At 42.1% G+C, this 144179-nt stretch overlaps 8 protein-coding genes and 1 pseudogene across 11 annotated transcripts in view; 3 read left to right on the top strand and 6 right to left on the bottom strand.

The window, feature by feature from the left end:
• Window positions 1–14933: 14933 nt before the first annotated feature.
• On the bottom strand, window positions 14934–26527 carry LOC311130983 (dynein regulatory complex protein 11; the record flags this gene model as incomplete). Its single annotated transcript, XM_084163821.1, has 19 exons — window positions 14934–15053; window positions 15173–15411; window positions 15572–15749; window positions 15861–15947; window positions 17640–17839; window positions 19683–19790; window positions 20213–20295; window positions 20479–20540; window positions 20650–20736; window positions 21213–21319; window positions 21465–21540; window positions 21630–21740; window positions 21828–21912; window positions 22096–22301; window positions 22590–22661; window positions 22947–23138; window positions 23444–23563; window positions 25824–26151; window positions 26517–26527. 19 exons carry the CDS (start codon window positions 26525–26527, stop codon window positions 14934–14936), a joined length of 2472 nt encoding a protein of 823 aa, XP_084019947.1.
• A 2732-nt stretch (window positions 26528–29259) lies between these two features.
• Window positions 29260–38110, top strand: alkal1 (ALK and LTK ligand 1; the record flags this gene model as incomplete). Its single annotated transcript, XM_084162930.1, has 4 exons — window positions 29260–29533; window positions 34088–34141; window positions 35351–35434; window positions 38049–38110. The coding sequence occupies 4 exons, from the start codon at window positions 29260–29262 to the stop codon at window positions 38108–38110; spliced, it is 474 nt and encodes a 157-aa protein (XP_084019056.1).
• Window positions 38111–47319: 9209 nt separating this feature from the next.
• LOC311130982 lies at window positions 47320–68157 on the bottom strand (annotated as a pseudogene). The gene is made up of 12 exons: window positions 68131–68157; window positions 67496–67666; window positions 67159–67384; window positions 66769–67019; window positions 66262–66497; window positions 61734–61835; window positions 61363–61426; window positions 60562–60632; window positions 58773–58844; window positions 58255–58323; window positions 56348–56679; window positions 47320–47402 (listed from the first exon to the last, which is right to left on the bottom strand). The product of its transcript is annotated as an uncharacterized misc_RNA (transcript).
• Window positions 68158–75655: 7498 nt separating this feature from the next.
• Window positions 75656–86494, bottom strand: nexn (nexilin (F actin binding protein); the record flags this gene model as incomplete). The annotated part of the gene is made up of 13 exons (XM_084162892.1): window positions 75656–76039; window positions 76202–76393; window positions 76497–76718; window positions 77802–77999; window positions 78526–78573; window positions 79357–79544; window positions 79785–79977; window positions 80543–80719; window positions 81212–81409; window positions 84381–84529; window positions 84830–84914; window positions 85521–85712; window positions 86024–86494. The coding sequence occupies 13 exons, from the start codon at window positions 86492–86494 to the stop codon at window positions 75656–75658; spliced, it is 2697 nt and encodes an 898-aa protein (XP_084019018.1).
• A 7721-nt stretch (window positions 86495–94215) lies between these two features.
• Window positions 94216–97916, bottom strand: LOC311130810 (uncharacterized protein). Of its 2 annotated transcripts, none has more exons than XM_084163607.1 (6): window positions 97592–97916; window positions 97242–97299; window positions 96687–97057; window positions 96272–96463; window positions 95873–95939; window positions 94216–95063 (listed from the first exon to the last, which is right to left on the bottom strand). In XM_084163607.1, the coding sequence occupies exons 1-6, from the start codon at window positions 97726–97728 to the stop codon at window positions 94947–94949; spliced, it is 942 nt and encodes a 313-aa protein (XP_084019733.1). In that variant the 5' UTR covers window positions 97729–97916; the 3' UTR covers window positions 94216–94946. The 2 variants fall into 2 exon arrangements, with proteins under 2 accessions (XP_084019733.1, XP_084019734.1); XM_084163608.1 differs by lacking the exon at window positions 94216–95063 and adding an exon at window positions 95292–95519 and having other exon boundaries at window positions 97592–97914.
• A 947-nt stretch (window positions 97917–98863) lies between these two features.
• Window positions 98864–113392, top strand: tab3 (TGF-beta activated kinase 1 (MAP3K7) binding protein 3). Its single transcript, XM_084163342.1, has 7 exons — window positions 98864–99067; window positions 100266–100440; window positions 101437–102709; window positions 102840–103000; window positions 103418–103511; window positions 103677–103760; window positions 112458–113392. The coding sequence occupies exons 2-7, from the start codon at window positions 100339–100341 to the stop codon at window positions 112604–112606; spliced, it is 1863 nt and encodes a 620-aa protein (XP_084019468.1). The 5' UTR covers window positions 98864–99067; window positions 100266–100338; the 3' UTR covers window positions 112607–113392.
• A 3746-nt stretch (window positions 113393–117138) lies between these two features.
• LOC311130574 (transmembrane protein 47) lies at window positions 117139–128368 on the bottom strand (the record flags this gene model as incomplete). Its single annotated transcript, XM_084163341.1, has 3 exons — window positions 117139–117794; window positions 117889–118029; window positions 128143–128368. 3 exons carry the CDS (start codon window positions 128366–128368, stop codon window positions 117616–117618), a joined length of 546 nt encoding a protein of 181 aa, XP_084019467.1. The 3' UTR covers window positions 117139–117615.
• Window positions 128369–131984: 3616 nt separating this feature from the next.
• Window positions 131985–134623, top strand: prrg1 (proline rich Gla (G-carboxyglutamic acid) 1). 2 transcript variants are annotated; one of them, XM_084164372.1, is made up of 4 exons: window positions 131985–132042; window positions 132775–132820; window positions 133354–133517; window positions 134174–134623. In XM_084164372.1, exons 2-4 carry the CDS (start codon window positions 132811–132813, stop codon window positions 134603–134605), a joined length of 606 nt encoding a protein of 201 aa, XP_084020498.1. In that variant the 5' UTR covers window positions 131985–132042; window positions 132775–132810; the 3' UTR covers window positions 134606–134623. The 2 variants fall into 2 exon arrangements, with proteins under 2 accessions (XP_084020498.1, XP_084020497.1); XM_084164371.1 differs by having other exon boundaries at window positions 134156–134623.
• Window positions 134624–136797: 2174 nt separating this feature from the next.
• Window positions 136798–144179, bottom strand: part of LOC311131406 (oxygen-dependent coproporphyrinogen-III oxidase, mitochondrial-like) — a 10355-nt gene continuing 2973 nt past the window's right edge. Inside the window, exons 3-7 of the mRNA XM_084164370.1 lie at window positions 144161–144179; window positions 143924–144065; window positions 143024–143242; window positions 139037–139141; window positions 136798–138300 (exon numbers count right to left, since the gene is read on the bottom strand). The exon at window positions 144161–144179 is cut by the window's right edge and continues 92 nt beyond it. Of these exons, the coding sequence (XP_084020496.1) occupies window positions 138216–138300; window positions 139037–139141; window positions 143024–143242; window positions 143924–144065; window positions 144161–144179 (570 nt within the window). The 3' untranslated portion in view covers window positions 136798–138215. The remainder of the gene's footprint in view (window positions 138301–139036; window positions 139142–143023; window positions 143243–143923; window positions 144066–144160) is intronic.

The raw sequence follows: 144179 nt of genomic DNA, 5'->3' as shown, positions 1-144179 counted from the left end.
GCATGGTCAATGGGTGATTGACCGTCATCTTGAACTTCTTCCATTTTCTAATAATTGCACCAACAGTTGTTGCCTTCTCACCAAGCTGCTTGCCTATTGTCCTGTAGCCCATCCCAGCTTTGTGCAGGTCTACAATTTTATCCCTGAAGTCCTTCCACAGCTCTCTGGTCTTGGCCATTGTGGAGAGTTTGGAGTCTGTTTGATTGAGTGTGTGGACAGGTGTCTTTTATACAGGTAACGAGTTCAAACAGGTGCAGTTAATACAGGTAATGAGTGGAGAACAGGAGGGCTTCTTAAAGAAAAACTAACAGGTCTGTGAGAGCCGGAATTCTTACTGGTTGGTAGGTGATCAAATACTTATGTCATGCCATAAAATACAAATTAATTACTTAAAAATCATACAATGTGATTTTCTGGATTTTTGTTTTAGATTCCGTCTCTCACAGTTGAAGTGTACCTATGATAAAAATTACAGACCTCTACATGCTTTGTAAGTAGGAAAACCTGCAAAATCGGCAGTGTATCAAATACTTGTTCTCCCCACTGTATCTGTAAGCTCCCTCAGTTGAGCAGTGAATTTCAAACACAGATTCAACAACAACGACCAGGGAGGTTTTCCAATGCCCCCGCAAAGAAGTGCACCTATTGGTAGATGGAAAAAAAAGACAGTGATTTTCCCTTTGAGTATGGTGAAGTTATTAATTACACTTTGGATGGTGTATCAATACACCCAGTCACTACAAATATATAGGCGTACTTCCTAACTCAGTTGCCGGAGAGGAAGGAAACCGCGCAGGGATATATATTTATACTCCGGACTCCGACATTGCTCATCCTAATATTTATATATTTCTTAATTTCATTCTTTTACTTTTTTGATTTGTGTGCATTGTTGTGTATTGTTAGATATTATTGCTATGTTGTAGCTAGGAACACAAGCATTTTGCTTCACCCACAATAACATCTGCTAAATACGTGTATTCGATTTTTGATTTGACTTTAAAACAGTTACAGAGTTTAATGGCTGTGATAGGAGAAAACTGAGGATGGATCAACAACATTGTAGTTACTCCACAATACTAACCTAATTGACAGAGTGAAAAGAAGGAAGCCTGTACAGAATACAAATATTCCAAAACATGCGTCCTGTTTGAAACAAGGCACTAAAGTAATACTGCAAAAAAATTTGGCAAAGCAATTCACTTTTTGTCCTGAATACAAAGTGTTATGTTTGGGGCAAATAAAATACAACACATTACTGAGTACCACTCTCCATATTTTCAAGCACAGTGGTGGCTGCATCATGTTATCAGTATGCTTGTAATCGTTAAGGGAGTTTTTCGGGATAAAAAAGATAAGGAATTGAGCTAAGCACAGGCAAAATCCTAGATGAAAACCTGGTTCAGTCTGCTTTCCACCAGAGAGTGGGAGATAAATTCACTTTTCAGCAGGACAATAACCTAAAACACAAAGCCACATCTACACTGAAGTTGCTTACCAAGAAGACAGTGAATGTTCCTGAGTGGCCGAGTTACAGTTTTGACTTAAATCTGCTTTAAAATCTATGGCAAGACTTGTAAATGGTTTTTCTAACAATGATCAACAACCAATTTGACAGAGCTTGAAGAATTTTGAAAAGAATAATGGGCAAATATTGTACAATCCAAGTCTGCAAAGCTCTTAGAGACTTACCCAGAAAGACTCACAGCTGCAATCGCTGCAAAAGGTGATTCTAACATGTATTGACTCAGGGGTGTGAATACTTATGTAAAATAGATATTTCTGTATTTATTTTTCAATACATTTGCAGAGATTTCTAAAAACATAATTTCACTTTGTCATTATGGGGTACTGTGTGTAGATGGGTGAGATAAAAATATATATTTAATCAATTTTGAATTCAGGATGTAACAACAAAATGTGGAATAAGTCAAGGGCATGAACACCTTCTGAAGGCACTGTACTTAGATGCCAAAGAGCTTAATGAGTCCCGCCTCTCACTCCTCCATCACACGCCTAGCTCCTCCGGCCTGGCAAACATGTCCAAATAACATTGGAAATTTGACAATCCATGTGGTGTTTATCTATGGGGTTCCCTAGCCTAAACAGGTCCAGATGTCTACACAAAGCAGGCCCTATCTCTTCAGTATCGTTTTCCCCCTCACTTTGATGGACAGTGCCATGTGTCCGAGAGCCCCACTAAGTCCAGTGAAACTCAATCGACAGGATAATCTCCATGCCATCCTGTTGCTGTAGGAAATCAGCCCCATTTCCCAGCTTGACTGTCTGCATCAGAAAGTAGAGGCAGGCAGTGCCTTCTGATGCATCACTCTCACTGCTCAGATCTTTCCTTTTTCTGATATTTAAAAAAAAATCTGGGAGATATTGCTCTCTTTCAATCTGTAGTGATAGAGGAAAAGGCTACCATGTTCCTATAAAGAGTGATATATTGAAGGGATGGGGATCTACTGTATATCCTGGCTAACAGTTTGCTAAAGAGCTGATTGGCATGCTCTTGATGACACTAGAGCAACTGTTTGTAAAGAAGTGTATTAATAATCACTTGACTCCTCCAGGACACATTCAAACTAAGCTGTGTGATACACAATACAACAGGTTGATATATTTCTACTAAGATGATCTCACCCTCTGTTCCTATCATATGTCCAACCAAAGTGTCACACCCAGCGCAGCATATGCAGGTCAAAAAGAAATATAAAATTCTTTGCTGTCTCTAGAACAGATCATTTTGAAGGTGCTGCTCCTGAAGTAACTTCACTTGCGGAGGATATTATAGATGGTGCAAATAAGTTAAATATAGCTGGATGCTAAGGGGAACCAAGGCAATGTGAGGATGTGCTGAGTGAATTTAGAACTCGACAAAACAGCTGAACACTTCACCTAAGCCTCTGAGTCCACGTTTGGAACCCGCTCTCTGTGTGTCACACATTTCCTTTGGTTCACTCTCCTCACTCCCATGACAGCAGTCTTAGCAGGGAATCTAGGACCCATAAATCTACTCACAGTTCAGTTCAAACATGTCACTGCCCAGTTTTAGGGTTGTAAGCTCAGTGAATATAACACAGGTAGTTTGATGTTTAGTAGTTCCAGAGTGGTTTATGGCCAAGTCAAAAGAAAACTATATGTCCCAACCAGTGGCGGCTCCTGAAAAAATTCTCAGGAGGGGCAATTTTTCTGATGATTTAGGTGACCTACACACATTTAAAAAAAGATATGTCCAGCAACAACATGAAGACAGGGGCAGCATATAAGTCAATACCAGAAGCATTTATTGACTGATCTCAAAAGTGTTGGCTTACCAGGGTTGGTGGAGCCCTCAGTTTCATCTTTGCCTCGCAAAGCTAACTCAAACACGCAAAACTTCACACACTGGATTAGCCGGCTGAGGATGTGGCGGTTCTTGCTAATGTCGTAGTAAATATATTTGTTATAGTGAATATGGAATATGATATGTTGAGTAAAATGTTGTGCTAAGATCTATTTAGGTCAGGAGCTGGTTATAAGTTCTGTTCCTATCCAATAACAATGGACAAAAGGGTCCTATCTTGTCAGCCTTGTCAGCAGGTGGCCAAGGACAACACCCACGCCATAGGCCTCTCAGTTCTTCCAACTCACGAGTTCTTGCTCTGAGGACACACACACACACACATCATCACTGTTAAACACACACACACACACATCATCACTGTTAAACACACACACACACACACAAAAATCCCCTCTCTTAGGCTGAACATTTGAAGACAGAGAACCCGACTCAGAGCCAATGCAACAGTGACAGTAGCCTGCAGGGGACCTAGCCCAACTCATCAGGACCAATCAGAAGATCAGAACTACTAGATTGAACCTACTTCATTTATTGCATAAAATGTCTGCACACAATGTTTCGGGGCTCTCTTCAGATAATAATAATAATAATAATAATAATAATAATAATATGCCATTTAGCAGACGCTTTTATCCAAAGCGACTTACAGTCATGCGTGCATACATTTTTGTGTATGGGTGGTCCCGGGGATCGAACCCACTACCTTGGCGTTACAAGCACCATGCTCTACCAGCTGAGCTACAGAAAGTGGATACTCATGGATGCGCATTGCAATTGTAAAATGTCAACACAATTGGAGACACCACGTCATTTTTGGAGACATGTTATTGACAGTAAACTATTGTAGATGCGACTGCTAACTAACTAAAACATTTTAGCTGGCTAGCTAATCATCTTAGCTAAATGTGGGGCAAACAATTCAGTTATTTACCGTTAATTTGAGGGATTGGGGTGAAAGAAATCGAGTTACATAGTGATACTTTACGATATACTGTATTGACAATATCGCAATATTTTAGCGCTAGTTGGCTGTACCTGCACCAAAACACCATTATTGTTCCTTCATAGCTTGTTCTCACATTGGGAGCCAATTTGTTTTCAGCACTTTTATTTCCATGACTGATCAAAACTCGTTCTCATGGCTTTCTGATCCCTCTGCAACAGACATATGGTGCGCAATAAAATCACAGTATCGAATCGCAATACGTATAGAATCATGAGACTCGCAATGCTGATGCATATATCTTATCGTGAGGTTCCTGGCAATTCCCAGCCCAAGTTCATTTTTAAGAGTTTGACGAACGGGTCCGTGAACGCGATTCCAGATATATTTACCTCTGAATAAACTGCCTTTATTACACCATATCCACATCCAGTAAACTTGTGATTATCAACACTAACCTCATCGTTGTGGCGGCGGACAGCTAGCCTGTATCCCTCGTCATCCAGTTGAGTGAGTGGCAATGTCTTTTTTCGTTCGTACCAATTTTTGGAAAATCCTCGGGTGTAGGACTTTCCGCCTTTAGTAGAAACCTGTTGAATTATTAAATTTGGTCTGGGAGGTCCTAATTGTTTCGTTGCCAATTTATCTTCATTTGTTCGCCGACAAAAAGGAACTTCTTTCAAACAATCCACTCTTTTCTCAGTTACGTTCATGGTTACGTAACGTATGACGAAAGCGCGTAAGTGCAAGCCCACAGACACCCATTGAGATTGTATTGAAGGCTCTGAAATTTGAAAAAAATAGATTTTACATGGGAGTCTATGACAGAAGTTCTGGGCGATTTTCAATCTGACTGAAATCGCCCCAAAAGGGGGTGGAGCCATTTGAAGCACGACTTTAGCCTGATTCGACATTTAGTGGCAGTGTGGCACTGTGGCAGATCAGACGTATAGATTACAACACTGATAACTACTGTTGCCGTGATATAATTGATTAGAAAAAAAATCCCTTCCTTTTCCCGTTTGGCAGTGCGTCGCCCATATCGCCCTATTGAACAGGCCGTCCCTGGTCCCAACTCTCAAGGCTAGGTGCTGTTTAGCTCTGGTCCAGGGCATTATTGCGAGTTAGTGGAGGAACGTGCACTAACGCCCTGGACCAGAGCTAGATGCTGTCCACTTGTTGGTCACTAAGGAGTCTGGAGGACGTCTGAGCTTCATCCTAGTCCAGCCTCAGCCCTACTAGAATAACTGGGAGCTGCACTTGCTGCCTCTGAAATCCCCTCCTTGCATTAGATGCCCTTGACTGGAGTGAGTGGAACACACAGCCTTCACACCTCTATGTATGGCCTTGTGGCTGACAACTGCACACTGAGGGGGGATGCCTGTCTCCGCGGGCTCGGCCAATGAAGCCTCTTTTGGTTAACATTCAGAACACATAGATGCGTCTAAATTATAATTATGTTATTAGTGTATATAATCAGCAGATGGCGCTGTTGGACAGTTTCTGACATGGCTACAGATCTAGAAATGGGCTACCAGTACTCCACTTTCTCCTCTCCCTTTGCTGTATAGCTAGCTAGCTAACGTGAGTTCCGCACAGGGTAACATTAGCTAGTTTGCAAAGTGGTTCGCCTCGGATCCTTACGTTCAATGTTGGCTGACTTACTAACTAATTTGTTACAAGTACACATCTATCACCACCTGTTACAAACAAGGTCTTTCCTTTTCGAAAATGAAGGCTAGGAAGCTACAACAAGCAAGCGTCAGCTGATGCAGTCAACAATTACTTCGGCTATTCAATTAATGTGTTATTCTAGCCTGGGCATCAAAAGAGCACACAACAGTTCTGTCAAGCAACAGGAGAATAACTGGCATAACAACGAAATTGGACCATGTCCAAAACACTCCATAACTAGCCTACATCCGCTCCACAAAAAGCAGCCACGATAGGGCCTCAAAACAAGAACAATAGCTAGGTTGCTAGTAAGGTTAGCTAGCTTGGATAGTTAAGTAACCAACTTCAGCAGATCGGTCATTTAAGATATTTTATCGGAATCCTGCCGTTTGGCATCTCCTGTATGATGTAGTTAGATAGCCTATTTTCCTTTCACCTTTGCCATCATAATTTTGTACCGAAGAGTCAAATCAAGGAATGTAGCCTAGTTGGCCTAGTCTCGTTTCCCGCCACTTATGTTTACAAAAATGTGCTGCATTTGGGTGAAGCAAAATTAGTGATACAATGTATCACCTGCACTCATTTAACATGATACAAATGTAACAGCCATGGACACTAAAATTATATTGCATTCCTGGTTAAGGAGTCAGTTAGGATGTCGGTAGGCTAGCTCAATATCTTATTGTGGAGAAATGTCAGGGAAAAGGTTCAACTAGAAATATGAAGGTCAGGTCCCCTCTTCGGGTGTCCAGACTTATTTGTCCCTTATTTTTAGACTTTTTATGAGAATTGATAGGCTATTAATTGCATACCAACCTGCCTTTTTTACAGTCGGGATTGCGCAATCAGATTGCGCTTGATGTGTGGCTTAGTTGGTAGAGCATGGCGCTTGCGACGCCAGGGTTGTGGGTTTGATTCCCACATTTTTTATACGAAGACATATGCACTCACTACTGTAAATCTCTCTGGATTAAGAGCGACTGCTAAATGACTGAAATGTAAAATTGTAGATATCATGTGATTCAGCGATGCTAAACACCCAGTCATTGTGTCATTTCAAATCAAATCAAAAAACAGTTGTCACATGCGCCGAATACAACAGAACCATGAAATGTTTACTTGCAAGCCCTTAACCAACAATGCAGTTCAAGAAATAGGGTTAAGAAAGTATTTACTAAATAAACGAAAGTAAAAAATAAAATAAAAAGTAACACAATAAAATAACAATAACGAGGCTATTTACAGGGGGTACTGGTACCGAGTCAATGTGCTGGGGTACAGGTTAGTCAAGGTAATGTGTACATGTAGGTAGGGGTAAAGTGACTATGCATAGATAATAAACAGCGAGTAGCAGCAGTGTAAACACAAAGGGGAGGGGGGGTCAATTTTAAATAGTCCGGGTGGCCATTTGATTAATTGTTCAGCAGTCTTATGGCTTGGGGGTAGAAGCTGTTAAGGAGCCTTTTGGACCTAGATTTGGCGCTCCAGTACCGCTTGCCATGCCATAGCAGAGAGAACAGTCTATAACTTGGGGGACTGGATTCTTTGACAATTTTTTGGGTCTTCCTCTGACACCTCCTAGTATATAGGTCCCGGATGGCAGGAAGCTTGGCCCCAGTGATGTACTGGGCCGTACACACTACCCTCTGTAGCACCTTACGGTTGGATGCCGAGCAGTTGCCATACCAGGCGGTGATGCAACTGGTCAGGTTGCTCTCGATGGTGCAGCTGAATAACTTTTTGAGCATCTAGGGACCCATGCAAAATCTTTTCAGTCTCCTGATGGGGGAAAAGGTGTTTGTCGTGCCCTCTTCACGACTGTCTTGGTGTGTTTGGACCATGATAGTTTGTTGGTAATGTGGACATCTCGACCCGCTCCACTACAGCCCCGTCGATGTGAATGGGGGCGAGTTCGGCCTTCCTTTTCCTGTAGTCCACGACCAGCTCCTTTGTCTTGCTCACGTTGAGGGAGAGGTTGTTGTCCTGGCACCACACTGCCAGATCTCTGACCTCCTCCCTATAGGCTGTCTCATCGTTGTCGGTGATCAGGCCTACCACTGTTGTGTTGTCAGCAAACTTAATGACGGTGTTGGAGTCATGCTTGGCCACGCAGTCGTGGGTGAACAGGGAGTACAGGAGGGGACTAAGCACGCACCCCTGAGGGGCCCCCGTGTTGAGGATCAGCGTGGCAGATGTGTTGTTGCCTACCCTTCTACAGATTGTGAATTGAAAATAAACATTTTTGCTAAAAGTATTATTATATTGACTATGACTTTTCAGATCAGCCAGTAATGCTATCTGCAAGGTTAGCTCCAGGAAAATATTGCAATCCTTTAGCCATTCCTGGACCTGTGTCCAAAAACAAGCTATAAATGGACAGTACCAAAATAAATGATCTAATGATTCTGTCTCTTCGCAGCAAAATCTGCAGAGCTGGGAAGATTGTATCCCCCATATAAATAACATTCTATTGGTAGCAAGAATTTTATATAATAATTTAAATTGAAAGATTCTAAGTTTTGAATACGGTGTCGTTTTGCGTATCAGTTCATAAACACTATGCCATGGGATCGGTATGTCAAAAATCACTTCCCAACTATTTTGCAATATATATGGGACGGCTGTCAATCTTTTGGTCCTTAAATGAAACTGGTATACTTTTTTATTTATCACAGTTTTCCTTAACCAATTATGTTCTTTAATGCAAGGCCGACAGACAAGTTCCTTACTTTCTCCCCCTTCCACTTTCCTCTTCCATTTTTGCGGTAAGGCTGCAATTATTTGGTTGTAATTTTGGGTAGAGCAGACATTTCCATATGTTTTTGTTAGCTGCATGTGCGACATAACTCCACCAGTCCTACCGATGATATCATTTACGAAGATTCTAACTTTTTAAAAGATTTTGTCAAAAAAAAAGTGTTTTTGTCAATTTGTATATTTGAGTTTAACCACAATATTTGTTGCATTATTTGTTCTGTCGTTTCTGGAGGATTAAATTGAAATTGCAACCAACTTTCTATGGCTTGTTTTAGAAATAGTGATATTTGGGAGATTATTTCCTTTTCAAATAACTGAAAGTGAGAGGTTGTAATCTGAATAAAGGGAAAAAAGGCCATTCTTGAACATTGGGTGAGACAATCTTCCTAATTTGCTAGAGAACCAGTTCGGATTTAAGTATAACTTTTGTATGACTGAAGCTTTTAGTGATAGGTCTAATGCTTTAATATTTAATAATTTCTGTCCTCCGAATTCATATTCATTATATAAATAGGCCCGTTTAATTTTGTCTGGCTTGCCGTTCCAAATAAAATTGAATATTTTTTCTCATATAATAAAAAAAAACTGTTCGCTAGGCGTAGGCAAGACCATAAGCAAATAGGTAAACTGGGATAATACTAAAGAGTTAATCAGGGTGATTTTTCCACAAATTGACAGGTATTTACCTTTCCATGGAAGCAAGATCTTTTCTATTTTTACTAACTTTCTATTAAAATGTATTGAAGTGAGATCATTTATTTCCTTTGGGATATGTATTCCGAGTATATCCACATCACCATCAGACCATTTTATTGGTAAACTACATGGTAATGTAAATTTTTTATTTTTTTGTGATCCAATACGTAATATAGTACATTTGTCATAATTTGGTTGTAATCCAGAGAGGTTAGAAAATGTATCTAGATCATCTATGAGGCTCTGGAGGGATTCTAGTTGTGGATTTAAAAGAAAACATGAATCATCAGCGTACAATGACACCTTTGTTTTTAAGCCCTGGATTTCTAATCCCCTGATATTATTGTTGGATCTGATTTTAATAGCTAACATCTCGACGGCCACAATAAATAGATATGCCGATAGTGGACAACCTTGTTTCACTCCTCTTGACAGTTTAAAACGTTCAGAGAAATAGCCATTATTTACTATTTTACACCTAGGGTTACTATACATGATTTTGAAATTGAAATGCTCCAGGCATTTATATATAAACCCCAGTCGTACTTTAATCAATGCCTTTTCGAAGTCTGCTATGAATAGCAGGCCTGGTTTCCCAGATTTTCCATAGTGTTCTATTGTTTCCAATACTTGCCTTATATTATCTCCAATGTATCTTCCATGTAAAAAACCTGTCTGATTAGACTGAATAATATCCGACAATACCTTTTTAATTCTATGCGCTATACATTTTGCTAGAATTTTTGCATCACAACACTGAAGTGTAAGGGGCCTCCAATTTTTTTAATGGACTGGATCTTTATATTTGTCGCATACAACTTTCTACTGAGAACAAGGATAATTCCCTGCTTCCAACCTTCCCACTGTTTCTAGCATTTGCCTATCTCATTTCATTACTGTTTGAATGAAGTGTGAAACCACCCCCCAAAAAATATTAGCATACTTTACATTTCATCCCCGCAAAATCTCAAAGTAACAAAGTCGTCAAATTTTGAGTGTTAATTTAATGTTCAATGCGTCCTGAATACACCTGAGCTGTGGTTTTTATGTTTTTTTATTTTCCACTCTGATCATAGGCCTAAGCCATGTCAAAATATGTACAATTGCAGGAAATGAGCTTTAAAACAGTAACATTTTCCTAGTCCCCCTTCTAGGTATTGTGCCGGGGGGCAATGAAATTCACATAGCAAATCTCAATCCAAGCTTTCTTCAAAAGTTGGCAGCCATGCGGCTATAAGCTTATCATATGTTACAACAGATTTCCAAAAGATGCAGTGAAAAGGCAAAAAATGGACTGTGTCAATAAGGAAGGAAGGATCAAGATAGTCTCCACTCACAATCTGGTTCGTTTTAGATTTAATTGCATTGATAAAAGATGCAACTATGCATAATAGCAATCGCCCGTGTTAATAAAAAGTAGACTAATCTTTAAAAAATCTTTGACTAATCTTAAAAAATGTATTGCCAATTATCAGAATATTTGATGAAAATATTTGATGTTGTTTCCCCAAGTTAAAATACATTGTGAAATCTATATTACATATTATTCTGTTTTGGGGCTTCTTGCTGGATTTGTTTTGGTAATTGTGAGGGAAGGCTGATGAGAGCCTGGTACACCCCTACCCGGTCTTTATGGTATAGACAGTTTTGCTTGCTCCTAGGCATTTATTTTTCATTGAAGTTTATTGACAACTTTGTACGTCTATTTGTTTATATCTAAATATGCTCAATAGCATTTGTGGACCACGCCGTCACCTGTAAATAAAAGCAAAACTTCTGCACCTGAATGTGAGATTAATGTTGTTATTATAGGAAAATGTATGAAGAAATATAAATTAGTATATACAGTGAGGGAAAGAAGTATTTGATCCCCTGCTGATTTTATACATTTGCCCATTGACAAAGACATGATCAGTCTATAATTTTAATGGTAGGTTTATTTGCACAGTGAGAGACAGAATAACAACAAAAAAATCGAGAAAAACGCATGTAAAAAATGTTATAAATTGATTTTGCATTTTATTGAGGGAAATAAGTATTTGACCCCTCTGCAAAACATGACTTAGTACTTGGTGGCAAAACCCTTGTTGGCAATTACAGAGGTCAGACGTTTCTTGTAGTTGGCCACCAGGTTTGCACACATCTCTGGAGGGATTTTGTCCCACTCCTCTTTGCAGATCTTCTCCAAGTCATTAAGGTTTCGAGCCTGACATTTGGCAACTCGAACCTTCAGCTCCCTCCACAGATTTTCTATGGGATTAAGGTCTGGAGACTGGCTAGGCCACTCCAGCACCTTAATGTGCTTCTTCTTGAGCCACTCCTTTGTTGCCTTGGCCGTGTGTTTTGGGTCATTGTCATGCTGGAATACCCATCCACAACCCATTTTCAATGCCCTGGCTGAGGGAAGGAGGTTCTCACCCACGATTTGACGGTACATGGCCCCGTCCATCCTCCCTTTGATGCAGTGAAGTTGTCCTGTCCCCTTAGCAGAAAAACACCCCCAAAGCATAATGTTTCCACCTCCATGTTTGACGGTGGGGATGGTGTTCTTGGGGTCATAGGCAGCATTCCTCCTCGTCCAAACACGGCGAGTTGAGTTGATGCCAAAGAGCTCGATTTTGGTCTCATCTGACCACAACACTTTCACCCAGTTCGCCTCTGAATCATTCAGATGTTCATTGGCAAACTTCAGACGGGCCTGTATATGTGCTTTCTTGAGCAGGGGGACCTTGCGGGCGCTGCAGGATTTCAGTCCTTCACGGCGTAGTGTGTTACCAATTGTTTTCTTGGTGACTATGGTCCCAGCTGCCTTGAGATCATTGACAAGATCCTCCCGTGTAATTCTGGGCTGATTCCTCACCGTTCTCATGATCATTGCAACTCCACGAGGTGAGATCTTGCATGGAGCCTCAGGCCGAGGGAGATTGACAGTTATTTTGTGTTTCTTCCTTTTGCGAATAATCGCACCAACTGTTGTCACCTTCTCACCAAGCTGCTTGGCGATGGTCTTGTAGCCCATTCCAGCCTTGTGTAGGTCTACAATCTTGTCCCTGACATCCTTCGAGAGCTCTTTGGTCTTGGCCATGGTAGAGAGTTTGGAATCTGATTGATTGATTGCTTCTGTGGACAGGTGTCTTTTATACAGGTAACAAACTGAGATTAGGAGCACTCCCTTTAAGAGTGTGCTCCTAATCTCAGATCGTTACCTGTATAAAAGACACCTGGGAGCCAGAAATCTTTCTGATTGCGAGGGGGTCAAATACTTATTTCCCTCATTAAAATGCAAATCAATTTATAACATTTTTGACATGCTTTTTCTGGATTTTGTTGTTGTTATTGTGTCTCTCACGGTTCAAATAAACCTACCATAAAAATTATAGACTGATCCTTTCTTTGTCAGTGGGCAAACGTAGAAAATCAGCAGGGGATCAAATACTTTTTTCCCTCACTGTACAGTGCCTTCAGAAGGTTTTCATACCCCTTGACTTATTCCACATTTTCTTGTGTTACAGCCTGGATTAAAAATTGATTAAATAGATTATTTTTCTCACCCATCTACACACAATATTATGTAGGGCAGCCCGCGAAGTGACACTTCTTATCAACTGTATGCAAGAATTTCCTCTGTGTTGTCTTAGGAATTCAGATTCTCTGTATTATCTCTCCAACCCCAATTGTCTCACCTCTGAGAAGCAGAGGTTACATCATGTAGGTTAGATATTTGACTGGAGGTTGACTTTACAGTAATACTATTGGTCAACAACTCAGATTTTGAAACCGAACAACTCAGATGCTTATAAAAGGGTCTTAGACTCATTGATCTTTATCTTTTTTGTTCCTGAACTGCTGTGGTAAGATACTCTCTCTCTTTCTTTCTTTCTTTCTTTCTTTCTTTCTCTCGCCACCCAATGGACCTCTGTGAAATGGTCTTTCAGGCTATGATTTCTCTTTCTCTCTCTGATCATGCTTAGAATAATGCTTTGTTAATGTCAGTATTGCCTTGTAACTTAAGCTTTATGCCTTGTATGGGAATCCAATACTTTGTAGAGCCACCTTTGCAGCAATTACAGCTGCAAATCTCTTGGGGTCGGTCTCTATAAGCTTGGCACATCTAGCCACTGGGATTTTGCCCATTCTTCAAGGCAAAACTGCTCCAGCTCCTTCAAGTTGGATGGGTTCCACTGGTGTACAGCAATCTTTAAGTCATACAACAGATTCTCAATTGGATTGAGGTCTGTGCTTTGACTAGGGCATTCCAAGACATTTAAATGTTTCCCCTTAAACCACTTGAGTGTTGCTTTAGTAGTGTGCTTAGGGTCATTGTCCTGCTGGAAGGTGAACCTCCGTCCCAGTTTCAAATCTCTGGAAGACTGAAACAGGTTTCCCTCAAGAATTTCCCTGTATATAGCGCCATCCATCATTCCTTCAATTCTGACCATGCTGCCACCACCATGCTTCACTGTGGAATTGGTGTTCTCGGGGTGATGAGAGGTGTTGGCTTTGCGCCAGACATAGCGTTTTCCTTGATGGCCAAAAAGCTCAATTTTAGTCTCATCTGACCAGAGTACCTTCTTCCATATGTTTGGGGAGTCTCCCACATGCCTTTGCTTATTTTTTTCTTTAAGCAATGGCTTTTTTCTGGCCACTCTTCCGTAAAGCCCAGCCCTGTGGAGTGTACGGCTTAAAGTGGTCCTATGGACAGATACTCCAATCTCCGCTGTGGAGCTTTGCAGCTCCTTCAGGGTTATCTTTGGTCTCTTTGTTGCCTCTCTGATTAATGCCCTCCTTGCCTGGTCCATGAGTTTTGGTGGGCGGCCCTCTCTTGGCAGGTTTGTTGTGGTGCCATTTCTTTCAATTTTTTAATAATGGATTTAATGGTGCTCCGTGGGATGTTCAAAGTTTCTGATATTTTTTTATAACCCAACACTGATCTGCACTTCTCCACAACTTTGTCCCTGACCTGTTTGGAGAGCTCCTTGATTTTCATGGTGCCACTTGCTTGGTGGTGCCCCTTGCTGAGTGGTGTTGCAGACTCTGGGGCCTTTCAGAACAGGTGTATATATACTGAGATCATGTGACACTTAGATTGCACACAGGTGGACTTTATTTAACTAATTATGTGACTTCTGAAGGCAATTGGTTGCACCAGATCTTATTTAGGGTCTTCATAGCAAAGGGGGTGAATACATATGCACGCACCACTTTTCCGTTATTTTTTTCATTTCACTATTTTGTGTATGTCCATTACATGAAATCCAAATAAAAATCCATTCAAATTACAGGTTGTAATGCAACAAAATAGGAAAAACGGCAAGGGGGATGAATACTTTTGCAAGGCACTGTATTCATGAACAGGAAATGACAGTGCATGAAGAGGAAATGAAATAAATTATGCAGATTTATTTGTTTGTTAAAATACAATAACTTCAAGGAAACAGGTCCGCTAAGGTTATTGGTGTCCGCCTAAGTTTTTTTTTCAGTGTTGAGTTCAGTTAAAGTAAGACGCCGATTGTTTTACTTCTTCCCTTTCTTCTTGGCATCTTTGCCTCCCTTTGTCGGTGCCTCCTCCTCTCCCTCCTTTCCTGAGGCAGCCTTGGCTCGCTTCTTGCCCAGAGGAGTTTTAGCATACCAATTCTGCAAACAAATGTTCATCATCAAAGTCTTGATGTCAAACACCTTTCTTGTAAAGAAAATGCATTCAGCATCAACAAACTAAGATAGAAAAGCTAAGTATTAAACATCTCAGAATTTACCTTCAGGGCCTCCTCCTCATCCTGAAACACTGGGTCGATCTTGGCCAGCGGGGCCACAAACTCGGCGGCGCTCAGGGGTCTCTTGGCCAGCTGCTGGACGCGGCGCTCCGTCAGTATGCTGCACACCACCTGCACCATATGACCCTGCGTGTAGCCATCAGAGATCTTGGCCAAGGAGCTCAGGTCCAGGGCAGCCGTCACCTGTCCTCCGTTCTTCTTGATCAGCTGCCTCCACATGACTAAGGGGAAAGCATAGATATTACCATTAGGACTTGAAGGGTACGTACATAAAGACTTCATAACACATTCATAAGCATGCATGCATAACACATTCACAGGCAGTACATACATAAGCAGTTCATAAATGCTTATGTCAACAACTGGGAGATACATTCTTACCATATCGTGAGGCGTAGTCGGGACGTGGAATGAGGATAATTTTGCTGTACACCTTGCATAGTGATTTGAGGTCGGCATTGAATGGATCTTGAGTCGTTCCCACGACTAGAACACGATCTTCCCCTTTGATCGATTTGAGGATCTTGGGCAAGTCTTTCTTCAAGCGTTTTGGATCTAACTGTGTACATGAGAACATCGTTTGGACTTAAGAATTTAGATATCTTCTCATACACTAGCATTATAAAAAATGTATAACATAAGCTACTAACTCATGGGTATGAATGGTTACCTCTTTTTCCTCCTTCGGTACTTTCTTGTAAAACATTTTCTCTGTATCTCCAATCCACACCACTGATGGCTGCATCAGTCTGGCAACCTACAAACAGAATGAATGAATGATCGAATGAACAAACAAAGGACTGGACATCTACAGTGAGGGAAAAAAGTATTTGATCCCCTGCTGATTTTGTACGTTTGCCCACTGACAAAGAAATGATCAGTCTATAATTTTAATGGTAGGTTTATTTGAACAGTATAATTTTAATGGTAGGTTTATTTGAACAGTGAGAGACAGAATAACAACAACAAAAATCCAGAAAAACGCATGTCAAAAATTTTATAAATTGATTTGCATTTTAATGAGGGAAATAAGTATTTGACCCCCTCTCAATCAGAAAGATTTCTGGCTCCCAGGTGTCTTTTATACAGGTAACGAGCTGAGATTAGGAGCACACTCTTAAAGGGAGTGCTCCTAATCTCAGTTTGTTACCTGTATAAAAGACACCTGTCCACAGAAGCAATCAATAAATCAGATTGCAAACTCTTCACCATGGCCAAGACCGAAGAGCTCTCCAAGGATGTCAGGGACAAGATTGTAGACAAGGCTGGAATGGGCTACAAGACCATCGCCAAGCAGCTTGGTGAGAAGGTGACAACAGTTGGTGCGATTATTCGCAAATGGAAGAAACACAAAAGACCTGTTAATCTCCCTCGGCCTGGGGCTCCATGCAAGATCTCACCTCGTGGAGTTGCAATGATCATGAGAACGGTGAGGAATCAGCCCAGAACTACACTGGAGGATCTTGTCAATGATCTCAAGGCAGTTGGGACCATAGTCACCAAGAAAACAATTGGTAACACACTACGCCGTGAAGGACTGAAATCCTGCAGCGCCCGCAAGGTCCCCCTGCTCAAGAAAGCACATATACAGGCCCGTTTGAAGTTTGCCAATGAACATCTGAATGATTCAGAGGAGAACTGGGTGAAAGTGTTGTGGTCAGATGAGACCAAAATCGAGCTCTTTGGCATCAACTCAACTCGCCGTGTTTAGAGGAGGAGGAACGCTGCCTATGACCCCAAGAACACCATCCCCACCGTCAAACATGGAGGTGGAAACATTATGCTTTGGGGGTGTTTTTCTGCTAAGGGGACAGGACAACTTCACCGCATCAAAGGGACGACCGTCAAATCTTGGGTGAGAACCTCCTTCCTTCAGCCAGGGCATTGAAAATGGGTCGTGGATGGGTATTCCAGCATGACAATGACCCAAAACACACGGCCAAGGCAACAAAGGAGTGGCTCAAGAAGAAGCACATTAAGGTCCTGGAGTGGCCTAGCCAGTCTCCAGACCTTAATCCCATTGAAAATCTGTGGAGGGAGCTGAAGGTTCTGCAAAGAGGAGTGGGACAAAATCCCTCCTGAGATGTGTGCAAACCTGGTGGCCAACTACAAGAAACGTCTGACCTCTGTGATTGCCAACAAGGGTTTTGCCACCAAGTACTAAGTCATGTTTTGCAGAGGGGTCAAATACTTATTTCCCTAATTAAAATGCAAATCAATTTGACATGCGTTTTTCTGGATTTTTTTGTTGTTATTCTGTCTCTCACTGTTCAAATAAACCTACCATTAAAATTATAGACTGATCATGATCAGCAGGGGATCAAATACTTTTTTCCCTCACTGTACCTCAGAACCATCAGTCATTGTAAAATTTCAACATAAACAACACATCAAAACTCTCAAAATGGAGTGCGCTGTGTCGAGTCCTTTTCATTAAATCGTGTGTTACCTTGAACACCATGTGGAGCATCATGGTCAGGCCACTCTTGCCGGGGTATTTCCCTGCCAGGTTCTGAGGTGACAGATCAAATAGGTTGGCGCCCGTCTCCTGGCAGATGGCATGGACCAGCATCTTCTTGCCTACACCCGCGGGCCCTGCCAGCAGGATGGCCTTCACCAGAGGAGCCTTCTCATGGACCACCTGAGAACCTACAAGCAACATTTAGAACTTACAGTCATGGCCAAAAATATTGGCACCATTGCACTTTTTTCAAGTAACTCACAATTTTCCCTAAAAATAGGTTGAAATTGAACAAAGTATTTGGTCTCCACAATTCTTTATTTCACTGTTAATATTACAGAACCTTTGTTTTTGATTCAGAACTTAATATATCCATTTAAATTGGATATTGACACCCTAGACTTAATATTTGGAAGCACAGCCTTTGGTCAAAATAACTGCAATCAAGCACTTCCTATTGCCATTGATGAGCTTCCTGCACCTTTGTACTGGCAGTGTGGCCCACTCCTCTTGTGCAAACTGCTCCAGTTCTCCCAGATTAGAAGGGTGCCTTCTCCCAACTGCTGTTTTCAGATCTCTCCACAAGTTTTCAATAGGATTTTGATCTGGACTCATTGCTGGCCACTTCAGAATAGTCCAGCGTTTTGTCTTGAACCATTCCTGGGTGCTTTTTGAAGTGTGTTTGGGGTCATTGTCCTTCTGGAAGACCCATGACCTTCGACGGAGACCCAGCTTTCTGACACTGGGTCCGACATTGCGCTCCAAAATGACTTGGTATTCTCCTGATTTCATGATGCCATGCACACGTTCAAGGCACCCAGTGCCATAGTCAGCAAAGCAACCCCAAAACATCACTGAACCTCCTCCATGTTTGACTGTAGGGAAGATGTTATTTTCTTTGAATGCTTCATTTTGTTTTCTGTAAACATTGAGATGGTGTGCTTTACCAAAAAGCTCTAATTTGGTCTCATCTGTCCATAGGACATTCTCCCAGAAGGATTTTGGCATGTTCAGGTGTGTTTTGGCAAATTGCAGTCGGGCTTTCTTTTGACTTTCTCTCAGCAGTGGGGTCCACCTTGGTCTCCTACTATATAACCCCTTTTCATTGAGTTGGCGATGGATGGTGCGAGTTGAAACTGTCGTACCTTGTGTCTGAAGGTCAGCTTGAATCTGTGTGGCAGTTGACCGAGGTTCTTTCTCCACCATTCGAACAATCCTTAGCTGAAATTTTCCATCAAGTTTTCTCTTGCGGACATGGAGGTTGGCAAAAGTGGCATGGGCCTTAAACTTCTTGATAACATTACGTACAGTGAAAACAGGAACATCAAGGTCTCTGGAGATGGACTTGCAGCCTTGAGATTGTCCATGCTTGGCTACAATCTTGTGTCTGACCTCCTCAGATAATTCTGTGGTTTTCTTTCTTTTCTCCATGCTCATTGCGCTACACACAGCGACACAAAACAGGAGAATGAGTCCTTTTCTCTATTCAAACTGGTTGAATTAGTGATTTCTATATTGCAGGCACCTGCAACTCACCACAGGTGAGTTAAATTCCAAAGTAAAGGAGAATCACTTGCTTGAAATCTAATTATTTCTAACTACTTCTAGAAGGTGCCAATAATATTGTCAGGGCAATTTTAGGATTTCTTTGTGGAATAAGCTAAGATTTAGCAAATATTTCCGATTTTTCTGTTTTGTTCAACTGCACACCGAAGACATACATATGTGGATACCAAAATATGTTGTAACTTCAACACTTTTCTGGAAGAAATTGTGCATTATTTGAAAAAAGTGCAAGGGTGCCAATATTTTTGGCTACAACTGTAGCTAGAACCTTTAGAACCTTGGAGAATAAATGTCTAGCTGAAAATGGCAGGTGTATTCTAAACAAAGACATTACCACATAGTTTCAATCTAGCAAGCTAAAATCAATCACGAGACTAATTAAATTGTATCTGTATTAAGGATTAAGGTCTCAAATTCTGTGAGACTCTTATCATCTGAGGACAACTCCAGATGTTCCAAACGTACCTAAAGGTAAGACGGCGTACAGAGCTATGACCTGTCTCACGTCGGACAGCGAAGGCATGGGCTCAATGTCAGTTTGTCTTAACGTCGTCCCCAGATAGCTATAGTCACCTGGGACACAGGAGAGAGAAGCTGTCAGGCTGATCAAATCTGGGGAAAGCATTTAGAAAAGCTGAAGAAAAGATTAATGTAAACTAGTAACATTTACCATCTTGATTCATGAATATGAGATTTCCCTAAAATATGCTTTAGTTTGTCCTCAATATTATTTTGCCAAGCACTAGCCAGGTGAGTGCAGTATTTGCACACTTATCAAGCTCAGTCCCTTTGGTCTACAATACATAACAGCACTTATGTTATGATTAATGGCAGTCTATACAAAATTATGTGTGCACAAAATGATTTAGCAAATGTTAAAGTGGAATCAGAGGAGAAAGGAGAGGTTAGAAAATATACCTTAATTTGAAGGTAATTGGTAAAGTTAGTGTGTATCTACAGACAGCACACTGGAGGGACCAAACAGTGTTGCTTACCTAAATAATCCTGCAGTTTAACATTATCTGCCTGTTTCAACAAGCCCTGTTCCACCAGCTCCTGATACAGAGACTCAATATTCCTATAGGATGTAAATATTTACATATTTCAGAATGGCTTTTTTCAGATCTAAAGCATTATAGTTGTATGTTGTGTCCTTCAAATTCTAAAGCCCCTATCATGTACATTCCATGGGTAAAAGTAAATGGTAAAAAGCTCAAATGGCCTATCCCTCTGGGAGAAATGTAGATGAGTCTGGTCTCACCTATCAGCTGTCAGATCTTTGTCTTTCTTTTTCTTCTTTCCACTTTTCGACCCTTTCTTTTTCTAAGCAGCAAAATAAATGACATCAGTACACTTCTCAAGTAAACAGATATCAAACATAAAAGTATTATTGAAATATCGTCATAGATAAATGTTCCCTCCTGTTTGTTACCTTTGCGCCTCCCTTGGCTTTGCCACCCTTATCTTTATCCACGGCCAGTTTCCAGTTAGCCAGCTCCTGCCTCATCAGCTCATCCACCTGTGTCAAGCACAACAGCTCACTCAGTACCCTATATGTTTACCTTATAAACAACATTAAAGGGATACTTCAGGATTTTGGCAATGAAGCCCTGTATGTACTTCCCCTGAGTCAGATAAACTCATGGATACCATTTGTATGTCTCTACATCCAGTATGAAGGAAGTTAGAGGTAGTTTCGCGTTTCAATGCTAACTAGCGTTAGCACAATGAATGGAAGTCTATGGTATCTACTAGCATGCTATCAATTACCATATACTTCTAGTCATTGCGCTAACGCTCGTTAGCAACTTCCTTCAAACTGCACGTAGAGACATACAAATGGTATCAACAAGTTCATCTGACTCTGGGGAAGTAGGCTAAAATCCTGAAGTATCCCTTTAATATGTACCTTATTTTTATCCACTCAGTGCAGTGGTAAGAGCAAGGCTACCTGGCCTGTCTCACTTCTCAGAGTGACAGAATAATTTGTCTCACCTGCAACCTGATCTCCACCTCAATCTCCTTCCTCTTCTCCTCCTTGATCAGCTCAGCTTCGTGCCTCTGGCTGAAGTTCTTGGACTCAGTACGATTCTGCCACACCTCTGTCAGTCATACAAACATCTACTTTCAATGTACTGTAGAATATTGATACATAAGAAAACACACTGTATCTATAAGGTCTTTGTCTGCCAGAGAAGAAGAATAAACTACAAGGACGCTTTGGATGCCGTTATCCGTTTCTCTTACCACCAAAGGTCTTGTGTCCTACTTCCAGTTCTCCTAGGAAAGCAGATGGCAGCATCTTTAGCCCAGGTTCCTCCTCCTGTGGTTCAACAAAGCTACAATCATTGATCGGACAGAGTAAAAGCATCTCGTTGACCATGGCTATGTATTCTAAAGTATTTAATGTACCTCATCTCCTCCCTTTCCCTTGTCTTTCTTCCCTTTGTCCTTATTTTCCTCCTTCCCTTTTAGCTTTTTGTTGGTGTCCTCCTCATCTTTTGCTGCTAGTTCCTCCATTAACTTAAAGACAGCAGATCCACTTACTGTAAGTCAATCTGCATGTATTACTACCATCACACATCAGAAGTTTCATTCATTAATGAATACCTGTTGAGGTGTTTTCTCTGCAAAGATGAGAGTCGAGCCTCCGTCCTCCTCCTCTGGGTAGTCAGGGAAAGTTCCTGTTGCATCACTAACAACCAAACATATTACCATCAACTGCATACTGTCATATACAGTATGCATATCACTGCCATGATAATGTCACCCCATTATTTCCATCTAATATGGAATAATATAATGACAATGTGTGAAAACAATTATCCTAACGTAACCACTGTCGTGATTCACAACCATCTCCCTGTAATAAACTCACTGGCATTCGATGAACCACTGTCTGATCTGGTCCTTCATGGTCTCCCTCATGTCGGGCCCCTCCACCTCTCTGAGTTTGTCTGTGATGGCCACAATGGACTTCTGGTAGTCCTCTTCGTGCTCCTCCTGCTTGCCCCTCCGATGGGCCTCGTTGGCCTGGGCAGCTGTTGTGGCAGGACAGGGCTGGATGTGTCTGGGCTCCATGGCCTGAGGGGGCAGGAGGAAAAGGTGCAACACTGCTGTGGTGGATGAGGCTGTCACCAAGCGGAGTAGGGTGAAGTTGCCCCTAGACACTGATCTTGGGTCAGTTTTGCATTTTCCCAACTAATGGTTAAGGTTAGGATTGGTGCAGCGGTAGCTGATCCTAGATCTGTACATAGGGAAAACTTCTCCCAGGAGCATCACAAAGCAGTCCTACGGTGCCATCTGCTGGTAGCTTAAAAGAGGCACTACACTATAGAAATGTTACAGATAGAGCTTATCTATCCGACTCACCATGCCCAAAAATATCATCTCCTCCTCTCGCTCCCTCTTTGTTTTTTTCCTCTGCACATAACCCTTCCATACCTGGAAGGGACAAAAGTAGCACCTTCGTTCAACTATTGTATGGTATCTTTAATGACTGACACTCACAGAGCATTCATACAAATGGCAAGCAATAACAATAACTACAGCAGGCTAGTTAAAGACCTCTGATTTCAGAGTATGCTCCCAATATGCTCCACATCATCACTTGGCTATACCAGTGACGTATAGTTTGGACTAAGCAGTCTCATTTACCTAGCGAGTGTGAGACCTATGGTCTAGGACTGATTGAAGGTACAGTATCTGACTTTGCCAGGCTGACCATACCTTCTGGATGCGAACCACAGCCGTGCCGATGGCCGCTGCCCCCAGGTCCCTGTCCTTGGCCCTCCTCTGCCTCTCCTCATCGCGCTGGATCTCCCTCATGAATTTGGCCCTCAGGCGCCCCTGGCGGGCCCTCTCTGACACCTGGATGATCTTTATGGCTTCCTCCAGGTTCAGTGCCCGCACTCCTACAGGCTGGGGCCCCAACAAACATGGGGTATTAAAGGTGGTCCTGTGTGGCTCAGTATCTAGCAATGCCAGAGTCATGGGTTCGATTCCCGCTGGGGTCACATACTTTAATATATGCACTCACTGTACTGTGATTCGCTTTGGACCAAAGTATCTGCTAACTGGCATTTAACTATTATATTGAAAGGAAGTTTCTGTGATAAACTGAAGATGATATCTTAGCTAGTTACTGTGTAGTTATGTGTAGTTACATGTAATTACACCAAGTCTAATGTTACGTGATACAGAAAAGCTAGCTAGGCCTAACTCACTTTGGGTCTCTCTACTACCGCCATGAGGTTGAGAATGTTGGAGAGCATATTCCCTCTCTCCTGCAGCACCTTGCTGCGTTCACTGAGGAAATATCGAGGGATGGGGATCTCAATGTCCTCCTGTAATGAGACATGAGATGCATTATGTCCAAAAAAGATACAGTGACATTTTATTACAGCAAATGAAACATGGGCTACATACCAAAACCGCACCCTGGTCCCTACATAAGCCACAACTTTTGACCAGAGGCCAAAAGCAGTGCACCATATAGGGAATAGCTATTCCCTAGGGTGCCATTTGGGACACGGCCATTTAGTGTAGGAGAGTGGCTCTCAAACTTTTTGACCCGCGACCCCCAAAAGCAGTGGTTCAAAGCTCGAGACCCCCGCGCACATGCATGCACAATCGCGGTGCAAATGTAGCCTGTCATTACAGCCATAAACAGTGATGCATTTTCAAAACGCACAGAAATAAACTGTGTTTTACACCTGTATTTTTTGCTGAAAGTCATTAATGTTAGCAGCCAATATCAACTAGGGTTTATCATGTCACTTCTCTGGAGTCCAGAGCAAGCAGAATCATACGGCCTGCCTGTATGCAGCAGAGGTTGCAGGATAGGGTGGAAAGCATGGTCTGTCTGCACCACACACTATCACTTTGGAGGGCTGCCTGCCCGCAGAATGCTACAGCTATCTTTAGACATATAGCCAGTAGCCACCCAAACTAGGCCTACACTGTAAAGGGTTTACCGTGAATTTGAAAGTAGCTTACAGGTAGCTCGGTGGCAAGTAAAATTCTGTATTTCATATTAAAGTAAACCCACTGTAATATAAATACAATATCAAAGAAAGTACTGTGTAATGACAGACAGACAGTACAATACTGTACAATTATTGTATTATACTGTAAAAAAATAAAATAAAATGCTACCATAATCAGAATGAATGAATGGATGAATGAAATTCATTGAGGGGAGGGGTTTGTATTTCACAGTATTTTACTGTAATTACAAGGGATTGGTGCAAGCAGGTTTGCTGCTAGGTAAAGTGTTTACACATTACAGCATTTTAAATAATATTTGGTGTTTTATATCACTTGCACTTCTAGAGGCCTTAACAAAGGCTTCCAAACTGGCAGTGACTACAGGGAAAAACAGACTAAAAGGACATGGCTAAATGCTCATCCATTTAAGGTTTAATACTCCAATCTGTCCCCTATACATTTAAATTGATGAGGCATTATAACCACATAAGAGTTAAATAGGTACAGCGTTCTCACTCACGGGTGCAACAAATATAGGCTCTTACAAGGCACACCTCAAAATATGTTAATGATTCAGAAAAAACAATGCCATGCGCCCACTAGAGCATTGTAAAGAAAATCCTCTTGTTTTTATGGTAACTTACTGGCAGCCAGTTACCTGTAATTTACTGTAAAAAAATGTACAGTATGTTACCATACATTTTTAAGAAACTTTGGTTTAACAGTACATTACTGTTAACTTTACAGTAATGTACTGTTAAACCAAAGTTTCTTTGGAATTTTCAGTAACATACTGTACCTATTTTTACATTAACTTACAGGTAACTAGCTGCCAGTCAGTTACCGTAAAAACAACTTCATTTTGTTACAGTGTGGTCAAAAGTTTTTGGGCACTCCAAAGACACGGTACGGTACTGTATTCTGTGGGGTGGAATTACCGTACCATTCGAAATACAGCAATTTTCCCACAATGCACCATCATTTACAGTATGCTACAGTTAAACATTTTAGAGTTATTTTTTCTGTTGATAATACCTAAAATTACCATAGAAATTACCACTTTCAGTTACAGTGTATCTGAAATATAAAGATTATCAATAAAATCGCCAGGTAGCCTATTATTGTTCTGGCAAAGATGCCTCCGTAGTAGATTTTTAAACTGTATTTTATATGGGTAGGTCTACTCTGTTTTTGTCAGGCAAAACCGGAGAAAATGAAGCAAGAAAATATGGATATGCGCACCCGTCTTTGTGCGCCAAAGCTGATGACTTGTTATTGGTCAACAATCAAGACACGCAACTTTTTAGTTCTGAAACACAGATTAAATGTTTTTGAGACATTAATTTTGTGCAATACCGTTGGCCTATATTAGAAACCTGATCAAATAGGCAAATGTCTCTCAAATAAAGATGGTAGGCTATATGTAGCCTATTAAAATATGTATGAAAAATATGTATTTGTCCCATTCAGTTTCACACTTGCAACCCCTAAAAACCTTCTTGCGACCCCCACTTTGAGGACCCCTGCTGTAGGAGACGTATCATGTTCTGTCTTTTCAACTTTCATGAACAAAAAGCTAAACATTTCAAATCAATGGATTTGGGGGGGTGAACTTACAGGCGTGAGCTTCAAGTCCTGGATGACATCGTCCATGTAATGGTACTCAGAGAACTCTTTCTCCACCATCTCATTCTTGAGTTCAAGCACCCGTCCCATCACGCCATCAAGGACCTCCCGGATCACTCTCCTCTTCTGGGGATGAACCACCTGGTCATAGGCCTCCTCCAGCTGCCTGAAGATCTGCACGTAGCGCACGTAGAGGGTGGCCAGGCGTTGGAAGAACACCACTCGGTCCTTCTCTGGGCGAGGAGGCTGAACAGGGAACTCTTGAGCCAGAAGGGAGTTCAACTCGACCTGGGCATTAGCCCACAGTTTGTTGTATGTACTGGAAGAGAGACAGTCATTGGAAGGACATTTAGCATGAAAATTAAATCAGCTGAAGTAGCTTGGACTTGGGAAATAAGTAAAAGCTAAGAATTGAGCTTCCCAACTGAAAACTGAGTGTTTTCCATTAATAGCATGATCATGTCCATAACAATGAAAAAAGGCTTACATTAGGTCTATCACATTGATATGTGTCTATTAAGAACATTATGGTATGCAAAATCTGCTACTAGTTAGTTTGATAGACAGGTGGTTTGCTAATTGGCAGAAATCCAGGCTACATAAAGTAAACATAGCTAGCTAAATTAGTAGCTAAAGTTAGCTAGCTTGCTAGCCAGCTAACTGAAGCCAATTAACGTTACTAACCTGTGAGACATGATGCAACTATCTCTATATAGCCAATAAAGCCTTTTGATTTCAATGTTTGCTAACTAATACACAAAAAGTGGCTTGTCTCTCTAAATAAATGGTAGCAGCTTGTACAAACATCGTTAGCTAGATAGCTAGCTTGATAAACTCAAACCAGGCAGTCTACAATTTTTTTATTTGTGTCGCGTCTGTGGTCATAGCAACGGACTAGTTCTGGAAACAGCCCACGTGGGATCATTGACGCGCATGCCCCTGTTGCCAAATTACAAACTGTTTCAAATTAATTATGTGTGAATACCATTGTAACAATAGCAGGATGAGTAAAAGCAAAGTGAAAGTATTGATGGGTGAAAGTAAATGTTTTGGCGATCATTAATGATATAAAATTATATGTAATTTATTTTGTAGCCTAAACCAAAATTATCCAAAAGTAATTTAAAATATATCGTCTATTTTGGGTGCTTTTCACCATTTTCATGCCCCATTTGAGAGTGTAGCCTAGCCCTAGCTTGTTACTGACTGAGCCAGGCAGAGCCTCGAGGGCTGCCAGGTAATTATCAGGCCACCAGATGACATCCTTTCTTTGAAAGCTATGTGAGATTTTCAAGACTACTTTGACTAATGATATTGAACATGCTTTTAACTTAAAATATTTCATTTTTTATGTTTTATTAGGCTTTAGGGCTATGCATTATAAAAACGTGGAATGAAATATGCTTTGAAGTAGGTGTTTCATTACTGTATTGCGTTATAAAATGACAATGCAGTATGTCTCTATTGTTATGAGGGCTACACATTTTGAGGGGAGAATATTGAGCTGAGCTCATCATCAGCATCATGATCCGCATAATGGCCCTAGTGGTGCATTTTGAGAGGATCAGATTTGAATGGATATGATGTGAAATATATTTTGCATTTTGATGTCTGTATGCCATATTTCAACTGATGCCCTGTGCTGATGCATGATTCATAGATATAGCCTATATCTTCCTATGTTTATGGTTTGCTTTCCATTGCCATGTAATTTACACCCAGTCACAACTGTGACTCATAAGCCTATTAATTTGATCAATGCAAAGCCATACATGAGAGATGAAGGTTATAGGTAAATCAAATATGGCACTATCATAACACCGAGGGAGAACTTATAATATTAGGCTATCACATAGTCTACATTTTCCTGACAGCATGTCATGACAAGCATGTGTACAAAATCACTCAATAAATGTTCGGGCCGTCATCATTACTCCATTTGGGCCTATGCTGTAACAAATTCCTAAAAATAACACATATAGGCTGCCTGTATCAACACTGTCTCTTGTTTATTTTAACCACAATTGTCCTAGACCACCAAATCACCTGATTTTCTTACTTAAAAAACAGTCTATACCAGAAAAAATATGAGATTTTGAACTCACTCAAGCGCGCGAAACAGTCGGAGGGCTGTTCTTGAGAGCGCATTCTCTGCTGCGTTTAGGCGGTCACAAGACTTGGACATCCATGAACAAAAACAAAGACGGCAATTAGCCGACACAGGTCAGTTTCAAGCTCATATGCCACTGAAACACTTCTGCCTTCAACAGGTCTTGCAACTTTGGAAACTTATTTCACTCGCCGTTGCGCGCTTTGGATGACATTTTCCCCAATGGAAATCTCAGCATTAATCCCTCCTATCCAAACTTGACATTGCAACATTGTTTTTCCTAAGCAGGAATAAGAAGTGAAGTGGTGTTCTTAGCCCACTTTCAGTGATGGTTTTGGACGTAAAGGAGGGGCGCATGCCAAAGGTAGCGACCACCATTGAATAAATTAAACCAAAGATATCAACAGTTGCCTACCACCCACTCGAAATCGATTGTATTAGAAGCTCGCTGAACGTATAAAACGGGACGTATGATTTCAAGACCGGCTGCAGACAACGGAATCTTCGCTCAATAAGCTACACAACCGACAACGCCTAAAGAGATTCGATACAGACAACTCGTGTCCACTTTTCAGGACATAAGCATCCTTTAATAACTTAAAGTAAGTTTGATTTTGTTTTCCAAGTAAGTTTGAGGTGATTTCTATGTCCATGTTATTGATTTGCTTTGTAGAAGTAGCCTACTGTCATCATCACTTGACAGTTACTATTCATGATAATGGAATTACGCTGAGAGTCAGATTTTTCACTTTAAAATGTATGCCATGAGAGTTGTATGGTGTGTTAAACTTTGAAATCAATGTTTTTTGTTTGGTATACATTTTAAAGTGAAAAATCTTGAATCTCAGAGTAACTGGTATTGCCCCCAAAGCAAATGTTCTCACACCTGATTGAATTGAAGACACCACACCTGGTTTTATTGTTTTATTATATTAGATCAATATATCAGCATTACTGTGGCTTTGTATAGTAGTATGACAAACACCATGTTGAGGAATTGACAATTGTTTTGTTGGCAACATTTTTATTCCCTCTAAATGTGATTATTTTAAGTAAAAAAATATCTTACTCATAGTTGCATTTATTAACCTGTTTAATGTAATTCAGAGAATATGTTCACTTGTATGCTTCATTTAATAGGCTACTTCTCACTGTTTCCACCACCATTAATGTTATACCTATCTTTTGGGGGGTGATAGAAATGTATGCAAAGTCACTTTGCAATTACTCACACCTTGTGGTTAGACACCATTTGTTTCTTTCCCGCACTGTATCTAACTTGATTTGTCTTGGCTTGTTTGCCCAGTCAGAAAAGCCATGCAGACAGAGAGAAAATGGCACATACTGTTGAGTATATTCCTTCTGCTGATCACCTCGAGCCAGTGCATGGACAGGAAGGAAGTGAAGCAGAAAGAGAGAAGGACCCTGCTGGACCTTATCTTACAGGTTATCGGAGACAGCCAATGGGGGGACAAGCCTGCAGTCTCCAGGCGCTATAACAGTGGCCTCTTCCCTGCAGCCCAAGAGATGAAGTTCTCCTCTCGAGAAAAGCCTTTATATGTTCCTAGGCTGGATAACAGTAGACCCATAGGTAAGCTGATAAGATTTATTTTTAGGCCATGATGAAACTGTAATCCCTATTTCACTGGGGCGTGACAGCTGCCTCTGGTCTGTATCAATATGTCTGCTACTGTAGCCTTTTGTGCATGATTACTTGTCCTTTTCTATGTAGGAAATGTCACACTATGATTTGAAGAGGTGAGAGCTGTCAATAAATTATGACTATTTTATAAACAATCTGTTTTTATAAATGTAATCGATGCAAGTATGCTTCACTATTTGGGGATGAGACAATATCAGCAATTGATTCAACAGGCTCTACATTACAATTAATTAGGGGAGCTATCTGTATTTCTGTCTCTGATGTGATAGTGTGTGAAGTGTGGATCTATGTTCCAGTTCCCTTTTGGCACCTTGAAAGAGCCACAATCCACCCTCTCACTTGGCTAGTGAGGTATCACCGCATCATGCAAAAGATTATCAATGGCTGACGCAGGCCAGGGCATCACCAACCAAGTTGCCCAGGGAGGAGCATCATTAGCATACTAAACTTGTGAATGATTCATTCAGTTCAGGATACATTGCGGAATCTCAAACCATGAATGATCAGCCTCCTCTAGCTTCTTGGCCAGCCAATGGTGAGCGTCACAGGAACTCATCACAGGTGACGTGAGACCAGGACACTCACGTGGCACACAGTTTAGTCAGCTGTGAACACACAGCCATTTTTACCACATTCACTGACTTAATTTCACCTGTAAGATCGAAAGACTATATTAATATAAAAGCCTTTTTGATCTAGTGGAACAATGGAATCCATGTGATTTGTGTTGGCTTTTGGAACTTGGTCAGATGTACTGAACGGGAAGTATTTGATACGTTTAGAGTCAATTTATTCATTTAGTCAAATTCTGTGACTGGTAAAAGCATTACTCATTGCCTTAGAATTTGTTTTGCATGGCTTTGATATATCTTTGAAGTCATTGTCAAGTGAGAGTATGGGTGGTGTTACTGTGCCTTTAAGACATTACAAAATAGCATATGCTAACTGGGACTGAGCCATACTAGTAAATCCTTAATACTCATCTGTGCAATTGTGTGAGCAATGCTACACATTCCCTCAGACTGTCCATATTACCATCCAAAAGATTGGTTTAAGAAATGCTTTATTGGGACATCCCCCTAATGTTGTCGAAGCAGTGTCTTAGACCCACTGTGTAACAGGCAAGAGAACCACACAGGCCGCTGGCCATACGGAATGTACATTTTGAGGAAGTCAAAATGTTGCACATTAGCAAGTGCTGTGTGCGCCATTCCTTAAGACCCACAGTCACACTAGTTTGTCTATGTTTTGCACGCAAGGAAGGAAGGAGAAATACCTCCTGCACACAGTTTCCATTCTCTTTGCCAATGTGTACTAGGTATCTCTCTTTTCTTACCATCAGGTAATCCAGACATCTCCAGCAGCAAGACAATATTATTGGATTTATAGGCAATGCTTTTGATGTCCTACCGGCAGTGGTGGAAAAAGTACTAAATTGTCATACTTGAGTAAAAGTAAAGATACCTTAATAGAAAATGACTCAAGTAAAAGGGAAAGTCACCCAGTAAAACACAACTTGAGTAAAAGTCTAAAAGTATTTGGTTTTAAATATACTTAAGTATCAAAAGTAAATGTAATTGCTAAAATATACTTAAGTATCAAAAGTAAAAGTAAAAGTATAAATCATTTGAAATTCCTTATATTAAGCAAAGCAGACGGCTCAATTTTCTAGTTTTTTTAAATTTATTTACGGATAGCCAGGGGCACACTCCAACACTCAGACATAATTTACAAACAAAGCATTTGTGATTAGTGAGTCTGCCAGATCAGAGGCAGTAGGGATGACCAGGGATGTTCTCTTGATAAGTGTGTGAATTGGACAATTTTCCTGTCCAAATGTAACAAGTACTTTTGGATGTCAGGGAAAAAATGTATGAAGTAAAAAGTACATTATTTTCTTTAGGAATGTAGTGAAGTAAAAGTAAAATTTGGCAAAATAGAAATAGTAAAGAAAAGTACAGATACCAAAAAAAACGACTTAAGTACTACTTTAAAGTATTTTTACTTAAGTACTTTACACAACTGCCTACCGGTTAGTGTTCGCATTTACCTGCCGTTTTCACACTTACACAACTCACATCTGATCTGGATTGGAGCCAGGTTAAGGTTTCAGGACCCTTATCCCCCTTACGTCAGACCCATAGCCTATTCATCTTTTTATATTGGAGTGATGACTTGTTGTTTTCCGTAGTGCCCAGTTGTATGTCTGGACATCAAACGCATTGCCTAAGCTTACTGTAGTGGTTTGTATTTGAACCGATCATCTTCTGCGATTTCTGCATCAGAGAGTACTGTTCATTCCTCAGTCCAGTCTGGTAAAATTAGCACAGCAGCTAGCTGCACTGAATTCTTTTTATGACATTGATACGCATTATAACTGCCGGGCTATAATCTCCTTGAACTGTTAGCCTGAATGCATCTGACACCTGTATGCTTTGCATGTTTGGAGAGTGGATGGGCTTGGCTGAGCTACAGAATGTGTGCAATGAGTCTCCAAGCCTGTTGGCTTGTCCTCAGTTGTGGGGAAATCTGGGAATCTGTGTATGGGCATTTCCATGGTAACAAAATTACACTGAGGCTCCAATTTTCACTTTAAAATGTACGCCAAACAAAAACCATTGATTGCAAAGTTAAACAAACCATCTATGCACAAGGACTACTTTTAACCATTTCCACTGAACATTTTACAAAAGCAGATGTAAAGCATAGCACAGTAGAGTTCAGTACAGCACAGTAGAGTATAGTTCAGTTCAGTACAGTAAAGTACAGTACAGAAGGGGAGAGCAGATATCAGTACAGTATAGTACAATACAGCAAATTATACTGTACTCTACTATAGTGTCCTCTACTGTACTGTACTAAACTCTACTGTACAGTACAGTACTGTATTGTACTGACCTATACTTTACTCTACTTTTCTTTACTGTACTGTACTGTGATGTGCTCTACTGTACTGTACTGTGCTGTCCAAACTTGTGAAACAGATGTCTATCATTGGTTCAGATTTGGACTGACCAAATTTCAACTACTTTTCAACGTCCATGGACGTCCAATGTCAGTCGGTGCTCAGTGGGTGAGGAGGCTGGTTACAGTAAATGGAAAGAGAGGGGGCTCATGGGTAGGTGTCAGCAAGAACCGGGAGAAGTGATATTAACTGGAGAGAGCGAGAAGAGAGATAGGGAGAAAGAGAGGGAGAGGTTGTCCAGACTGTTTTCACACTCTTGCTTTGACCACCACGCGACAGAAAGAGGAAGAAGACCGTTAATAAGAGCTGAACATAACAGTATGCCAGTGGACGGGAGGACAGTAGCAGGTGGCCCAACTGTGTTTTGTAACTACTATGATTTCCCATTGTAGCCAATTCAATTGCAGTCATTCTGTTACTTACCTTTTGGTAATTCTGTTACTGATTTGGTAACAGAATGACGCGTTTTAATCACTTAATAATTCATAAACCCAATTGTTATCAGTAAAAACACTATAACTAATTGGTAGGTCTACCTTTACTTGTTACTTCTGTAAACTTTCATTAGGAGGGAGAGAAATCTGAAAATATCTTAAAGATATGTGGGTTTTTGGAATCAGAATGACAAGACACTAGGCAAATAATTTCTGCAAAACTAAATTCAAATGTTGATATTAGTTGGCAGGGGTCTTTACTTCAACATTATTGTGTTTTGATTTATTTATAATACCAAAGATTTTTAAAGATATTTTTTCTAGATGTTTTCTAAGACCCCTTTTCAATCTGTTTGAAATCAAAGCCTCCCTAATTTTAAGGATGGAAAATGGTTAAAAAATGTATATATGCCTTAATTTATCCAAAATATAGACTTAGATTACATTTGACACCAGATTTTATGTGCTCCTATGAACTTCACATGTTAGTGCTTGAATCAGTGTAGATGAAGGGGATGGCAACTCAATACTAGGAAGGTGTTCCTAATGTTTGGTATACTCAGTGTATATAAAAATGAAATAAAAAAACATAGTTGTTTTATCCCCATCAGCTCTCTTCCAAGCTAGAAAATGTATAGGCCTCTATTCTCTGATGGCACTTTCTTTACTTTATAATATAAGCACAGGTGTGATGGTTGTTTGTTCGTATTTACATTGCCTTACTTTAAATGTTGTAATATTTAAACATTTACCTATTACTAAAGGGTTATCTTAAAGCTGAAATCCGTAAAGGGGTAAACAGCGCCACTGTTCTTTGTTATTGTTTTTGTTTTGTTGATGAAATGGAAGACAGGAGCGTCCGGCAGCGTGGTAAAAAAAAAAAAATCATCATGTGGCCGGTGACACTTTGCTTCTAGAAAGTCCAATATCTTGAAAACTTTACTGCTGACATGCAAAACATTTTGGGACTGTATCAACAGTGGACTAATGAAAATAAATACTAAAAGATCGTTTTTCAGTGGATTTTCCCTTTAATGCTAAGAGGTTTCACAGATTGGTTACTTTTCTTTTTCTTTTTTGTAGATATTGTCCCAAGAGATGTAAACCTGAAAGACAAGTTCATAAAGCATTTCACAGGTAAGAAAACTGATATTAAAAAATGTTCAATCAACATTCTATTTTTTCCATTTGTTTCTGGATCAATCTCACCTTACATCTGGGGCCATATGCATCAAGCCTCTTAGAGTAGGAGTCTAGGATCAGGTCCCCTCTGTCCATGTACTGTTATTCATTGTGATCTAAGAGGCAAAACGTATCCAAAATCAGCACTTCTACTCTGATACCCTTGATGCATACAACCCTGCACACATTATAGCAGCTACAAATATTTTAAATCCATGTAGAACTATTTAGTTTGGCAGGGGAAGACTCTCGGCTCTGTGAGCTGAATCCACATGACCCTTAATTTCTGAGTCCCGCCTCTTGAATGCCTAATCAAGTAGCTTTCCAAAGTTCAATCATGATGTCAGAGACCCTAATTCAACATTATTCCTACATGAGAATGAAATCCCTAAAACTATGTTATTGCCTCGGATGGGTCTCACAGATGTGCTGGAGAAAGTTGTCATTAAATGAATTTCTGATGGCCATAGGGGAGAGAAGTGAGCATATTACTCCGACAGAAACAGCCAGGGTAAAGTTGAAGGCAACGTAATGTTAAGCTACTTATTTGTAGCAGGACCTCTGAACAGACTTCAGTAATTGTTGTGAAAATCTGTTATACGGAGGCTCGCTAAAGGCCCAGAAGTACTTAGGAGTGATCATTAAGTCTATTGTCTGAGTCCTTTTGTGATGTCATGTCATGTAGTATGAACCAGTAGAGCAATGATTCTTGAGTCTGGGCAGAGCAAGGTTTAGGTTTATTTGAACATCTTGGTACATATGCAGAAACATACATAAAATGTTATGTCATACAATTTAAAACACAAGTGAAATATATAATCAGCCTAACCATATGGACAGTGCATCATCAATAAGTCATAAACAATGAATTGGCATACCCCTAAATCAATAAAAATGCATATCAATGTAGTTAGTGATAGAGAGTGTAATTTGTATAATTTGTCATTTGCATAGTTGGAGCTCTGCCTTAGTGAAAGGATATCTTGACTGCTAGATAATGCTTTGCATGCTTGTCCAACAATATTGTTGCTCTTTTGATGTTGTTGCTAATGGCAAATTATATCAACTTCAGTTCTGTTATTGAAATATTAAAAAGGAGGAAAGGAAATGGAACACATGATTTCTTTTGTTTTTTGTTTCCTGATAAGAACTTTTATTTTTAAGCAGGACCAGTCAAGTTCTCATCGGAATGTAGAACACATTTTCATAGACTCTATCACAACACAAGGGACTGTTCAAAACCAGCATGTATGTATTCATTTTTTATATCATAATACTGTGTAAAATGTGTAAAATGTAAAATATAAATGTATCTATATTCGTGATCAGTAACGTTGGTTTCTGATAGTCATATACACCATGTTTCTGGCTGCCTTACGACACTTTATTCTAGCCTGGTCCCAGATCTGTTTGAGCTAGAACCCAAATACTAATTATGAATTAATTGAATGCCTAGGTGCCGTAACATGGTGTCTTGCTCTAACGTTAGCCAAACTCTTTTCGAATACCTCATATTCCATTTTTTAAAACCAATTTAACAATATAATCACTTGTCTTTTAATAGAAGCAATAAGTGGACACTTGAATCAAAGCATATAACATGTCAGTGTTCCACAGCATGTGCCATTAAGTAAACATTAATTTAGCGGATCTACTGAACAATCATGTTGTCATTGTAGTTTGTATTGGAAAAGGGACAGATGACATCAGACAGTAAGTAGTGAATGACCTCTGATAGTATGTCCCCTGACTGTATGTTAGCTTCTCAGATGGCTGCCTGAACTGAACTGTCTGAGCAGCAGTCCTGCCACCATTGTGGACCAGTGAATTAGAGCATGGAGTTTTGCTGTCTTCTTTTTTGTGTTGTCAATAAAGCAAAACACAACGACAACAGCCTCGTAGACTACTGAAACTCAGTTTAGTGAAACACTGGTCATACGTTACAGTGTGTTGGCTTTGCTCACCAACAACCCCTTTCCTATTGAATAAAGAGAAACGTGTCATAGAAGGCCAACTCATTCCCCTCTCTCTTCAGCCTCCCTAATCCCCTGGACTCCAGTGTGGTGCTCAGGCCAAGGAGGGAGAAATTGTGAAATACTCTCTCTTGGATGATTTTAAAACTTTGACTGGCTGGACTTGAATGTCCTTCTGATTTAAAATGGCATGTTTGTGTTGTTGCATATATTCAGAACAGCTGTAAAAACATACAGTACCAGTCAAAAGTTTGGACACACCTATTCCAGGGTTTTTCTTTACTTTTACTATTTTCTACATTGTAGAATAGTGAAGACATCAAAACTATGAAATAACACATATGGAATAATGTAGTAACCAAAAAAGTGTTAAACAAATCAAAATATATTTTATATTTGAGATTCTTCAAAGTAGCCACCCTTTGCCTTGATGACAGCTTTGCACACTCTTGGCATTCTCTCAACCAGCTTCACCTGGAATGCTTTTCAACAGTCTTGAAGGAGTTCCCACATATGCTGAGCACTTGTTGGCTGCTTTTCCTTCACTCTGCGGTCCAAGTCATCCCAAACCATCTCAATTGGGTTGAGGTTGGGTGATTGTGGAGGCCAGGTCATTGATGCAGCACTCCATCACTCTCCTTCTTAGTCAAATAGCCCTTACACAGCCTGGAGGTGTGTTGGGTCATTGTCCTGTTGAAAAACAAATGATAGTCCCACTAAGCGCATTACCAGATAGGATGGCGTATCGCTGCAGAATGCTGTGGTAGCTGGTTGAGAAAATGCCAAGAGTGTGCAAAGCTGTCATCAAGGCAAAGGGTGGCTACTTTGAAGAATCTAAAATATAAAATATATTTTGATTTGTTTAACACTTTTTTGGTTACTACATTATTCCATATGTGTTATTTCATAGTTTTGATGTCTTCACTATTATTCTACAATGTAGAAAATAGTAAAAATAAAGAAAAACCCTAGAATGAGTAGGTGTGTCCAAACCTTTGACTGGTACTGTACAGTAGAACATTTAAATGATATTATATTCAAATAAAGATAAAAAGTATTGTCTCATAGGCTGGTCTAGTGGTTAATGCTGCCGCCTCTGGCACACATGTCTACTGTGTATGCGGCGATTCAAATCCCGACCCCACCGCAACGCTGACGCACACTTCTACTCTCTGAACTCCAGGCGGTGCTATGGTCAAATTACCAAATTAAAATAGAGCTCTTTGGCCACGCACACCAGTGGTTGGTTTGGCGTCGAAAAACAGAAGCATATGCAGAAAAGTACCTCATACCTATGGTAAAATATGGTGGTGCATCTTTGATGGTATTTGGCTGTTTTGCTTCCACTAGTCCTGTGACCCTTTTTAAGTTCAACGGCATTATGAACTTTACCAAGTACCAGGACATTTTAGTCAAATACCTGGTTGCCTCTGCCAGGAGGCTGACACTTGTCCGCAAGTGGATCTTCTAGCAAGACAGTAACCCAAGCACTAATGAAAATCCACAAAGAAATTGTTAATTGACCACAAAATCAACATTTTGCAATGGCCATCTCAGTCTCCGGACTTGAACCCCATTGAAAAATTCTGATTTGAATTGAAGAGGGCAGTCCATAACCGCAGACGAAGGATATCAAGGATCTGGAAAGATTCTGTATGGAGGAATGGTCTACGATCCCTCCCAATGTCTTCTCCAATCTACTCATTTTGTGGGGAAAAAGGTTCAGTGTCGTTATCCTCGCAAGGATAGAGTGCTGGAGTACTGAAAAAAATAATAATCTCTGAGCAATTGTATTCCCAATTTCTTTGAGCATACAATATAGCTCAGTATTTGTATTATTATTATAATTTTTTAAAAAGTGATTAACTGTTTTCTTTATCATTTTACAGACTACAAAAGATGTGCAAGATTGCTAACACGGCTAGCAATGAGTCCACTCTGCACACAATAGTAGACTTTGCATGTGAGTATACTTTCTTTTTAGGCGTTAAACTGTCACGGGGGTTAGATTTGCATATTCAAAAGAGGAACCCTTTTTGGTTCTAGATAGCACCTTTTTTTCTAAGCGTGTATGTATTGAAAATACATTTATAGTGTTAATGGAGATTCACATGCTGTACAACTCCACCAGAGTATAGTTGGCTGTGTTTTCAACATATCCATCTTGATTATTTGTGTTAGATGAGAGCAAGTATTTGTATAGCTGAAGTAATTTTACGTTGAAAGTCATGACAAAGTTACATGTGAGTGATAAATTAGGGCCTGCAATGAGCATTGTCCTGTATGAAAAAAGTTAAACAGTAAAACAAGGATAATTTTGAAGTGCGACCAAGTGTGTTAACAAGTTGTCAGTCACACAATGTAAGCTGCACACCACTTGGTCAGACAATGAAAAAGGAAGGACCTGATTGTCTTGGTCCAGCTAATTTGCTAGACCGGCATCATTGTTAAGTTGATAACCCTTTGTTACACTTGTCTATTGCCTCCACCTGATGAGGCTGATGACAGCAGGGATGATGATATCTGTGACCTACATTTGTGTTCAGGCTCACTTAGAACTGACTCCATGTCAGTTGATGGCATCTAAGGACCTTTAGATGGTCTAACATGAATGAAGCCCCCATTACAAGCACCGCTTTAGTTGGAGTGTCATTGGAATTCAATTGATTGGAAAATTGAGGGGGCTGGCACATTAGCAGTTTTTCAGTCTCTCCAGTCATTATTCTTTTTTACTCTGAGAATGTGTTCTAGTCAGAACCATAATGAGAGATCTACTGCCACTGGGCTGTCATTAAGGGACTTACGAAGGGCCTATTAGGTTAATCATCGATTGATTCATTCAGCTCATTAGAAAATAAGTCATGAAGTGCCCTTTAACCCTTAGTCCCTAATAAGGAAAAATGGAAGGGCAGCTCAAACCCTTCATATTCTACCTCATAAAAAAAAAAGGTTAACAATTATATATATATATATATATATATATATATATATATATATATATATATATATATATATATTCACTCATAGGACAAGAATGTCACAGCACACAGATTGTGTCTTTCTGCTAGATGGGAGATTCTGTGGCCTATTTTACAAACTTTTTACAAAATAATTTAAAATTACATTAGAAAAACATGCCCTCCTGTTTTTATGACAAATAATAACATTATGTAATTGTTTGTAATTTGATTTTGCTGTGTGTTTCAGGTTCAAAATATTGAAAGCGGGATCTATGTTTTGCCAAGGAAGTGCCTTCAATTTGCAGCAGTCACATTAAAAACATAGTATTGTAATTGTTTATAGTATTTTTATTTTTGTTTGTGATACTGTATGTATATGAAAATGCTGACAGACTTTATTGGTTTTATGAAATAGATTCACATTTTATTTTCATGTATCATGTATTTTTAAGAAAACATTAATTTAATGTTGAATACACCTATTTATTGAAATGTATATAATTATTCACAATAATTCTGAAATATTCAATTATTTTCTTAAAGTTCTCATCTGATTTTTTTTTTCTCATCATGTTTGAATTCATCTCACTGAATATTATTTGCTTTGTCAATATTACATTTTGAGACGGTCCTACCATGGTCGTTTTAGATATGTCTTTCACTGTCGTTGTCTACATTGCATTTAATTTGGCACTTGAATGATTTCACACAAGGAAAACATATTGAATGATGACGATGCACTGCAGTACTGAACAATAAAAAATATTGAAGCACAGCATATTTGCAATTATTATAGAAGAGCGTGATTATTATAGAAGAGCGTGTTGAGGAAAACATCTCTGAGGTTTCTGGTGTTAGGACACTCAATAGGGAAGCTGCAAGCAGGGCTGCATCCCAAATGGCACCCTATTCCCTATATAGTCTACTACCTTTGACCAGAGCCCTATGGGCCCTGGTCAAAAGTAGTGCACGACAAAGGAAATGTCTACCAATAGGATGAAATACCATAATCCTAACATCAGCATGTGACACACACAACTATATTTCACTCAAGAGTGTCCTGTTGGGAAGACCAAATAGCAATTATTCAGAGGGTTATTTCAGTTCTGTCTGCACCTCATAACCCCTACAATTTCGAAAACAACACAAGTTTTAGGGGGGGGGAATGTATGCAAAATCCTTTCCTCAATGTATTAGCAAAGGTTATACTGCATTTCCCAATCTGTAGCTGACTTGGTTTCAAAATCGCTGGCACACTTTCTGTTTGTCCCTTGAGAACCCAAACTCATTCCAATCTTGGACTATTGGACAACAGAAAGTGAAGCAATTCAAACTCAACAAAACCAAATGGACTGGAAAAGTCTCATTTTTTATCCAGTTGTGTTTCAAAGCCTGAAGCAAAATGAATGATTACACGAACAACCAAATAGTTACATGTTGTTAACATATTTACTTTGAATTGGTGAGATCTTATTGTATCCACTAAGATATTGTATCCAGAAGTCTAAGATATAACATATTTCCATTCCTCTTAGTAATTTTAGAATTGTTTACTTGGTATTTTGGCCAGGATGGCCTTAACTTGAGCGTGCCTTTCACATTGACCTGCATGCACCTGGTATTAAACCTCCAGTGATATGTATGGCAGTTACAATAACTTGACAAGTGAGATTCGGTGAACAAACAAACTTTATATTATTATGGCTCAGCAATCCATAATTTCAGTTATCATAGAAAGATGCAACACCCCTCCCTCCCTTTTGGTGCATTGTAGACAATTACTTGATCACTGGTATAACATGCTCCTGCAGTTGCCTGCTCAGACATTACAAGACATTAGAAAGAACATTAGTGTTTATTTTCTGGAGTTATCCAGGATGTGGCCTCTCTAAAGGTCCTAAATGTTTGTATAGTCATTTAAGACTCTTGTACAAGAACGTCAAACAATAACAAATAAAAGGGATAGCTAGAGACTTTAGCAATTGAAGAAAAAACAAGCAGAGACTTTAAAAAATGTAATTAAAATGTTGAATATAAATACATCTGGAAATTAAAGGGACATTACACCCCAAAACCAAGTTTTTCAGGTATTGCCAAGAAATTAATACATATTTATAGCGTCTATAACAAAAATGTCCTTACAAAATAAACAGTAGAGAAAACGGGTATAATGACTTCAGTATATATTCCTATTGCTATCGTATCCTATCGTAACGTACAGACACGCCTGGGGAATAGTTGATCGTCCATTGTTTTTATTTTGGAGAGTGATAAACAGACAAATTGAACCCCTCACACATAAGGAAGACTGGAATAACTTAATCTTAACCCAATGAGTCCCGCTGTAACACCGGCGCGTTTTGGACTTCTAAACATTGTGTTTTTAAACATGTTTTTAGACCCCTTTTAATCATTGTGTGTTTGTGCTACCGACCAACCATTAGTCTGTGTGATTAATGCAGGATGAGCTAGAGCTGTGTTTGTGAGATGATCCCAAAGGGGCCAGGGCCGGGTCTTTTATATGGTTTGAGCTACAAACTACATTATCAGTGGAGGCTCCTCAGAGGAGGAAGGGGAGGACCATCCTCCTCAGTGAATTTCCTAAAAATAAAAATAGTAAAACATTGAAAAAGGTCTCCTTTTTAGATAAAACTATACTAAATATATTCACGTCACCAAGTAATTGATTAAAACACACTGTTTTGCAATGAAGGTCTGCAGTAACCTCAACAGCACTCTGTAGGGTAGCACCATGGTGTAGCCGGAGGACAGCTAGTTTCCGTCCTCCTCTTCATACATTGACTTCAATACAAAACCTAGGAGGCTCTTGGTTCTCACCCCCTTCCATAGACTTACACAGTGATTATGACAACTTCCGGAGGACGTCCTCCAACCTATCAGAGCTCTTGCAGCATGAACTGACATGTTGTCCACCCAATCAAAGGATCAGAGAATTAATCTAGTACAGCTAGCTAGCACTGCAGTGCATAAAATGTGGTGAGTAGTTGACTCAAAGAGAGAGAAAGACAATAGTTGAACAGTTTTCAACAAATTAATTTATTCAAAAATGAAGGAGAAGCAAGAGAGAGAGACATTGTAATTTTTTCCACTTTCAGTTTCACTTACTTAGCTAGCAAATGCAGCTGGCTAGCTTAGTTACTCAAACACCCGGCTCAAACAGAGGGATGCTATGTTAGCTAGCTGGCTATGACTATCCAACACAACACTGGAACTCTTCCAAGTCAAGGTAAGCTTTTGGTTTTATTAATTTATTGCCACCGGGGCCCGCCGGTGTAACTGCTTACTGACAATACACTGTAACGTTACTGCAGATTGTAGCGGGTTTACTAACGCATTAGTTCTATTAGCTATGTTGACTAGGACGTTACTTTAGCTAATATGGGGACAACGATGTAGGCTGTGTGTAGCGGTTATGACATGGTTTGGCTTGGAAAGGTTTTTTCGCCTGGTCACATACAGCTGATGTGTTGTTCATTGAAGTCCACAAATGAAGGGAAAGGGTGAGAGGAGGAGAGTGCATAGAGGTGAACTGTGAAAGTGAATTGTGTTTATGAGTGATCAGGGTTGTATTCATTCCGGCGATTCTGTTGAAAAACGTTTCTTAAATGGAGGCAAACGAAACGGGGATAAAAATACCTGAATTTGTCCAATAGAAACTCTGGTTTGTAACTGTTGGACTAATGAGTACACCCTAGATAAGCTAGATGCAGTCAAGAGTGTGCAAGGTGGTATTGAATGTGTCACTGTCTGTCCATGTGTCACTGTCTATCATCTCAAATTTGTCTCTCGACCTGTGTGCACCTATGTTGTAAACTTTCATTCATAGGCTAGGTTGTAGCAACCTCATGATGGGGATAGGGAAAATTCTAATATCATGTACAGTGGGGAAAAAAAGTATTTAGTCAGCCACCAATTGTGCAAGTTCTCCCACTTAAAAAGATGAGAGAGGCCTGTAATTTTCATCATAGGTACACGTCAACTATGACAGACAAATTGAGAAAAAGAAATCCAGAAAATCACATTGTAGGATTTTTTATGAATTTATTTGCAAATTATGGTGGAAAATAAGTATTTGGTCACCTACAAACAAGCAAGATTTCTGGCTCTCACAGACCTGTAACTTCTTCTTTAAGAGGCTCCTCTGTCCTCCACTCGTTAATGGCACCTGTTTGAACTTGTTATCAGTATAAAAGACACCTGTCCACAACCTCAAACAGTCACACTCCAAACTCCACTATGGCCAAGACCAAAGAGCTGTCAAAGGACACCAGAAACAAAATTGTAGACCTGCACCAGGCTGGGAAGACTGAATCTGCAATAGGTAAGCAGCTTGGTTTGAAGAAATCAACTATGGGAGCAATTATTAGGAAATGGAAGACATACAAGACCACTGATAATCTCCCTCGATCTGGGGCTCCACGCAAGATCTCACCCCGTGGGGTCAAAATGATCACAAGAACGGTGAGCAAAAATCCCAGAACCACACGGGGGGACCTAGTGAATGACCTGCAGAGAGCTGGGACCAAAGTAACAAAGCCTACCATCAGTAACACACTACGCCGCCAGGGACTCAAATCCTGCAGTGCCAGACGTGTCCCCCTGCTTAAGCCAGTACATGTCCAGGCCCGTCTGAAGTTTGCTAGAGTGCATTTGGATGATCCAGAAGAGGATTGGGAGAATGTCATATGGTCAGATGAAACCAAAATAGAACCTTTTGGTAAAAACTCAACTCGTCGTGTTTGGAGGACAAAGAATGCTGAGTTGCATTCAAAGAACACCATACCTACTGTGAAGCATGGGGGTGGAAACATCATGCTTTGGGGCTGTTTTTCTGCAAAGGGACCAGGACGACTGATCCGTGTAAAGGAAAGAATGAATGGGGCCATGTATCGTGAGATTTTGAGTGAAAACCTCTTTCCATCAGCAAGGGCATTGAAGATGAAACGTGGCTGGGTCTTTCAGCATGACAATGATCCCAAACACACCGCCCGGGCAAAGAAGGAGTGGCTTCGTAAGAAGCATTTCAAGGTCCTGGAGTGGCCTAGCCAGTCTCCAGATCTCAACCCCATAGAAAATCTTTGGAGGGAGTTGAAAGTCCGTGTTGCCCAGCGACAGCCCCAAAACATCACTGCTCTAGAGGAGATCTATATGGGGGAATGGGCCAAAATACCAGCAACAGTGTGTGAAAACCTTGTGAAGACTTACAGAAAACGTTTGACCTGTGTCATTGCCAAAAAGGGTATATAACAAAGTATTGAGAAACTTTTGTTATTGACCAAATACTTATTTTCCACCATAATTTGCAAATAAATTCATAAAAAATCCTACAATGTGATTTTCTGGGGAAAAAATTCTCATTTTGTCTGTCATAGTTGACGTGTACCTATGATGAAAATTACAGGCCTCTCTCATCTTTTTAAGTGGGAGAACTTGCACAATTGGTGGCTGACTAAATAATTTTCCCCCCCACTTTAGTAGCCTAAACCTATCGATTTTAAATTGAACTAGGTGAATGGAATATGAATGACAGTCATCCAATAAAGGCCATGCATAATAGAAATAAGGCCATGTTCATGGATAAAAAAAAAATCCACCCTCATCATAAACGGCACTGACCGCCACTGTACACTATATATACAAAAGTATGTGGACACCCCTTCAAATTAGTGGATTTGGCTATTTCAACCACACCCGTAGCTGACAGGCGTATAAAATCGAGCACACAGCCATGCAATCTCCATAGACAAACATTGGCAATGGAATGGCCTTACTGAGGAGCTCAGTGACTTTCAACATGGCACCGTCATAGGATGCCACCTTTCCAACAAGTCAGTTCAGTTCGTCAAATTTTTGCCCTGCTAGAGCTGCCCAGTCAACTGTAGGTGCTGTTATTGTGAAGTGGAAACGTCTAGGAGAAACAACGGCTCAGCCGCAAAGTGGTAGGCCACACAAGCTCACAGAACGGGACCGCCAAGAGCTGAAGTGCGTAGCGTGTAAAAATGGTCTGTCCTCGTTTGCAACACCCACTACCGAGTTCCAAACTGCCTCTGGAAGCAACGTCAGCACAATAACTGTTCGTCGGGAGCTTCATGAAATGGGTTTCCATGGCCGAGCAGCTGCATACAAGCCTAAGATCACCATGGGCAATGCCAAGCGTCGGCTGGAGTGGTGTAAAGCTCGGCGCCATTGGACTCTGGAGCAGTGGAATCGCATTCTCTGGAGTGATGAATCACTCTTCCCCATCTGGCAGTCCGACAGATTAAACTGGGTTTGGCGGATGCCAGGAGAACGCTACCTGCCCCAATGCATAGTGCCAACTGTAAAGTTTGGTGGAGGAGGAATAATGGTCTGTGGCTGTTTTTCATGGTTTGGGCTAGGCCCCTTAGTTCCAATGAAGGGAAATCTTAACGCTACAGCATGCAATTACATTCTAGACGATTCTGTGCTTCCAACTTTGTGGCAATAGTTTGAGGAAGGCCTTTTCCTGTTTCAGCATGACAATGCCCCCATGTACAAAGCGAGGTCCATACAGAAATGGTTTGTCGAGATCGGTATGGAAGAACTTGACTGGCTCGCACAGAGTCCTGACCTCAACCCCATCGAAGAACTTTGGGATGAACTGGATCGCCAACTGTGAGCCAGGCCTAATCGCCCAACATCAGTGCCCGACCTCACTAATGCTCTTGTGGCTGAATGGAAGCAAGTCCCCGCAGCAATGTTCCAACATCTAGTGGAAAGCCTTCCCAGAAGAGTGGAGGCTGTTATAGCATAAAAGGGGGGACCAACTCCATATTAATGCCCATGATTTTGGAATGAGATGTTCTACGAGCAGGTGTTCACATACTTTTGGTCATGTAGTGTATCTATGAAAAGCTGAGAACGAACAAGCACATGTAACATGTTCGGCTCTATGACGCTCACAAGCTACACAAGAGTCGTTAAAAGCTAAGAGGTTCTTCTACAGAAAAGATCATAGGAAATCCCAGGACATAGTGTCTATTGTACTGTAATAAGCTCACATAGTTGCTGTCACAAACTCCAAACTCCACACAGTTGTCACTGACTAGTTCGATATTCATTTCCCAGTGAGCAAATAATTTCTCTACTTACAGCGTTCATATAACTTAATTTTTATCAGGTTTTTGCTCTGGCCGACCTTATTTTGTTATTGACATTTGTCAATAAAACTCATGAATGCAACCATTTATGTCAAATTGTTTTGTGTTCTACTTGTAGCGTTGGTTGTCCTGAAAATAAAATGGTAAAACACTTCATTGTGAGGCTAAATATAAGATGCAGATAAATGAAAGTCAGATAAATGAAAAGCCAATTTTTGCTGGAATCTCGGGACTGTCAGGGTTAAACAAACACTTACTTGGCCAAAGATTACACCACTACAGTTCTCACGCCAGCATGTCTCTATAGACTGTTTATAATGATTTGTAACATCAACTGGAGAAATCCCATCTTAACCAAGACTAATCACTAGGCTCTCTTATGAGCAATCTCCCCTTTTTCACTATTAGATAAAGAGATATCAAACCTCTCCATCAATGACAGACGTGAAAAGAAGCTGTTCTACCACTTCATCGTAGTTCCACAACAAAGAATGTGTTATACATCATCGTGCGATATAGCTCATGTTTCATGACTGCGTTATACCCCACTCTGAAAATTGGCCTCCACTTCTACAGCTTTGAAAGTGGAGAACAATGCAACAACTTAGATCTTTAAGGCGTTCACTTTTATGAATGTGATACTTTTAGGACTACATTTCATACAGCCACATTTCCTATTGTTCTCCAGAGGCATGGTTCATACAATATTTACAAGTCCATATAAAATGGATGTAATTTTCATTGGTCCTGAGGGCCCCTAAACCTCCGTCATACCACTGCCTTTTCACAAATCACACCCCCATCACGAAACACACCATCAATACACACTCTTTGGAAAGAAGGAGACAAAAACCAAACTACGGAAATTATGCTTCCACACAATTTATCATCATTGCTCTTTATATATTTTTAAAATCATAAATGGCACTATCGATCATAATAATCTTTATATGGCTGATCATCACTGTATCATGATTACCCGGGACAATTAACAAAGGAGTGGTCGGTGTTTGTGCCAACACTATAAAATGATTAGGGTGCTATAAATAAGGAGTCCGTACTCACGGGGGTACGGAGGGGGATCCCTTTCTCAGCGGGTGGGTGGGCAGGGACACTGGATCCTTATATGAGGAGGATATCACATCTGAAGACAAACCGTGCAGATTAAGGGAAGAGACAGAAGATGCACTGGGGACGGAGTGTGGGAGGGCCCTAACACAATTACACACAACCCTACTGAATGCCCCAGCGCCTCCTCTGAGAGGCACTGAGATAAATAGAGCCAAAGCCAGGTCATTTCCCATCCATCTGAAGAGCCGCAGTCAGCTGAGAGACAATGGTGGCGTCCCAAATGGCGCTCTATTCCCTACATAGAGCACTACTTTTGACCAGAGCCCTTATGGGCCGTGGTCAAAAGTAGTGCACTATATAAGGAATAGGGTGCCATTTGGGACACAGCACAGAGGGGAGCAACAAGGCTCAATAGGTTTATGATGCTGCCTCAAAGTCTTTCTGATTCTATTTGTGATGGCTTTCCATTCAATTGGTCTGTATTGTGCCCTCAGTAATGGTATGGTCAGTAATGATATAGAATAGTAAAATAGCACTTTATTAGTCCCTGCGAAAACAGAGATTCTTCTTTTCTTTTCGGCAGGGACTGATAAAGTCCTCTTCCTATGGGTTGCCATTTTCAAGTCTGGTCTCATAGAATAGACATAACATAGTAAATGTAAATATGACACAATGAAATTAGTATGATATGTTATGTTTGGTACGGTTACATAAGACAGAAAGTTACTTACGGCAAAAATTAAAGTAGGGTGATTGGTTGGGGTGGATGGGTCGTCGTATAACACAAACGTCTAGCAACCCAAAGGTTGTGTGTTCGAATCTCATCACGGACAACATTAGCATTTTAGCTAATTAGCAACTTTGCATTTACATTTGAGCTACTTTATATCTACTTAGCATGTTAGCTAACCCTTCGCCTAACCCTTTAACCTATATCCCAACCCTAAACTTAACCCTAACCTTAACCCCTAACCCTTAGCTTAGCTAACATCAGCAACCTAGCTAATGTTAGCATTAGCCACCTAGCTAATGTTAGCCACAACAAATTACAAATTCGTAACAATTGATGATAGACATCCAGAAATGAATACATACCAAACAAAATGTAAGATATCATACTAATTGGAGTGTCACGGATTTACGTTTTTACTATATTACGTCTACCCCTGAGTCCAGGTTGCATTTTCTGTATCAACCCTATGGCAATGGTGATACAGAGAGTACAAACTGACACACCATATTTTCTGTAAGAGACTTTGAATAACCCAAAACATGGCTCCCTGTGACGTGCGTTAGAAATCAGCCAAAAATATTTTTTTGCATCAAAAGTAAACACTTTAATCCAATTAAATAATCCTTGTGTAAGCAAACTACCTTTATTTATAGCTAATGCTATATTTATGTAGATGGCTGCATGACATTCTTTTACTGAGGTGCCCACACAAGTTTCTGTAATAGAGGGCCCTCGATTCATTTTGTGTGGTCTTATGTTTAATTCATGGCTCTCGTATCTTGTTTTGTGAATGCGCACATCCCTACATGATGATGACTAATACATCAAGCATTATCAGTAGAACCTACATCAAATTCCTTGAGAAAGAGATGTAAACCTTGGTTCCTCACAGTATGTCTTTCTTTTTTTCTAAAGGAGAGTGGAATACCACTCTACCTTTAGTATTGTTATGCTTTTTAGGGATTGAACCCTGGTGCATGTCCAGTGCCTTCAGAAAGTATTCACACCCCTTGACCTTTTCCACATTTTGTTGTGTTACAGCCTGAATTTAAAATGGATTAAATTGAGATTTTGTGTCACTGGCCTACACACAATACCCCATTATATCATAGCGGAATTATGTTTTTAGAGATTTTTAAAAATTAATAAAAATGAACAGCTGAAATGTCTCGAGTCAATAAGTATTCAACCCCTTTGTTATGGCAAGCCTGAATAAGTTCAGGAGTAAAACATGTGCTTAACAAGTCACATAATAAGTTGCGTGGACTCACTCTGTGTGCAATAACAGTGTTTAACATGTGTTTTTATGACGACCTCATCGCTGTACCCCACACATACCGACTTGCCCCCTTTCTGATTTTCTCTATTTGTGCATATTTTTTATACTGAATGTTATCCGATTTTCAACAAAAACCTAATATTAGATAAAGGGAACCTGAGTTTACAAATAACAAAAAAATATACAGTACCAGTCAAAAGTTTGGACACACCTACTCATTCAAGGGTTTTTCTATATTTTTACTATTTTCTACATTGTAGAATAATAGCGAAGACATCAAAACTATGAAATAACACATATGGAATCATGTAGTAACCCAAAAAGTGTTAAACAAATCCAAATATATGTTATATTTGAGATTCTTCAAATAGCCACCCTTTGCCTTTATGACAGCTTTGCACACTCTTGGCATTCTCTCAACCAGCTACACCTGGAATGCTTTTCCAACTGTCTTGAAGGAGTTCCCACATATGCTGAGCACTTGTTGGCTGCTTTTCCTTCACTCTGCCGTCTGACTCATCCCAAACCATCTCAATTGGGTTGAGGTCGGGGGATTGTGGAGGCCAGGTCATCTGATGCAGCACTCCATCACTCTCCTTCTTGGTAAAATAGCCCTTACACAGCCTGGAGTTGTGTTGGGTCATTGTCCTGTTGAAAAACAAATGATAGTCCCACTAAGCCCAAACCAAATAGGATGGCGTATCACTGCAGAATGCTGTGGTAGCCATGCTGGTTAAGTGTGCCTTGAATTCTAAATAAATCACAGACAGTGTCACCAGCAAAGCACCCCCACACCATCACACCTCCTCCTCCATGCTTTATGGTGGGAAATACACATGCAGAGATCATCCGTTCACCCACACCGTGTTTCACAAAGCCACGGCGGTTTGAACCAAAAATCTCCAATTTGTATTCCAGACCAAAGGACAAATTTACACCGGTCTAATGTCCATTGCTCGTGTTTCTTGGCCCAAGAAAGTCTCTTCTTCTTATTGGTGTCTTTTAGTAGTGGTTTCTTTGCAGAAATTCGACAACGGAGGCCTGATTCACACAGTCTCCTCTGAACAGTTCATGTTGAGATGTGTCTGTTACTTGAACTCTGTGAAGCATTTATTTGGGCTGCAATTTCTGAGGCTGGTAACTCTAATGAACTTATTCTCTGCAGCAGAGGTAACTCTGGGTCTTCCATTCCTGTGGTGGTCCTAATGAGAGCCAGTTTCATCATAGCGCTTGATGGTTTTTGCGACTGCACTTGAAGAAACTTTCAAGGTTCTTGAAATGTTCCGTATTGACTGACTTTCATGTCTTAAAGTAATGATGGACTGTTGTTTCTCTTTGCTTATTTGAGCTGTACTTGCCATAATATGGACTTGGTCTTTTACCAAATAGGGCTGTCTTCTTTATACCCCCCTACCTTGTCACAACACAACTGATTGGCTCAAACGCATTAAGAAGGAAATAAATTCCACTAATTAACTTTTAACAAGGCACACCTGTTAATTGAAATGCATTCCAGGTGACTAGCTCATGAAGTTGGTTGAGAGAATGCCAAGAGTGTGCAAAGCTGTCATCAAGGTAAAGGGTGGCTATTTGAAGAATCTCCAATATAAAATATATTTTGATTTGTTTAACATTTTGTTGGTTACAACATGATTCCATATGTGTTATTTCATAGTTTTGATGTCTTCACTATTATTCTACAATGTAAAAAATAGTAAAAATAAAGAAAAACCCTTGAATGAGTAGGTGTGTCCAAACTTTTGACTGGTAGTGTATATACTTATTTTATTTATTTAACAAAGTTATGCAACACTCAATTCCCCTGTGTGAAAAAGTAATTGCCCCCTTACACTCTATAACTGGTTGTGCCACCTTTAGCTGAAATGACTGCAAACAAATGCTTCCTGTAGTTGTTGATCAGTCTTTCACATCGCTGTGGAGGAATTTTGGCCCACTCTTGCATGCAGAACTGCTTTAACTCAGCGACATTTGTGGGTTTTCAAGAATGAACTGCTCGTTTCAAGTCCTGCCACAACATCTCAATATGGATTAGGTCTGGACTTTGATTAGGCCATTGCAAAACTTCAAATTGGTTCCTTTTTAATCATTTTCATGTAGTCTTCATTGTGTGTTTTTGATCACTGTCTTGCATGACCCAGCTGCGCTTGAGCTTCAGCTTACAGACAGATGGCCTGACATTGCCCTGTAGAATTCTCTGATACAGAGCAGAATTCATGGTTCCTTCTATTAAGGCAAGTGGTCCAGGTCCTGAGGCAGCAAAGCATCCCCAAACCATCACACTACCATCACCATGCTTGACTGTTGGTATGAGATTCTTACTGTGGAATGCAGTGTTTGGATTTCACCAGACATAATGGGACCCATCTCGTCCAAAAAGTGGACTACAGTTAGCCAAAAAAGCACCTGGAAGCACCTGGATGACCATCAAGACTCTTGGAAGAATGTTCTATGGACAGATGAGTCAAAAGTATAACTTTTTGGACGACATGGGTCCCATTATGCCTGGCAAAAACCAAACAATGCATTCCACAGCACGAATCTTATACCAACGGTCAAGCATGGTTTGCAACGCCAGGGTTGTGGGTTCGATTCCCACGGGGGGGGCCAGTATGAAAAAAATATATATATATATAATGTATGCACTCTGGATAAGAGCGTCTGCTAAATGACTAAAATTTAAAATGTAAAATGTGGTGGTAGTGTGATGGTTTGGGGATGCTTTGCTTGGCATTGCATATGGTGATCTTAGGCTTGTGTGCGGCTGCTCGGCCATTGAAACCCATTTCATGAAGCTCCCGACGAACAGTCATTGTGCTGACGTTGCTTCCAAAGGCAGTTTGGTACGCGGTAGTGAGTGTTGCAACCGAGGACAGACCATTTTTAAGCCCTACGCGCTTCAGCACTCGGCGGTCCCGTTCTGTGATCTTGTGTGGCCTACCACTTCGCGGTTGAGCTGTTGTGGCTCCTAGACGTTTCCACTTAAGTGATAATGCCCGAGAAGCTGGTGTTTGGAGGGTATATCTGCAAACCGTGCCAATATATCCTCCAAACACCGGCTTCAAGGGCATTATCACTTTTTTACAACGGGTTACCAACATATTCAAATAATGATTGACATATTTTCATTAAAAACGTTATTTTGATGAATTTATTCATACTATTTCATCCTTCCACAAGATATAATCCCGACACAAATCTAGGGTTGCTACCCAAGCCGGCTGGTCGTTCCGTTCTATCGGTTCGGTTGCCAGAGACGCGACCCAGTCGTTCAGTCATTTTGTTCTGTATCTATGGACACGACCCAGTCATTCGTTATAAATGTTCCATTGCCATACTGGCTGGTAACATTCTCATCCCTTGCTTGCTAGCTAGCCAACTATGGCTAACTTACAGTCATATCAAAAAGTGCAGCCAGAGTAACAGCAAGTATCTTCATTTGCTTAAGCTGTTTTCTAATGACATTTATTTGAAACATCCATAACAATGAGCTAATGAGGCGTGATTTCGCCTGGCATAGAAAATGTGCTCACTCGTCAGGACACTGTTGTTCAGAGGAGCTAGCCAACAACACAGCTAAAACAATCACTTCAAACTGCAGCTGGAAAGACCGCAAACTAGCTGCACTTCGTTTCGTTTTACCTTTTTTCAATTGACATTTCTTTATATATATCCATAAAAATGATGCCAGCTGATTCATAATTTCGACTGGCTGAGAAACACTGTCTACTTGTCTGTCTCATCCCGACTCCCGACACGTTCATTACTATGGGACAGCTGTAGATCGAATTTGAATATTGAAACAATGTTGCAAATGTCAGAGAGACAGACAGCAAGGTTTAAACATATCTCAACTGTTGAAAACAAAATATTAGTCTAAAAGAAATGCGAGATAATGTCTAGATGCATTTTATAGTGGAGATCAAGTTCATAAAGTGCCTGGCTGGGCTGATGAGACAGTGGATTGCGCAGTCAGATGGAACAAAGGAAATAGGCATTTTTACGTCATAGATTTAGCCGGTGGTAACTTGTGGAATAGACACCGGCTGGAATGCGGTTTTAACCAATAAGCATTCAGGATTAGACCCACCCGTTGTATAATTCACAATAACAGCACTTACAGCTCTAGCAGTGCAGAAATCTGACGAACTGACTTGTTGGAAAGGTGGTATCCTATGTCGGTGCCATGTTGAAAGTCACTGAGCTTTTCAGTAAGACCATTCTACTGCCAATCCACTAATTTGAAGGGGTGTCCACATACTTTGGTATATATAGTGTATTTTCAAGCATGGAGGTGGCTGCATCATGTTATGGGTATGCTTGTCATCGGCAAGGACTAGGGAGATTTTTAGGATAAAATTAAATGTAATAGCAAAGGCAAAAGTTTTCCTAGAGGAAAACTTAATTCAGTCTGTGGGAGACAAATTCACCTTTCAGCAGGACAATAACCTAAAACACAAGACCACTAGAGTTGCTTACCAAGACGACATTGAATGTTCCTGAGTGGCCTAGTTACAGTTTTGACTTAAATCGGCAAGACTTGAAAATGGCTGTCTAGCAATGATCAACAACCAACTTGACAGCTTGAAGAATTTAAAAAAGAATAATGTGCAAATATTGTACAATCCAGGTGTGCAAAGCTCTTAGAGACTTACCCAGAAAGACTCATAGCTATAATCACTGCCAAAGGTGATTCTAACATGTATTGATTCAGGGGTTTGAATACTTATGTAAATGAAATATTTCTGTATTTTATTTTCAATAAATGTGCAACAATTTCTAAAAACATGTTTTTATTTTGTCATTATGGGGTATTGTGTGTAGATGGGTGAGAGAAAACATATATTTAATCCATTTTGAATTCAGGCTGAAACACAACAAAATGTGGAGTAAGTCAAGGGGTATGAATAGTTTCTGAAGGCTCTGTATATGTGCTGGCCAGGAGTTTTAACCACTCGACCATGGCTCTGCACACAGTAGGTCTTTCTATATACCAGCTGTAAGTGAACAGAGAGGTAAAATGACTTGATTTTAGAAAGCTAAAATCAGATACTTAATACTTTGACTGACATAGTCAAGAACTTCCTTCCTGTTCCACCCACTTCCATTGCCAAGAGTGTTTTGGCCCGGTATTGACCCTTCCACTCAAAATGGCTACTCTGATAATACAATGGTCTGCTGGGTTCTTAATGGACAAGAGCCCAGGGATGCAGCATGATAGATACAAGTGGGTCTCACAGTAAATGAAGACGACACTGCTCTCTATCTCGGTGCCAGTTGCAGTGTTTTTGATCCCTGGTGCTTGAGGTGTTGGCATAGGGATCTTTCCTGCCACCCCCTCCCTGCCTGCATTACATCCCAGAACTGTGTGTAGCCATTTTGAACCGTAAAATAAGAGCAATGGATGATGTGATGCAATAAAAAAGTATGTTATTTAAAGAAGAGAAATAGATACATTTGAAGATAAATGACTTAATACATTGACGTTACTGTCAATCTTTTATGAGTGTGTGATATGGCTATGACCCTAAGTTGAGGAGACATCTACAGCCAAAACAATGAAATAAATGATTTGGCCCCGGCTAGAGGCCCATGCTCATATAGTATATGACGTTATCATGAGTGGGTGGAGATGTTTCTGTGATCACTCAAGCTTCAAATACATAGAATCGGATGGCTCTAATAAACTGACCGGGCTCCACCTTTGTGTATTGTTCTTGCGAAATGGAGAAAGAAGTACCAACGTTCATAAATATTGTTGTGTTTCTTTGTGGTGCCACTATTTGCTCAAATTCTGCACTACATAGATACATTATAGGTGTTACACAATCCACTGACTTCTTTCAAGTAAAAAAAACACCGTTGTTGTAAATATTCAGGAAAAATAAATCAACATTTCATATAGCTTCTCTTCTGTCACTGGAACCAAGAATGAGCGGAGTTGACTGCATTCAGGATCCATTTACAACTCAACAGCGGCAGCATGAGGACAATCAAAGCATTGCATGTGTCCATGTGCAGTCGTTCACAGCAGACAAAAGGCAAGATACAGGTGATCCACAACTTCTATCTTAATAAAACAGATTACTCTGACCAGTCATATAAAACATTTACAGTCAAAAATACACACCACATGTATTTAAGTTATGTATTAGAATCAGGTTAGAAATATAATAATACATTATGGATATTGTAATACATTAAGACTAATGGTCATGAAAGCTGCATGTCATAGGCTATGACAAATCCAAGGCACTCTATTTATCTTGGGCATATCCATGTAAGATACAATGAGGTAATGACTCGTTTTAAGGCGTATGCATCAACACTTCCTGCACCACTTACTGTAAAATCTTCAGGCATTCAAAAACAATGACATGGACAAAATGGCCTCCATGGTCGTGTCAATACGTGTGGTCGTTGATAAAATACTATAATATTTATACAATACAAATAATATACTTTATACAATACAAATATATACTTGTAAGTACATCTATTTAATCTGTAATAACAAAGCAGTATATTTTGTCTCCAGCCATGGGGTAGGCCTAATCTCATCGACAGTCATCACCTTTTATCCACTAGCCAATAAAAGTATGGGCTTGGTGTCATTCCAATTGACAATGGCATCTTTCCATATAGGAAAACAAAACACAAACTTAGTCAAAGAGTGGACTATAGTAAATGCCCCTGAGGTACCTACAGCTGGAAATAAACACAAGAATACAAACTCTTCATAAGGAACATTAACTTGATATGCTTTATGATTAACACTGCAAGTCATTCATTTCTCAAGTGAAGAAATACATACAAGTGATATGTGAAGAACGAATAGGGCTGATCCTTTCACATCAATAACCAAATAAATCAATAACCAAATCAATCAAATCAATAACCAAATAGCTACATACAAAAGGGATGCATCTGTGTCTAGTTCTCTAGCAGATCAAACCAACCCAGATCATCATCAGTGTTCTATACGTACAGACAGTGAGGAAGATTTCCTCCCGCTGATTGGCTAGGCCTTTGTAGTAGTATAGATCAAACTCCCCGAGCACACACTTGTCACTCAGCAGCTCCTCCTGCACACTAAAGAGCACGCTGAAATGGCTCTCGCTGCACTCCACCCAGATAGGGAACTTGGGAGTCTTCAGGTTTTTACCTTGCATATATTATAACGTTCAAATAAGGACAGCAGTCCAATGTTATTGTGACCTCTTATTCCATTGAGAACGGTCAGGTTTCCATTGCCTGAGTCCAGCTCCATGTGGTTGATACAGCCCGTCCAAACAGCAACAACACAGCCATTGGTGAATTCTAAGAGTGTCTTTCAACAAAACGTGGATTTCTACTTGGCACAATGATAGGTGTCTGGTAGCCTACTTAGGTTGCGTCCCAAATGGTACCTGTTACCTACAGTGAGGGAAAAAAGTATTTGATCCCCTGCTGATTTTGTACGTTTGCCCACTGACAAAGACATGATCAGTATATAATTTTAATGGTAGGTTTATTTGAACAGTGAGAGACAGAATAACAACAACAAAATCCAGAAAAACGCATGTCAAAAATGTTATAAATTGATTTGTATTTTAATGAGGGAAATAAGTATTTGACCCCTCTGCAAAACATGACTTAGTACTTGGTGGCAAAACCCTTGTTGGCAATCACAGAGGTCAGACGTTTCTTGTAGTTGGCCACCAGGTTTGCACACATCTCAGGAGGGATTTTGTTCCACTCCTCTTTGCAGATCTTCTCCAAGTAATTAAGGTTTTGAGGCTGACGTTTGGCAACTCGAACTTTCAGCTCCCTCCACAGATTTTCTATGGGATTAAGGTCTGGAGACTGGCTAGGCCACTCCAGGACCTTAATGTGCTTCTTCTTGAACCACTCCTTTGTTGCCTTGGCCGTGTGCTTTGGGTCATTGTCATGCTGGAATACCCATCCACGACCCATTTTCAATGCCCTGGCTGAGGGAAGGAGGTTCTCACCCAAGATTTGACGGTACATGGCCCCGTCCATCGTCCCTTTGATGCGGTGAAGTTGTCCTGTCCCCTTAGCAGAAAAACACCCCCAAAGCATAATGTTTCCACCTCCATGTTTGACGGTGGGGATGGTGTTCTTGGGGTCATAGGCAGCATTCTTGGTGACTATGGTCCCAGCTGCCTTGAGATCATTGACAAGATCCTCCCGTGTAGTTCTGGGCTGATTCCTCACCGTTCTCATGATCATTGTAACTCCACGAGGTGAGATCTTGCATGGAGCCCCAGGCCGAGGGAGATTGACAGTTCTTTTGTGTTTCTTCCATTTGCGAATAATCGCACCAACTGTTGTCACCTTCTCACCAAGCTGCTTGGCGATGGTCTTGTAGCCCATTCCAGCCTTGTGTAGGTCTACAATCTTGTCCCTGACATCCTTGGAGAGCTCTTTGGTCTTGGCCATGGTGGAGAGTTTGAAATATGATTGATTGATTGCTTCTGTGGACAGGTTTCTTTTATAAAGGTAACAAACTGAGATTAGGAGCACTCCCTTTAAGAGTGTGCTCCTAATCTCAGCTTGTTACCTGTATAAAAGACACCTGGGAGCCAGAAATCTTTCTGATTGAGAGGGGGTCAAATACTTATTTCCCTCTTTAAAATGCAAATCAATTTATAATATTTTTCACATGCGTTTTTCTGGATTTTTTTGTTGTGATTCTGTCTCTCACTGTTCAAATAAACCTACCATTAAAATTATAGACTGATCATTTCTTTGTCAGTGGGAAAACATACAAAATCAGCAGGGGATCAAATACTTTTTTCCCTCACTGTATATAGTTCACTATTTTTAACCAGAGCCCTTGAGAAACACACTTTGTGTCTTATACATTACATGTCCCTTCTTGTGTTAGGACACCCAGATGTGTGCAGTAACCATGGGCTCCGCTGAGTGTGGTGGTGGGGACATTCATATCCTCTCTTACCCCTGTCTCAAGAGGACCACAATGGAAATAAGTCCCAGACTTTATTGTGTGTTATCCTCGATGACTTTACTCATGTGCATGTATGGCTTTTCAAGTTTTATGTGTGCTTGTTTTTTTTTATGGTCAAATTAATAAACTAAACTAAAGGGAGTAGAGGATCACACAAAAAACACACTATCTACTTCCAGTGTTCTTCTGTCTGGTTTGCTGTGTTGTAAATTGTGACTGAGTGTAAGAATTGTGTGTACTTTATATGGCATGCATGCATTTTCTGTCCATTCTGTGTTTAATGTATACTACTTCGATTCAATGTTATGTTACATGTTGTGTCTCATGTGGAACTCTATCTATGTTGCATTCTTGGTGCGCTCACTTGGAAAATATATGTAAATCTCAATGTTACTTTCTCTGGTTAAATAAAGGATAAATAAATAAAATACTACAGACTTACCTGTCAATAGATCTGGAGAGAATAGCAGAGATGGTGAGCAATATACAGTGGGGAGAACAAGTATTTGATACACTGCCGATTTTGCAGGTTTTCCTACTTACAAAGCATGTAGAGGTCTGTAATTTTTATCATAGGTACACTTCAACTGTGAGAGACGGAATCTAAAACAAAAATCCAGAAAATCACATTGTATGATTTTTAAGTAATTAATTAGCATTTTATTGCATGACATAAGTATTTGATACATCAGAAAAGCAGAACTTAATATTTGGTACAGAAACCTTTGTTTGCAATTACAGAGATCATACGTTTCCTGTAGGTCTTGACCAGGTTTGCACACACTGCAGCAGGGATTTTGGCCCACTCCTCCATACAGACCTTCTCCAGATCCTTCAGGTTTCGGGGCTGTCGCTGGGCAATACGGACTTTCAGCTCCCTCCAAAGATGTTCTATTGGGTTCAGGTCTGGAGACTGGCTAGGCCACTCCAGGACCTTGAGATGCTTCTTACGGAGCCACTCCTTAGTTGCCCTGGCTGTGTGTTTCGGGTCGTTGTCATGCTGGAAGACCCAGCCACGACCCATCTTCAATGCTCTTACTGAGGGAAGGAGGTTGTTGGCCAAGATCTCGCGATACATGGCCCCATCCATCCTCCCCTCAATACGGTGCAGTCGTCCTGTCCCCTTTGCAGAAAAGCATCCCCAAAGAATGATGTTTCCACCCCCATGCTTCACGGTTGGGATGGTGTTCTTGGGGTTGTACTCATCCTTCTTCTTCCTCCAAACACGGCGAGTGGAGTTTAGACCAAAAAGCTCTATTTATGTCTCATCAGACCACATGACCTTCTCCCATTCCTCCTCTGGATCATCCAGATGGTCATTGGCAAACTTCAGACGGGCCTAGACATGCGCTGGCTTGAGCAGGGGGACCTTGCGTGCGCTGCAGGATTGTAATCCATGACGGCGTAGTGTGTTACTAATGGTTTTCTTTGAGACTGTGGTCCCAGCTCTCTTCAGGTCATTGACCAGGTCCTGCCGTGTAGTTCTGGACTGATCCCTCACCTTCCTCATGATCATTGATGCCCCATGAGGTGAGATCTTGCATGGAGCCCCAGACCGAGGGTGATTGACCGTCATCTTGAACTTCTTCCATTTTCTAATAATTGCGCCAACAGTTGTTGCCTTCTCACCAAGCTGCTTGCCTATTGTCCTGTAGCCCATCCCAGCTTTGTGCAGGTCTACAATTTTATCCCTGATGTCCTTACACAGCTCTCTGGTCTTGGCCATTGTGGAGAGGTTGGAGTCTGTTTGATTGAGTGTGTGGACAGGTGTCTTTTATACAGGTAACGAGTTCAAACAGGTGCAGTTAATACAGGTAATGAGTGGAGAACAGGAGGGCTTCTTAAAGAAAAACTAACAGGTCTGTGAGAGCCGGAATTCTTACTGGTTGGTAGGTGATCAAATACTTATGTCATGCAATAAAATGCAAATTCATTACTTAAAAATCATACAATGTGATTTTCTGGATTTTTGTTTTAGATTCCGTCTCTCACAGTTGAAGTGTACCTATGATAAAAATTACAGACCTCTACATGCTTTGTAAGTAGGAAAACCTGCAAAATCGGCAGTGTATCAAATACTTGTTCTCCCCACTGTACATCCTAAGGCTCCTGACTCAAACTACAAAGAATGAAATCAACAGTCAGTCAACTGCGAAAAAATCTAACAGAAAAATCAAACCAAACCACATGGTCACATAAGGATATTGTCCATTTAATTAATAGAAGATAATCTCAATTGTTGTATGTGCTGCTCCACAAGCAACTGAAGGTCCTTTAGATTATCAACATGAATACATGTAATCTACAACAAAAGAGTTTTGGGAACGACATTTGTCCCAAATTGGATAAAACAATATCCGAACCTCTCTTGTCATGTATTAGCCATATACTGTACAGATGCTGTCAAATATATTGTCACCCTTGTGCTTTACAATGGAGTGCAATGGAGCAGAATGTTCTGTTTTTTCTTTTCAAAACTGGTTGAATGGCTATTTGTATCCTGTAGGCACATGCAAAATACTGTACCACATGTGAGATAAATTACACAGTAAATGAGAATCATTGCCTCCAATCAAATTAAATTGAATTTTGAGTAATTTAGTCCAGACCATTTTTGACTTTGAAGTGAAACATCTCAATTTCAGTTCATATATTTTTTTTCTTGGTCCTGTGCAATTGTAAATCAAACAAATACACGTGTGAACACCAAATGTTTGTTCAATATCAACGTATATTAGAAGAAATACAATACAATCATGCAAGGAGGCAATTGTACTATATTTCACCAATATTTCATATTGCATCTGTATGTAGACAGCATGTTTTTATAGGATAAATTATACAATTTGAAAACATTTACTCTAATTCAATTACATTATTATTGTTCCCAGATATCTGGGAATAATATGATCAACAGTAGAATAGCCTTTTTTATTGGATTATTATGTATCACAGTTCAATGTCTTATGAGGTTTGAGTAAGCCAAAGCATGCACTCTGGTCTACTTTGAGGTATTCCTAACATTACTGTACCTTTTCTAGTACTCCTTCAGATCTACAGTGTCCTGTATGGGTGAAATGGTTTCTTCCTGATGTTCTGTAAGATAACATAGGTAACAGAAAGGCTTATAAAAGGAATAACCTTGGCTTACACCTTCTAACAACCTGGGTCATATTCATTAGTGCACACCGTAGCAAAATGTTTTGCAACGGAAATCGAAAACAAGCGTTTCTTATTGGACAACTTCAAGTAATCCCTCCCTGTTTTGGTCTGTTTTCTTCCTTCTGTTTGGTGACTAGGCTACAAATACAACCCTGTATTTTCATGTTGACATTCCCTATAAAGTAGTTTTGATTTTGCTGGCTAGATTCCAACAAGGATCAGAGAAAGGTTTATAACTTACATAGCGATGGTGGCTTTTTTCCCTTCCCCAGCCCGCCACAGGATCTAAGCAGTGGCCAACGTGAGGCACTTTGTTCTCGCAGCACTGGAGGGTCTTAATCTCCTGGTGACAAAATGCCATGTGAAGTCAAGACGGAATTAAATACTGGAATTTACAGAACGTTCCATGACTTAATACTCACTGATGTAAATCAAGAAAGCACTCCTTGATGTAAATGAATGGTTGGTGAAGAACATTTAATTTATCATAATAAGTACTATGTCCCAAATAGCACCCTATTCCCTATATAGTGCACTACCTTTGACCAGAGCCACATACAGTGCCTTTGGAAAGTATTCAGACTCCTTCCCTTTTTCCACATTTTGTTATGTTACAGAATTATTCTAAAATTGATTAAATATGTTTTTCCCTCATCAATCTACACACAATACCCCATAATGACAAAGCGAAAACAGGTTTTTAGAAATGTTTGCAAAAATATAAAACTTATTTACATAAGTATTCAGACACTTTGTTATGAGACTCGATATTGAGCTCAGGTACATCCTGTTTCCATTGATCATCCTTGAGATTTCTACAACTTGATTGGAGTCCACCTGTGGTAAATTCAATTGATTGGACATGATTTGGAAAGGCACACACACCTGTCTACATAAGGTCCCACAGTTGACAGTGCATGTCAGAGCAAAAACCAAGCCATGAGGTCGACGGAATTGTCCGTAGAGCTCCGAGACAGGATTGTGTCGAGGCACAGATCTGGGGAAGGGTACCAAAACATTTCTGCAGCATTGAAGGTCCCCAAGAACACAGTGGCCTCCATCATTCTTAAATGGAAGAAGTTTGGAACCACCAAGACTCTTCCTAGAGCTGGCCGCCCGGCCAAACTGAGCAATCGGCCCACTCCGATGAGGGATCAGTCCAGAACTACACGGCAGGACCTGGTCAATGACCTGAAGAGAGCTGGGACCACAGTCTCAAAGAAAACCAAGAGCTCCAGAGTTCCTCTGTGGAGATGGGAGAACCTTCCAGAAGGACAACCATATCTGCAGCACTCCACCAATTAGGCCTTTATGGTAGAGTGGCCAGACGGAAGCCACTCCTCAGTAAAAGGCATGACAGGCCGCTTGGAGTTTGCCAAAAGGCACCTAAAGGACTCAGAGCATGAGAAACAAGATTCTCTGGTCTGATGAAACCAAGACTGAACTCTTTGGCCTGAATGCCAAGCGTCACGTCTGGAGGAAACCTGGCACCATCCCTACGGTGAAGCATGGTGGTGGCAGCATCATGCTGTGGGGATGTTTTTCAGCGGCAGGGACTGGGAGAATAGTCAGGCTTGAGGGAAAGATGAACGGAGCAAAGTACAGAGAGATCCTTGATGGAAACCTGCTCCAGAGCGCTCAGGACCTCAGACTGGGGCGAAGGTTCAACTTCCAACAGGACAATGACCCTAAGCACACAGCCAAAACAACACAGGAGTGGCTTCGGGACAAGTCTCTGAATGTCCTTGAGTGGTGGCCCAGCCAGAGCCCAGACTTGAACCCGATCTAACTTCTCTGGAGAGACCTGAAAATAGCTGTGCAGCGATGCTCCCCATCCAACCTGACAGAGCTTGAGAGAATCTGCAGAGAAGAATGGGAGAAACTGCCCAAATACAGGTGTGCCAAGCTTGTGGCGTCATACCCAAGAAGACTTGAGGCTGTAATCGCTGCCTAAGGTGCTTCAACAAAGTAAAGGGTCTGAATACTTATCTAAATGTGATATTTCCATTTTCTATTTTTAATAAAGTTGCAAAAATCTAAAAAACTGTTTTTGCTCTCTCATTATTTGGTATTGTGTGTAGATTGATGAGGAAAAACAACAATTTAATACATTTTTGAATAAGGCTGTAACAAAACAAAATGTGGAAAAAGTCAAGGGGTCTGAATACATTTAGAATGCACTGTAGGCCCTGGTCAAAAGTAGTGCACTATATAGGCAATATGGTGACATTTGGGACGTAGATCCTGTGTGATGGATTTGTTATCTCTATGCAGGGTGGTACAACTATAGCATTACAAAGGTGATCCAATCCTACCTTCTGTACAATCCCATATCTCAGATCCGGTGTATCTGAGAATGTGAAACTCTTGACTCCTCCACTCTTTCAGGGCCTGGTAGAAAACACAGAAAGCCATGACATTATCACTGCACATCACAGCATTTTAACTCAAACCAGTCCAGTAATCATATACGAGTCTCAAATGGAACCCTATTCCCTATATAGTGCACTGCCTTTGATCAGAGCCCATAGGGTTCTGGTCAAAAGTAGTGCACTATGTAAGGAATAGGGTGCCATTTGGGATGCATTCAATCTAAAATGGCAGTGTGCTGATCCATGGGTTGACTATCAGAACTGGGCTGAGGCAAACTGGAGGAGTGGAAGGACACTCTGGGGAACTCACTCAACTCCTCGTCATCATCAATGTCATCTGCAATAAAATATATGGTCCATGTCATCCAATGACTCCCGAGTGGCGCAGTGGTCTAAGGCACTGCATCGCAGTGCTAGCTGTGCCACTAGAGATCCTGGTTCGAATCCAGGCTCTGTCGTAGCCGGCCGCGACCGGGAGACCCATGGGGCGGCGCACAATTGGCCCAGCGTCGTCAAGGGTAGGGGAGGGAATGGCCGGCAGGGATGTAGAGCATGGTGTTTGCAACGCCAGGGTTGTGGGTTCGATTCCCACGGGGGGGCAGTATGAAAAGTAAAAAAATAATGTATGCACTCACTAACTGTAAGTCGCTCTGGATAAGAGCGTCTGCTAAATGACTAAAATGTAAAATGTAATACTGCAACTGTAGTGTCATCATGATAACAATGGACGTTGAATGAATGTTGCATTCAGCTTGATAAAATGGTATAATTACTGAAAATCATCTCCGACATGCAGATCAACATTTTGATTGGACATTGATTTTATTCTGAAAATAAATAATTAAAAATAAACTCAGCAAAAAAAGAAACTTCCCTTTTTCAGGATCCTGTCTTTCAATGGATAATTCGTAAAAATCCAAATAACTTCACAGATCTTCATTGTAAAGGCTTTAAACACTGTTTCCCATGCTTGTTCAATGAACCATAAACAATTAATGAGCATGCACCTGTGGAACGGTCGTTAAGACACTAACAGCTTACAGACGGTAGGCAATTAAGGTCACAGTTATGAAAACTTAGGACACTAAAAGGGCCTTCTACTGACTCTGAAAAACACCAAAAGAAAGATGCCCAGGGTCCCTGCTCATCTGTGTGAATGTGCCTTAGGCATGCTGCAAGGAGGCATGAGGACTGCAGATGTGGCCAGGGCAATAAATTGCAATGTCCGTACTGTGAGACGCCTAAGACAGCGCTACAGGGAGACAGGACGGACAGCTGACCGTCCTCGCAGTGGCAGACCACGTGTAACAACACCTGCACAGGATCGGTACATCCGAACATCACACCTGCTGGACAGGTACAGGAAGGTAACAACAACTGCCCGAGTTACACCAGGAATGCACAATCCCTCTATCAGTGCTCAGACTGTCCGCAATAGGCTGAGAGAGGCTGGACTGAGGGCTTGTAGGCCTGTTGTAAGGCAGGTCCTCACCAGACATCACCGGCAACAACGTCGCCTATGGGCACAAACCCACCGTCGCTGGACCAGACAGGACTGGCAAAAAGTTATCTTCACTGACGAGTCGCAGTTTTGTCTCAACAGGGGTGATGGTCGGATTCGCGTTTATCGTCAAAGTAATGAGCATTACACCGAGACCTGTACTCTGGAGGGTCCGTCATGGTCTGGGGCGGTGTGTCACAGCATCATCGGACTGAGCTTGTTGTCATTGCAGGCAATCTCAACGCTGTGCGTTACAGGGAAGACATCCTCCTCCTTCATGTGGTACCCTTCCTGCAGGCTCATCCTGACATGACCCTCCAGCATGACAATGCCACCAGCCATACTGCTCGTTCTGTGCGTGATTTCCTGCAAGACAGGAATGTCAGTGTTCTGCCATGGCCAGCGAAGAGCCGGATCTCAATCCCATTGAGCATGTCTGGGACCTGTTGGATCGGAGGGTTAGGGCTAGGGCCATTCCCCCCAGAAATGTCCGGGAACTTGCAGGTGCCTTGGTGGAAGAGTGGGGTAACATCTCACAGCAAGACCTGGATAATCTGGTGCAGTCCATGAGGAGATGCACTGCAGTACTTAATGCAGCTGGTGGCAACACCAGATACTGACTGTTACTTTTGATTTTGACCCCCCCTTTGTTCAGGGACACATTATTCCATTTCTGTTAGTCACATGTCTGTGGAACTTGTTCAGTTTATGTCTCAGTTGTTGAATCTTGTTATGTTCATACAAATATTTACATGTGTTAAGTTTGCTGAAAATAAACGCAGTTGACAGTGAGAGGACGTTTCTTTTTTTGCTGAGTTTATATTAAATAGGCTACAGTTAGAAATCCGAAATTCCCTGATCATGAAAACAGTTGAAGGAAACTCAAATCTAATTACTTGTTTTTTCCTACTCTCTCAAAACCATCTTCATCACTTCCTTTCCCCAGTGTGCTACATGGCTGTTGGCTTTCTCTCATAGGGTCAGCAGGGGAGAGCTCGGTCAGCCCCGTAACCATTCTCTGTGACTGGACAATCAATGGAGGCCCATCTCTTGCTGTTTTGTTGTCTTCATCATTTGCCAGAAGAGGATTTGGGCCTCCTAATCGTCGAGTCTGGCGTTTTCTATTTGATTCCTTCGAGAAAACACAATTCAAATCACCAAATAAGGGAATAAAGTGAGCTTTCATCAGTTGTATGTATCACAAGTGTCAGCTAAGTGAAGTATCCATGATTATGAATATACAAATCCCTCATACCAATACAGGGTCGTATTCACTAGGCACCTAACTGAAGAAAACTGACTGAAACAGGTAGGGACTATCTGAACACTCCTTTTCATTTTTGGTTTTACTACAGTGTGCACTAATGAATACGACCCAGGTTTAATTTAGTCAAACACTGTACCTGGGGAGATCTAGCTATTGGACCTGCTCTTGTGAGTATTCTCTGTGGTGACAACAGTATTTTTTTGTGAAAAGGATTCCCTCTTAGCTGACCTGTCATTATCTAGAAAGGAATGTAAAGGCTGTTGGTCCTGCTGGCTGTGGCTACGTTTATGGCTCCAGATACTTCTCTGGGTAGTTGTGGGGTGAGTATCTGATGCTTCAAATGATGATAATGTACCATGTGATGGACAGACAACCTCTGTAACTGACCTGTGACAGAAACAAATCACAAATACAGAACCCTTGCAAATAATCTAACTAACATGTAGCCTAGTCTCTCATGACAGCTGAGATTTAGTTCTGGGTGCCAACATTATCTAATAACATGCCTTTAGTTTATGATGAATACCTCGACATGTCAGTTTTGTTGAAAATAAACTCAGTAGTGTTCTCTTCTGTCCTGGGGTTGTCATACACTGTTTGTGTCACTGTTGAGATTTTGTCAACAACTTCTGTGTAATGTTAGTTGATTTGGTCTGGATGGCATCGCTGTTGAAGCATGTCCTGTCATCTTTATGTCCAATATGATGTCTTACAACGACCTCCAACATTGATTTTATGGGACAGTCTTTATTATTGAATAAAACATTACAAGCAGCATATTAGTTAATACATAGTTCTGTCCCCTTTACACTCTCATTAAATTAAAACTCATCTTTGTTTTATTAGCTAGCTAGCTGGATTACCTTGTTTTTCTTAGATAGACCGTCCAGGTGAAGAATTTGTCGCAGGTCGGATCTATTGTTGATGTTGGCATCTATACGGGGATGCTCTTTATCCATGCAAGCAATCGTTTTCTTGAGTCCCCGTAGTGTGTACAAGTAAAGTAAACAAACATGGACTGAGCCTGCTGTTAGCTAGTTTAACTGTAACGTTACCTGTAAAGCTTAAACATTCTCAAAACATCTGAGATGACTTCATCACTGAACTGACTTCAAGTTATTGCTAATAATGCTAGCTACGTTCTCTAATATTCTCTGTTTGTACACTACCTACAACTCCAGATTGAATGGTGGTGTTTTGAACGTTACTTTAGACAGGCTATGTAACGCGTTAGCCAACTTGAGAGCTAACTAGCGTTTGCATTTTATTCCAATTTCATATGTGCACAGATCTCCACCTACCTTCCGACTGAGAAATTCCGGCACAAGCGATGCAGCAACTTTTTCAACTCGTACACACATAATTTGTCATAAACTACAAATTCCTACGCGAAAAATCTGCTAGCTAACCAGCTACCCTAAACAGTGTGATCTGTTTCTATGGTTACGGTGCATCGCTGGCTGGGCCAAATGAGGCTCCTTCTTCGATGATGTTTTACGGCGTTGGCATCCAATAAATTTGGCATTACCGCCACCTACTAGAATGGAGTATAACTCCCGTATACGTTGCTTTAACCCTCCCGTTGTCCTAGGGTCAAAATGACCCGCCACTGTGTTGAACCAACTTTATTTCACTGCCTCCTTCTCACAAATGATCCAAAAAATATAAAAATTTAATAAAGTTGGTTCAACACAGTGGCAGGTCATTTTGACCCTAGGACAACGGGAGGGTTTTAATAATAATAATAAAATAAAATAATAATACAAAAATAAAATAATAATAATAATAATACCGTACCATCTAACACTAAACTCACAAAACAAAACACAATTACCATACTCCACTATTTAAATCTATTTAGTCCTACTTTCAGGCCAACAGCCTGAAAGGATGGGACACCGCCACTTAACACACCCTGTAACTCTTCTGATGTCAAGTCTCGCACACCCAAATACATCTTTGCAGCTGCCACCACAACCTCTATTTTCTGCGACTTACGTTCCATCCCTGCAGTACAGTTGATAACCATTGCTATAAATGTCAAAAATCCAATCTTACTGAAACATATATCACTTGTTGGTTTATCCCGCTGTACTGGTACAGATCTACTAATCACACCACTCCTCTCAGGATCCCTCCCCCTTGACCCATCTTCCTCTACTTTCTTCACTGCCTCAGCATATGACAACTTCTGCACTACTCTAACCCTGGAAACCTCAACCTGCCTCTCTCGCATGGGACATTTCTGATCCCCAGCCCCATGGCCACCCCTACAATTAACACATACCACTACTTTCCCCAATGCTACACTTTCCTTTGTCTCATGCCCTTCTGCACACTTCTCACACCTAGGAAACTCCCTCCTACACACTGCTGCCACATGCCCATAAGCTTGACACCTGTAACAACGTAATGTATTCGGCACAAAAGCTCTTACAGGATAACTTATATATCCTAACATCACTTTGTTGGGCAAAGACTCAACATCAAAACTAAAAAGAACAGACAATGACTCATCTGTTTCTCCACTCACGCCACCCTGTCTGCGTCACACCAAACGACGAGCATCACAAATACCGGGAATCTTCCCCTTCAGTTGGTCAGCTTTCACATTTACCGCTACCCCAGTAATCACTCCTTTCAATGGCGCCCTTTTCTTGAGAGCAAAACAATTCACATCTCTTGCCCCCATTCGTTTAACATGGAGCGCCTGCTCCCTCTGACCAGCAGAAACACAAACAATTATCACAAGACCACTTCTGGTTACCCTCACCGATTCCACAGCACCCAACTCTGTTTTCATCCACCCTGAAACCACAAATGGATCAGCCAAAAGGCAAAGGTCCACTTTTTCCAAAAACATCACTCCTACTGTCACAGACTCATCTTTATCCTGACCCTCAGTGCAAACCTCGAGCTCCGAGAACTTCACCACACCTACCACCTCCGATACTTCGCCCTCATTCACTTCCATTTCTCCTCCTGTCTTCAACTCACTCTGATTACACTTTCTACCATTCTTCTTTAACAAACCATCTCCCTTTTTCCCGCCATTTTTAACCGACTCAAGCTCACCCTCTTCCTCCCTCTCTCTCTTAGACCCCTTCTGCCTCTCTTTTTCCCTCCTCCAAATGAGGCTGGCTTTGTCATAGTTTTTAAAACTTTTTGATAGAATGGTGAAATATAGCAAAAACCCTGGTAGGCCTATGTTTATGTTGTCAAAAGCAGCTAGGTTTATGTTTTTTTTCTTTTTTCTACAACTTGAATGGAATTATTTGCTTCTCCATAGAAGAATACATCAATAAATGGGAGTTCAATGGGAGGAATAGAATAGTTTAGTTTATTAGGATTGCTACGTTCCCCAGCAAATAATGTTGCTCAAATAAAAAGGGGAACTAACAAAGTGTCACTGACAACAACCAAAACGAAACAGGTGGGGTTTTAGGAGGGGTTCTGAAAGACACTCATGAGATGTCCACTGAAAGTTGTCTAGCAACAACTGGGACCTAAAGGACACCAACCACAAGCGCCCACTAAATTTGCCCAAGAACAGGCAAACAAAATAAAAACCTACACCAAACTTAAAGACAGGAAGCAAACCAAAAAGTTGAGCAAAATGAAAACAGGGAAGATCATATCAAGGATTGTTTGTCTAGAAATCAAAATAGGGAGAGACAACTAAAGGTGTTGACTCGCCACATCTCTAAAGACAACTGGAGCACTAGGCCAGCCACTCTTAAATAGCACCTGGGCCAGCACAGGTGAAACACCTTCCCACTAACGAGATGGCAAACAGCACAGGTTTTATACATACTGACCAAAGAGGTGACACCAATTGGCAGATGTTCGATGTACTGATTCCATGGCACATGGTTTATGAACTGATATGCAAAATGACGCCGGATCCAAAACTTAGAATTTTTCCATTTAAATTAGTATACGAAATTCTTGCAACCAATACCGCGATCGATAATAGACAGTACTGTGCAGCCATTTTCATCGACCTGGCCAATGCTTTCGACTCTGTCAACCACCGCATTCTTATTGGCAAACTAAATAGCCTTGGTTTCTCAAATGACTGCCTCGCCTGGTTCACCAACTACTTCTCAGATAGAGTTCAGTGTGTCAAATCCGAGGGCCTGTTGTCTGGACCTATGGCAGTCTCTATGGGGGTGCCACAGGGTTCAATTCTTGGGCCGACTCTTTTCTCTGTGTATATCAATGATGTCGCTCTTGCTGCTGGTGACTCTCAGATCCACCTCTACGCAGACGACACCATTTTGTATACATCTGGCCCTTCATTGGACACTGTGTTAACAAACCTCCAAACGAGCTTCAATGCCATACAACACTCCTTCAGTAGCCTCCAACTGCTCTTAAACACTAGTAAAACTAAATGCATGCTTTTCAATCGAACGCTGCTGGCACCCGCCCACCTGACTAGAATCACCACTCTCGACGGGTCTGACCTAGAGTATGTGGACAACTACAAATACCTAGGTGTCTGGTTAGACTGTAAACTCTCCTTTCAGACTCACATTAAGAATCTCCAATCCAAAGTTAAATCTAGAATCGGCTTCCTATTTCGCAACAAAGCCTCCTTCACTCATGCTGCCAAACATGCCCTCGTAAAACTGACTATCCTACCGATCCTTGACTTCGGCGATGTCATTTACAAAATAGCCTCCAACACTCTACTCAGCAAATTGGATGTAGTCTATCACAGTGCCATCCGTTTTGTCTCCAAAGCCCCATACACTACCCACCACTGTGACCTGTACGCTCTTGTTGGCTGGTCCTCACTACATGTTCGTCGTCAAACCCACTGACTCCAGGCCATCTATAAATCACTGCTAGGCAAATCCCCGCCTTATCTTAGCTCATTGGTCACCATAGCAGCACCCACCCGTAGTCTGCGCTCCAGCAGGTATATCTCACTGGTCATTCCCAAAGCCAACACCTCCTTTGGCCGCCATTCCTTCCAGTTCTCTGCTGCCAATGACTGGAACGAATTGCAAAAATCTCTGAAGCTGGAGACTCTTATCTCCCTCACTAACTTTAAGCATCAGTTGTCAGAGCGCCTTACCGATCACTGCACCTGTACACAGCCCATCTGAAATTAGCCCACCCAACTACCTCATCCCTATATTGTTATTTATTTTGCTCTTTTGCACCCCAGTATCTCTATTTGCACATAATCTCTTGCACATCTAGCATTCCAGTGTTAATACTAATTGTAATTATTTTGCACTATAGCCTATTTATTGCCTTACCTCCATAACTTGCTACATTTGCACACACTGTATATATATTTTCTGTTGTATATTTTTTTGGACTTTATGTTTTTTACCCCATATGTAACTCTGTGTTGTTATTTTTATCGCACTGCTATGCTTTATCTTGGCCAGGTCGCAGTTGTAAATGAGAACTTGTTCTCAACTGGCTTACCTGGTTAAATAAAGGTGAAATAAAATAAATAAAAAATATAAATAAATAAATAAAAAATACAATGTTATATACTGTATATGGGGGCTACAACCATCCCAGCTCTGCAGGTCTGGAGGCCTTCATAGAACGATTGGGGGACACGGTCAGCCTCACCTCCGGGTACCGTCCCCAATCAAATGGGCAGGTGGAAAGGGTAAATCAGGTACTGGGTAGGTACCTTCGTAGTTACTGTCAGGACCGGCCGGGGGAGTGGGCTGCGTTTCTGCCTTGGGCAGAATACGCACAAAACTACCTCCGTCACTTCTCCACTAACCTCACACCCTTTCAGTGTGTTCTAGGTTATCACCACGATTGACAGGTGGGTCATTCCACAATCCACAGCATTATTGAAACAACCGATTCAAAAGATTACAACATATTACTACGTAAAGTGCTTTGAGCATCTGGTAAAGCACTATATAAATCCAATCAATTATCATTATTATTAGTGTCTCCAATTATGTGAGAGAGGAAAACATGTTAGTGACTTTCAGTCCTCTCTCTCTAACCCTCTCTCCAGTATGGGCCACACTTGTGTTCACTGTTTTGACCGTTGCCCGGATCGTCACAGGTCAGTAAGCTAGAACCTATTTCTGACTAGACATGCATTTACAGGTGCTTTTTGGCAAACTTGAGTCAACTTTTTGGACGACATAATGGGACCCATCTCGTCCAAAAAGTTGACTCAAGTTTGCCAAAAAGCACCTGGATGATCATCAAGACTCTTGGAAGAACGTTCTATGGACAGATGATTCAAAAGTATAACTTTTTGGACGACATGGTCCCATTATGTCTGGCGAAAACCAAACACTGCATTCCACAGTAAGAACATCATACCAAAGGTCAAGCATGGTGGTGGTGTGATGGTTTGGGGATGCTTTGCTGCCTCAGGACCTGGACGACTTGCCTTAATAGAAGGAACCATGAATTCTGCTCTGTATCAGATAATTCTACAGGAGAATGTCAGACCATCTGTCTGTGAGCTGAAGCTGAAGCGCAGCTGGGTCATGCAGCAAGACAATGATCCAAAACACACTTGTCATCTCCCGTCTGGACTACTGCAACTCGCTGTTGGCTGGCCTCCCTGCCTGTGCCATTAAACCCCTACAACTCATCCAGAATGCCGCAGCCCGTCTGGTGTTCAACCTTCCCAAGTTCTCTCACGTCACCCCCCTCCTCCGCACACTCCACTGGCTTCCAGTTGAAGCTCGCATCCGCTACAAGACCATGGTGCTTGCCTATGGAGCAGTGAGGGGAACGGCACCTCTGTACCTTCAGGCTCTGATCAGTCCCTACACCCAAACGAGGGCATTGCGTTCATCCACCTCTGGCCTGCTGGCTCCCCTTCCTCTGCGGAAGCATAGCTCCCGCTCAGCCCAGTCAAAACTGTTCGCTGCTCTGGCACCCCAATGGTGGAACAAGCTCCCTCACGACGCCAGGACAGCGGAGTCACTCACCACCTTCCGGAGACATTTGAAACCCCACCTCTTTAAGGAATACCTGGGATAGGATAAAGTGTTCCTTCTAACCCCCCCCCCCCCCCCCCCCAAATTGTAAAGTGGTTATCCCACTGGCTATAGGGTGAACGCACCAATTTGCGAGTCGCTCTGGCTAAGAGCGTCTGCTAAATGACGTTAATGTGCCCTTGAGCAAGGCACTTAACCCTAATTGCTCCTGTAAGTCGCTCTGGATAAGAGCGTCTGCTAAATGACTAAAATGTAAATGTAAAATGTACATGAAAATTGCTAAAAAGCAACAAATTGGAAGTTTTGGAATGGCCTAGTCAAAGTCCAGACCTAATCCCAATTGAGATGTTGTGGCAGGACTTGAAACGAGCATTTCATGCTTGAAAACCCACACGTCACTGAGTTAAAGCAGTTCTGCATGGAAGAGTGGGCCAAAATTCCTCCACAGCGACGTGAGAGACTGATCAACAACTACAGGAAGCATTTGGTTGGAGTCATTGCAGCTAAAGGTGGCACAACCAGTTATTGAGTGTAAGGGGGGAATTACTTTTTCACACAGGGGAATTGGGTGTTGCATAACTTTGTTTATGAAAGAAATATGTAATTGTTGTGTTATTTGTTCACTTATGTCCCTTTATCTAATATTAGGTTTTGGTTGAAGATCTGATAACATTCAGTATCACAAATATGCAAAAGTAGAGTAAATTAGAAAGGGGGCAAATACTTTTTCATAGCACTGTATGATTATGGTTTATAAAATCTGTTTTTTATATCTATTTTTCTCTTGCATACATACTATACAATAGATTCTGTTCATATATAACTTTTTCATTTTTTGTGATAAAGAAAACAATTACATGCAAAGTTGTTGCAGATGAACATAATTTTCTTTATAAAAACATGTCATATTGTATTATATCAAGAAATATATAATGTTATATACAGTAGGCTACGTGAGAATCATATATATATGATTCTTACGTAGCTGTTGATCAATGTACATCAAAAGATATGCACCATGAAAAAGGTGCAACTGAACATAGGAACTCTCTTACAACATTGTAATAAACTACAAATGCCTTATAATAGAATATAATCGAATGGAATATGTAGAAATCCTCCTCTCCATCCATCCATCCCTCCCGCCATACATTTACATTACTGTAATTAATGTTAAAAGAAAATGATAGAACAGTTGCACAGAGACTGGTATTTAGCACATTTTATTAAAACTTTTAATAAACATATCACAAATATTCATGCTAGCCTAAAACCAATTGTGTCACTATATTTCAAACCATACAACAGTGTCCAAGACAACTATATAAATTTGAATTTCCTGTAGAGTTGTACTTTAGCTCAACATGGGAAAAAAACTTTGGGGATATGAAAAACCTTTTTAGATAAAAAATCCTAAACAGATAATTATTTTGATTAGTAACCAATGTTTCAGATAGATTGTGCATACTGCTGTCTCTATTTCACAGGGATTTCAAAAGGCTTTAAATTGGGTTGCACCATATTCTCAAATGGAACTTTCTGAAAATTGACCTTTGAAGGGACATTTTCCCAGATGCACAGGCGTTATGATCTATGATATGATCACAAAATCAATCTGAATATCATTCATGACAGCAATCACTCATGGGACCAATATGTGATTTGGCACAGATTTCATCCTAAACATAATACTGAAAGGGATGAATTATGAATGACGTAAACAACATGATCTTGCACTTTTCATTTTGTGTGTATCCCTAGAAGGAATGGCTAGCATACTGCTGTTTCCTCCTCTTTTTGGCCCTACCACGAGATAGGAAGTTTTACAAAAGGAGTGAGAGAGACAGGAAAAGTTCCAGAAAAAGGAGAGCATCAGTAGTCCTCAGCTGGAAGAGAGAAACAGAAAAGGGAGGTGGTTACCCATGGACGAAGCAGCTGAACCAAGCCAATGAGGAAGAGGAGCATGCGATCCCATCCAATCATAGAAAGAGGAGCATGCGATCCCATCCAATCATAGGAAGATCAGAAAACCAAAACAGTAAGTGGTATCATGCAGGCATGCAGTGACAGTCAGACGGACAATTGCTTACTTTCTATCGTTAGGATACAGGTGCTGGCGGCGGTGCCTCTGCTGTTGACAGCTTTGCACATATACTCTCCCTCATCCTCGGGGAAGGTCTCTGGCAGGTAGAGGCAGAATGTCTCCCCTCTCTCTATGTACTGATAGTCCTCACAGTCCTGGAGCGTCTCCCCCTCAAACCACCAGGTCACCTCCGGCTTGGGCTCTCCAGTGATCTTCACCGTGAACCGCACTGGCTCGGCATCCACCACCGATTGGTTCTTCAGGGGCTTCTTAAACCACGGAGCCCCCGACCTGGCGTGGTCTTCCTCATCCTCATAGGCTGCCGAGCCATTGATGATGCTTCCCTCTTCCTCCTCCTCATCTTCCCTTTTCTGCGTAAGACATGACACATGATATCACATTTGAGATTTTTGGAACCCCTCCCCCATTACCACTGAACTGTCATGCTTTTTGAGAATGCCATGCGTGTCAAGGATGCCCACAGTTTAACAACGAGAAACTCGATGATTGATCCCGGTGAAAGAGGAATTTACTTTTTGGAGAGCGGCGTCAATCTCTTGCTGCTCGAACTGCATCCTCTGCAGCTTCTGTTCCTCCACCCTCTTCCTCTCCTCCTCCTCTCTGGCTTTGGCCATTTGTTCGAACCGTGCGCGCATGTCCACCTTCTGTCTGAACGGAGCCTCCTCAGCCCCCTTCTCTGTGTCCTTTTTGCCTTCATCATCCTCCTGAAAAAACAGCCCTCAGAGTAAGTGATTTCAGAACAACATGATACAGACCAACACGTTGGAGTTCCAAAGCGATTCTGAAGGATCATGCTCAAATATATACCTCCTGGATCCGCTCTTCTTCCCTCTCTTTGATTTCCTCGTCTACGGCCTTTCTCTTTGCTCTCACGTCCTCAATCTTTTTCTGGATCTCCTCGTCTTTCAACTGCTTGATCTTCTCAAACTTGGACTTGAGGTTTTTGGCCTGGATGGAGCCGGTCCTCTTGAGTTTCTTCAGCTCCTCATACTCCTTACTCACTGTATCAGAGCTCTCATTCACCTCATCCTTTGGAAAGAAGCACATTGAACTGATTAGTGATGAGGATACATTCACAACAGAAGCATACAGTGAGCTCCAAAAGTATTGGGACAGGGACATGTTGTTTTTATATTGGCTCTGTACTCCAGCACTTTGGATTTGAAATGATACAATGACTATGAGGTCAGTGCAGACTGTCTTTAATTTGAGGGTATTTACATCCATATTGGGTGAACCATTTAGAAATTACAGCACCTTTTGTACATTTTAGAGGACCAAAAGTATTGGGACAAATTCACCAATACGTGTATTAAAGTAGTCAAAACTTTAGTATTTGGTCCCATATTCCTAGCACGCAATAATTACATTAAGCTCGTGACTCTACAAACTTGTTGGATTCATATGCTGTTTGTTTTGGTTGTTTTTCAGATTATTTTGTGCCCAATGGAAATTAATGGTAAATAATGTATTGTGTCATTTTGGAGTCACTTTTATTGTTAATACGTTTCTAAACATTTATACATTAATGTGAATGCTACCATGATTACGGAAAGTCACAAGCTTGTGGTAATCATTGCTGCCAGGAATATGGGACCAAATACTACACTTTTGACTACTTTAATACACTTATAAGTGAATTTGTCCAAAACAGTTTTGGTCCCTAAGATGGGGGGACTATGTACAAAAAGTGCTGTACTTTCTAAAGCTGATAGTCAGCACTTTAACCTCATTTTATCATTTAAAATCCAAATAGCTGGAGTACAGAGCCAAAACAACAATAAAAAATGTCACTGTCCCAATACTTTTGGAGCTCACTGTAGGTCTTATGGTTTAAACTGGGGCCGTACGTACCAAGCGTCTCAGAGTAGGAGGGCTGATCTAGGATCATGTTCTCCCCTGTCCATGTAAACGTATTCATTTTTATCTAAAAGGCTAAACTGATCCTAAATCAGCACTCCTACTCTGAGACGCTTGATAAATACGGCCCCTGATTCTCCTCGTCTTGTCATCAATCTCTGCAGTTGGTAGTTCCATACCAATATCCATGAGACTTCCCATGTGGGTCTTAGTTAACAGCGTTGTGAGACTGATACCATGTTGATGACTGACCTCTCCCATCTCTTGCCTGAGCTGCTCAAACTCCTGTTTCTCCTGCTCCATTTTCTTTTTGCGCGCCTCCACCTTGCGCTTCCTATCGGCTTCCTCCTTCTGCTTCAGCAGCTCCTCGAAGTTCATCTCTAGTTTCCCAGGGTGCAATGCTTCCTGGGACTCACTCTTGACCATCCCTTCCTCTTCCTCGTCTACCACCTGGCGGCACACAAACACAGAGCATGGTGTCATTTACAATCTCACTATAAACCAATCAGAATAAAAAATCACAAATGATCGTTAATCACAAATCGATCATCATATCAGCTTCCAATAACAATTTAATCCACCGGTTTAACCCTCCCAGAATGAATCACAAACAGTGAAGCATCCAATGAAAAGCAAAGCTAAAGCAACATAATCACATTGAACAGCAAAGCTAAAGGAACCAAATCACATTGATCTTCTCATCAGATACTGTAAAAAGCCCTAGAACGTCATTGTAGAATCAGTCCAAGTAACCAGGACACTATTACACACTGATGGGGAGCCACTTTTAAGCAAGCCAGCAGTGTTAGTATGCCTACTGAATATCCCATTCATACAGTCAGTCCATTCACATCCATTCGTAACCTTTGACTTACAATAAGAACTTACAGTATTAGCAGTTCATGGGAAACACTGTGTTATTTCTTCTTAGTCAGTGTACAAACACAATTGTCATTTGAAAGTGAAAATATCTTACTTCTCCATCTCGATATGAAGTCTTAGATTTTTCCCGATCCAGGGGGCTCTTTAAGAAGATAATTTGAAAGTAGGAACAGCAATTGCAAGTGTACCGTTTCAGTAACGTTACATCATCATGTAAGATTAATCCATCTCCAATTAGAGACCAATTAGAGATTGAGTTCTTATATTAAATATAGGCTACCTCAAATGTTAATATTGTGGTTAGTTTTCAGTAGATTATAGCAACATTGGTCACACTTTAAATGAACTATAACTTTAAATGAACTATAAGAACTATGGAGTCATAATAAAGCCTTCATAAGCACTTCATAAGGCCTACACAAATCATTTATAAACAAATGTAATTTGTAGTTCGTTTAAAGTGTGAGCATTACATTGGATATGTGCTCAGATGACATGGATCAAGTTGAGTGCAAAATATCACACAGCATGAGAAACTGAAGGTATTCGTCTGTGACATACACACACAAAACAAGTTATAAAACGTAACTCACTATGGCTCTAATCATGATGAAAAAACAGGAATAAACGATTAATCAAAATCATTTCAATCTTTTCACATGCTCCTTCTGAACGTAGCCTACTATAACCTACATGTTAGCGCAGGGCTTCATAAGCCACATGCTGGTGCTGCCTGCAGAGGTATGTTCATAGAGATCCTATAATTCACAAATGTATTGTTTTATGCCATAGTTATTCCATATTTGATCAGTTTCTAAAATAAAATGTTTTCCTGACAAGATGGCAGATTTTTCGTAATGTTGCTAAGATGCCAAATTCCACTAGTGAATTGCAGGATCTCTATGGGTATGTTACCCAGTCCTACCATATTCTTGCGGGCCTCTGCGAAGAGCCTCTTCTCCTCCTCCAGCCTCCTCTTGGCCTCCTCCTCTGCTTTCTTCTCCTCCGCCTCTCTCCTCTGACGCTCCTTGTCTTCGAAGCTGATGCACAGCTTCCCTGGCTTGCTGCCCTCCAGGTTCAGCATGGCCAGCAACAACTCATCGTCATCATCCACTATCTGGAGAAGGGGACAACAACGAAAGAGCTCAAACTAGTGTCTGACATCTCGGTGGGATCAGTGTGAAAAGGAACTCTAAACACAATGACCAGGCTAGGGGCTTAGCCTGGTCCCACATCAGTTTGTGCTGTATAGCCATCTCCTATGGCCGTTTGACATGGCAATGACCAAAGGAGTTGGCAAGACAGCACAAACAGATCTGGGACCAGGTGAAGTGACCATCACATTACTCTCACTGACCATGCTTTTCCTGGCCTCGGCGAAAGCCCTCCTCTCCTCTTCCATTCGTCTCTTGTACTCCGCCTCTGCTGCCTTACGCTCATTCTCTACCCTCTGTTTCTCAAGCTCCTCGAAGCTCAGCCTTAGTTTACCCGGCTGGATCACCTCTCTCTCGCCCTGAGCTCCTTGTGAGTCCTCCTCATCTTCGCTCTGCAAGTACATAAAGTTCCAAAGTCACACAAGGCACAAGGCTGGGAAGTATAGCTCAGTTGGTTAGAACACAGTGCTAACAACATCGCAGGTTCAATCCGGGGAGAGCCTCAAAGCACCTTATCAAAGCGTGATTGTACATAGCGCTAAATAAATGCTACTGTTAAGAATGCATTGTGTTTAATACGTTTTATGTTTTTTTGTGTTTTTGTTGTTGTTATTATTATTATCATATTTACGAGATTATGTTCACCTTTATGACTACAATGTACACACCAACAGCGCTGACGGAGTGAGTATACTTCTTTAAAAGTCTTATCAAGAAGACCTAAAGATGGCACAAGCCAACTTGCCACTTCAAAAGCACAACAGAAAAGCACTGCAGGATGTATGAAGGGGATATGCAGGGTTGGTACAGAATGGCCACTCAGATAATTTACCTCCAGGATATATCTAGCACGTCGGAAATATCTCAGCTCTCACAAGGAAAGAACAGGACATTGAAACGTGATGTGCCAATAAGCTAATAAGAAATGTGCTAATAATGTTTTATAAGATCAGTCACCATTTCCAGCTTGGCCACCTCGAAGGCTTTCTTCTCCTCTTGCAGACGTTGTTTAGCTTCTCTCTCAGCCTGCTTCCTCAGCCTTTCCTGCCTCTCCTTCTCCGCCTCCTCAAACGTCATCTTCAGCTTCCCAGGAATCACCTGTTCCTTCTCTGTGGGTTGCTCCTCATCCTCATCCTGCGTTGACAAAGACAGTCTACATTAGAGACCACCATATCCACATGAAGTATTGACACAGACAGACTAGAACGGCTGTCATGAAAGATGAGATTTTCCTAGTTTCTGAGAAACACCTAAGCTGTTTCTTTGTCCTGACAAAGCTACTTCTCTGTGGGCTGCTCCTCATCCTGCTTTGATATAAACAATCTACACTTAGACCCCCATATTACCACAAAGTATTGACACAGACAGAATAGAATAGCTTTCATGAAAGATTTTCCTTAAAACACCTAAGCTTTTTTTTGTCCTGTCAAAGCTTCTCTGTCGGCTGACATAAACAATCTACACTTAGACTGCCATATTCCCATGAAGTATTGTATTGAAGTATTGACACAGATTGACACGGATATAATGGCTTTCATGAAATATTCGATATTCCTAGATTTCCTCCTAAAACAGCTATGCTGCCAGTCCTGCCAAAGCCTATCGTAGAGGTTCTACTCAGCACACCTGTACGACCGAGCGCCGCTTGGCCTCGCGGAAGGAGTGCCTGTTCTCATCGTAGCGCTTCTTCTTCTCCTCCTCCGTCCTCCTCTTCAGCTCCTCCTCACGGTTCTTCTCCAGGTCCTCAAAGTTCATCTTGATCCTGCCTGGAGGTCGTGATGACTTTGCAGGCACCACGCGGACCAGGATGGTGTCATCTCCCTCCTGACATAAGTGGACAAAAGCCATTGTGAGAAAAGGAAATTACATTTAACATGAGATAAGATACAATAAAACAGTAGTATATTAATTCCCAAAGGGGGTTTAGCACATAAAACATCAGCAACACAAACCATTTCCTGGTCTGTGAACTTGACAAATGCTGAAGTAGTTGTGTATAATCAAGTAATGGACTTAAGCTATGTTATACATTATGAAATTATTAGTTGAGAGACCTGCCTGTGTTATGTCAAAATAGAGAGAAAAATCCCCACCAACAAAACACACACACACACACACACACACACACACACACACACACACACACCGAGAGAGAGAGAGAGAGAAGCTAACAGCCCATAAAAGAGAACATTCTTTCGACCTAATGGCCACCATTTGCAGTGGGTCAGTCTGTGAATGTCAGACCTAAAATAGGAGTGTGTGTGGGGGGGTGGGGGGGTGCAACAGTGGCTAATTTAGTCAGTGGTGTGGGAAACAGTTGCCAGTCACATGTTGTCTACACCTGGCAGTGTCTGTGCCTCAAGCAGCAGCAGAGCTTGAAAGCACGGTGGCCCAATTGTTTCTAGCTCACTCGGTCAGTATTGGCTCAGATTAAAGCTACCTCCCACGCTCAATAAAGACTTCATCAAGTTTTTCCTAACTACTATAAAGTATAGGTACATGCAGTAGGTTGCAGTGAAAGGAGACAATGAAGATTGAAGTCTATGTAGCTTTCACCATGTTCAAGAAACAAATTCCTGTAGGTCTACTGGAGTAGAAATAAGATCAACAATGATTGTACAGTAAGCACTGAATACAAGCATTAGGCATAATGCTTCCTAGTGTGTTGTCACTTGTTGACATCTACCACATTATCGTACAGTGAGGGAAAAAAGTATTTGATCCCCTGCTGATTTTGTACGTTTGCCCACTGACAAAGAAATGATCAGTCTATAATTTTAATGGTAGGTTTATTTGAACAGTGAGAGACAGAATAACAACAACAAAAATCCAGAAAAACACATGTCAAAAATGTTATAAATTGATTTGCATTTTAATGAGGGAAATAAGTATTTGACCCCCTCTCAATCAGAAAGATTTCTGGCTCCCAGGTGTCTTTTATACAGGTAACGAGCTGAGATTAGGAGCACACTCTTAAAGGGAGTGCTCCTCTTCTCAGCTTGTTACCTGTATAAAAGACACCTGTCCACAGAAGCAATCAATCAATCAAATTCCAAACTCTCCACCATGGCCAAGACCAAAGAGCCCTCAAAGGATGTCAGGGACAAGATTGTAGACAAGGCTGGAATGGGCTACAAGACCATCGTCAAGGAGCTTGGTGAGAAGGTGACAACAGTTGGTGCGATTATTCGCAAATGGAAGAAACACAAAAGAACTGTCAATCTCCCTTGGCCTGGGGCTCCATGCAAGATCTCACCTTGTGGAGTTGCAATGATCATGAGAACGGTGAGGAATCAGCCCAGAACTACACGGGAGGATCTTGTCAATGATCTCAAGGCAGTTGGGACCAAAGTCACCAAGAAAACAATTGGTAACACACTACGCCGTGAAGGACTGAAATCCTGCAGTGCCCGCAAGGTCCCCCTTCTCAAGAAAGCACATATACATGCCCGTCTGAAGTTTGCCAATGAACATCTGAATGATTCAGAGGAGAACTGGGTGAAAGTGTTGTGGTCAGATGAGACCAAAATCGAGCTCTTTGGCATCAACTCAACTCACCGTGTTTGGAGGAGGAGGAATGCTGCCTATGACCCAAGTACACCATCCCCACCGTCAAACATGGAGGTGGAAACATTATGCTTTGGGGGTGTTTTTCTGCTAAGGGGACAGGACAACTTCACCGCATCAAAGGGATGATGGACGGGGCCATGTACCGTCAAATCTTGGGTGAGAACCTCCTTCCCTCAGCCAGGGCATTGAAAATGGGTCATGGATGGGTATTCCAGCATGACAATGACCCAAAACACACGGCAAAGGCAACAAAGGAGTGGCTCAAGAAGAAGCACATTAAGGTCCTGGAGTGGCCTAGCCAGTCTCCAGACCTTAATCCCATAGAAAATCTGTGGAGGGAGCTGAAGGTTCGAGTTGCCAAATGTCAGCCTCGAAACCTTAATGACTTGGAGAAGATCTGCAAAGAGGAGTGGGACAAAATCCCTCCTGAGATGTGTGCAAACCTGGTGGCCAACTACAAGAAACATCTGACCTCTGTGATTGCCAACAAGGGTTTTGCCACCAAGTACTAAGTAATGTTTTGCAGAGGGGTCAAATACTTATTTCCCTCATTAAAATGCAAATCAATTCATAACATTTTTGACATGCGTTTTTCTGGATTTTTGTTGTTGTTATTCTGTCTCTCACTGTTCAAATAAACCTACCATTAAAATTATAGACTGATCATGTCTTTGTTAGTGGGAAAACGTACAAAATCAGCAGGGGATGAAATACTTTTTTCCCTCACTGTAGGTCAACAACAATTTTGTGAACTGGCTTCGGTCCAGTTTGGCATGGCTACAGCTACAGCTAGCGTTAATTCATAAAGCGTCAATGCAACCAGCGCTGAATGCTTTCGAAGCAGCTATTTTGTTTGTGATCCATTCTAAGGATACTAAAGCCACTACCTGATGACTAGTGAGGGAAACCTTGTTCAACTTGACAGATACACCCAAAATTCATAGCATATGACCTGAATATGTGCTCTCAGAGCTGCTGTGGCTCGCAGCTCCACTGGACTCCACTGCAGGATTTCCCTTCAACCTGCATCAACTGTTAGCCTTTCAAATGGCACTTAAAATAACTCATCTGGGTGGCAGCTGAGGATTACCTGGCTGATTACACATAGATGGAGGCCAGTCCCTCAATAGAGGCAGCGACTGAGCAATCCAGCCCTACTGTCCCACTTCCCCTATAAGTTACACTACAGTATACCTGTCCCAAGGAAGGAATCCCGCAAGCTTACCTCTGCGGCTTTCTTGGCCAGCTCCTTCTGCATCTTCGCTTTCTCCATGATGTCCTGGGTGGCGCGCTTCTTCCTCTCCTCCTCCATCCTCTTCCTCTCATCCTCCTGTCTCTGCTTCTCCATCTCAGCAAACTTCCCCTTCACGCTACCTATAGAGTGTAGACCCCACATGTTGATGATGATGAAGATGAGACCACGGCACAAACAACAGGGTTGTGTTCATTAGGCATGCAACGCTTTAAAACGTTTTGCAACTGGAATTGAAAATGAGCGTTCCTTATCAGATAAGTCCAGGTAGTCCCTCCCTGTTTTAGTCCATATCCTTCAGTTTGTTGCCTAATGAATTCGACCCAGGGGTGAGTTGATAATTAGAACCAAGCCCTCCTCCTCAACCCTCTCCCAGCCCACCTGCCCCCCTCCACACCCTCAACAATACCCCCATTTCCTACCTGTGATCTTGGGGACGTAGGATTTCTCTATCTTGGCCGGCTTCACCTCCTCCTCCTCATCACTGGAGGCGAGTAGTTCTTTTATCTGTGGTGGACCAGAGGGAGAGCTTTGCTGAGAGGTTACCGGTTTATCTGGGATAATCTGCTTTGCACGCTGGCCACCTCAGGAGCCATGCTGGTCCCAGCAAGTTCTCAAGGCCCTAATCCTGTGTAATTGCACATGCATGTGACCTGCAGGGAGGCCTCTGATTGGATCATGCGGTTGTGACATGGGGGGAGATCAACATGTAGGCATCCCGTCTCGGAGAGTTGGCTACGATAGTACAGGGCATTTTCTTCCCCCCTCCTGAGTATCAATGTGTTAATCCCTCGTATCAGACACTGTTTGTTTTACCACGATGCATCCTGTGATACAGCTTGTGATGAAGGACAACATACATAAAATAGACAATTGATTTAGTATGTTATCATTAATCCCCATGTTTTAAGGAAAATTGCCTTAGATGGATAGAAGCACAAACCAAACACAACTATAAGGTATTTCAATCAAATCAAAAATGTCTCTGTACAAAGTGATGTGATGATGTTTTAAGTTCTCCAGTACACCCACACTGCTGTTGTTGAGGCTAGTGCTCCATGCCATGCAGGTCACAGTTAGTTGGGGTTATCTCTGTCTTGTTTGACCTCCGACCTGTTGCTTCCTGCGGTTGTATTCCCTCTCCTTGACATACTGCTCCTTCCTCTTTTGGTGCTCCTCCTGGCTCCTCCTACTGTTGCGCTCCTCCCTAGCCTTCTGCATGGCCTCAAACTTGTTCTTCACATCAGCCTTACCAATCTGGGGCACGTAGCTCCTGGCCACCGGCTTTTTGGAGCGCAGGAGTCTCTGGAGAAAGATGAAGATGCAAGTGTTAATGTAAAATGTTGTAAAGGATTGGGAGTGTGCTAATGGAAAGATTCATAGGAGTGAGATCCATAGGGCTGAGAGTCTCAGAACTCAAACACGTTTTCAATAGTGCTATTCAGTTGAACGTTACAGAAACGTTATGAAAGATCTACAGGCAGTCACTCCCTAATGTAACATCAGTGATTGGCTCAACAATCTATTATATTTCATATTGAACAGAAGTAAACCTTATTGTAAGATAATACATCAACACCAACGGGATAAACTCAAAGGATATGGCCGTGCCTCACCTCTTGTTTCAGTGCCACTTCAGATATGTTCTGTAACTGGTCTTTCTCTTCTTTCTCTTTTTCATTGTCCGTGTCATGAGCCACACCATTTTGTGCCACATCATTCTTGTCCTTCCTCGATCTTGATCTTTGCATTGGCTTGTCCTTTGCCGTTTCATTTTCTTTGTGCTCCATCTCATTCATGTTGTGTGGCTCATCTTCCTCATCCTCCTCAGGCTCTGTGTGAACCTCGTCCTCTTCGGTGTGAACCTCTTCCTCATTCTCGCTATGTGCCTCATCATGCTCGTCGTGTGCGGCATCGTCCTCTTTGTGTGCCACAAGCCCGTGCCACTCGGTTGCGACGTCGTCGTGTGCTTTATCATTCATATCGTGTGCCTTGTCACTCATGTCGTGTGCCACATTGTTCATGTCATGTGCCACATCAGTCATGTCGTATTCGACATCAGCAACATTCTGTGCCACCTCAGTCATGTTTGCGCCACTCTGACAAATTGACAGGGCCCTCTTCAAATGTTACCTGTCAAAAAAAGAAAAGCACCATTACGGTATGGTACAATAACAACTTCTTTCTCTTCACATAATAATGTATTATTCATCATTTATATAATATAATAATAATAATAATAATAATAATAATAATAATAATAATAATAATATTAATAATAATATTAATTATTATTATTATATTATTATATTTATATCCCTTTAAAATGTTTATTAAGCTCCTCTGCCCCATATTCAAACTTCCTCCCCCAGAAAATGCAAGCTAAATTTAGTCTCATTCCTCTCAGCCATCATCAAAGACGTATTACGTAATGGTAAGACAGGTCTACCAATGATGAATTTCAGATTGAGCTGATTGAATGAACTATATTGAATACAACATTTAGGCAACAATTTTACCGGTAAACATTACGACTTGCCCTTTCTGAAATCTGGCGTGGTAAATGACTAGACCTATATGGACTTCAAGAATGTGTGTAACTTTGAATATCTGTAATTGTTTTACTACCCTACATATTACACTGTAAAGCACTTTGTGACAACTGCTGTAAAAGGGCTCTATAAAATACATTAGATTGATTAATTAATACCCTGCCTACACAATATCGCATTATAAATAAATAGAATTGCAGAGCATCTGAAGTCTTGCGATTGTCTGTTTGGGGAGAAGGGCACCTCATGGCTGCTGCAGTTTGGGGGAGGAAAGGAGTGCTCCTCGTCCTCCCCCTCCCCCTCCCCCTCCTCCCCCTGTATGCTGAGCCACAGCACAATGTGCAGGGTCAGAACGCTAAGTATAGCCCACTTGTGTGTCCAGGCCATGTGATGGCTATTTCTGATGAGTGATATGCGGTGGGACAGAGTTGGGTCGGCAGCCATATGTCGCCTTGACAAAACGGCCAGACTTAGTACCAGACAATCGGATAAGCAAGAGATGTTTGGGCCATAGAGTCATCAGACACTAAAACGGTTACTGTTTATCAGTGTGTTAGAAATCTAAGCTTGGCATCTGGCATGGCTGTACATTTTGAATCTGTTCTTATCAATTCAGTTGGTAATAATACTGAAGTAAACAGTCAGGGGTTTGCGGTTAACAAAGTACTTCAAAAAAAGAGATAGGCCAACAAATAAAATTTAATTGATTTGATTGATTCATGGATTGAAAGCTTGAAGGGTAGGCCTAAATGTACCAAATGTTGGCCAAATGTTGATTATAGGGGCCTACTAAACAGAGTATAATACATACTACTTTTTGTCAAAAGGACCACCTGTTGCAAATTTGACTTTGAGTTCAAGTTTAGATCGATTTCCCATTGCACACCTGATGAACAGCTGTGTTGGCACACATCACATCAACTACCTTGATTACGACAACTACTATGATGTTGATGGTATGGATTACCAGTCTGAGAGTAACAGGTAATTAACTGGATTCTACCAATATATGAATAACCCAAGGCTTCTTCCTAACATGTTATCTCGACCAATGTACCATTAGACTGGGATCAGTACATCTGTTACAGATGTGGATTTGGTCATCAGAATGCACTGCCCTCTTCAATCCAGCTGTGATAACCAGGCATGATAATAAAGGCGATAATTAATGTAAATGTTAAAAAATTATACCCTTTTTATCGCAAAATTGTCTCTGTGTATATTACAATTGGACACTAATCAAAATGATACAATATTGGGATGCAGTAAGCGAACACATTGCCCAAGTCACCATCTCTCTACAAAGAAGTTGTAGGCCTTTGCTGAAATACAAATACCATTTAAAAAATATAATTCCAGGCATTTTTATAGTATTGTTCAAGCACTTCTATATGGTATATACATTTAAGTAGCCTATTGTATCAATCATGACCTCATATGTAATAATTTAGAGTATTACATGTTGGCAAGAAGAAGTTATTACCCTAAAAATGATCTACAGTCTATTGCATTACCCTGACCTAGTTACACCCATGAATACTTTTCTTGACCCCACATTTCATGCAAGGATTTGCCTAGAATAACTTGAACTGCCATATCATAGTTAACCAATACATTTAGGCCTGGCAAGTGAAGTCCTATTTTGGTCTAACAGTATATACTCAGCTGCCACTAAATACCATGACAATGTGCTAGAAGAATCTGTGTGTTAAAATTAAAATAATCTGTGTTTTAAAAGAAGATCTGGATTTCTTTGACGTTTGGTCATGTTAGACCCTTTATGCTCATGTAGACTGACATTAAAAAGTCAGAGTACCAAACTAACAGAATATTTTATTTTACAGCTAAACAAAACAGATGTACATATTTTTGTTTATGTTTTTATACCCAACAGCTGAATGACAAAGCAAAGTCAACTAGGCCTAACTGAAACATTATACTTTCAATATTTCAACTTTTTGTATTACTGAATTATAGTTTGCCTAGTCTTCTGAATAGCATTATTTTCTCATTTACATTACAAATCTCAATTTAAAGATCAACAATTGAGGGGCAAATTTGAAACTCTCCCTAACAAGTGAATTTTAGCATCCACATAACACACATTATCTTCAATTAAAGTCTTTACCTGTTTCAGTGTAATATCCTCCTTGTCATAGGAATTTTCTGTACAAATAGTGGATCAAAACAAAAGTAATGTCAAGTGGAGAAATTCCAACTTGTCAAAGCACGGAGATGTGTGCGCCCCGTTCACTGTGAGACGACTCAAAGGCGAATGGGTGAGGTTACATATCGGTAACCAGCTTCAATAAAAGTAGGCCTTCCGCTACTTTTGCGGTCTACCACATTCCGCGCGCGCCAGCGCCAGGTTCAGCTGTCGCCTCAAATACGCATGGTCCTTTCTGTTCGCTCGACGCAGATACGGCTGCAGTTCTCTCAGCCAGTCTCCCCGACAGTGTTTTTATTTGTCAAATTATATATTCCCTGCCATTATAACAACATTTCGTGAGTTAATGAAGTCTACATTTAATAAACTATTTACCATTTGTTGGCATGTTTTCTTTCAGCAATTAGGCTACTATTAGTCCTAGGATTGCCCCCTTTCCACCAGAACAAAGAGATTGTCATTTTTTTTCTAACTGACTTACTATTTGAACATGTTTACCAGTGGAGGCTGTTGAGGGGAGGACGGCTCATAATAATGGCTGGAACAAAGCAAATGGAATGGCATCAACCCATGAGTTTAATGTATTTGATACCATTCAACTAATTCCACTCCAGCCATTACCACGAGCCCGCCCTCCCCAATTAAGGTGCCACCAACCTCCTGTGGTTTAGACATAAACATGTCTGAAACTTGCACAATACTGAACTCATTGTTAGGCCTATGTCAAGAATTTGACACATTCTGGTGCTGGTGTAGCTCAGTTGGTAGAGCATAGCACTTGCAACACTAGGGTTGTGGGTTCAATTCCCACAGGGTACCACTATAAAAATGTATGTACTCACTACTGTAAGTTGCTCTGGATAAGAGTGTCTGTTAAATATCAAAAATGTTAATGTAAAAATGGTTACACGAGAGATTGGCTCAAAATCATGATAGGTATGCCTACTTCTCAGAATGCGTTCCACTGTTCATTCCTAACTTTTATATGGATTCATAATCAGCTCAGGACGCAGCCTGGCAGGTAGCCTAGTAGTTAGAGTGTTGGGCCAGTAATCAAAAGGTTGCTGGTTCAAATACCTGAGCTGACACAGTAAAAAAGCTTGAGCAAGGTACTTAACCCTAATTTGCTCCAGGGTTGCCATACTACTATGTCTGATCCTGGAAAACAACACATTTCACTGCACCTATCTGCTTGTTGGCGTTGAGAGGCAGGGAGGCTTATCTGTTATGAGTGAAAGCAGGTTGCCTTGATTTTCCCCCTGCAGCCCAGCAATAACCCAGATATCACTGTCACTGTGCTATGCAATAACGGCTAGCTGCCTAGGCTACATATCAGTGTCTTAAGGGCCATACAATTACATTTACATTTTAGTCATTTAGCAGACGCTCTTATCCAGAGCGACTTACAGTTAGTGAATACATATTTTTTTATACTGGCCCCCTGTGGGAATCGAACCCACAACCCTGGCGTTGCAAACGCCATGCTCTATCAACTGAGCTATATCCCTGCCGACCATTCCCTCCCCTACCCTGGACGACGCTGGGCCAATTGTGCGCCGCCCATGAGTCTCCTGGTCGCGGCCGGCTGCGACAGAGCCTGGATACGAACCAGGATCTAGTGGCACAGTTAGCACTGCGATGCAGTGCCTTAGACCACTGCGCCACTCAGGAGTATAGGTTTAAAACAATAACAGGTTTACAGTCTTACTTTGTCAAACAATAACCCACATATTCCATATACAGTATCAGTCATTTAGGGTCAAGCATTTACCCATAGGCTATACCATACTGCAGGGTTCTTCAATTCCGGTCCTGGAGGGCCGAAACACTTCTGTTTTTTATTTCTACCTGGTAGTCAACTGCACTCACCTGGTGTCCCAGGTCTGAATTAGCCCCTGATTAGAAGGAGAGGATGAAAAACAGAGGTGTTTCGGCCCTCCAGGACCGGAATTGAAGAACCCTGCCATACTGTATGATAATACTAACCCCACTACTCCTCATAGTAGGCTGATGAGAAAGTAGTGTTCACCAAGGGCGAAATTGGGCTGTTGATATTGGTGGGGTGAACAGTAGCCGAGGGGTCCTCCCCCGGAATTGTTTTTGACATTTTTAAACGCATTTCCTGCAATTCTACACAGTTTGACATAACTTATTATGCTTATATTGAGGGGTTTTGAGGGGTATATGGAGGGGTATTTTGAAAACACAGTGTAAGTGGAAGGATACGTAGAAAAAAAACACTTAAAAACCCCCACCTCAAATCTCAACAGACTGTTTAAGAAATGCTTGCTATTTCCTCATAGAGGATGATATCAAATCAGATCAAATCAAAATCAAATCAAATTTTATCGTTACATGATTTGTAAACAACAGGTGTGGACTAACAGTGAAATGCATACTTCGAGAAATAATAGAAAATGTAAACACGTAATAATAAAAGTAATAATAGATACACAAGGAGTAACGATAACTTGGTTATATACAAGGGGTACCAGTACTGAGTCAATGTGCAGGGGTACAAGGTAATTTGCAGGGGTACAAGGTAGATATGTACATATAACTAGGAATAAAGTAACAGATAGTAAACAGTAGCAGCAGCGAATGTGATGAGGAGGATGAGCTGGCCAATCAGCGGTCTACTCGCATGAATATTTTTTATGACCGGTATACACCCACACCATTCTGTTGTTGGGGTACGCCCACACCATTCCAACACAGAAAAGCTGCTTTATATTATACTTAATTACCATTTTTTGGAAGGAAAACTATTTTACCCATATTGTAATTAATTATAGGTCATATTTCATAGAGGTCTGGAAACACTGGATAGTTACTTTAAAGGTCGACTTGGGTCAAAAACACAAAAAGAATGGCTTTAAACTGTATAACTGATCAATACACCATCATACCAGGTCATTTAATGCTTTAAAAAAAATGGATGAATAACATATTTGGGTACAGAAGTGCCATTTCTTACCGATCTCTACAGCTTCCGTCCAAAAATAAATCCTGTGAAATGATGTCAACACATACTGGAGGAGTTACTGGCTAGCTACAAGTGGCTAGCTTAGCTAACGAACTAGCTTCGTCCGTCACGGTGCGTATGACCAAAATGACACATCGATGAACCACCAAAGGCATACCTCATTTCTGTTTGAAAATTGAGAAAGAGTGAGAATGAGTTTTACTTTTTTTTGTTGCCCAAAGTCAGCCGTTAAAGCTAATTTCCTGCAATTCTAAACATTTTGCCATTGCTTATGATGCGTTGATATACTATCTTTTGGGGGGTTTTAAAGAAACTAATGGGGGGGACAAATCGACCTATTCTGAATATTCGGGGGGGGATTGGAAATTTCGACCTATGGTGCTCACCATGGTGAAGGATGTAATAGAAACCCTGATTCAGACACATTTGTCAGCTCTTATCAGTCTCAATAATGGCAGTCTCACAGCTGCTGACTCACTGGCCAGTCTGGCCTCTTCTTCACACAGGGCATGGCTCTGGAAATCATTAGTAGCATGTTTGTGAGCAGTACACTGACCATGCACAGCAAGTAATGCTCAAAACAAGCACATCATGAATTGAAATTGGGCCTACAAACAAATTAGCATGATGGGAAGGAAACCAGTCAACCAGTGAAAAATAAATGTTTTATCAAAAATGAATGTAATTCCTTTCTGGTCTAAATGCAGAGATGTGCATTACATTCTTATAAGCAGTGATTTTATAGAGTTGTAGAATGGGAAGAAAACCCAATAACTCAGAGACATTGATGCCAATGTGGTCAGTCAATATGCAACATTACCCTCAGTTACTGAGATGGTTGGTGAGTGGACCGGTCTTTGGGAAAGCCTCCAGCATGCCAAGAGTCAACCCTCCAGCTAATGTCTGGAACTGAAACCTGAGAGCCAGACCATTATGCATCACTCAGCCAGACCAGCATGCATCACCAGTGCTACAGGTCATAGTCAGCGTAAGAGACACACAGTATTCGGCCTATACTGTAGACAATGTAAGATTTTAAATTGTTGATTTGACAGATAGGATACAGTGAGACTTTGCACAGGTTACAGAGAAGAACGACACTGGGGAGTTGTGGGGACTGTCTTCGACACATGTCCACTGAAGAAGTTATGCTTTCAAAGCTGGGGACTCACCAAATAGTGTTTCAAGAGCACGGATTACTATGATGTCAAAAAAGCAAAGGGTGCCAGTGTCATTCATACAGCTGCTCTCTAGTGTTCACCCCACCTCATCCATCCACCTCCTCTCTTGGTGCAGAGGGTAGTGTGGACGGTAGAGTCAGTTCCTTGAATCCCAAGGCTGAATGGCATTGGTCCCATCCAGAGACCCTCAAGCTATCGGGGACAACAAGGAGACTGCCTTAAATAGCCCCACAGCTGTGGGAACCAATCAAGTCTGGCGTCAGGTCGCTCGAGTCAGGCCATGCCTGAGCCTCAGCTGCTGTGGCACGGCCAAACACCCCTTTGACCAGCCTCAGAATGGTACGGCCCACACACCCCTCTGTCTGTCCAGCCCTGGAGTGGAACGTCTTGTCAGACTGTCAGTATGCTGGGTCAGGGGCACTGGTCAAGTGATGGCCGCTACTGTAATGATTAAATTCACTTTAATTGGTAAGTGTGATATAATATGATACCCCTGCCAAAAGGATACCCAAGCTAAAATATTACTGTATGTACCTCAAATTTCCCTTTAAAATGTTGTCTCACAAGATAGACCAATACATCAGGATGTCTATATGTGAAAACAACATAAGGGAGTTGTCTGTATTGATGAGTAGCTTGCCTATCTACAGTGAGGGAAAAAAGTATTTGATCCCCTGCTGATTTTGTACGTTTGCCCACTGACAAAGACATGATCAGTCTATAATTTTAATGGTAGGTTTATTTGAACAGTGAGAGACAGAATAACAACAACAAAAATCCAGAAAAACCCCATGTCAAAAATGTTATAAATTGATTTGCATTTTAATGAGGGAAATAAGTATTTGACCCCTCTGCAAAACATGACTTAGTACTTGGTGGCAAAACCCTTGTTGGCAATCACAGAGGTCAGACGTTTCTTGTAGTTGGCCACCAGGTTTGCACACATCTCAGGAGGGATTTTGTCCCACTCCTCTTTGCAGATCTTCTCCAAGTCATTAAGGTTTCGAGGCTGACTACATTATGGCCACTTAAAGGACTACAACATCCATGGGAAGGTGCTGTTTCATGGGCATGTCACCGAGTCCCAGCTGTGGTGTGTGTGAGCTCAGCTGCAGGGGGACTTGACAGGTGTAAGGCCACCATGACAGGTGTAGGTCTCTGGTCAAGTTGCTGCTAGCATAGAGAGAGCCTGCAGTTTGTCTGATACAGGAGATCACATTGGATTATGGCTATCATTTAACTATAAACCTTTCCAAGATTTTGTCTTTATTATTTTATTATTTGTTTGTGCATACATAGCCTTGTTATTTTAAACCATATTGAGACAGATAGATAGAGAGTGAGTGTGAGAGAGAGAGAGAGACTTCACTTGCTTTGGCAATGTTAACACACGTTTCCCATGCCAATAAAGCCCTTAAATTGAAATTGAATTGAATTGAGAGAGAGAGAGAGAGAGAGAGAGAGAGAGAGAGAGAGAGAGAGAGAGAGAGAGAGAGAGAGAGAGAGAGAGAGAGAGAGAGAGAGAGAGAGAGAGAGAGAGAGAGAGAGAGAGAGAGAGAGAGAGAGAGAGAGAGAGAGAGAGATTTTTTATATAATCAGAGACTAACACGAAAAATTGGAATTGAAGGTGATTTTTGAGAACCTTTTCTGCCATTACAGATCCTTCCAGACAAATCTTGCGCACATTTTTGAACAGGGCACAAGGGTGGAATCTGGTCCCAATGGTTTGCACGGTGGGACCAAAAAGACCTCTGTTTCCTCTAGGTGTCTCTGTAAGTAGATATAATGTCAGTGCTATCAGTTAACAGCCACTGGCTATATTTAGGCCCGTGACAAGTGAGACCTGGCTCGGTGACCAAGTGGCCAGCAGCAGAGCAGTTGACTCATCAATTACAAATAAATTTTTCCATGATCCACAGCTCTGATCTGGGTCAGTGATTGGCTCTGGTTTACTCATTTGAAAAGCGTGAGCAATTTTGGTAACCTGAGATTCTGTCGCAATCTTATATTGTAGACCATCTTTATTTTATTTATGTGCTGATATAATTCAGTAGACACTTGTCAACTGTAAACTCAATGACCAATACAGTGCAGTACTGTTATGCCAACATAGAAATCAGGTTCACCATTCATCAGTATACTGTGATTGGTACGTTTTCACACCATTCTCCAGTTTAAATAAATGCAAATCTTCTGTTCCATATTTGATCCATTCTCTTTGGAAATCTAAATATCAAAACAAATGTTGAGTTACTAATCTCCACATCTACGCCTCAGAATTGAGGGAAACAAGTGGAAGTTCTTGTTACCTACTACTGTAATTCACAATCCAAAACTTGAGTAACAGTCATCGCTGCCCCCTAGTGGTGATGGATAAAGTTGGCAGTGCACCTGTTTTTTTTTTTACATTTACATTTACATTTTTCATAGGGAAATTAATTATACAGTACATAGAAGGTAATACATTTCACAATAAAACACGATTATAACTTTTCTTATGTATTACTTTCAGGACAAAGAGCAAAGAGGCTCTATGATACAAATTAGAATAGAACATTGAACTGCATTTATTGTAATACCATTATCCTCTGTTTCAACAAAATCTCTGCAAAGCCAACCGTCTCACAGTCTTGGAGAGGGCACCATCTGTGGAGAGAAAGACATTCAGGTTAATACAATACAACATAAAGTCATCCACAATGTCAATGCAATCTATAATGCTTTAATACTCACAAATAGCTGTTATTTAGTCACAATCATTGTGAAATGATAATAAGATATTATAAGGGGGTCATACATACTTATGACAAGTTACAATGCATTACAACCGGATCATAATGTCTTCTAATGTCTTCAGGTGTTCCTGAATTAAATCTCAATTTTTGATTTTCTGAATCAACATGATTGAAATAGCCTTGATCCCCAACCCTGGTTATCAGGTCATAGTCTGGCTGTTACTTTGCATTGAGATGACTGACCTCTTTTTCCTCTGCTGGACCACCAGGGGCTTAGTGGGTGCCAACTGTGGAGGGGTCAGGTAGCATGTAGAGCTGGACTTCCAGGGGTGCGATGGAGGTAGGGGGGTGGTGGAGGAGAGCTGGGTGCCTGGGGTGATGGATCTCCCCCAGGGAGGAGATGACTTGGGAACGGACCGGCCAAGCCTGGTCCCACTGCAATGTACCAGACAGACAGACATAATCATCCTGCACATAACTTCTGTTCTCATAAAACTGAAGATCTAGGTTCCCCCACATAAACCACATAATAGACAAATCAATCAATCAGTCAGTCAATAAGTCAACTGATGTGCTATTAGGAACAGTTTAGGAACAGTTTAGAGCGTGACTTTAAGAGCTCATTTTTTAACTCTGGCATTGTCCATGCAGGACTTACTTCTGACTTGGAGGGGGCCTTCTCAACCCTTTGACCCTAAATGGATTAGCCATATTGTTTCCTTTCTTTGATGAAGAACTGGGAACATCAGGGAGAGTGGGGGCCTGCATGGAAGAGGTCTCTCGATAGCCGTTACACCACACCACATTATTTTTGAATGTTGACAGGGAGATGTCCCCTAAGGTGGCACTCTTATATGCTCGTGGGTGCCTCCTGATGACAGCGCTGCTCCTAAGTCGCTGGTTCCTCCGCAAGGCGTCCAATGAGGTGTGTGTTTGTTGCACGGTCAGCAGCTTGATGTCCATGTTGTTGATAGGTGAGTAGACTGTGCCAATTGGCTCATAGTAGGCCAGCTCCTTGTCGCCACAATTCTGAGATGAATGGAAAAAGAGATAAGGGGTACGTATAGGAATATGGTACCATTTTGGACGCAATCAAGGTCTCCAGATTCAATCTCATGGTTCTACAGAGCATTCAAAGTGTTGTTGAGTAATATGAATCATTTTAGTGTGGAAGTAAACTGGGAAGGAAAAACTTAGATGTAGGTTAACTCACTTGAAATGACCTTAGCATAGCGTGGCAGGTAAAACAGAGCATTCCATCATCTTCAACACTGTTGGGAAATCAGAGTTTTTCCTGGACTGAGTAACAGTGGCGTCTTTTATTAAACCTTACATAAGATTTCGCATGGACAGACTTCACTGGCTATAATCTGTATCAACCAAAACTAGACATAATAGAATAGAATAGAATCATATCAATTTTGGTGTGAAATGTACATTTGTCTTTTGTCTATCATATGTATTCCAGAGTTTCTAGAATAAAGTGTAGCCTATTGGAAATATCATTTTTGAGCATGCCTCTAAAAGTTCACATCATCAGACTGATTGTAGCCGTTTGCTTACCATGCAGAAGATAGCTTTTTACATCCATCCGTCTGTTTGTAATTGGAAAACTTTTCTATTTTTTCAGATATAAATGCATATTGTTGCTCCAAGTCGTCTCCAGTAGCGCTGTTGTTTTTACCTCTGATTGGTGGCATGGTAAAATCGAGGGGCTCTTCCTCGCAGCTTTTCAGCACCACCCATGCCCCCAGATGTGTGGGGATATGTGTGTGACAGGTCAAGCGGCGCAGTCTGTCACTTCTTTATTGTTCAATGAACAGTTTAGGGTCGTTGTAGTGCTGAGATTGCGATATGACGTCACATTTATTCTCTGCACACTCTCTTCTCTGATACGAAATCATTTTCCTGGACAGTTGTCCCTTGGTGCAAAGTTCATTCCTGTAAATATGTGCTTCTTTCGACCAGGCACCGACTCCGTCATTGCGCTTTGTTTGATCGTAGTAATCAACACAGTGATCACTGACCTCCAATACATTTTCAGTTGAAAGTCGATCCTGTTCTTCTTTCGCACAACATTTAATATGTCGTTTCATGACACTTTGCTTTTATCATAGCCTATAACTTAATTAATTGCAGTGTAGGATTATGTAGGCCCATGTCCATGACATTGGTCCACATTGTTGCGTAGAAGTATCCAGTCCCGTTACATGGTAACCACAGCATCAGCCAACATGACGCCATACAACTATGGACTATTTAACTATAGTACAATGTTGTTATTAATTCGTTTTTAAATTATTAATTCAACTTTTGAGGTATTTGATAGCTGTCAATAAATGTGTATTCAGGGCAATCAATTAAACCATAGTGCCTTAAAGAGGAGTGTCTTGCATATTTTTTGCATTGAATTGTTATTGCATATTTGTAACACATAGATGGAACAACCTTTTCAATATGCAATCAATATACCTAAGAAATGTAATGATCTAGGCCCTAGGGCCTATAGGATTTAGCCTACACTCCTTGGGCAAGCTTGGCCTACACTGGCTGGACTGTTTCCGATAATAACGTAAATCGTCATGTCGCCCTTCCCTTGTCAAGTCAAATCAAATTTTATTGGTCACATACACATATTTAGCAGATATTATTGCGGGTGTAGCGAAATGCTTGTATCCCTTGTAAGAGGAAATATCAAATAACACAGAATAGGATCGCCTCACATACAGTTATTACAATTACTGTAATTAAACCATATCTACATTTGTATCTATTGGACAGGGCTCAAAAGACAAGCATGCGCAGTACAGACAACTTAGATTTAGACTACTTCCTGCTCCGAAAAGCTGACATTTATCGCGATAGAGCCAATTTCGTACGTTGTGTAGACGACGGCCTTGTCTTGGAATGTAACATAATCGCTTTATCTATCAAGAGTGAAATACATATTCGTCTACCACTTTCGGAACATATCACATCAATGGGCTTTCTCTGAAACTGTAGCTATAATGGTCCATGACAGGAGTGAGTAAGCTCATGGTAAGTCGAAGTAGCTAGCTAGCTAACTTATGCTAGCTAGCTAAAGCTTGTTTCGACGATACGATGGTGAGCTAGCTAACTAGCAAACTAGTGGTAGCCAGCTCACTAGCTAGCTAACGTCTGTAGATTCGCTGGCTAGCTACGTTAACGTTATTAGTTTCTCTATGTCAGTTTACTTGTTGTGTGCCTTTCTGGTCAACGGCGCCTTAATAAGAAGTTGTCCGCTAATGTTATCGAACTAACGTTAACATTAGCTAATCTCTTTAGCTCGATACCAAAGATGTGTTCCATCTGTGTCGATACTTGATGGTTTGTAGCTGGCTAACGTTAGCAATCAACATACGCATCCTATTTGTCTAGCTAACGCGCTTATCCAAAAACTACAATAGTAACTAGCCAACTAGTTTGCAGTTAGCCAGCCAGCTAGCTGGTTACTCTAGTTACTTAGCTAGTACGTGGACGGTGCGCTATTTTGTTTAGGTTGATAGCCATCTAAGTTAGCTATCTTGTTTTTTCAGTGTAAGTAACGCGCTAAGCCCAATAAGACCAACTAACGTAGTCAGTTGACGTTATAGCATTATTGACCACAATAAGGTAACTTAGATGGCTAAAATACCACTGATGTTGATGCGAACGCTTTGTTAGTTTAGTTAGCTAGCTAACACGATAGTGATCAGTATGAATTAGTTAGGTAACACTTGTCAATGTGACGTGCATGTCGTGTTATCTAGCTAGGTAACTTAGCTAGTAACTTACTTAGCTAGCTGTCTTGGATTTTAGGTCATTACTTGGTGCCGTGAGATGACTAAACAAACAACAGAGACAGATCCCATGCCTGTCTGTTGCAGCCAAACCCGCCTGTTGATGTGTGAATTGTCGGATGGGGTTCTTGACCAGTTTTAGCCCGGCTAACCTCTCATTGCTGCTTTATTGGCTTATCTGTCTGGTCTTTAGGGCCCATAAACTGGCCGTGTCGCCTAATTACATTGTTTCTGCAGAGGAGCTGCTGAACAAAGCTGCCAAAAATCCTTCTTCCGTTTGTAAACACATCTTCTGACCTGTGTTGCTATTTAAAGTACAGATCTTGTGACAGAGAGACATACTTTTAATGTTGTGTGGCTGGGCAGATGTGATGCAATAATGAATGAAGATTGATGCCAGCTATTCATGATGACATTGACTGTGTGTGTGTGTGTAGGGGATGAGAAGAGCACAGGTGCAGCAGCAGCGTTCACGGCTGTGAGCTCAGTGACTCTATCTGTGGGCTCAGGATGGCGCAGGGAGGCCCTCAGTTAGACTATCACATCCTGCAGGACCTCAAGCAGCGCTTCCCTGAGATCCCAGAGGGAGTAGTGTCCCAGTGCCTTCTGCAGGTAGGCTACAGTAGCCAGACAGCTATGAGCAAACACATAATTGAATGCGTCCCAAATGGCACCCTATTCCCTATAGTGTATTACTTTGGCCAGAACCATATGGGCCCTGGTCAAAAGTAACAGTTAAGCCCTGTTTCCACTGGCACTTAAAATTAGGGCCAAATTCCATTCGAGCTGGCTTGAGGGAAACCCGGCCCAGCGTAGCCCAGTTTCACAACTGGTGCCAGCTAGATTAGAATTCGGGCTGGTGATGCTGTTACTATGCAACCACCAAGCTGATCACTGCTGGATGCAGACACAACGTTAAGCTAGCTCTTCTGGGCTTGTTGCTGCAGTAGTCAGACACGACACAAATTACCACCATAGCTGGATCCTTTATTCATTTTTGCACTACACAAACTTTTTTTATGAGAACAGTCAGCCCTCGAATGCTAGCTAGCTACTTAACATTAGCTAGCAAGAGTTTAAACAAGCTAGCAGGAATTTTAGCTGGCCAGGTCGTATTGAAAGCTAGCTAGCTACATCATATCAAACCTGTCGTCTGGTTAGCTAGCTAGCTAATAGCCAGCTGCAGTCACATAATGGCTGCCTAGCAACATGACATAATTAACGTTGCTCATTTCTGGAGGCAGGGGAAATGCAATTTGAGCTAGCACACCAAGGCCAGCCCAACCTGGGTTGACTTCAAAGTGCCAATGGAAAGGGGCTTTAGTGTACTGCATAGGGAATTAGGGTGCCATTTGGGGCTCACACAGGCTACAAACAATGAATGTCTGTATGCTGCTTCACTGATCTAGGCTTACAAATAGCCTAAATATGAAGTTGAACATTGACAGCTGTTTGTGTGGTTTAGGTAATGATCTGTTATGACCCCAGGAAGTTGGGGTTAGTATGCCTCTGTTTTTCTACTGGAAATCGACAGAGCAGTGACAGCTATAGAACCACAGCACCAGTCTGGGCTCTATCACTGAGCCTCTAATCCCGTCTCTCCTCCAGAACAACAATAACCTGGATATATGCTGCCACCTGCTGGCTCAGGAGAGTAACAGATACCTCTATGGGGAGTTCCACAATCCGGAGGAGGTCCGCCTGAGCCGGAACCACATGCTGCACATCCAGCTAGGGGGCTACCCCCCCTCGGAGGCGGTCAAGGCCAACGGAGGCGGGCACTCCCTGGTGCACAGCTCCAGCGACGGTCACATCGAGCCCCCGCGCGTCGCCTTTCCGGAGCCCCTCTCGGCCCCCGCCACCATAGCCCCCTCGCCGGGGTACAACCCCTTCTTCGACCACGGGGGCCGCACGGCCAGCACCCCCACTCCGCCTCCCATGCAGGGAATGTCCCCTACCTTCTCGCCCATTCCTCGCTACACCATGAACCCCATCACTGTCACTCTGTCCCAGAACCTGCCCAACGCCCCCCAGGCCCTGCAGATCCCCGCCGGTCACTATGGCAACAGTGGCGGTAATGCCCTCTACATCCGGCCCTCCCCCTCCCAGAGCCCCCAGCCCTCCCCCTGGCCCTCATCCGGGCAGCCTGTGTATCAGCCCTCGCCCTACACCACTCCCACCTACCAGTCCCCCTATAGCTCGCCCCAGCACCAACCCCACCAAGTGCAGCCCCAACAGCAGGTGCAGCACCAAGTCCAGCACCAACCCCAGCACCAGCAGACCCATGTCTTCCTGCCCATCAGCCCTCCCACCCTGGCCAGCATGCCCTACCACCACCACCACCAACAACAGCAGCAGCAGCAGCCCATCTACCGGCCGTTCCTGCCCAAGAGCTCCCTGAAGAACCAGATTGAGATCACCCTGGAGGGCCCGCGGCCCCGCAGCAACTCCCCCGTGCACTGCCCCCCGGGACAGACTCTCTACATGGCTACCAGCCCCTCGCCCAGCTCACCCCAGCGAGGCCTCAGCCTGAGTGGAGGGGGCCTTGCCGCCTTCCACCCCGGGGTCTACGTGCACCAGTGTCCCACGCGGCCCCGGCCCACCTCCTCACCCCAGCCAGGCAGCCAGGCAGGCTACACATTTAAAATCAAAGTGTCCCCAGGACAGGCCCAGCAGCAGCAGAGGCCCCCCTCGGGGTCCCCTCCAGTGGCCTCTCCACCTGAGTCTCTGCTCAACATGGTGGACCAGGGGGAGCATCACGCACTGGCCCCGGCACCCATCCTGCCCATCTCGGCCCTGCCCGGTAACATCATCAGCCACATCGCCAACCTCATGCCGCGTCGCTCCAGCTCGGGCTCCGATGACTACGCTTACACCCAGGGTAAGCACGGCATATGAATGGATACGTTTTGTGTGTGCACAGAATCACAGATGTATGCATTCCTGCACATCCACCCGCGTAACCATCCCATCTGTTTGAAGCCCTGTGTTCCCTCCACTGTGTCCCCCAGCTCTCCTGCTGCACCAGAGGGCCCGGATGGAGCGTCTGCTGAAGGAGCTGCTGATGGAGAGGCAGAAGCTAGAGCAGCTGAAGGCGGACGTCAACGACATGGAGTACGACGCCCTCCAGAGACGCTTCAGACGAGTCAACAGCACCAGCCTCATCCCCCGGGTAAGAGGGGGGAGGGGCACAGGGGAGCAGATGTGATTGTGTAGGCACATAAACACACACACATCGGTGAAGTTTAAATGCATAATCACATACACGCATATACACACACTCCTTTGAAGGCATAGTACGTAACTTGGCTTTTTTGCACATACACACACACCAATTGAATGCATAGGCACATAAAAACGTTTGAAGGTATGGGCACACATACAAAAACACACACATTAGCTACATACGTATGTAAAAAAACAACAACAACACAATCTGTGAAATATGTGCATACAAACAGCTTTGATCTTATTCTTAACACGTGGATAGGTTTCTGTAAATCAATGCAGAGTATAGAGTTGTCTCAATGCAGAGTTGTCCAAAAATAAATGGGCTCATCCAACCCACCGGTGTTTGTGCCTGTTCCAGCCTGAAGAGATGACCCGATTGCGCAGTCTGAACAGACAGCTTCAGATTGATATCGACTGCACCCTGAAGGAGACGGATCTGCTGCAGTCTAGAGGTACACACGCACACAGAGAGAAACTCTCACACACAAACAGGCTTTTGAAGATGCAGTGTGTACACACACACACAAATGCCAACAGGCTTTTGAAGATGCTGTGTACAAGAGCGCACATTCAGGTGTCAAACAACAGATGCTGTATGAGTTGTGTCATTTCTACAGGGAAGTTTGATCCGCAAGCCGAGAACAACTTTTATAAGAACATTCAGACCGGTCCGGTGGTACCGCCCAAGCCAGCAAGAAAAGGTGAGAAACATGATATCCTCTATTGTACCACTGTAAACATTGGTAACACTTTATTTAAAAAGGGCAATCTGCGGTCGGTACATACATTTTTGGACTTGATGATATATATACCCTCTGATTCTTGAATAATATAAATTATAAATGCTTCATGATCTTTGTTAAACTTTCTTACCCCATCCAGAACCCAAAATATAAGCTTGTTTTGCTTGTAAGCAACGTAATTGTAAACAACCACTGTATAGCCTCAAAATTGTTAAAAATGTTGGTATCATGGATGGTCAGTCCTTGTGTTTATATCGCTATGAATTTGACCAACAGTGGTGGGGTGTCTGCTTTGTTATTGTTTGAACTGCAGATTGCCCCTGCGGTATAGCTTAGTGCTTTATAACTTGTTTTATGCATGTATGAGCCTTTATAATGTCTTGTATTACATTTGATAAAATGTTACTTGTCTTTGTTTTTTCCTCAAATTCTCTCTGATCACTCCCCTCAGTAGACCAAAGGTGGTAAATAATCGAGTGACCATGGTTTTTGTTGATTACCTTCGTGTTGCAAAGGCTCCCTGTGTGGACATTCTCCAAATGTTTTTGAAAGCATTTCCTTTTCAGAAAGGTCTTTAAAATGGTGCTGTGTATTTGTATGATCGGTGTGTAGTGTAATGACATTAATTTCATTTAGCGCTTGATATTGTACTTATGGGGTAACTCGCCTTATTCACCACTAATTAGTATCACCCTCATTGGTGATATGACAGCCAATTTGCACCAGAAGTCTCACCACCACGCAATAGCAGTGGAGAGATTGTGGCAATTTGATCCTGTAGATGACAGTAGTAGGATAATGGGCCAGGTTATGAATTTAGCCATGACACCAGTGTGAACAGCACCCCTGCGCTTGCCATGAATGCCTATGGGATCCTTGCTGAACACAGATTGAGGCTCTCTGTTGTAACATCCCATCGGAAGGACATATTTTTATTTTTTTCTGTTATGTTTGGTAGTGTGATGATGCTAACAGACCTGAACCGGACACGCAAGTTTTGCAGAGCACGGGAAGCGCCTATTAATTTAGATGAAACCAGTGTGAAAGCAGCGCTCAGAGTAAAATTACACTGGTTCTATTTACAAGGTTTTGTTGCGTGGCTCATGCCCGAGAACACTTGATAAAGTGGCTTGCTGTCTTCTCATGCTGGCAAAAAGCAGTGTAGTGACTAAAAAAACGAATGTTTTCCCGACACCCTGTTTAGCTCCCCTGTAAGACTGTTGTAGGATCTGCTGTGTTTGTTGGTGTGATACTAGGTAGAGCTGGGAATTGCCAAGGACCTCACGAGATGATATTATCACAATACTTGGGTGCCGATACGATATGTATTGCGATTCTATCTGTATTGTGATTTGATATTGCAATTTGATGTTCCAAACATATTGCTCACCATATGTCTGCTGCAGAGAGACAAGGGAGCATGAGAAAACAAGTTTTGGTCAGTTAGGGAAATAAAAGTCATGAAAACATGTTGGCTCACGATTTAAAAAGATTGAGAACAAGCTATAGGATGAAAAATACAGGAGTTTTGGCACAGGAACACCTGACTAGCGCTAGTTTAAACTACGTACTGTAGAAAAAAAGAAATGTTATATATGTGTATATATACAGTGCCTTCGGAATGTATTCAGACCCCTTGACTTTTTCCACATTTTGTTACAGCCTTATTCTAAAATAGATTTATTTTTAAATGGGTATGACGCTACACGCTTGGCACACCTCTATTTGGGGAGTTTCTCCCATTCTTCTCTGCAGATCAATCAATCAATCAATTTTATTTTATATAGCCCTTCGTACATCAGCTAATATCTCGAAGTGCTGTACAGAAACCCAGCCTAAAACCCCAAACAGCTAGTAATGCAGGTGTAGAAGCACGGTGGCTAGGAAAAACTCCCTAGAAAGGCCAAAACCTAGGAAGAAACCTAGAGAGGAACCAGGCTATGAGGGGTGGCCAGTCCTCTTCTGGCTGTGCCGGGTGGAGATTATAACAGAACCATGCTAAGATGTTCAAAAATGTTCATAAGTGACAAGCATGGTCAAATAATAATCAGGAATAAATCTCAGTTGGCTTTTCATAGCCGATCATTAAGAGTTGAAAACAGCAGGTCTGGGACAGGTAGGGGTTTCGTAACCGCAGGCAGAACAGTTGAAACTGGAATAGCAGCAAGGCCAGGCGGACTGGGGACAGCAAGGTGTCAGCATGCCCGGTAGTCCTGACGTATGGTCCTAGGGCTCAGGTTCTCAGAGAGAAAGAGAGAACGAGAGAATTAGAGAGAGCATACTTAAATTCACACAGGACACTGGATAAGACAGGAGAAGTACTCCAGGTATAACCAACTAACCCCAGCCCCCCGTCACATAAACTACTGCAGCATAAATACTGGAGGCTGAGACAGGAGCGGTCCGGAGACACTGTGGCCCCATCCGAAGAAACCCCCGGACAGGGCCAAACAGGAAGGATATAACCCCACCCACTCTGCCAAAGCACAGCCCCCGCACCACTAGAGGGATATCCTCAACCACCAACTTACAATCCTGAGACAAGGCCGAGTATAGCCCACAGAGGTCTCCACCACAGCACAAACCAAGGGGGGGCGCCAACCCAGACAGGAAGATCACGTCAGTAACTCAACCCACTCAAGTGACGCACCCCTCCTAGGGACGGCATGAAAGAGCACCAGCAAGCCAGTGACTCAGCCCCTGTAACAGGGTTAGAGGCAGAGAACCCCAGTGGAGAGAGGGGAACCGGCCTGGCAGAGACAGCAAGGGCTGTTCGTTGCTCCAGAGCCTTTCCGTTCACCTTCACACTCCTGGGCCAGACTACACTCAATCATAAGACCTACTGAAGAGATAAGTCTTCAGTAAAGACTTAAAGGTAGAGACCGAGTCTGCGTCTCTCACATGGGTAGGCAAACTGTTCCATAAAAATGGAGATCTATAGGAGAAAGCCCTGTCTCCCGCTGTTTGCTTAGAAATTTTAGGGACAATTAGGAGGCCTGCGTCTTGTGACCGTAGCGTACGTATTGGTATGTACGGCAGGACCAACTCGGAAAGATAGGTAGGAGCAAGCCCATGTAACGCTTTATAGGTTAACAGTAAAACCTTGAAATCAGCCCTTGCCTTAACAGGAAGCCAGTGTAGGGAAGCTAGCACTGGAGTAAAATGATCAAATTTCTTGGTTCTAGTCAGGATTCTAGCAGCCGTATTTAGCACTAACTGAAGTTTATTTAGTGCTTTATCCGGGTAGCCGGAAAGTAGAGCATTGCAGTAGTCTAACCTAGAAGTAACAAATGCATGGATTAATTTTTCTGCATCATTTTTGGACAGAAAATTTCTGATTTTTGCAATGTTACGTAGATGGAAAAAAGCTGTCCTTGAAACAGTCTTGATATGTTCGTCAAAAGAGAGATCAGGGTCAAGAGTAACGCCGAGGTCCTTCACAGTTTTATTTGAGACGACTTTACAACCATCAAGATGAATTGTCAGATTTAACAGAAGATATCTTTGTTTCTTGGGACCTAGGACAAGCATCTCTGTTTTGTCCGAGTTTAAAAGTAGAAAGTTTTCAGCCATCCACTTCCTTATGTCTGAAACACAGGCTTCTAGCGAGGGCAATTTTGGGGCTTCACCATGTTTCATTGAAATGTACAGCTGTGTGTCATCCGCATAGCAGTGAAAGTTAACATTATGTTTTCAATAACATCCCCAAGAGGTAAAATATATAGTGAAAACAATAGTGGTCCTAAAACGGAACCTTGAGGAACACCGAAATGTACAGTTGATTTGTCGGAGGACAGACCATTCACAGAGACAAACTGATATCTTTCCGACAGGTAAGATCTAAACCAGGCCAGAACTTGTCCGTGTAGACCAATTTGGGTTTCCAGTCTCTCCAAAAGAATGTGGTGATCGATGGTGTCAAAGGCAGCACTAAGGTCTAGTAGCACGAGGACAGATGCAGAGCCTCGGTCTGACGCCATTAAAAGGTCATTTACCACCTTCACAAGTGCAGTCTCAGTGCTATGATGGGGTCTAAAACCAGACTGAAGCATTTCGTATACATTGTTTGTCTTCAGAAAGGCAGTGAGTTGCTGCGCAACAGCTTTTTCTAAAATTTTTGAGAGGAATGGAAGATTCGATATAGGCCGATAGTTTTTTATATTTTCCGGGTCAAGGTTTGGCTTTTTCAAGAGAGGCTTTATCACTGCCACTTTTAGTGAGTTTGGTACACATCCGGTGGATAGAGAGCTGTTTATTATGTTCAACATAGGAGGGCCAAGCACAGGAAGCAGCTCCTTCAGCAGTTTAGTAGGAATAGGATCCAGTATGCAGCTTGAAGGTTTAGAGGCCATGATTATTTTCATCATTGTGTCAAGAGATATAGTACTAAAACACTTAAGTGTCTCTCCCGATCCCAGGCCCTCGCAGAGCTGTGCAGATCCAGGACAGCTAAGCCCTGGAGGAATACGCAGATTCAAAGAGGAGTCCGTAATTTGCTTTCTAATGGTCATGATCTTTTCCTCAAAGAAGTTCATGAATTTATTACTGCTGAAGTGAAAGCCATCCTCTCTTGGGGAATGCTTCATTTTAGTTAGCTTTGCAACAGTATCAAAAAGAAATTTTGGATTGTTCTTATTTTCCTCGATTAAGTTGGAAAAGTAGGATGATCGAGCAGCAGTGAGGGCTCTTCGGTACTGCACGGTACTGTCTTTCCAAGCTAGTCGGAAGACTTCCAGTTTGGTGTGGCGCCATTTCCGTTCCAATTTCCTGGAAGCTTGCTTCAAAGCTCGGGTATTTTCTGTATACCAGGGAGCTAGTTTCTTATGACAAATGTTTTTCGTTTTTAGGGGTGCAACTGCATCTAGGGTATTGCGCAAGGTTAAATTGAGTTCCTCAGTTAAGTGGTTAACTGATTTTTGTCCTCTGACGTCCTTGGGTAGGCAGAAGGAGTCTGGAAGGGCATCAAGGAATTTTTGTGTTGTCTGAGAATTTATAGCACGACTTTTGATGCTCCTTGGTTGGGGTCTGAGCAGATTATTTGTTGCGATTGCAAACGTAATAAAATGGTGGTCCGATAGTCCAGGATTTTGTGGAAAAACATTAAGATCTACAACATTTATTCCATGGGACAAAACTAGGTCCAGAGTATGACTGTGGCAGTGAGTAGGTCCAGAGACATGTTGGACAAAACCCACTGAGTCGATGATGGCTCCGAAAGACTTTTGGAGTGGGTCTGTGGACTTCTCCATGTGAATATTAAAATCACCAAAAATTAGAATATGATCTGCTATGACTACAAGGTCTGATAGGAATTCAGGAAACTCAGAGAGGAATGCTGTATATGGCCCAGGAGGCCTGTAAACAGTAGCTATAAAAAGTGATTGAGTAGGCTGCATAGATTTCATGACTAGAAGCTCAAAAGACGAAAACGGCTTTTTTTTTTGTAAATTGAAATTTGCTATCGTAAATGTTAGCAACACCTCCGCCTTTGCGGGATGCACGGGGAATATGGTCACTAGTGTAACCAGGAGGTGAGGCCTCATTTAACACAGCAAATTCATCAGGCTTAAGCCATGTTTCAGTCAGGCCAATCACATCAAGATTATGATCAGTGATTAGTTCATTGACTATGACTGCTTTTGAAGTGAGGGATCTAACATTAAGTAACCCTATTTTGAGATGTGAGGTATCACGATCTATTTCAATAATGGCAGGAATGGAGGAGGTCTTTATCCTAATAAGATTGCTAGGGCGAACACCGTCATGTTTAGTTTTGCCCAACCTAGGTCGAGGCACAGACACAGTCTCAATGGGTATGGCTGAGCTGACTACACTGACTGTGCTATTGGCAGACTCCACTAAGCTGGCAGGTTGGCTAACAGCCTGCTGCCTGGCCTGCACCCTATTTCACTGTGGGGCTAGAGGAGTTAGAGCCCTATCTATGTTGGTAGATAAGATGAGAGCACCCCTCCAGCTAGGATGGAGTCCGTCACTCCTTAGCAGGTCAGGCTTGGTCCTGTTTGTGGGTGAGTCCCAGAAAGAGGGCCAATTATCTACAAATTCTATCTTTTGGGAGGGGCAGAAAACAGTTTTCAACCAGCGATTGAGTGCTGAGACTGCTGTAGAGCTCGTCACTCCCCCTAACTGGGAGATCCTCTCAAGCTCTGTCAGGTTGGATGGGGTGCATTGCTGCACAGCTATTTTCTGGTCTCTCCAGAGATGTTCGATCCGGTTCAAGTCTGGGCTCTGGCTGCCACCACCATGCTTCACCGTAGGGATGGTGCCAGGTTCCTCCAGACGTGACGCTTGGCATTCAGGCCAAAGCGATCAATCTTGGTTTCATCAGACCAGAGAATCTTGTTTCTCATGGTCTGAGAGTCCTTTAGATGCCTTTTGGCAAACTCCAAGCCGGCTGTCATGTGCCTTTTACTGAGGAGTGGCTTCCGTCTGGCCACTACCATAAAGGCCTGATTGGTGGAGTGCTGCAGAGATGGTTGTCCTTCTGGAAGGTTCTCCCATCTCCACAGAGGAACACCTACCTGACCAAGGCCCTTCTCCCCCGATTGCTCAGTTTGGCTGGGTGGCCAGCTCTAGGAAGAGTCTTGGTGGTTCCAAACTTCTTCCATTTAAGAATGATGGAGGCCACTGTGTTCTTGGGGATCTTCAATGCTGCAGACATTTTTTGGTACCCTTCCCCAGATCTGTGCCTCGACACAATCCTGTCTCGGAGCTCTACGGACAATTCCTTCGACCTCATGGCTTGGTTTTTGCTCTGACATGCTCTGTCAACTGTGGGACCTTATATAGACAGGTGTGTGCCTTTCCAAGTCATGTCCAATCAATTGAATTTACCACAGGTGGACAAGTTGTAAAAACATCTCAAGGATAATCAATGGAAACAGTCTCATAGCAAAGGGTCTGAATACTTCTTACACTACCAGTCAAAGTTTGGACACCTACTCATTTAATGGTTTTTCTTTATTTTTACTATTTTTTACATTGTAGAATAATAGTGAAAACATCAACTATGAAATAACACATATGGAATCATGTAGTAACCAAAAAAGTGTTAAAGAAACCAAAATATATTTTATATATGAGTCTTCAAATAGCCACCCTTTGCCTTGATGACAGCTTTGCACACTCTTGGCATTCTCTCAACCAGCTTCATGAGGTAGTCACCTGGAATGCATTTCAATTAACAGGTGTGCCTTGTTAAATGACGTAAATGTAAATGTTAAAAGTTAATTTGTGGAATTTCTTTCCTTCTTAATGGGTTTGAGCCAATCAAGGTAGGAGGGGTATACAGAAGATAGCCCTATATGGTAAAAGACCAAGTCCATATTATGGCAAGAACAGCTCCAATAAGCAAAGAGAAATGACAGTCCATCATTACTTTAAGACATGAAGGTCAGTCAATCCGGATCATTTCAAGAACTTTGAAAATGTCTTCAAGTTCAGTCGCAAAAACCATCAAGCGCTATGATGAAACTGGCTCTCATGAGGACCGCCACAGGAATGGAAGACCCAGAGTTACCTCTCCTGCAGAGGATAAGTTAATTAGAGTTACCAGCCTCAGAAATTGCAGCCCAAATAAATGCTTCACAGAGTTCCAGTCACAGACACGTCTCAACATCAACTGTTCAGAGGGGACTGTGTGAATCAGGCCTTCATGGTTGAATTGCTGCAAAGAAACCACTACTAAAGGACCCCAATAAGAAGAAGAGATCTGCTTGGGCCAAGAAACACAAGCAATGGACATTAGACCGGTGGAAATTTGTCCTTTGGTCTGGAGTCAAATTGGAGATTTTTGGTTCCAACCGCTGTGTCTTTGTGAGACGCGGTGTGGGTGAACGGATGATCTCCGCATGTGTATTTCCCACCTTTAAAGCATGGAGGAGGTGGTGTTATGGTGTGGGGGTGCTTTGCTGGTGACACTGTCTTTTGATTTAATTAGAATTCAAGGCACACTTAACCAGCATGGCTACCACAGCATTCTGCAGCGATACGCCATTCCATCTGGTTTGGGTTTAGTGGGACTATCATTTGTTTTTCAACAGGACAATGACCCAACACACCTCCAGGCTGTGTAAGGGCTATTTTACCAAGAAGGAGAGCGATGGAGTGCAGCATCAGATGACCTGGCGTCCACAATCCCCCGACCTCAACCCAATTTGAGATGGTTTGGGATGAGTCGGACGGCAGAGTGAAGGAAAAGTAGCCAAGAAGTGCTCAGCATATGTGGGAACTCCTTCAAGACTGTTGGAAATTAGTTTAACACATTTTTGGTTACTACATGTGTTATTTCATAGTTTTGATGTCTTCACTATTATTCTACAATGTAGAAAATAGTAAAAATAAAGAAAAACCCTTGAATGAGTAGGTGTGTCCAAACTTTGACTGGTACTTTATGTAAATAAGGTATTTCTGTTTATTTTTAATAAATTCGCAACAATTAAAAAAAAAAACTGTTTTCTCTTTGTAATTATGGGATATTGTGTGTGTGTGGGGGGGGGGACATTTTAATCAATTTTAGAATAAGGCTGTAACGTAACAACATTTGGAAAAAGCCAAAGGGTCTGAATATTTTCCGAAGGCACTGTATATATGTTGTGTGTTAGTGACGCTAAGCCTGTATGCGTCTTTCTCTCCCAGAGGGGGAGCGGAACCCCAAGCCTGCGGTCGCAGGGCCCCAGAGGGACGAGGACTTTGAGGGAGCCCAGTGGAGCTGTGAAGAATGCACCTTCCTCAACCACCCTGCACTCAACCGCTGTGAACAGTGCGAGATGCCGCGCTACACCTGAACCTTGCCCAGCCCACACCAATCCTGTCCCGGACAGTAGTCGTCCCCTCCCCCCTTTACTTCTTCTTCCTGTAAACTCCTCTGCCCATGTTTGTGTGATGACCCTCCTTCCCTGTCAATCTATATATAAGCCCCTCCCACCTGCTGAGGAAGAGTCACTCCCCCATCCCCACTCCTTTTGTCTCTTTAGAGGAACCCACCCATGCACTTTGACCCTTGTTTCCATTGGAGGAAAACATTTTCACAAGAGAGGACAGCAGGAGACTTTTCCCATGTCAACCCAAAAGGGAGGGACTAGCTGTACGGAGAGTGGACAGTGGGTGTGGCTACAGAACAGCCAATGGAGCGTTGTTTTTATTATACGGAGGAGGAAGAGGCGGCGTGGTTTACCCAGTGAACATTCCGTTGCAGAATGAATGAGATTGCCCTGTTTACACGACTGAGCCCCTTCCCAACCCCCACCGACGGGCAGACGTTCATTCCCCTATAAATGACCAGGGCTGCACTCTGACAGTGGGACAATGCAATGGCTAAAAGAAAGGGTCTGATGAACTAATCCTAATGTAGACTATACACTGTATCGGCTCTGTGCCAAGAGCTCCTTCTTTCATCAAATGAAGAACACTAAAGAGACTTGCATATGAATATATTCCTGGTACTTTTATGCATATTATGCCCACACTGTATTCCGTGTTAAAAATGTCGATTTCCCTGTGCAAATGCCTCAAGTTGCTGTACTTAATAAAAGAGCTGATTCTATGTGACTGATGCTTACACCTGGAATATATTTCCTGTAGCTTTGAGTGTCTTTTTAGTGGCATTTCATTTAATGCACTACTGCTTGCTTTGACTTGGTTGTCCCCTCTCGCAAATGAAAATCACACACACTTCTCTTTTTCATTACCTGTTTTATTGTGTTAGTTTACTAACTAATAGGCATCAGCCACACAGCAGCAGCAATCCATACTCATTCACTCTCAGCACACACACCTCGCTACTCCTTTGCACACACACTTTCTACCTCAAAAGCACACAAGCATTCCTACTCTAGCTTCATTTACCTGTATTGTTTTTAATGTAAAGGCTAAATAACTTTCATTTTAAGTTATGGATCAGAAACTAGAGTATATTCTAGACAGAGTATTCAAGACGAGTATATTTAAGACATATTTTCTATAATACTGCTTAAGAGCTTGGCTTCATCCCAAATGTTGCCCTATTCCCTACATAGTGCACTACCCCTATGGGCCCTGGTCTAAAGGTTTGCACTAAATTGGGAATAGGGCACCATTTGGGACGCAGTTCCCAACAGTTTGGACCAATAAGAGGCATCGCATGGGGAGTGTGGGAGTGCACACTGAGTGATCGTATTGCTCCAGGCCCCACACACATACAACACTGGTCGTTTGCCCTCTTCACACACATCATTGGAGAAAGTGGCTGAATGACTCAACGTCAATTTGGGGAAAACGGTAGCGATGTACTTCTCCATAAAACTCAACAAACAGGCTTACCGGAACATACTTATCCACTGAGTTTAAATATCTGGGCATTATCCTAGACCCTACATTGAACAAAACCAAAAACAAGATGTCCAGCAAAATCGGATATAGTCTTTCAAATTTCCATTACATCAGGAACTCACTCTCTACAAAGGCAGCCAAAATGTATTTACATGCAATGATCTTCTCTCACCTACTGTATAACCAGCTGGCCTCAAGCCACTGAAACATAAATTAAGTCCCTTCGATCTCTATATAAACAAGCACTGAAGATCCTGGACAGGAAATCACATTACCATCACTGTAATAATCTCCCCAAATACAATCTGTTCAATTTGGACAACTTTGTTTTCTCAGATGTCTGTCTAGTTTATAAGATTATCAACAATGTTGCACCCCCACCTCTGAAATATTTTGTCATATTAAGCTCTGAACGCAGCCTGGCCTCAGACTAGGCGTAACATAGTAAATGTAAATCCGGGACACTGAAATGAGTATGATATGTTACGTTTGGTATGGTTACATAAGACAGATGGTTACTAAAGGCAAAAACGAAAGTAGGGTTGTTAGATGGGCATTTAACGCGAACGTCTAGCAACCCAAAGGTTGTGAGTTCGAATCTCATAGCAGGCCATTTTAGCTAATTAGCAACTTTTCAATTACTTAATACTTTTTAGCTAATTTGCAACTACTTAGCATGTTAGCTAACCCTTCCCCCAACCCTAACTTCAAACCTTTTAGCTAACCCTTCTCCTAACCCTTTAACCTAACTCCTAAACTTAACCTTAACCCAAACCCCTAGCCTAGCTAACGTTAGCCACCTAGCTAGAATTCGTAACATATTGTACGAAATGGTTGATGGACATCCACAAATTAATACATACCATAAGAAACACAACATATGATACTAAATAGAGTGTTGCGGATTTGCGTACAGAATAATACAAAATGCTCTGAGACCCGGTTGCTGAACAAAACCTCCACAAGCGGAGACTGTGTCATTCCTAAAAGGAAACCCACCTTTGGGAAGTCAGCATTCTCCACCTCAGGCATCAGAAAATGGAATTCCCGCCCCTCTACCTTAAAAAGCACTAGCGACTTTAAATCCTTCTCCATGGAGGTCAAAGTGTGGATCAAGGCGCATCAATCCTGCACACATTGACTAATTCTTAATGCACTCAAGTCTCAATGTGTTTTATGTATCTATTGTATTTGTTGTATTTTATGTTTCCTGTATTTGTTTTAATCTGTTATATCACATGTCAAACTCATTCCACAGAGGGCCAAGTGTCTGCAGGTTTTCGCTCCACCCTTGTACTTGATTGATGAATTAAGGTCGCTAATTAGTAAGGAACTCCCCTCACCTGGTTGTCTAGGTCTTAAAACAAAAACCCAGACACTCGGCCCTCTGTGGAATGAGTTTGACACCCCTGTGTTATATCGTACTATACTACTGTATGAATGATGTGTGTATTTAGCTATGTTTATGTATTTAGTTATGCATAGTTAGGGACCGCAGATTAAAATTAGCTGTGTTTAGCATACTCTGGTGCAAACATATTTCACTGTCTGAAATGTATGTTTTTAATTGCACATGGACCCTTTAAATAAACTACTACTACTTCTCTAATTTACTGTATTAGAAATGCATTTACCACACGAAAGCACCTCTTAACTACTCTATTTACATATCTTACAACTGCTGCTATTCGAAGCAGGCACAGCTGGGGTTAGGCCGCAGGGTGCAGTAGGTCTTAGATTAGGGATGGGGGCCACAAGAAATCTGAATTCATCATGAGGGGCAGCAGTGGATCACATGTCTGCGTACCCACATCCACATCCAAACACACACATGCAGTCAGAGCCGGTCCTAGCCTTTTGGGGGCCCTGAGTGAAATTTGGTTGGGGGGACACCTTGGAGGATTTTAGCGTCCCCTCTTGACAGCGGAGAGAAAAAATTTAAGTTTTAGAGTCAATTTCCTGCAATTCTACAAATCTTGCCATGGGGCGTAGAGAAGATTTAGCAATTTTATAACAAATTTCATGCAATTCCTTTTTCCATGGGTGGAGAGAAACAGGAGTTTTATAGCTAATTTTCTGCAATCCTACACATTTTGCCTTGGGTGGAGAGAAATGTTTGCAGTTTTTAATATGATATCTGAGTGAGAGTGACTAACAAAATCAATGGGGCCCCCCGGTCGGTAATTCGACCATGATTACTACAACTTTATATAGCTGGCTAGACTAACTACCAATCTAAAAAAAATTTGCTGACATGGGCTTATTGAGTGACTGTGTCAGTGACTGACATAAGAAAATATAAACTGCTGATGCACAACCAAATTTCGAAATTGCATCTTGTGTATTCTACTATTCTTACTCTCAACAGTAAGTTGAGACCCCCACTGAGTTCCAAAAAAACTCATTTTCATTTTTGGAAATTGATCCGCGGGCCTACAAAAGGGGGGCGGGCCGCTAGTTGCCCATCCCGGTCTTAGATTATGCCTTACCGCTGCTAGTGTGTGTGTGTGTGTGATGTGCGTATGCGTGTCGTGTGGTATGTGTGCATGTGGTATGTGTGTGTGTGTGTGTGTATGGCCTGTGCTAATGTTTAACCAGTAATACTTTGCATGGAATGTATCGTGAGCTCTGGCCTAACCAAATATACCATATCTTGTTTGTGGCATTGGGGCATGTACCAATAGTCTATAGTGGCTTCCTTCCCTTGTCTCCTTCCCTTCATCTGCACTGATCTAGAGGAGCAGTATAGGTGAAAGCAAATTACTCTTTGCTGCCTACCTTAACCCATCCAATCTTACTTTAGATTAGCACAGATGAAAGAAAGGCAAAAGCAAAGGTAATCACATATATTAGAGGGGGTGATGGCATGCATCCTTGATTCCTTTCCTTAGGTGAGTCACCTTCCTTTCCTCCTCAAGATCAATCTGTCTATCTGGCCCATCCCTCTGCTCTCTGATTGTTCTGTGTGTCTGTCACTCTCAACCGTCCCTTCTCCTCCCTCTCGTCTCTGTATTAGATCAGCTAATCCATCTGTTCTCTGTGGTTTATTAATGACAAAGCATTGTGCTGCCAATTCCTACTGGAGTTCCTATGTTAAAGGGGACCTACTGTTGGCTCAGAATGTGGACATGATTTCACTGATGCATCTGATTGATAATTAGGATTCCATTGAACTGTCAAATTGGCTCTTTAGCCTCACCACTTAGCCTATGGTTGATGTTGGTCACAACACAGGCGGAGATGCCCGTGGAGACCACAACCTCATACTGTGCTATAGAGTGTTCCTTTAAGTCTGGTATAGTACAGGATTGTGAAGGTTTGACTGTATAGATAGACACTACTGTTGTTGATTCGCCAATCGATGTGTGTGAATATGTATTTTCTCTACCAGTTCTATAAAGTTCAGAGTTTCAGCTGCTATCACAGTGAGTGTGGGGGGAACATGAAGTTGTGTAGAGGGCTCTCCTCCTCTCTAATCTTGCAGGGTTTAGTAGTAGTCGTCATAGTCCTTGGGGTTGAGGCAGTAGAGAATGGCCCCTCCAAAAGAGAAGATGGTGGCCCCCCAGGCGAGGCCATAGCCCCAGTTGAACTCGTGGTATATCCTCAGGCTGACCGTCTCAATGAACTTAATGGGGTAGAGGATCAAACCGCAGACCTGGAGCACCACTGTTAGGGAGAGAGGAGGATGTGAGTGAAGGAGAGAAATGGAGCACATGAAATGAAAAGAAAATAAGAGAATAAGGAAGATTCAATACTGTACCTGCAGCGAACAGCATGACAGCGATGGGTCTGTAGCAGTGGCTCCTGGAACCGACACACACTGACACCAGGGCCACCAGGAAGGAGAACAGGATGAGGGCTGCACCACCCAGCAACAGGACCAGCGTGGCAATCTGCCAGTCTGAGAGAGAGGGGGGGGGCACACAGCCACAGTGAAAAATGGCACAGCCACCGACATGAAAGTCATGCAGGTGAAAAATCACATTGCACACACACCATCTGGTAACAGAGTGCTTCCTATTCCTCATGGGTATAGGAAGAGTATTCTGAGAATTTGACAGAGATTTGCCAGGAAAATGTTTTCGTGGGGTTATAAGCCTAGTGATCCATGTTTACAGTGTGGTGTATGGTCCAAGAATGTTAACCCTGCACTAAAATCTGATCTTTACCCAACGCAGAAGAATGGACGAAAACGAACACACGCATGCGCACACAGACACACACACTTTCTCTCTCTCTCACACACACACACATAGGCGCTCTCTCCGTCTCTCACACACTCTCACTGCTAGGCTTCTTAATGAATCCCAGTGCAGCAGCAGAAGTAGACAAAGTAATTATCTGGGTGATTATGGTAATAGGTATCCATCCTGCCTGCCCCATGCAAAGTCAGCAGCAGTCTCAGCGTTTCATTCAGAAGAACTGCAAAACATTCAACTAAAGTAGAGACTAGAAATAGCACTCGCTGGAATGCTAACAGGGATAGGAGAGGGGGCTAGAGACACAGAGGGGGTTGAGAGAGAGAGGCAGAGAGAGCTACTAGCTAGGCCTACTATATCGAGCCACTTCACTACATGTATGGAATGAAAAATAATCTTGGTAGAATAAAAATGTTGGTGGGTTGAGGAATAAGGGATAGATATGGTATAGAATGTAATAGGCGGTATTTGGGGAGAAAGCTTGGATACAATGTGCTGGGTGGTGAAGTTTCCCATCTGTGCAGATCTAGCATCAGCCATAAGTGGGGGAAATGCAAAATGACCCAAGAACAGCGTCTACTTGGACAAACTTCACCCTACACGATAGAATGTTAACAAGCTTAGTCTCACATAGCTAGCTGCTAGACCAGGGTTCGGCAAACTTTTTTGTGTGGAGTGCCAATTTACCCTACCATTTCTAATGATCTGCGTGCCAGTTATGATTTTCATATGTGCATTACAACTCATTGTGTCTATTGAATATCTAAGTGCCCACAAACGGAAGAATTCCATAGTTCGCTAAACAGAGGCGCTGTCCATTAGCACCACGGGCTTGATCTTGGAACACAGATTGTCTTGCTGAATGATAATGACATTTAACCACGGGGTGGCCAATCTTATCTTCAATCAGCTCTGCGAATCCTTTATGTTTCCCCACCATAGCGAGGGCACTGTCAGTTGTAATAGCGAATATGTTTTTAATATCGACACCTCTCTCCTCGAAATGATCTGTGAAGGCTTTTGCTACATCTTCCCCCTTAAGTAGTACCATGCATGGGTTTTAGACAAAGCAGCTCCTCACGTACCTGCTCTGAGTCACAGTACCGTATCTTGCAACAACTGCCAGACGTGGAATGTCATTCACATCCACACTCTCATTAACAGCCAACTAAACACAGGTGTATCTTTTAACGCAACAGTTTTCTGCTCCTTTACAATCATCTCGGCAACGCGCCTTTCAACAGTTCTGGCAGACACAGGCATGTCTTTATCTTTGAGATGATTGTGTCTTTGTTAGGCAATCCATCAAATAAAACCTGCGAACTACTGAGGAAAGCCTCCTTAATATATTCCCCATTAGTAAATGGTTTTCCATGTTTAGCAATGCACTGCGCAATTTTGTAGCTCCTCTGTAGCTTGATTCTTGACTGCATGTAGATTTGTAAACACACTGCTTTGCTTTTCATACCTGGACATGGCCCTCTTGATTCCTTCAGCCTTGTCCGCCTCATCCATGTGTGAAGTTTTTCTCATGTCTCGTTTCAAAATGACGCCGTACACTTGATGTCCAACAAACAACAGTTTTACAACAGAGAGCGCAAACAAACCGGTCCTTCAGTAAAACAAATCCATATCCCTTTGTCCAAGAGGCAATAAACGAGGGGACATATGCCTTATTTTTCTTTGCTGATTACATTTTTCGCCCTGAACTTTTTTAAATAAAAGAAGGCTTGCTAGCTGCTAGCCATGTGAAAACGAATCTCTCATCTTCAGTGCTGCCTTGGTTTTGAATTTCGCGGGAGAGGCGAGGCGAGGGGGGTCGTCTTGCGCTGAACTAATAATATGAAACTCCTGCAAAATCATGAAATTCCATTGGCTAAACCAGGATTGACATATCTTGGGAACTACAACATTTAGACATTTAGGCGTAGACACTTATCTAACAGGCTAGACTGTATGGGAGGTATACTGGCATCTAGGCACATAAGACTGAGTGGGCTATGAGGACTGATGGACTGCTGAGTGATATAACTGTATAATTGTTGGGAGTAACAGTCTAGATTCTTGTTCATCAACAATCTGTGTGCTGGGTGGGGAAATGGTATATGTAAACAAACAAGGGATGTTATGATGGGGTTGTTGATTACCTTTTAGAAATATATCTTATCAAAGTAAATACCATCACAGAAAAGGGTTTGGTTTCTAATTATAAAATATGCTCAAATAGTTAGACATAAAGAAAAAGTCAGATTTAATACGTAATCACACAATGTTCATTACAATCACAGCTAAACAGATTAATGCATGGCAAATTATTTCCCTCTATAGCAATGCGGGAATCATCAAACCAGTCGACAATGAGAGAATGTGACAGTGTGTAAGCCGCTTAAACTACAGTTCCCACCCTTGTCGGGGGGAACTTCATTCCACAGGCTGAGCTGCTCAAACACAAACAAACATTCACTTCTTTGACCAAATATGGCTTCTACGATTTAGAGTTTTAAAATGGTCCTGTCATCACAGGAAGCTGAAGGGAACCCACAAAAAGCAGAGCTCCGGCTCCCTTCAGCCTCAGTGCTTTCACAACATGCGGTACTGACTTGCAACGACCCTTGACCTCTCATTTGCAGCAACCTCACTGGCTGCCTCTCCGACCGCAGGAGCTACACTAACTCCTGTTCGTCTGTATCTAATCATTCCGGTCATTTTATAGTCGTTTCGGTCATTTCTTCCCTATCAGACTGCAACTGAAATTGCAGGAGCTACTGCGGTTATTATCAGTCTGTATCAGTTGTGTAACAGCAGGATACAGAAACTCATTTCAGCAGCTCAGATATTTGGAATGGACCCACATGCTCTGTGCGAGAAATACAGCCAGAAGTCTCAGTGCTTGAAGGACAGGAAGCGCTAACTATTAATCTGGGGTTGAGTCACAAATGGCACCCTATTCCCTATGTAGTGCACTACTTTTGAGCTCTGGTCAAAAGTAGTGCACTATATAGGGAATATGGTGCCATTTAGGACGCATCCTAGGTCCTGTATGATGACAGATGGAAATGGTGATATGCAAGATCCAATCTGATCGGTAATTACATCTCCCTGTGTGTATTTTAGGAGCAGCCATCCCTGTTAATCAAAAAATCCGGATTGGCCTTCAGGGTGCCTCTCGGCCTGAGACAATAGAGGGAATAACTGTGCAATTTTTGTTGTGGCCCCGGACAAACACACCTGATTCTACTTGTCAACTAATCATCAAGCCCTTGGCAAGTTGAATCAGGTGTTTTTGTCCGGAGCTACAACAGAAATGTGTGCTGTTGGGAGTACTCGAGGACCGGAGTTTGGAAACACTGCCATAGGAGAAACCTTTTTAGTTCCAGGTAGAACCCTTTTGGGTTTCATGTAGAACCCTCTGTGGAAAGGGTTATTTTACTCGTTATTGTTATTCACTGTATTTCTTGTGTCACTATTTCTATAAAAAAAAAAGTACATCTTTATCTTTAACTCTGCATTGTTGGAAAATCAAATCAAATTGTATTTGTCACATGCGCCGAATACAACAGGTGTAGACCTTACCGTGAAATGCTTACTTACAAGCTCTTAACCAACAATGCCGTTTTAAGAAAAAAAGAGTTAAGAAAATATTTACTAAATAAACTAAAGTAAAAAAATAAAAGAGTAACAATAAAATAACGAGGCTATATACAGGGGGTACCGGTACCGAGTCAATGTGCGGGGATACAGGTTAGTCGAGGTAATATGTACATGTAGGTCAGGGTGACTATGCATAGATAATAAACAGTGAGTAGCAGCAGCGTAAAAAGGGTGGGAGGGGGTCAATGCAAATAGTCCGGGTAGCCATTTGATTAGCTGTTCAGCAGTCTTATGGCTTGGGGATAGAAGCTGTTAAGAAGCCTTTTGGACCTAGACTTGGCGCTCCGGTACCGCTTGCTGTGCGGAAGCAGAGAGAACAGTCTATGACTAGGGTGGCTGGAGTCTTTGGCAATTTTTAGGGCCTTCCTCTGACACCTCCTGGTATAGAGGTCCTGGATGGCAGGAAGCTTGGCCTCAGTGATGTACTGGGCCGTACGCACTACCCTCTGTAGCGCCTAAACCGAGCAGTTGCCATACCAGGCGGTGATGCAACCAGTCAGGATGCTCTCAATGGTGCAGCTGTATAACTTTTTGAGGATCTGAGGACCCATGCCAAATCTTTTCAGTCTCCTGAGGGAGAATAGGCGTTGTCGTGCCCTCTTCACAACTGTGTTTGGACCATGATACACTCTAAAAATTAGGGGTTCAACAAGGGTTCTTCAAAAAACCTTAGGGTTCTTGGCACTAAAAATGGCCCCCAAAATGTTCTTCCAAGAACCCCATAGGAGGTGGGGTTCATCGAGGAACCTCCTTAGTTGGTGGGGTTCTTGCGGGAGCCTAACTGCCCAACTGAAAAATTTGGATTTGAATTTGAAAGGACAGCATGTGCAGGCACTTAACTGAAAAATGTAAATATCTCCTCAATTTAAGGTAAGGTTTGTCCCTTGTATAATCTAAATTGATATTGTTTTATATTTGTGCAAATCTTTCTAAAACAGAAAATTGACAATTCAATGGATATCAATCAACAAAGAGGTAAGAATATGTAGGCTATAAGAATATGTTGAAGGCTAGCTGTATTGGGTGCAGATGTCTGAACTGCTCACTTTTGTGTCTGTGTCTGCAGGTATACAGGCGAGGAGGCATACAAAGGTATCTCAATTTGTATTGGTATGTTATGCTGATCACATTTACCATCCTCCTCCCTTACCTCTTCAATGACTATCCCATAGGCCTCTACATTATGGACAAGGTATGTGTATGAAAACCATTATCAAAACAGTTTTTTAAATTCACATTCACCACAAAAACCAAGGTATGAATTCTGTTGTGTGCATGTTTTGTTAATCATCAATTACAAACAAACAAAAATGTCATCCTCCCTACACCTCTGATGAATATAACATAAAACCTGTTCAATCACCATGCACTGCAAAATCATTCTGGCTATGGATACGGAGAACATCGACACATTAACATCATCACGCCAGAGGATATATCCATTGGACTTGGGGCTCTGCTGGGAGTTTACCTCATTTAGATTTTTTTATTCTGCTTTGCCACTAAAATCATAATAAACACTGAGAACTAAAATATTGTGTTATTGTTGTTATTGTTATGCGTAGAATTAATAATAATAATAGGGGAGGGGGGGTAGTTCAAAAATTAACCCCAAAAGGTTCTTCAAGGATCCATTAAAAGGGGTTCTTTGATGAACCCTTTTAAAGGGTTCTTCGAATAACTTATAGGGGTTCCCCCACAGTTTCAATTTGAAGAACCCCTAAAGGATACTCCAGGAACCTTTTCTTTTTAAAGTGTAGTTTGTTGGTGATGTGGACACCAAGGAACTTGAAGCTCTCAACCTGCTCCACTAGAGCCCCATCGATGAGAATGGGGGTGTGCTCGGCCCTCCTTTTCCTGTAGTCCACGATCATCTCCTTTGTCTTGATCACATTGAGGGAGAGGTTGTTGTCCTGGCACCACACTGCCAGGTCTCTGACCTCCTCCCTATAGGCTGTCTCATCGTTGTCGGTGATCAGGCCTACCACCGTTGTGTTGTTGGCAAACTTAATGATGGTGTTGGAGTCGTGCTTGGCCACACAGTCATGGGTGAACAGGGAGTACAGGAGGGGACTAAGCATGCACCCCTGAGGGGACCCCGTGTTGAGGATCAGTGTTGTTGCCTACTCTTACCACCTGGGGACGGCCCGTCAGGAAGTTCAGGATCCAGTTGCAGAGGGAGGTGTTTAGTCCCAGGGTCCTTAGCTTAGTGATGAGCTTTGAGGGCACTATGGTGTTGAAAGCTGAGCTGTAGTCAATGAACAGCATTCTCACATAGGTGTGTTCCTTTTGTCCAGGTGGGAAAGGGCAGTGTGGAGTGCAATAGAGATTGTGTCATCTGTGGATCTGTTGGGGCGGTATGCAAATTGGAGTGGGTCTAGGGTTTCTTGGATGATGGTGTTGATGTGAGCCATGACCAGCCTTTCAAAGCACTTCATGGCTACAGACGTGAGTGCTACGGGTCAGTAGTCATTTAGGCAGGTTACCTTGGCGTTCTTGGGCACAGGGACTATGGTGGTCTGCTTGAAACATGTAGGTATTACAGACTCGGTCAGGGACAGGTTGAAAATGTCAGTTAGTCCACACCTGTTGTTTACGAAGCATGTGACAAATAACATTTGATTTGATTTATTCTACAAGGAACTGAAAAAGGGTTCTACCTGGAACAAAAAGGGTTCTACCTGGAACCAAAAATAGTTATTCAAAGGGTTCTGCTATGGCAGGGTACCCCAGCTGGCGGCCCCGCCGGCAGAATGTGGCCCGCGGGTGATTCCCCCCCCCCCCCGGCATTCAGTTACTGTTCAATTGAATGTTAAAATGGGCAAAATGACTGACCTAACCGACTTTGAGCATGGTATGATCGTCGGCGCGTGGTTCCAATATCTCAGAAACAGACGGCCTCCTGGGCTTTTCACGCACGACAGTGTCTATGGTTTACCGAGAATGGCGCGACAAACAAAAATCATCCAGTCAGCAGCAGTCCTGTGGCCGAAAACAGAATGGCAAGAATCGAGCAAGCTAACAGGCGGCCCACAAAGACGCAAATAACAGTGCAGTACAGAACGGCATCTCAGAACGCATTTCGGAACTTGTCGGTCCTTGTCACGGATGGGCTATTGCAGTAGATGACCACACCGGGCTCCACTCCTATCAGCTAAAAACAAGAAGAAGTGGCTCCAGTGGGCACGCGATCACCAACACTGGACAACTGAGGAGTGGAAAAACATTGCCACGGTTCCTGTTGCGTCATTCTGAAGGCAGAGTCAGGATTTGGCATAAGCAACATGAGTCCATAGCCCCATCCTGCCTGGTGTCAACGGTACAGGCTGGTGGCGGTGGTGTAATGGTGTGGGGAATGTTTTCCTGGCACACGTTAGGTCCCTTGATACCAATTGACCAACGTTTGAATGCCACAGCATATCTGAACATTGTTGCTGACCAGGTGCATCCCTTCATGGCTATAGTTTACCCTTTGTAACATGGATACTTCCAGCAGGATAATGCGCCATGTCACAAAGCATGTATTGTTTCAGAATGGTTCTAGGAACATGACAGTGTGTTCAGTTTACTTAAGTAGCCTGCACAGTCCCTAGACCTCAACCCAATAGAGCATCTTTGGGATGAGATGGAATGGGCTGTTCGCAGCATGAATGTACCGCCGTCAGATATGCACCAACTGTGTGATGCCATCGTGTCAGTATGGACCAACATCCCTGTGGAGCGTTTCCGACACCTTGTAGAATCCATGCCCCGAAGAATTCAGGATGTTCTGGAGGCAAAGGGGGGTCCGACCTGGTACTAGATGAGTGTACCTAATAAACTGGCCACTGAGTGTATGTGATAGTATACAAATGTAAGCACGGTTTGAAATGATTATATTTTATATCTGTATGTTATATCTGTTTGGGCTTCTTGCGGTCAATTTGCAATCTACAAATTATTTGTAATTATGTTCCGGCCCCCTTACCATCCACTCAAGAAAAAAAAAACGGTCCGTGGCTGACTCTAGTTGATGATCCCTGTCCTATGGGGACAGCTGATGAACCTTTTTAGGTTCTAGATAGCACCTTTTTTGGGGGGGGGTATTTTACCCCCTTTTTCTCCCCAATTTCGTGGTATCCAATTGGTAGTTAGTCTTGTCCCATCGCTGCAACTCCCGTACGGACATGGGAGAGGCGAAGGTCGAGAGTCGTGTGTCCTCCGAAACACAACCCAACCGAGCCGCACTGCTTCTTGACACAGTGCCCACTTAACCCGGAAGCCAGCCGCAACAATGTGCCGGAGGAAACACTGTACACTTGGCAACCGAGTCAGCGTGCACTGCGCCCGGCCCGCCACAGGAGTCGCTAGTGCGCGATGGGACAAGAACATTCCTGCCGGCCAAACCCTCCACTATCCTGGACGGCGCTGGGCCAATTGTGCGCCGCCCCATGGGTCTTCCGGTTGCGGCCGGCTGCGACAGAAGCACCTTTTATTCTAAGAGTGTATGTAGGTATTAATATGATGCCATTTGGGATGCAGCCTGAGTCTCATATTCCCCCATCATCACCTCTGACTGAACTAGAATCAGTGCTAATAATGATGAGTACTGCCTGTTTAGTGCTCACACACTCGCTCCACATTCGTTGCGCCCCTCTCACTAGACTGGCATCAGCACAAAACATTCTCACAGAGACACTCCATATTCCTGAGACTGTGTCAACCCCTGCATGTTTTGTATCTGACCCGACCTCTGCCCTGTGTGTGTGTGTGTGTGTACGCGTGCGCATGATAGAGAGGGTAATAAAGAGAGAGAATGTGTGTGTGTGCTTGAGTGTAATATCCAAATGTCATCCATTTCCATTTGTCATCTGCATTAATGGAATGTTCTTTGGCACAGACATATAGGACATGAATAAACATGCACATCTATGCACAACAACCCTGCAGAACTCATTATTGAGTGTACCAACCTGGTCATTTCAACACTAACACAATTTGTTTAATGTCCTGGGCATGACACTGAGAAAACCTGGATATTGGGGGAAGAAACTGACGGATTACTGTGAGTCAAATCAATATGTAAGCCTAGTGCAAGGCCAGCCTGAGGAAATGAGCAGTTTGTTGTGTGCAGTTAATGTGGTATGCTGGCTGCTGCTGACACAGAGACTCCAGGTCTTTATAAGGAATCAAGCTGCACTTTGTCTCAGAGTGACTGTGGGAAGAAGCAGGGCCAAAATCACCCTCAGTTACTCATCACAGAAACAAAACAGTGTTGTCATACAAACAAAAACACTTACTTAATGCCTGCACAACAAACAGGACAACAATCAGCAGCCCACATTTGTTTTGATAAAAATAAACATTAAACACACTTGGTGTAATAATCGAAATACAGATTGTTTCTACAAATGCTTCCGTGCTGGATGAAAAATAAGTCCCCTTTTCTGAAGGAAAGACAGCATTTCTCGAATGCGGCACTTGTTGTCCTGGTTACACTTATCTCCCGGAAGGATATTTGGATCTCTGGGAAGTTCGGTTCTCAAAGTTGCCCTCGCTCCATGGCCGGCGGAGGAACCCCAACAATGGCTGATTTTGTCGGCAACAAAAGCCTAATAAAACCCCAGCTGGACCGCCGCTTGCAAGGCAAAATTCCCACGTAATTTAGTGGCACGCTGGACAAATAGAAAAGAGTGTAACTGAGAACTGAAGTTGATAAAGACTGATATCATTATATTATAAGTATTCCCTTTACTTTGAAATAAACTATTTTAAACTTTGAAAAGACAGCTGTTTTAGAGCGCACACATCTTACATTTGATAACAGATAGTCTAAACTGAATGCGGATAATCTATACTGAGAAAATGATGCTCCTGCTATCTCTACCTTTTAGCCCCATCATATATTGTTACTGAGCAGAGAGAAAAACAGTGTTTGTGCTGATGCACCAGTGGACTCAGCAGCAGGGGGCCCTTTGTCATCTCTGAATTAATATGCATCTCAATGGATGCTTTGAATATTACTGTGGGTACCAAAAATATCCCCAAAATGTCCCCAAATGCCCCCAAAATAGAACCCTATCACCTTTTCCCTAAACACAATATAGATGCATATGCACAATTTGAACAGTTAAAACACAGTAATAACTGTTGACTTTAGTAAGCATGAGGCAGGTCTCTCTCACCAGTCTCGAGCGTGGTGTTGCACTGCCATGTGTCCGAGGTGACAGGCTTCCAGCAGGACTCCCACAGAGACAGGTAGTACTGGTTATCCGCCGTTACCCACGCGGGGCTCAACACGGCCCCGATATCCAGACAGAGCGCAAGGAAGACGCACACCAAGCCAACCAACTTCAGGGGCGTCAACGCCGACACGCGCACTTCCTCAGTTCCACTCCCGGATGAAGCCATGGATGGCGTATGGGGTTTGGGGCGCTAAACAAAAGTATCTTTCTCCGAGGATCGTGGGTTTGCGGTCAGATCGCAAACCAAGAATTTTGGGATTCTCCCCCGCGGTGTGGAGAGTAGGCAGCCTCTGCGCGTCAGGGACGCCGCTGCAGCCGTACCACAACTGCTGATGTGACTGCACTGCACATTGCTGAAATATCACAAAGTGGCCCCTGCAGGGTCCTAGTGCCTAGGTTCTCCTATGGGATTTCCACGAGTCTCTTTCCATAGGTACTATGGAAGGAAACAGGGGATATGTTATCTCATTTTTATAATTGAACCTAACCGATTCTTATTTCCTCAAGGAAGTATCCAGTAATTAGGTATTATATATATATATATATATATATATATATAGGGGACACATTTGATTATTACTTTGAGACAATTAAGGCCAGGCACCACACCCTAACAGGGTAATTTTCCCTTAGCCTAATCATATCACAATCAACTTTTAACAGTTGAATGTAGACACAAATATTACTTTTTTGTAATACAATTTTTCTGAAATATTGTATTAAAATATGCAAATTAGTTGTTATCTCATGCAAAGAAAAAAATCTAGACACTGGATGAAGTCAGCCTAATTATTTTCTTTCATTTTATTAAGACACTCAAAGAACGGATTTATACATAGCAGATTGTGGATAAATAAATTTTCATGTTTCTATATCTGTAAAATACTAAAGAAAGGTAGACCTACCTAAAATCCATTTTTGGCACATTTTTTTGAATAAATTGTATATATATTTTTAGGACATATCAACAATTCCCTATGTATAAGTCTGGAAAATAAGTCTAAGGATACCCACACAACATTTGGTGAATGCAGATGCTTCTGAGGCTGAGAAAAATTAGTTGGCGTGTGGGAAGAGTCTGACTTTCGGGAAATGGCAGTTAAAGACAAGTACACTGAATTTAGACTGCCAAACGCCAAACACCTATTTAGCCCCAATCACCATCTCTTCAAAGTACGTTACTACACATAGTCCAGTTTGTAACATTCTCTATGAAATGGGCTTTAAAGTGGCGATTCAATGTAGTGAGCTTTGAAATTACAGATATGTCCATTTAAAAGTGGTTAGAATTCATTAAATTTTGATGACGTAGTATGATAAACTAACGGAAATATATATTAGTTTTTTTACTTTTAGAAAATACTAATATTAATGGACCAAAATACTAAAAAATCTCAAAATTGGTGAGTAGATGCAAAAATGCAATTGGTCTTAATTCCAAAGTTGCACATTTGTTTTCAAGTGCAATTATTCAATGAACATGGGGGTTTTCTGACGAGTGAAATTATTTGATATGATTCATGGTTCATTTCACTCCCATGTAGGCTATGTTAGACCTATAGGTGATGTGTTGAGTGTCAATTTTTTAAACTACAGTCAAATGTGATCATAGACTGGAGTTTGATTAGACATTTTGAATTTGATATTTTGTGACAAGTTAAAAAAACGTCCCAAAATTAATTGGCTTTTCCTGACCTTGTATGCTGCATGGCGCATGTATGATACATCCCATATCTAACTGAGTGGAGAAGCTCCCATCTGTACCTCTGCTGCAATTCTAATGAATAGGGGTATTATTTTTAGGTAAACAAAACGTTTCAACCAATACAACAGAAGTGGAAAGATGACTCGACAACAAAGAGGACTTTATGTCTCTCTACATTTGGGTCATAGCCAGATAATAGGGGTTCAACCATCAAAGATAAAGCAGAAGTGTGCAGCGGTGGAAAGAGTACTCAATTGTCATACTTGAGTAAAAGTAAAGATACCTTAATAGAAAATCACTCAAGTAAAAGTGAAAGTCACCAAGTAAAATACTACTTGAGTAAAAGTCTAAAAGTTTCTGGTTTTAAATATACTTAAATACAGTGATGGAAAAATAGGCCTACTTGTCATACTTGAATAAAAGTAAAAAGTAAATGCTATACATCAAATTCCTTATATTAAGCAAACCAGACGGCACAATTTGTAATTTTGATTTATTTACGGACAGCAAGGGGCACACTCCAACACTCCAACATAATTTACAAACGCAGTATTTGTGTTTAGTGAGTCCGTGTGTGTATGTGTGTGCGTGCGTGTGTGTGTTTATGCGTGTCAGTGTGTGTGTGTGTTCCTGCATCTGTGTGTGCATTTGTGTGTTTTAGGACTGTAGGACGACTGTGCCTTGTGGCAAAGTCTTTCTACATCATCACTGATGATTACAGATTCTAATCAGGAGGCTCTCAGGGGAACAACAAGGCACCGAGTGGATCATCACACACTAACACAACAGCCCCTGAGCCACAAAAACACAATACATCAATCACATCACTAAGAGAAATCACACACTCACTCACACACACACACGCACACACATTGCAGCAAATTTGTGGGCAAGCCTGAGCAAGATCCAAATCCACAATTGTGTGTGAATAAGTCCACCATCTAAACCATGTATACCAAGAAATCTGAACCTCTTGATGAGCTGGTGTTGTAGTCCTACTAAGTGGCTGGTGTTGTAGTCCTACTAAGTGGCTGGTGTTGTAGTCCTACTAAGTGGCTAGTGTTCTACTAAGGACGCTACAACTACACTACCTCCATCCTCTGGGAAACATGCCTGGCCCAGCGCTCATCACGATCTCTAGTTCCTCATGTGACTCCAATGTCCTCAGGGAAGTGGCATCCTACTTCTGACACCAGTGCAGTGAGTTCAGGAGATCTGAATAGGATTGAAACCCACAACCTTGGGTCTGTCAGTCGGACATCTAAGCTATTATACCAGAGATTTACAGTCAATCTACAGTAAATGTGTTTGTCAATGGTGTTGTGCTATTGGATGCTAGAATACTGTAGGGACCTTAACCCAGCACCTAGTGACATCGTCAAGAGGTTCGGACCTCTTGGCATAACAGTTAAGGTGTTGGCTTGACAGTCGCTGGATCTGGGTTTGAGTCCCGGTCAGGACCACCCCCTGAATTCGCCACAATATTGTCAACTGTTCAGGCTAATTGATTGATTGATAGTCTGATGGTACTGAGTGATGAGACCAACAACCCATCTTAAATTATACAGTGCTATCTATTGTATTATTATTCAAGAGATAGTTTAGATAATATGTCATTTCAGTGCACTGTGCAGCACACATTTTGTTAAATGTCAAAATGCTTAGTGCCTAGGCACTGGCCTAGACTATGGTAAGCTAAGTACAGACTGCAGTAATTACATTGGAACCTAAAGACCAAACTCCATGCATTGATTGCTATTGACTCACAAATCAATGCCTGCAAGACCATGGAAACTCAGTAAATCAAGTTTTGACAGGCAATGTTTCCTGGTGCATTTAATCATTAACACAAGGTGGTCTACATAGCTCCAGGATGCCTAACTGTGCACCGTGAGTAGCTTACACAGACTCTTTCATTCTTGCTGCACACTCCCAATAATATAATGTGAAACAAATAATGATATTGTGTAGAAATAGCACATAGCCTACTAGGGATTTGATGCCAGTCACCTGACTGTCCCTTTAAACTGGAAAAAATAGAAAACGGCTTTCCAACAGGCTTTTGCGCGTGCGTAGCAACATTTTGGGCATCAAGGCGTTAGTGGAGCATAGAGCGCATTCGGGAAGGAAAACAGGTAAATAAAGTTCAATTATTTGCCATTTTCATTTGAAAAATAAATTTGAATCTTTCGTTTATTCTTGAAGCGGTTAGCTAAAACCTTTGCTCATTGGAATGACAGGAGTCGCTTCTTATCCTAAAATGTAGCAAATCAACCAGCGAAATGGTTACAAATCATCCGATTGTCAGCGAGCTAAACGTTAGCCAGCTTCAATCTCAGATGTCTTCCATCACACTGTTCACACATATCGGCAGCTGTAATAATATCGCCAAAGATTAAAGCAGTTTTTATTGTTCTAGTAACGGTTTCACAATTCATATCCTGTGCCGCTTTTGAAGAGATGGAAGGAACAGGGCGGGCGGCGCTTTGTTTGTTACATTTCTGCTGGTGTTCTATTTCGGTCATAGCAGTAACATTCCTGTGTAACCCTGGTTAGCGTTTGGTCATTTCGTTTTTAGTTGGCAAAGGATGTCTGAAATTCACAGTACACTGCGTGACGGCCATTTCCGTTAATACGTCTGTCAGGAGTTGAAAATTAATAATAGGATTACGCGAACTCTGATGCTCTATGGGAAAAGTAGCCTAAACACCATGTGGAAATTGTAGTTTGGATATATATAATGCTTTAAATGTCTGAATCACCTGTTGTATGACTAGGACTACTATTGTCCTGTTTCCTCTCATTGACTTTGTCCCAGTTAAAAACATGGAACTGACTGTTTTTGTTTAATGTTTTTCTGTCAACAGACACTGTCACCCACCCCAAACAGACCAGCAGGAATAATGTCGAGTGGTACGTTTGTTCTCTGTAGGCTATCCATAGGCCTATGGCATGTACATTTACATAACTTCACTACCTGCAAGGCTGGTCCTTGTTTAAACAACTACTCAACATGGTGGTTTGTCCAAGAAAATACAAATGTTAGCCGACTCTCCCTTCTGTGAGTCTAATCAGATGTTTTTAAACACAAAATGGTTCCTGTCCATGGACTCTGGTCTGATCCCAGATCAGTCCAACAGAGGGCCGCTCTGTCCCCCTCTCTTGATTCCCAGAGTTAGTTTCACTTGTACTGGCCAGGGTTGGCCGTCCTAATCAAAGAAACGTTTGTTTTATACAGAAATTCAGTTAGTAGGCAGCTCCCTCCTTTCTACTGGCTTTGTATCAACCTCTGCTTCTTTTTCTCTCTCTGCCTCTCTCCCGTCTTTCTCTTTCTTCTCTGTTCTCTCCCTGTTTCTCTCTTTCTTCCTCCCCTTTTCCCCCTTTCTCGCTCTCTGTCCTCTTCTCTCTTTTTCCCGCTTCTCCTTCCATCTCTTGCTCTCTGACAGTGTTCCTGCCGTCGGACCTGGCCAACTCAGTGTTGAGCCGGCAGCGCAGGGACAACAGCTACCTGCTAGAGGAGATCAGGCAGGGCAACATCCAGAGAGAGTGCAGGGAGGAGATCTGCACCTACGAGGAGGCCAGGGAGGCCTTTGAGAATGACGAGAAAACTGTGAGTGAGACGCACATGCAACACACACCAACGCACATGCAACCCATGTGTGCAACACACACGCAACCAGGGTTGTGGTCAATTCCATTTCAATTCAGTCTATTCAGGAAGTAAACTGAAGTTCAAATTCTAAAAAACAAGTGTTTCTTATATGGGAAGCATTGAGGAAAATTTGAATTTTACTTCCTTGTTTGTTTACTTCCTGAATTGACCCCAACCCTGTATGCAACACTCGCTCACACAGATGCACACACAATGCTCTTTGTCTCGCTATTGCTCCCTCATTGACACACACATACACTCGATAACAAAAACACTTGTAATCCTACTCCGAGTGTGCTGGCCTGTGGAATGTTCCTGCTTTTCAGGAAGTGATGATAATCAGCAGGAAGAGTAGCTGACTCCCTGAGAGTGCTGCTCAATAGGGAGAGGGTCATTACTGCAACTATTGTCAGGAGAGGGAATGAACAGTCCGTGCAGCACGCACATGTGGACAGCTTTTTGTTTTTGTTTTGTGTGGGAGCTTTCTGGAGTATGACATTCAGAATGTTGCAAATGGCATTTGTAGATTTCAAATTTTTCTTTTACTTTAAATGCCCAGTAATTGATCATTCTGCCCAGTAATTGGTCTGATGTAGCTCTCTGATTGGCTGCAGCAACGGTTCTGGGAGGAGTATGTACGGGAGAGCAACCCAAGTGGCGGGCTGCAGTCGGTGGTGGGCGGAGTCCACTCCCTCTACCTGATCCTCCCCTTGCTCCTGGTGCTCCTCCTCATCGCAGCAGTGGCCATCACCGTGTGGCGGTGCCACTCCCGCAAGCGCTCAGAGCGCAGCCCCGCCCTGGGGGGCTCCAACCGGGACCCCACCCTATCGGTGGTCTCCATGGACCAGTGGGGACGGGACTTCCACGATCACTCCGAGCTCAGCGTCCACAGCAGCCCCGCCTACCCGGGCTTGGAGGTCACGTCAGCGAGGGGAAGCAGGGGAGAGCCACCGCCATCTTACGAGGAGGCGGTCGGCAACACAGATGTGCACATAGAGACAGAGCCGCCGCCTCAGTATGAGGACATCATTGGCCATGGGAAGTGAAGTACCCCCCCCCCCCCCCCCCCCATGTCCTGTCTTAGCCCAACACCCCACCTCTCTCTCCAGCCCCCATCCAGCTATATCATCCTCCCGGTCTCAGCCTACACCTCGCCTCCCTCTTTAACTGTTACGTTACTACACTATACTAACGGAGAGTTACTGGATGCAATAACGTCGAAGCTTGCACTGACCATCAGATAGGAGTTGAGTGATAGCGGAGACGATACCAAATGTTTGATTTCGCAAAACCAAAATGTACTGTGTTTTTGTCATACTACCATAGATTTATGTTATGACTACCCTGGAGGTTTGGGGCTTGCAAATGAACGATGCATGACAATTGTGTGGTGTAAAGGAAAAATAAGAAAACAGCAACAGTTCTTATTGACATACTTGTAAGAAAGGAGAAAACAATTCTAGAGAGATAGTTGTTTTGAATGTTCAGGAAGTGAATTGTAAAAAAAACTAGCAATTTTGCTTGCATAAGGAGACAGAATTGTTTGCTGTGTCATTTTAGCCATATATTTGGGTAAGCCAGTACTGGCTATGTACACGTGGGCTTATTGGATCTATGCCAGCGTCGTATACATTTGTGGAAGACTGTCAATATTCTCCGACCGTATTCCATTAGGGAATGTCCTAAATGGCACCCTATACCTTATATAGTGCACTACTTTTGGCCAGAGCCCTATGGGTAGTAGTGCACTAAATATGGTATAGGGTGCCATTTGGGACAGAATCTATGTCTGTCTCTCAGAGTGGGACATTATCTGAGCTGTGCTGGCATGGAGCGCGGAGTGACCTGCAAGCGAATATGGGCCAGGAAGCAGAAGAATATGAAGCAGGGTGGAGCAGCAACAACCCATTTTTCACTTGCAGTATTCAATGTCACTATGGACAGTGTGTGTGTGAGCATGTGTGTATATACATGTGTGTGAGAGTGCGCTTGAGTGAGCGTGCTTCTATTTTTTTTACTGCAGATAACGGCAGTGACTACATTGATACTAATGTAGTGGATATGTGGTGTGACTGAAGGCACTTTCTGTTAAGGCTCAAACTGAGCCGTTTGCTAATGAATTCTAGGGCAGAGTCTGTTTTGTTTGGGTCTATTCAGCACAACTCTCAGCAATAATGTCACCTATTGATACAATGGTCTATTTTACATGCTAATTATGCAGCTGGGGGACTAATTGCAGACATCTGCCTAATATTCAGTATCATAATACATGTAATATGACAATGGCCCTGTACACACTTTAGGTTGTACAACTGATTGACAAAGCATTTGACACCATTGTTATGATACCACGGACAGTTTGGCCAGGATTCAATCTTATTGCGCGCTTGCCATTTTAAAAGTAATTTCCATTAAGCTGTCATCTACAGTGTTTGTTAATGCAGGAACATTGCCTTTTAAAAGGTGCATTGTCGACAGCGTTCTACTGATTTTGAATCCTGGCCTTTGTCGGCACAGTAATGTTTGCACACTAATTGTGCACAATGTGCAGTGTCTCAACAACGCTTGTAATGATACATTTTTTAAATACAAAACAAACTTTCCGTTGTGCAAAATGTGTTGTACATTAGTTGTAGAACTTGTGTGTACGGGGCCTGTGTAATATGTACATTACAGATTGAGAGCACTGATGTTTTTTGTTGACCTGTGGAATCGCAGCACTTGTCCCAATGCTATATGACCTGTGACTGGGATGTGTTGGTTAAGTTAGCCATTTCGGTTTGGTCTATTGGTACGTTCAAGACAACTCAGAAACTCATATTTTATGACTTGGAAACTCATAGGATGAGGCCCGAGTCAACAATAGGAAGCTCTTTACAAATAACTTATGTTCATTTTAACTTGAGGTTCCGAGTTTCCGACTTGTCATGAATACACCATATGGCCCTGTCCAGAAACAACCCCTAGGACCCTACCCACTTCTGAGAGGATTCAATATGTTAAAGCTACAGTATATGGTGACAGCTCCACCTTTCCCTCTGATAGAATAGGTGGAATTGTTGCTATATTGCTTACACCTGTCCAATCATTTCAGATCTCCACAGGTGTCTACATGTAGGTAATAGGGGCAAGGAATTCTGGACAGGGCCAATTATTGTACTGTTACCTTTTGAAATCCAGTTTTTACAACGCCTTAAGTAAATGCATAAGTAAATGTAAAAAAAGATAAACCTTTGAATATGTACTGAGCTTGAATTTTAATTTGTAATAAAATACTTAAACATGTGGGGCTGTTGTCGTCAGTGCCTCCAAATTTATCCAACCCTTTTCTGTAGTTGATATGAGGACCATCTTTGTCCTTCTGCAGTCCAAAAACAACTGGACATTCTCTGCTATTTTAAAAGGCTGTTCAAACAAACTTAACCATGTGTAAATAGACCTTAACATTCTGTACCAACTCTTTCCTCTGCAAGAGCATGTCATTGGCTCATTTTGGGACAGACTTGATATTTGGCCAAACATTTTTCTAAATCCCTGGTCCTGAACTTGTCAACATTCAGGAAGTAGTCTGGATGAATTGATAAATTGGATAAAAGATCAGTGGGCAGAGCATAGTGGGTGGAGTTTACAGGTGAGTAAAAAAAATTGCTGTGGGGGAATTAAAGTTTGGTATTTCGAATCCCAGTTGAGACTTCAGTTTTCAAACCTTACCCAACAATCACATTTATAATCTACATTCTAAATGACTAACCTAAATATGTGCAAAAACAATGTTGGCGTATCCCACGTCTAGCGCAGTAGATTAGGTACTGGGTTTGAGACCAGAAAATCACAGGTTATGCTGATGCCCTTTCTCAAAAAAAGGTTATTTATAAATTATGTTGAATGACATGTTATATCCTAGCATGTCTAGCACTTTTTATTATATTTTACATCAATGGCATAGCGCACATACCCTGAGTGGTTCAGACACACTTTCCCTTTATGTCCTGGGTCACATTCAGCATGAACAGAAGGGAGAAAACAGTTTGAAACATGTGTTTTTCCTTCAAAAGTGCCTAGACTGCCTGGAGAACACAACCCTGGGTTGCTTTGGAGACCAGAGACAAGCATATCCTAGCAGAGCCAGCCAATCTAGACCAGTTGGTACACAGCATGCATCTGACACAGGAAATATTAACTTGAAGCAGTCAATAGTGATAAAGCAATGTGGGCGGAAGGCAAAAGGGCAGCAGTTAGCCTAGCGGTTGAGAGTGTTGGGCCAGTTACCGAAAGGTCGCTGGTTCGAATTCCCAAGCCGACTAGGTGAAAAATCAGTCGATGTGCCCTTGAGCAAGGCCCTTAACCCCAATTGCTCCTGTAAGTCGCTCTGGATAAGAGCGTCTGCTAAATGGTAGTGTTAAGGCTTATCTGACACAGACAATATTATATCAAGCAATAAGAAACAGACAGCAAAAGCAATAAGAGCAAGTGTGCATTTTCCAGTAACAACTAGCTAATAGCATCAGCGGTGCGTTGGCCAATGACAAAGCAATGATTTGGCAGTCAAAGGGACGGATGCCTGTTCCAGTCAACAGTCACGTAGGCTGCTGCTGCTCTGAAGGCTGAGTCAGGTTGGTATCTCCATGGTAATGTGTAAACATGGTAACACCCATTTCAGACCCACTCCTTGGGGTTTCGTAACACCTCCAGCATATCGGCCTCCTGGGAACCTTTAGGAGGCTCATGCATGTACTCCCACCTGTGAAGAGAGAAGACAGTCAGCATGAATGAGAGGCCTGGGGCTTCTTCAGTGATTGCAGATAGAAATGTAATGTACACAGCTGACATTAGATGACTCCACAGGGGTCTGGTTGATGCGGTGGTGCAGCTCGGTCATGGTACGAACCGAGGGACATACAGTGTCTGTGTTCCAAATGGCCCCCATAGGGCTCTGCTCAACTGTAGAACACCATGTAGAGAATAGGGTGCCATTTAGGATGCTGACACAGAGCACTTTGTATAGTTGTCTCAATGGAAGCAGCCAGCTCTTTCATTTCCCGCCAGCAAATTTAGAAGACATTAGCATTTCTCTCTCTAAACACGTGGCTATGACTCGTGGATAACCACAGAGGTGACATGACTCCCTATGCGACAGTCATGTCTGTTCAACACTACACATTTCTACCTGAACATTTTAGAAGCCTTCTGAATAAGCCCTAGAGCATTCACTTCCAGGCACACACAGGCTGTACACAGTAGTACACACAGTCTTCACTGGTCCAAGGTTGCTTCCCAATAATCTCTCCCTTTTCCCCAAAATGTGCACTTGTTCACTTCCCTTTATGGATTGAAAAGTACAATTTATGGGAAGTAGTGTAAGAGTGCACACATCAGGAGGAAGGAGAGATTATTGGGACACAACCCAGTACTCATTCCCAATCACTAGTAATTTACATCCAGTGCTAGCAGCAGCAGTATGACATAATAGTACTCACTTGGCTGTTAGGGGCAGGGACATGAGGATGCTCTCGATCCTGGAGCCTGGGGTGGCCAGTCCAAACTTCACCCCTCTGTCATACACCAGGTTAAATTCCACATACCTGAAACACACACACCAAAGGCTTAATGAAACACAAGCACAAAGATATAGACACATATACAAACTGTGTTATTACACATGCACACAAGCATGTGGGTACACCTAGGGCTGTTACGGTGACCGTATTACTACCACGACGGCAGTCAAATTCCACGTGACCGTTTAGTCACGGTAATTAGGCTTCTCCAAGGTCTGATGCTGCTGATGGTCATTAGTAGCCTAACAAACTTGCATGAGAAAACAGAGGGATGGCCTCTATTAAAAAGAGGAGGATCCCATCAGCTTTCTATAGGCTAGGGCTACTATATTTATTTCTCAACTTTCCTAATATTAAGCACATTGCTTCTCTTTACAACAGGAGTATAGCCTACCTGGCTGGCATGAAAATGAACCACGGGAAAAGCGTCCTCCATTCGCTATTTAAGTGCATAGATGACATGTATTTTTTCCCCTACCCCTGTTTTGAGACAGGTGCATGATAATCGTCCATTCTAAATCAAAACAATTTTCACACATACAGTACCAGTCAAAAGTTTGGACACACCTACTCATTCCAGGGTTTTTCTTTATTTTATTCTACATTGTAGAATAATAGTGAAGACATCAAAACTATGAAATAACACAAATGGAATCATGTAGTAACCAATTTTTTTTTTTACAAATCAAAATATATTTTAGATTTGAGATTCTTCAAAGTAGACACCCTTTGCCTTGATGACAGCTTTGCACACTCTTGACATTCTCTCAACCAGCTTCATGAGGTAGTCACCTGGAATGCATTTCAATTAACAGGTGTGCCTTGTTAAAAGTTCATTTGTGGAATTTCTTTCCTTCTTAATGCGTTTGAGCCAATCAGTTGTGTTGTGACAAGGTAGGGGTGGTATACAGAAGATAGCCCTATTTGGTAAAATACCAAGTCCATATTATGGCAAGAACAGCTCAAATAAGCAAAGAGAAACGACAGTCCATCATTACTTTAAGACATGAAGGTCAGTCAATACGGAACATTTCAAGAACTTTGAACGTTTCTTCAAGTGCAGTCGTAAAAACTATCAAGCGCTATAATGAAACTGGCTCTCATGAGGACCGCCACAGGAATGGAAGACCCAGAGTTACCTCTGCTGCAGAGGATACGTTCATTAGAGTTAACTGCACCCCAGATTGCAGCCCAAATAAATGCTTCACAGAGTTCAAGTAACAGACACATCTCAACATCAATTGTTCAGAGGAGACTGCATGATTCATGCCTTCATGGTCGAACTGCTGCAAAGAAACCACTACTAAAGGACACCAATAAGAAGAAGAGACTTGCTTGGACCAAGAAACACAAGCAATGGACATTAGACCGGTGGAAATCCTTTGGTCTGATGAGTCCAAATTTGAGATTTTTGGTTCCAACCGCCGTGTCTTTGTGAGACGCAGCGTAGGTGAACGGATGATGTCCGCATGTGTGGTTCCCACTGTGAAGCATGGAGGAGGAGGTATGATGGTGTGGAGGTGCTTTGCTGGTGACACTGTCAGTGATTTATTTAGAATTTGACGCACATTTAACCAGCATGGCTACCACAGCATTCTGCAGCGATACGCCATCCCATCTGGTTTGCGCTTAGTGGGACTATAATTTGTTTTTCAACAGGACAATGACCCAAAACACACCTCCAGGCTGTGTAAGGTCTATTTTACCAAGAAGGAGAGTGATGGAGTGCTGCATCAGATGACCTGGCCTCCACAATCCCCCGACCTCAACCCAATTGAGATGGTTTAGGAGGAGTTGGACCGCAGAGTGAAGGAAAAGCAGCCAACCTGCAAAACACCAGTCTCAACGTCAACAGTGAAGAGGCGACTCCGGGATGCTGACCTTCTAGGCAGAGTTACAAAGAAAAAGCCATATCTCAGACTGGCCAATAAAAAGAAAATATTAAGATGGGCAGTCTGAGATATGGCTTTTTCTTTGCAACTCTGCCTAGAAGGTCAGCATCCCAGAGTCGCCTCTTCACTCTTGACGTTGAGACTGGTGTTTTGCGGGTACTATTTAATTAAGCTGCCATTTGAGGACCTGTGAGGCGCCTGTTTCTCAAACTAGACACTAATGTATTTGTCCTCTTGCTCAGTTGTGCACCGGGGCCTCCCACTCCTCTTTCTTTTCTGGTTAGAGACAGTTTGCGCTGTTCTGTGAAGGGAGTAGTACACAGCGTTGTACGAAATCTTCAGTTTCTTGGCAATTTCTTGCATGGAATAGCCTTCATTTCTCAGAACAAGAATAGACTGACGAGTTTTAGAAGAAAGTTATTTGTTTCTGGCCATTTTGAGCCTGTAATGGAACCCACAATTGCTGATGCTCCAGATACTCAACTAGTCTCAAGAAGGCCAGTTTTATTGCTTCTTTAATCAGCACAACAGTTTTCAGCTGTGCTAACATAATTGCAAAAGGGTTTTCTAATGATCAATTAGCCTTTTAAAATGATAAACTTGGATTAGCAAACACAACGTGCCATTGGAACACAGGACTGATGGTTGCTGATAATGGACCTCTGTACGCCTATGTAGATATTCCATTTAAAAAATCAGCCGTTTCCAGCTACAATAGCCATTTACAACATTAACAATGTCTACACTATATTTCTGATCATTTTTATGTTATTTTAATGGACAGAAAAATTCATTTTCTTTCAAAAACAAGGACATTTCTAAGTGACCCCAAACTTTTGAACGATAGTGTATGTAAAGACAAGATTAAATCAACAACAGTCTGATGGGTGAAAATATTAGCCTATCACTTGTGAATGATGCCCAGCTTGTGTGCAGTAAGGCAAGAAAGAGTGCATGCCTTTGTTGCAACTTTTTCAAATCAGTCGCACACCTCATGTAGCCTAGCTCATAGGCCTATATGTTTTGATAAGGTTTGTATCACAACTAAAGTGGCCAAATAACTTCTTACAATTAAGCACATTAATCCGCTTTACAACAGGTGTAGAGCCTAACTGGCATACATGCACAGCGTGTGAGTTTCACGTTTGGGGAAGATACATTATTTTTTTTCTTAACTTTTTCACAAAAGGCATGGATTTCTTTAAGGGCCATTACGGCCACACAAAGGGGATGCCGCCGAGAAATTTGAGGCATTATCAAGTGCTTGTCAAATTGTGAATGAGAGACTGATGAAATGTGTGCAGCCTGCGCAAATAACAAAGCAGAGCTCATGCCTTTCATGCAACTTTTTTCAAATCATCATTAGTCACATCATGCAGCCTTAGAATGTATAAAAAAATACAAACGTTGGGCTATATATTTTGATCACAACTAAGGTTGCATAAATAACTCTTAGTTAAGCATATAAGAAGACCTGTTTCTTTGTTAACCGCTCAACACAGAATAGTGGCATGTGCGCACTCCCTCAGAAATATTTTGGAGAAAACATCGTTTGTATTTTATTCAGCTGTGTTCAATTGTATTCTTCATACTATAAAATAATGCCATGAAATTCTAAGCAAATCTTGTCTGCTAAATGAACTAGTATAGCCCACAGGCATATGGCATAGCCAGGTCAGAGCCTAACATAATGACAAGGAGTATGCTATTCTGTTCTTCTGAAATAGACCACATTTTCTTCATATCATGTTTATTAGACCTGTCTAAAATACATACTTTATTGTGATGGTGTAGGCTATGGATTTATTAGACTTTTTAAAATGTAGATGTTCCAAAGGTCTGCATCAGTGGCTTGTAGGCTATGCGTGGAAGCCAGGAGATGCTAAATGTGTTTTTGTTAATTAACGGTCAATTACCATGAGACTGGCAGTTATGTGCTTGACAATCAATGGCTGACAAAATGTCATGACCGCCACAGCCCTAGGTACACCCACACCCTCTCATATGTACCCACCTGCCTCTCCGCACCTGCTGCCAGTCCTTCTCCTCTGGGCTGAAGGGGTCATTGAGGTGTTTGTAGACAATGGGCAGGTAACAGGGCACCACGGTCTGGGCACAGCTCCTAACAAAGCTGAACGCCTCCTCCTGGCTGGGAGAGTCCAGGTCGTCAAAGAAGATGCCACCGATGCCCCGCGTCTCGCCACGATGGCGGATGTAAAAGTAGTGGTCACACCTACAGGCAGCAGGAGTGTTTTGAATTAACTAAGCTTGAGGAAAGACATGTGCAGGTTATGGAAACACTTTAATTATACCCGCCCGCAGGTACTGTATATTGCTTTATATAACTTGTTATACGCATGCATTTATACCAGCAGCCTTTAATTAAAGTGTTACCAATGTTAATTTCCATAATTGTATCATAACTAGTACATTGCAGTACTTTTACAGGTATTTGAAACATGGTAGAAATGTTGAGCTACTGGTTTCAATGACTCTAGACACAGAGGTAGTTATTAGATAATGTGATTCCGCTCAATTAAAATATAACCCAATGTTCTTTAAAAATACAACTACTGTATGTTTGAGTTGAGAGAAGATCAAGATAACAATGTCAATCTGGGGGAAAGACCACTGTATGAATGTGTAAAATGCAAACAGCTTATAGGAATCTAGCCTTTAAAAGTAACACAGACACACACATCCATATACAGTACCATACTCACTTACCCTCCCATTCATTGACACAATGTCATTCACTAGCTCTGAACAAAACGGTCATTCAGCAGCTGAAGAAAATTATGAGAAACTCCTTATCCCTGTTGAACAGTAGAGACCCACCCAGTGAAGTCACCCACCCCACCCACCCAGTCATTACCACACATTGTATGAAGTCACTGATGTGGGTGGTTCGTACCACTTTTTGAAGTCGGGGTAGTACTGGGGGTGATGTTTGTCACAGGCCTCCTTCAGACTGTTGTGAAAGTGAGCACCATCCTCCTTATTGACATAGGTAGGAGTCAGGTCTGTACCGCCACCAAACCACCACTGTTTAGTGCCTGGGAGACACACACACACACGAGAAGACAAGAGCCATCATTCATTATCTCAGCTCTAACACTTGAATGGTATGATGTCACAGGCTGACACGCACCATCTTCTTCTTCTATCTC

This window comes from Coregonus lavaretus (assembly GCF_964263955.1).
Source record: "Coregonus lavaretus genome assembly, chromosome: 6".
NCBI classification, from domain to species: domain Eukaryota; kingdom Metazoa; phylum Chordata; class Actinopteri; order Salmoniformes; family Salmonidae; genus Coregonus; species Coregonus lavaretus.
This window is presented reverse-complemented; position numbering and strand designations above follow the sequence as displayed.

Coding starts and splice junctions, on each gene's coding strand:
- LOC311130810 (XM_084163607.1), bottom strand. CDS start 97,728: ATGCCACCAATCAGAGGTAAAAACAACAGCGCTACTGGAGACGACTTG. Junction 97,058..97,241: donor CTATGCTAAGGTCATTTCAA/GTGAGTTAACCT, acceptor CATTCATCTCAG/AATTGTGGCGACAAGGAGCT. Junction 96,464..96,686: donor AGGCCCCCTCCAAGTCAGAA/GTAAGTCCTGCA, acceptor GGTACATTGCAG/TGGGACCAGGCTTGGCCGGT.
- tab3 (XM_084163342.1), top strand. CDS start 100,339: ATGGCGCAGGGAGGCCCTCAGTTAGACTATCACATCCTGCAGGACCTC. Junction 102,710..102,839: donor TGACTACGCTTACACCCAGG/GTAAGCACGGCA, acceptor TGTGTCCCCCAG/CTCTCCTGCTGCACCAGAGG. Junction 103,512..103,676: donor GGATCTGCTGCAGTCTAGAG/GTACACACGCAC, acceptor TCATTTCTACAG/GGAAGTTTGATCCGCAAGCC.
- prrg1 (XM_084164371.1), top strand. Junction 133,518..134,155: donor TTGAGAATGACGAGAAAACT/GTGAGTGAGACG, acceptor GGTCTGATGTAG/CTCTCTGATTGGCTGCAGCA.